Source organism: Muscardinus avellanarius (assembly GCF_963383645.1).
Source record: "Muscardinus avellanarius genome assembly, chromosome: 14".
Taxonomy (NCBI): Eukaryota; Metazoa; Chordata; class Mammalia; order Rodentia; family Gliridae; genus Muscardinus; species Muscardinus avellanarius.
Window position 1 is genome coordinate 957,729 of NC_137800.1, and position 135,823 is coordinate 1,093,551.

The 135,823-nt window shown below is 56.9% G+C and overlaps 2 protein-coding genes across 2 annotated transcripts; both read left to right on the forward strand.

Annotated features, from left to right (window-relative positions):
* Window positions 1-20,065: 20,065 nt before the first annotated feature.
* Window positions 20,066-89,165, forward strand: ARHGEF10 (Rho guanine nucleotide exchange factor 10; the record flags this gene model as incomplete). Its single annotated transcript, XM_080710903.1, has 28 exons — window positions 20,066-20,102; window positions 25,614-25,766; window positions 26,473-26,739; window positions 29,079-29,145; window positions 31,656-31,732; window positions 33,926-33,982; window positions 38,898-39,061; window positions 40,848-40,964; window positions 43,182-43,296; window positions 45,361-45,467; window positions 49,847-49,924; window positions 50,193-50,372; window positions 52,037-52,153; window positions 53,552-53,644; window positions 55,992-56,162; window positions 57,742-57,887; window positions 59,517-59,689; window positions 68,381-68,496; window positions 68,830-68,957; window positions 69,136-69,236; window positions 70,383-70,504; window positions 72,650-72,736; window positions 74,435-74,640; window positions 75,346-75,503; window positions 78,094-78,236; window positions 79,711-79,885; window positions 85,343-85,465; window positions 88,651-89,165. The coding sequence occupies 28 exons, from the start codon at window positions 20,066-20,068 to the stop codon at window positions 89,163-89,165; spliced, it is 3,993 nt and encodes a 1,330-aa protein (XP_080567029.1).
* A 21,785-nt stretch (window positions 89,166-110,950) lies between these two features.
* KBTBD11 (kelch repeat and BTB domain containing 11) lies at window positions 110,951-112,780 on the forward strand (the record flags this gene model as incomplete). The annotated part of the gene is made up of 1 exon (XM_080710904.1): window positions 110,951-112,780. One exon carries the CDS (start codon window positions 110,951-110,953, stop codon window positions 112,778-112,780), a length of 1,830 nt encoding a protein of 609 aa, XP_080567030.1.
* Window positions 112,781-135,823: the final 23,043 nt, after the last annotated feature.

Here is a 135,823-nt window from a genome sequence, read left to right on the forward strand (position 1 = left end):
AGCACTCTGGCCATTTCTCACTGGCCCTCCCGTCCTCAGCCTCAGGGGGCCTCTGGCTGTGGCCCTGCCCCAGGGTCCGCCATGATCCAGGCTGTGCCCTGCCCTGGGGTCCACCGTGTCCAGGCTGCGCCCTCCCTTCAGCTATCTTGGTTCTGGAAGCTCTTACTTCTCTCCCACTTTAAAACATAACTGATTAGGCCGGGTCTCACGAGGAAGTGGACGCTGGGTGGTGACCACCACGCGGTGTTTAGCTGGGGTCCTTTATCTCTGTCTTAGGGCTTCTGATTAGTCATTTCATTTCATTTGACATTTCAGCTCTAACATTTGTGTTCCTGTCACAGATTATAACTGTGATTGGCTAGAGATAAGTTACCTAGCTGGTCCGACCCCAGTATTTAATGAAGTCTCATTCCTCAGGAGCTGTTTGTTGGGCTTCTGAGGGGGCCCAGCCCCTAGGAGGCCAGGCCAGGAGCTGGGCACTGCCAGGTGGCCTGGGAACTGGAAGGAGTTAGGGTGTGAGTAACGAAACATTCCCAGTCCTCCGGGCGCGGTGGTGCACGTGTATGATCCCAGTACCCGGGAGGCCGAGACAGGAGGACCGCAGTTTCCCAGCAGCCTCAACAGCTAAGTAAGGCTGTCAACAACTCAGCAAGGCCCTGCTTGAAAATAAAAAATAAAACGGGGCTGGGTGTGTAGCTCAGAGATAGTCTGCCCCTGAGTTCAATTTCCAGTACAAATTGATGATGATGATGGTGGTGGTGATAGTAATAATTCCCTGCCTCTATGGTGGAATAGATTGCTCTTCCCCGGCTCTGGGACTTTGTGGGATCTGCAGTAAGGCTGCAGACATGGCCAGTTCCCAGCATCCACTGGGACAGGACTGTGCTTGGGTGGCCCCAAGGATGCTGGGAACTGGTCCTGCCTTCCTTTGATATTGCATACTCCTGGCTTTGTGGCCATTTACTGGATTTATGGCTTATGAATTTCACTGTATTGGTTTCATTTCACAGTAAAATGAATTTTTCTAAGCAATTAAACAAAAAATAATAATTTTCCTGAAAAAAGAAACAACCACTTGATAGTTCTTTAAGTAGGACAGTGAAAACCCTTCTTCTTTTTTTTTGTTTTTTGTTTTTTGTTTTTTGTTTTGGTGGTACTGGAGATGGAACCCTTCTACCTCCAGGCTACACTCCCAGACCTATTTTTAAAAATATTTTATTTGGAAACAGGGTCTCTTAAGCCAGTGAGGCTGGCTTTGAACCTGCGCAATCTTCCTGTCTCTGCCTCCCAAGTGCGGGAATTACAAGCGTGCGCCACCACACCCAGCTCTATTTTTGTTTTTTGACACTTGGAATGGAGCCAGAGCACATGCAAGAGCTCCAGCTCTGAGCCACATCCCAGCCCTTTAAAAATCTTATTTGGAGGCAGGGTCTCCCTAAGTTGCCCAGGTTGGCCTCAAACTTGCGATCCTCCTGCCTCCGCCTCCTGAGTACCCAGGCTTACAGGCACGGGCCACCATTCGGCTGAGCATTGTTTTTATTGAGACTGTCTCTACTTTCCAAAGAAACATGGGTGCTGAGTGACAGGGAGAGCGGACATGTTTAGGTAGGGCTGGTCAAAAGAAGCTGAGACCTGTGCAGTGCCAGGACATACCAGACCTGGAGATCCGTGGCAAGCCCTGACTCTACTTCCTGACCTCGGGATGGGGTTCTGAGCTAGTTGCTGGGGCTTGGTGTGGCGGGGATCTGAGCCAGGCTGGACACTGCACCCTGGGAGCTCAGGAGCTCAGCCAAGTGGGGCACAGCCCGCCACCTCCATCCCTTTGGGCAAAGTAAACGCCAGGTAAGCCGGTGTGGGGGTGCACACCTCTAATCCCAGTAGTTGGGAGGCTGAGCCAAGAGGGTAGCAGGTTCCAGGACAGCCTTAGCAATGTAGCAAGACTCAGCGACCTGGGAGACCTTGTTTCAAAACAAAATTTACAAAAAAGGGCTGGGGGTGTAGCCTAGGAGTAGCATGCCCTTGGGTTCAATACCCAGGATAACCAGCATAACAAAAGAGGCGCCTGAGCGCCTCTCCTCCGGCTTCCTTCTCCTTCAGCTGGAGCCCATAACCAGCTCATGCCCACCTCCCCTGTCTTGGGCTCGTCCTCAATGATTCTGAATGACTATGCGGATCTGTAATGGCGGAATCCTTGTACCTCCCAGCCTTTAGCATGGGACTCTAGAACGTGCCTGCCATGTAAGCAAGGCTTTAATTACCTTGGTGACGAGCAGGGGGCCCACAGGGCAAAGGGAAAGGACCAAGATCCTGTCTACACTTGCGTGTTGGGCGAGCACCCTGCGCCGTGCCAGCCTCGAGGACCAGCCAGCCCTGCAGCCCTCCCTCCCAGCCCTCCTTCTCCTGCAGCGGAGGCTCTCTCCGCCCCTCTGAACTGGAGGCTGGAGGTGGGGTGGAGGCTGGGGCAGCCCCTCAGCCTCCTGCCTGGGAAGTGGAAGCGCCTCTGTCCCTGCACCCACTCCTGCGGGGAGCTGCCCCTTCCTGGACATCTCTGCCTTGGCCTCTCCCTCCCCAGCAGATAGAGCAGAGCTAGGAAATAGGCTGAGTTGTTGCCAAAGCTCTGGAAACAAAAGGCGGCTGTTCCCCATGGGAACAATGCGTCCTTCTCCTCCAGAGTCGGGGCTACCAGCCGAACCCTGCCTTATCTGCTGGGCCGAGGCCTCCTTTCTGTTCCTTGTCTTTTCTTTCTTTTCTGTACAATCCCCCCTTCCCTTTGGCCAGCTGTCTATCAAATGGAGTGTGGGGGTGGCTGGGGGCAGGGTGGGAAGCAGAGGGAGCGGCTGCCAGCCAACAGGGTCCTGGGCCGAGGCGTAGGGTCCCAGCTGGGCCGTGGGGTCTGGGCGGCCCTTCTCGCTGCCCTGCAGTACCCACAGACTCAGGAGCCCACACCTGGATGCCTCAGCCGACGCCTGTGAGGGCCAGGCCGCTGTGCAAGGATGCTGCCGCCCTCCCGGACCCAGGCCCCAGAGCATGTATGCATGGGAAGCACGGGGCCTCCTGGACACTCCTGTTCCACCTGCCCCGCGCCCATTCGCATCCACTCTCCCACTGGAACTCTCCCCAGGGGTTGTGAGGGCTGGGGTGCACCCTCAGCTGGCGATGCTGGAGAAAAGCGGTGGCGGCCAGCCAGGAACCAAGGAAGGAGACCCTTCCTCAAAGCGGGCCGGGGCGGTGGTGAACGCGGGTTGCCATGCTTGTCCATAGGGGAAAGGGACGTCCAAGTGTCCTGGCTCCATCCAGGACCGCCAGCAGCTGCTGCACCCTGCACTGCTGGCACATGTCCCTCCAGTCACCTGTGAGGAAAGCCACTGACCACGATCCAGTCCAGGACCTAGCTCTGCCTTCCCCTGAGGCGTCAGCTGGGTTTCCCACGAATACTGCAATGGTGGACTCAGGAGGCAGCCGCGCTGCGTCCTGAAGGACCTCACTGGCCTTCCCAGAAAACACCGCGCATCGGGTGAGTGCTTAGTCTCCAATTCTTTGCTTTAAAAGCCCTGTTTCAGTGTAAGTGTCGCAGGATGAACCACGTGTAACTAAAGCATTGTGTAGTTACTTTCTAGGCTGTGCCCAGGACGTGTGAAGCGTCCGGCACCCGGAGGGCGAGGCCCATGGCTGCCCAAGCCCTCTCCAGCTCCCCGGCGTCCCCTCCCCAGTGTTATACTCAAAGTCCGGGACCCCAGGGTGACAGAGACCACCACCACACACGATAATGCAAAAACAGGAAGGGGTTTATTGGGGAACTAGCTCGAGCTGGGGTCCAAGTCCCTCCAACGCAGTGGAGTCTTGACAAGGACCCCGAGCCTTTGTTCCGAGGCAGTTTGATACATTTCAGTCACTCGGGCTGTGATTTACAAAGGAGTTATCTTTAAACCAAAAGGAATTTTTACTGCTGTTATCACAAGCAATGGACAGGATACTTGGTGCCTCCCATTTGGGTCGTGCCTCCTGGGTTTTTCATCCTGACCCAGGTGCCAAAACTGGCACTTAACTGTTGTATTCCTGGGAAACTGAAACTTAGGCCTAGCATGATTACCATATGGATGAAGCCTGTCATGGCTCTGCTAGGGATCTACATTCCCAGTGTTGGCACCTGGGTCAGGATGAAAAACTCCCAACCAACCCCACAGCAGCAGCTGTGGGTATCTGCCAAGTTCAGACTCCAGGACACAATTTCAGGGACTGCCTTTTCCCAGCAGGTCTAAGAGCCAGGGTGGAGAAAGAACACAGCCGGCAGCAGGCAGGAACCAGGGCATTTCCCAAGGCCACAACCGAGCTGCCTGGGCCCTGGGAGGGAGGCTGGGGGCTGGAGGCTGGGACTTGGCCTTCCCCAGGCAGACACCAGCACCGGTGTTTGGTTGAGGGCTGGTGCTGAGGCAAGGTGACTTATAAACCACTGTAGGCAGTGCCGTCCTCTGTGTCTGGAAGAAGAAGAAGCCAAGGCAGCACGTGTAGACAGGGAGGCCCAGGGAGGCCCGGGCCTTGAGCCCAGGGAGCCCAGGCGTGGACTCCTGGCTTAGCGGCGGGAGTGGCTTGGGCTCCTTCCCCTGCCCTTAGGCTCAGGCCCCCCAGCCAGCATGGACTAACCCCCCGGCTGCCCATGGACGACTGCTCTTGTTTTCAGGCAGATGTTGGAGTGTGGCACATAGTCAATAGCCTGAGTTCCGCTGGCCAGTGCAGCAGAGGAAGGGGACTCCAGAGGATGGGACAGCAGAGCTGGGCCTCCTGAGGCCTCGGGATCCCGGCCGCAGCAGACCGCATGGCTCAGGGATAGCCGCACAGCGGAGGCCAGGGCCAGAGAGCCTTTCCCGCTTCTTAGACATCCTGACGAGGGGACACATTGCCTCCTAAGCTAGGCATAGATCTTGTACGTTAATGACCATTTATATCCCACGAATAAAGAGAATCATTACTGCCCCCCAATACTGTCAGTCCAGCTTTTAAATAAACCTCTTTTTACTGGTGTGTGTGACTGTCTTAGCCTCCCTGCTGCTACAACAGGGTAGTTCATAACACCAGATTCTGTTTTTCAGCATGGAGGCTGGAAGTCCAGGGCCCCAGCAGGGCTGCTGGTGCCTGGGGAGGGTCCAGGTCTGCTTCACGTATGGGGCCAAGAGCTCAGTGTTCCTGCAGAGCGGAAAGGATGGGAGGTGCAGTCCACTCTGCGGGAGGGAGCCTCATGACCTAATTGCCCCTCAAGACCCCTCCTCTTCCTAAGTCTCTCATGGGAGCGGTGCTTGCATCCCAACATATGAATTTGGGGGCCAAATTCAGACCATCGTATCTCATGAAGTACCTTGTTCTTGTGCTCAGCCTGGTAACATTTCACAAAGTGGTCACACTCACGTGTCTGCATCAACTTTATCAGCGGCCCTTTGAGGGTCCTTGCCAGGGGCCATCCTCCCAGCCCTGAGCTGGAGCCTGGCTCACAGCCGGGAAGAATTCAGGCTTGCTAGGCACAGTACTGCACTCCTTCTGTCTCTGGTCATTCCATGAGAAAGCAACATCAGCATTTCTTGTGGTGCGGTGGAGACGCACTAATTCAGTTGACCTTTCTACCTCTGCTGACCAGGAGACCTTGGTGTGAGGTCTGCAAAGATCCCCAGCAACGGAATCCTCATACGATTTTCTGAAGTCCCAAGACGTAACATAGTCCAGGATGGGATACAAACATCCCATCGTTGAGCTAAAAGGGGAAACATGTTTCTCGGTTGGGCTCGCTGGCTCTCCCGTGCAGGGAAAGCAAGTCTGATGGCACTGAGAAGTAACGGTCCATTCCTACAGGCAGCTCTGCCGCCGTCGTCTTGACTACTGTCACTTGATTCCCAGTCAGCATAATCTTGGTATGCTATGATTGTTACAGGCAAAGTTTCAGAGAAGTAACTTATTACAGAGCACACAAGCCTTGAAGGCTTTTGGTGACTGGTTTTGTGACATTACGTTCTTTGTGTTGATTTATTCTATGAAGCACGTGGGTGGACTAGAGCTCTGAGAAGCCGGCAGTTCTAAAGTTCTGACTAACTGATTCTGTGCTTCGAGAGATTCAGGCGGGGGAGGCATGGAGATTTTGCCTGTGAACATTTGCTGAATGCACTGACCAGGTAGCGGCTAACATTTTTCAGGGGTCATTTTGGTTAAACTGTTGTCTCTTTCTTCCTTTGGTAGTAGTTATGGGGATAAATTTGCTTCCATTGTAAAATTATAAAACAATGCATGCTCCTGGTAAGCCCTTCCAGTAGCACAGAGGGACCATTCTTGTCCATTCTAGCACTTTCTGTGCAGAGGGAGGCGTAGCACACCATCCCTCCAAAGGGTCACACAAGGGGGCGAGGCGGCGTCCAACAGGTCTTGGGGGTGCGAGTCTCCGCACCATTCACAGAGGAGAGCAGACAAGCTGTGAACGCTGTCTGGAGAGGGGTGAAGTCATGGCCTGCCCGGGGAACACCCTGCACTTGGCAGGGCCAGAGGAGCTGAGCTGGAGGGCAGGCAGGGAGGGGCTCCAGGCTGGGTGGCTGGCTTTCTGCCAGCCCTGAGGCAGGGGAGAGTGCAGGGAGGGTAGATGCTGGGCCAGGGGTGTCCAGCAGGAGCCCCCGCCAAAGTGAGCCCAGCCTGGGCAGAGCCAAGGAGGGGCTGGTGCTGAGGGAGGAAGTTAGCTGGGGAGGGTGAGCACAGCTGGGGGGCATAGGAAGAGGGCATGGGGAGGAGGGGTCCTGGCTGGGATGGGGTTTTGTCCTGCGTCCCCTGTCCGAGTGCAATTTGGGGTAGGTAAAAGGAGGATGGACACTGGGGGCAGGAGTGTCCACCCCAGCCAATACAGCTGGGGCGGGGTCATCCGTGGGGTGGGTGACAGCCTGGGGTGCAGCTCCGCCCACATGAGTGCAGCTCGGTGGGGGGGGCATGCTGTCGGTCATTGGGTCGGCCCAGGCTCCTTGTCCCCCACCCCCGTGTGTGCAACTTGGGGCTGGGGCGGGGGAGGGCGGGAGCAGGGAGTCACAGTCACTGCTGGGGTGGAGGTCCAGGCCGGGGCGCCCCACACTCGCGCGGGCAGAGCTGGAGTACGTAGAGGAGGATGCGGGGGACACTCCTGGGCAGAGGTCACGGCCCAGTGCCCCTTCCCGGGGAGCGCTGGCGGGCTCACGGAGGGGCGGACACTCTCTGGAGGTCTTGGGGTGCCCGCCCGGCGACCCCTCCCATCTGAACCGGGACGCGCGCCACCTCCCACTGGTGCTCAGTCCGGGCGGGGCGTTGGGATGGGGGGGATGGGCGGCCACGTGGCCTCGAAGGAATGCGCGGGCGCGAGGGCGGGGCACCGCCGGAAACGGGCAGTCGCGACAACCAATGGGCGTCAGGGGCGGCGCGGACCGGCCAATCACGCCGTGGGGGCGGCGCCGGAGCCGCGGGGGGGCGCGGGGGCGCGGGACGGCCGGCGGACGCGGACGGCGGCGGATGGCGCGGCCCGCGGTGAGTGCGCGCCCTGGGCGGGGGTCCCGGCCTGCCCCTGGGCCCCTCGCCCGCGGGCTTTCTCGTTGGCTTTAACAGTCGCACTTCTGCCCAGCTCCTGCAGGACCTAAAGCCCGCCCGGGGTTTGCTGGACGATCGGGGCTGCGGGACTGACAGGGCAGCCCCAGCTCCAGCGGGCGCCCCAGCCCACAAACCCGGACGCCCGCACTCTAATGGGTGGCGGCCATCGCAGACGGGGCGGCCCCTCCGCTCGAGCGGGCGCCCCCATCGCGAGGCAGCCCCACCTGTAGCCGTTTCCCCATAACAGGGCAGCCGCAGACTGTAGCTGGTGCCCGGCCCCAGCCAAGGCAGCCCCTCCCCCGCTCCAGCCCTGAAGGCTGCCCCTACCCCGCTCCAGCCCTGAGATAACGGTGGTGCCCAGGCTCAAGGGGACCCTGGCGACTCGCGGGGACCGAGGCACCTACCCACTTGGGGCACACCTGGGGACTTGGGGCAGATCCACACCCCACAGAAGCTGCCTGGGAAGGAACAGGTGAAGTGTTCGTGTGGAGTAGTGACCGTCCACTTTAGAATGAAGATAATTGCTGTTTTTAAAACCTGCGCGTCTTTCTGGACCTCACAGCTCCCTGTGGCTCAAGAATGAAGGCCCAGCCTTGGGTGGACAGGGGCCTGGCTTACCCTCCCGCCCTGGGCAGTGCTGGACGTAGAACTCCAGCTCATGCCTGGTTCCCAGAAAGCAGCAGACGCTGGGCGGGGCCCCCAGCATCCCTTCCCCTCGCTTTGTGGAGGTGGGCGTTCTCAGGCCCTCCAAATGCTGCCTGAGTGGCTGTCCGTCTAGCCGGCCCCAGGAGCTCCTGGGATATTGTTTACCCTTCTCACTTGTGTCTTGAAACCTGTTTTATTGAAAATATCTCTTCCTGGAAGAGATTGTTGCTGTTGAGGTTTTGCATATGATTTTAAAATGCCGCGTCCCTCGCCCCAACAGCCTGTGTCTGGTTGGCTCTGGTGCCAGAGGCTACATTGCACGCGGCCACTCCTCAGCCACACAGGGCCGTCCTGGTTCTTGCCAGTAAGAAGAGTCATTGGTATAAGGTGCTATTCATAACTGGTGAGCATCCCCATACAGACCAGTACTGTCGAAGAGTTAGGGACGAGGGGAAATCCAGCTACTTAAAATGGCATTTATTTATTTATTTATTTAATGCTGGGAATGGAACCCGGACCTCAGCTTGCTGTGCTCTACTGAGCTGTAACCCCTGCCCCAAACAGATTTTTTAAATCATTTTATATGGATCTACCGCACACATGATCCTCGTGTCTTGAGGGCTCTTTTGTGACAAGGAGGACGCCTTCCTCTGCAGGGCGGGGCCAGGTTGCCCGTGGCCCTCTCCCTACCCTGGCAGCCCTCCTCCCTGCTCAGCTGACCCACTTGGGGACTGCTGGAAGGCGATGCTTATGAGATGTTTCTAAATTAAAAATGTCCTGCAGGACCAGGGCAGACCAGTACACAGCAGCTCAGGCAGTCCTGGTCTGTAAATACGGGTATGAAACCACTATAATGGTAAAAAGCAAGAAACCGCCATCGCCCTGCGAGACCTCGTTCTTTAATTGCACGAGAGTAACAACAGACAGAGCAAAGGCTCGGCTGAGATGTGCAGAGCAGAGCAGCCTCCTGGAAGACTGAGTGGGTGACCTTAGACAGAGGCCCGAGATGTTCAGAGCAGAGCAGCCTCCTGGAAGGCTGAGTGGGTGACCTTAGACAGAGGCCCGAGATGTTCAGAGCAGAGCAGCCTCCTGGAAGGCTGAGTGGGTGACCTTAGACAGAGGCCCAGATGTTCAGAGCAGAGCAGCCTCCTGGAAGGCTGAGTGGGTGACCTTAGACAGAGGGGTGCATAGCTGTTAATCATTCATGGGGTAGAATTACAGCTCTCTTGTTAACCAAGCCCTCTGGTGTATAGTTCTGGAGGGATGGAGAATACCCCTGGGGAGCCCTGCAGTGGAAGGCTGTTCCAGGTCCAGGCCAGCCTGGCAAGGCAGGTGGGCCATGGCGCCGGGGCGGTGTGGGCAGGTGGTGTGCTGTGGCCCGCTGGACCCGAGGCACTGGCTGTGCTCAGACCTGCGGGCCGAGGGGCCGCTGGGCTAGGCCCGGGTCCCTCTGCAGAGAGGGCTTTCCCTGGAGGAGGAGGCCGCGCACTGGGACCCGCCCTGCCTCTCTGGGCTGGGGATTTGCTGTCACCTGTCTATTTTCTTTCTGCTTGTGAGTTCAGAGTCTTCATTTTAAGACTGAGGAGCCACTTTTGATAGTGCCCTGGGCTGTTCTTTCCATTGTTGCCATTTCCGGCTTTACGGGGCTCTCTGTGGTTTGTTGGTATTTCACTGAGCAATGGAAGAGTCGTAATGTGTACATGGATTCATTTTAGTTTTAAGGTTTCTGTGATGAGAAGTGGCTAGGCTGTGGTGGCGAAGCTCTTTCCCTGTGTTTGGCCCTGGCCAGGGAGCCAGGTGGCAGAAGTGCCCCGCTGAATTGTTTGCGAGTGTGCGGAGAGGGCCCGCGGTCCAGGTGCTCTGCACAGGTGCAAAGGGCTGTTCCCACTGGAGCCTGGATGAAGAGAACAGGGAACCCTGGGCGGCTATGCAGCTGGGACTGCCCTGGGAGCTGCCTGGAGCTCTCCTGAAAGGCTGGATCCAGGTGGGGGCTGTGTGCAGTGGGGCTTGTTTGGGGAACCAGACCCCGCGCGTCTGTGTGTCTTCTTATTAAAGAAGCAATGTGTATGCTTGCTCTGAGATATCACTGCAGGGAAAACTACAGAGTCACATGGAGAACTGATTTCTGGCCTGTGTTGTCTCATTGCTGTGGATAATTAAGAACTGACTCTGTAAGAAAGGCCAGGGGAGTGTGTGTGTGTGTGTGTGTGTGTGTGTGTGTGTGAGAGTGATGCTGGTGATCCAGCCTTGTGCATGCTAAGCAAGTGCTCTACCATTGAGCTACATCCCCAGGCCAGGACTTATATTTTAATAAAGTGCGGTGCACACATATAGATTGATTGCATTATTTGCTTTATTTTTCTGAAAGGAAAATAGAGTAGTGACTCAGAGTCTTTAAGCACCCCAGAAAGCAAGTCGAAAGCGCCTTTGACATGCTGAGGCTCACAGACGTTCAGCGCTGAGGGCGAGCCTCCCTGCAGGTATTCACTGAGCCTTCCTGTCCATGCCCTGCTGCAGGGCCTGGGGTGGGTGGGCCCCCAGCCAGGCCGCCGGGCACTCTCTGAGCCCTGGTTGTAGTATCCTGTGAGCTGGTGTGGGAAGCCCAGCTCTGGGCGACATTCCGCAGCCCACTCCTCTGCCTGTGTGGGGCCGAGCCGGACAGGGTCGCGGGGCCGGGCTGGCAGGATGTTGCCCGGGCCTCTGCTCTGGCCGGCCCGCCTGCTTCCTTCCCTCCGCAGTTCCGTCGGTGGCCCTGGCTGGCCCTCCTGCTGCAGAAGCAATAAGCAAGTTGGCTCCTTTGTTGTCCAGCCCTTGACTCAGCGCCGGGGGGTGGGGTGGTGGTGGTGGTGGCCACCTCTGTCCAGCTCGCTGCCCACTCCATCAGCGGGCCTTCACTGACTGTGCCGTGTGGGCTCCGGGAATGCGACTGTAGCCCTCCGCCCAGCCGTGCTGAGAATTCCTGGCTCCGGGAGCTCTTGGCCTGTGTTAGGCAGAATAGGCCGCTTGTCAGATGGAGCCAAAGCCTGAGCTCTGGCCATCAGGTCTGGAGGCCGCAGGGTCGGAGTCTCCAGGTGTGGCCCAGGTGCGGGGCGCGAAGGCACATGTGCCGTGTGGCCTGGGGGCACCAGGGATGCCAGGCCCTCTGCCCATACTGTCCAGACACACCCCCTCTCCATGAGTTAACCAGAAAGAATGAAAGGTGTGGCCTCTTGCCAGGCGCAGAGTAACTGCGGGTGCTAGCGCGGGCGGGGAGGGATGGAGATTTTCCTGGCCCTGCAGCCTCTGCAGCTACTTGCCCCCAGCTGCAGGGGAGCTGGGGTCTGCACACCGTGATTGCTGGAAAGAGTGGCTTCCGCTCTCCCTAGTATCTCTGTGTCCGGAGAAGCTGGCCAGCAGCAGATGGGGACTTCTGGAGACCTTCTAGACGGAAGGGAGGGAGGGAGGGACATCGCAGGCACATCCTGTGTCCTTGGGAGATTGCTCTTTCTCGGCCAGGTGCCATCTTCCTGGGGGTCCCGTGGCCCTGGCGGCTACCCCCATGGCTGTGTGGAGCCTCGAGGGTGGTGAACATCTGGGGCCAACTGCTGGGCTGCTGGGGGCCTCAGTTTCCCCATGTTACAGAAGATATGCCTCCATTTTGTTCTTGTGTCTTTTAGACAACCGGTAAAGCACGGGACAACCTTTAAGAAGTGGGAGAACCTCTGTGGTCTCAGGAAGGTCAGGGACCTGGCGCTCACGGTCCTGGACGTAGCCTGGCACTCGCTCAGTCTTTGTGCTGACCGCTTCTAGGCCGAGACGAGGCAGTGGACTGCAAGACCTGGCTCCTGGGGGCTGGCCGTGGGGGAGCACAGCAAGAGCATTTGTGTGCCTTCGGTGGGGAATAGGAAGGTGCTGGGGAGGGGCTCCCAGCTTAAACAGGGGCAGGAAGGGCCTCACTGACAGGGACTGACTGCGAGGAGAGCTCAGGAGGGGCGACGAGGTGGGCATCGCCTGGGAGGGAGCAGGGCTCCAGAAGCTGCACGGAGGGTACCAGCTTCAGCCAGCCGGGCAGCAGGGCATGAAACAGATGCCAGAGGGCGCGATGACAGGGACTGTGCCTTGTCTCCAGGACCATCCCCTGTGGGTCACGGGCATGTACTGTGCAGAGGTGCGGATGAAGCCACCCCGAGCCTTCACAGTGGTGCTGACCAGGGAGGCCACTGTGGTCAGCCGGCCATTCTGAGCTGAGCTCAGTAGCTTGGCTCATGGCTTCAGTCCTGGGCTTGAGCGAAAGGGAGAAACTGAGGCTGCCCCGGATTGCTTGGCTCTCCTGTGGGCAGGTGGAAGCCTGGGGTGTCTGTTGGACCCCACCTGTTGGGGGCAGGAGCTAGAGACCAGGTGTGCAGGTGGGGCGAGGCCTCCTGAGAGTCCCCTGGGCAGCTGCAGGTGGACCACATACCCGAGGGCTGGGGACGTCCTGCTTGCTCATTGGGCAGGGCTAACGCCACTTGCCCCCCAGCAAGGCAGAAGCAGTGGGGGGCGTCCCCAGCTCTTGTGTGTGATGACTGCGTGTGGACGGGCACGGACTTAGGACCTCGGGAGATGTGCTAGGGGAGAGGGAGGCTCCAGGGTGATGGGCCATGACTTACCAGGAGGCTGCGGACTTGGGGCGCCCTCCTCACTGTAGGGCGGAGGCCGGGGCAGGGAGAGGGCGGCCCTGATCCCCACAGGAGGTGCTGCTGGATGCTGGCCACCAGTGGACGTCTTCCTAGGGCTCCGGGTGACTCTGAGCCTGCAGATGCAGGGTGGGGGAGAGCTGAAGGCCGCCCTCACTCCTGCCCCGTCCAGCCCGCAGCCTCCCCCCGACTCCACGCTCCTCATCGCCTTCTCCCTGCTCTACCCTTCCTGGGCGGCCCCCTTTGCTCCTGCGCTGTGCGTGGCCTGGATAGGGAAGACCAGGCTGTGCCCTCCCGCAGTCCTGGCAGCCACCTCACCTTCCCAGCTGGGCACTCCGTCCCTGCAGAGCTGGGCTCTGGCCACTTTCAGGAAGCCCCTGGCTCCTGGGCTGGGTATTGTGGCTGACTGTCCCCACCGACTCCTTTGGTTGGAGGAGTGTTCACTGCACGTGTATGCCTCTGCCTCCCTTGCAGCCAGGCGTGAAGTCTGTGGAACCCCTCCTTCTGCACCCAGGGCAGGGACTGGCCCCTCTCTGTCACATGTAAGGGAAGGATGGACCGTGGCCCCAGGGACCTTCCAAGGCACTTAGACTCCTGAGCTGTGCTGTCTTGTCTGCGAAGGAGGTTTGGGAGTCTGAGTGAACTTCAGTGTGGACTCTGGGCACGTCTGGGTCAGCGAGGAGCTTGGGCGTAAGTTTCTTGCCATCTGTCCTCAGGCCGGCCCTTGCACCGGCCGCTGTGGGTGGCTTGGGCTGGTGCTCCGCCCTGTGACCCTTCTCTGTTCTCTGTGCACCTCGTCCTTGGACGGGGCCTGGCCTGGGGCAGCTCTAGGGGCTGGTGAGGACATGGCAGAAGGGGCTCGGCCACAGCACAAGGTCCAGGGCAGCAGAGGCCGGGCTGCAACTCCCTCTGCACGCTCTGCTCTGTTGTCTCAGGAGTACCAGGTTCTGTCTCGGGAAGACAGTTGGCAAAGGCATCACAAGTAGAGATGACACTAGCTCCATGCGGCCAGTGTCGCTGGGAGAAGGCAGCGTCCTGGCTTTGTGGGTGGCCTGGGTCTTGGAGGAGACGGTCTTGGCTGTGTTGACAGGATGGCGGGGTTATGTATCTGTGTGCGGGGCTCCCAGCTGGGCCGCAGTGAGGCCGTGGACCTGTGGCACACCCTCTCTTTGTGGAGACCTGTGGGGGTGCAGGTACTGCCGGCCAGCTGGTGGGCTTCCAGAACACGCCTCCTGCTACTCAGTCGAGGGCTTAGGATCTTTGTGGAAGCACACGAGGCCCTCACTCTGCCCACACGGCCCACCTCCCACTTCCTCCGCGTGTGGCTTTGAAGCTGGCGGGGCCAGGTGCACCCCTGGGCCCAAGTCATCATTTTTGAGTGTGGAGTGTGCCCCGGGTGTTGGCCGGGCCGAGCAGCTGCACCTTAGGGAGGTGGGCCGCAGGTGAGCCCCTTCCTGAACTCGCCTGCTGCAGGGTTGGGGTCTCTGTCATCCTCCCTACCCTCCGCCTGGCTCTCAGCTGGCCTGGGTGGTTCGGAGGGCGCAGGCAGGTGAAATGATGTGACTGGTTCCGAGGACATGCAGGGGCCACCCCTGGCCAGCAGGGCAGTGGGCCGGGCTGGCGGGAGCTGCGGGAGAGTCCTCCTCTGCAGCTTCCTTCTGGGGCAGGCTCCGGCTCTCCTGACTTCCACCAAGCCTAGCTCTGCCGCTCCAGCCCGACCCAGCCCATCCCTCCCGTCCCTGGTGGCTTCCGCAGCGTGTGCGTCACCTGGAGGGTGTCCAGGGCTTTGTCTCAGGGGGCCCGTGGTGACAGCTTGTTCTCACTCAGGAATTGCCAACAATGCCTGCTTTCAATGGGGCGGTGAGTGCCTTCCCCTGGAGGCGCAGCCCTTGCCAGTGTGGTAGGGGCAGGGACGCAGAGAGGGAAGCAGCTTGGGGCGAGGGTGCTGGGAAGGACTGTGGGGGCACACGTTTGTCTGGCCGTGCAGTGGGGCCTCTGCTGGCGGGGTCTGTGGCAGCACCCACTCTACTGGAGCAGGGGAGGTGCTTTGACTGGGCCCCAGGGCTGGCCATGGTGCGGGTGGGCTGCTCCCTGCAGCACTTGAGCTGAGGGGATGCTGGTCCTTCCTGGGGAGGGGCAGGGCGAGTGGAGGTAATTGACCTGCGCCTGGTGTTCCCGCCGGGGTGGCTGGCTGCTGTGTGCTACCTCCGAGGCCTGTGGGCACCTCCGAGGCCTGTGTGCTACCTCCGAGGCCTGTGGGCACCTTAGTCCGGAGGCCACACAGCAAGCTTCAGCACTGAACTCCAGCTGCAGAGAAGGCAGTTCTCTGAGAGTGAGTCTGCATTCTTGGTTTTCATAAGCATCCTGTCTGCCCAAGACCCATGGAAGGATCTGGAGGAGGGTCCGTGAGCTTTGCCTTGCAAAAAGACTTGTGCTGTGCCCTCGTGCTTTTCTGGGTTGGTTTTGAAGTCCTGCTGGACGCAGTGGCTCCTCTGTCTCTCAGAATTCCAGAGGCGGCAGCTGGGCACACCGCCCGCTGCTCCAGCTCCTCCTGAGCTCTGGCGTTCCTCACTCTGGGGGTGCCTATCCTCAGGCCCAGAGGGAGCGGGCCCCTCGGTGGCTCCCTACTGATGTCGGAGTGAGGCCCCCTCATCCACGGTGAGCTGGTGCTGACTGCCCTAGATCGGCCCTGGCAGGGCCTCAGTCTACCATGACCAGTGGGCTCCGGCGGTGCAGGGACATCAAGCTCTAACCTGGACACAGCTCTGGGTTGCAGAGGGATCTCAGCGGTGGCAGGCTGAGGCGGAGGGCCTGCGCGTCTGCTGTGAACTTGCGGCCTCGGGGAAGCCCAGGTGTAGACCCAGGGTGGATCCCGGATGGGTCTGGAGTCAGACAGGTGGAATCTGGAAAGCCAGCTCCAGTCCCAGGAAAGCACCCGTCACGCCTGGGAGGCTCCTGCTAACCTTGCCGGGGCTCCCGTAAAGCGACCACCTGGGCCGTGCATAGCCAAGCCATCCGCCTTCACCCTGGGGACACAGAGGGAAGACAGGAAGGTGGCAGAGGCGCTGGACAGGCCTCCGGGCCCTCTGTCCCCGACACTGCTCAGCAGGAGGGACCTGGGCGTCCGCGTCCTGTCTTCCTCCGGGTCAGGAGCCCAGTGGCCCACGCCGTCCTGGAGGCGTGTGGAGAGGGTGCCTGTGCCTGCTTTCCTTATGTCTCGGGCCTGGGCCCTTCCTGCTCACAAGCTCTCCTGGCAAATCCAGCACCTGGTGAGGCAGGCCGTAAAGTGTCACTGCAGTAGAGACCCGGTCCCTTTCCACGGCTTGGGAGCGGGTGGCGTGCGCTCAGGGCAGCCGGTGGACCGGTGCGCGCACGGAAGCAGGCCTTCAGTGCTCTGTTCTCTGGCCGGCCAGGCTCCCTGACCAAATGTGTCATCTTTTGTTTAAAACCACAATCCAAATGCACAATGAGGTCTCTCATTACGATGCTTAAATCGGAAAATGACAGAGCTGGGCAGCCAGGCTGGCATTATCTCTTGTGCATGTCAGGGGAGCAGGGTGTTTTGAAAGTGGACTCCGGGGTGCTGGCCCCAGGAGGCCCTGCTCCGCCCCTGCAGCAGGAATGGACTGTGTCTGGGCAGTGGCTATGTTGACCTGCTGGAGAGTGGTCTGGAGGCGGCGGGATGTCCCAGCGTTCCGTGGGCTCCGGCGGTGCAGGGACGTCAAGCTCTGACCTGGACACAGCTCTGGGTTGCAGAGGGATCCCAGCGGTGGCAGGCTGAGGCGGAGGGCCTGCGCGTCTGCTGTGAACTTGCGGCCTCGGGGAAGCCCAGGAGCAAGCGCACGGGTGGTGTGTGGGCCCTGGAAGGCTCTGATTTCCCAGGGACACTGCCCTTGGAAGGAGAGTCCCAGGGCTTTCTCACCTGCCCGACTCCCCTCCATCTGATTCCCTCCTGCTGCTTTCTGGCCGCCATGTGCCGGATGCGGAGCGTCTCTGGGACTCGGTCCTCGTCCCTGAGGGGTAGCGGGGTGTTTTTCTCCCCGGATCGCCACGTGGGTTAAGTTGGGTGGTCTGCGCGGAGCCTTGGGACAGCTGGCAGAGCGGGTGCCGGGTGAGGGAGCCAGCTGACTTCGGGACCAGCTCGGCCGTGTGTAGTTGGTTTCGTCCACTGTGGCGCGATGAGCCGGCTGGACCCTGCTTGCCTGTGTTTCAGGTCGTGCAGCAGTGACATGTGTGATGTCAGCCCCGGGCGTGAGGTTTAGAAGCCATTTGCCAGTGAGCAAGTATTACGGCTCCCCCAGGACATAGAGCCAGCAGCTGCCAGGCACAGCCATCCCGTGGTGCCGTCGCGGACAGTGGAACTGCGGCCGCTTTGTCCATGGGTATCTGTCTGGCCCTTGCCAGTGAGCATCTAGGTCGCACCGAGGAGACAGCCGTTTTGCTGTCCTCTAGAGCCTGCAGACGCTGCTGAATACTCGTCTCTTTCTAGGGATGGAATCTCAGCTGAGGTTCCCCAGCAGCGTCCCTGGGTGCCTGTCCTGCGGCAGGTGCTCCGGTGTCTCTCCTCCCCGTTCTCGGGACTGCAGATTCCAGGCGTTTGTGATGCTTGCTCGTTCTCTGAGCTCGGGGCACCCCGCGGAGGGTCAGCGCCACTCCAGTTCCTTTCCCCGTGGACACCAGCTGCCCCTGCAGTGACACTGGGGCATCACAGAGTTGCTGGCCAGTGAAGAGGAGTCAGGCCAGCTCCCAGGCGCCTGAGCCCAGGGTCCACGCTGTCTGGCTTCCTTGGAAGGAAGTGAAGCTGAGAGGCACCAGCAGCTACGCAGGCGGCCTCGGCCTCTGGGTCCCAGGACTCAGCCTTCCCTCCTGTGGCTGCCACGCCCTGCCGGGGCTCCCGTGTCAGACACGGCGTCGCCAGCCTGCGCCTGCACCTGCACCCACCCTCATGAGACGCCTCAACTTGTAGAGCGTGCACTCGCCCCAGAACCTGCGGGTCTGCGGCACGGTGGGTGGTGTGTGCTCGCTTTGTGACTGAACCTGAGCGGCGCGTCTGCGTCTGGTCCTTGGTCCTCACTCCGGCCAGCCCTTGGAGGCATTGAAGGCAGCAGCTCCTCCCAGCACCCTTCGCCATGTTATTCCAACAGTGACGTCACAGTCTGAGCCGGCCGCCTTAGACCATTTCTGTTAGGACGTTCTATCTGTTGACGTCCTCCAGGGTGCAGAATGTGAATTGCGGGGCCAGAGGGCGTTGGAACTGTTCAGCAGTGACGACTCCTGTCTCCGGTGGCTTGGTGGGCTGTGCCAGCACTGTTCTGACCACCTGCCCCAGGTGCCCCACCTGTGGCACGCTCAGAAGCGGCCTCACCACCCAGGGGTTCTAGGTGTGCCATTCGCTGCACAGGATTGCAGCACTTGTCCAGGGCTGGGCTGGCAGGTAGACAGGTAGAGGGTCACCTGCCATGGGCTCCGAGGCTCGGCCTCAGACCTTGCCCTCAGTGCCCTCCTGTGGCCCTGGGTGGGTTTCTCAAGGCTTCTAGGCATAGTGTTCTCTTGGAAGGACAGAACCCATGTCTTGGAGCTGTGATATAATTCCATTATTAACAAGAAGACAAAGCTGGGCGTGGTGGCGCACACTTGTAATCTTGGCATTTGGGAGACTGAGACAGGAGAATTGTGGTTCCCAGATATCCTCCGCTACTTAGTGAGGCCCTTTGCAACTCAGTGAGACCCTGTTTCAAAATAAAAAATAAAAAATAGGGCTGGGGTGTAGCTTGAAGGTAGAGTACCCCAGGTTCATCCCCAGTACTGCAAACCAAAACCAAACAAAACAAAAAACAAGCAGAGGATTATAGGGTGCCCGTAGCTCAGCCAGTGTTCATGGCAGACCTCAGCCCATTGCAGCTGTGTGTGTGTGTGTGTGTGTGTGTGTGTGTGTGTGTGTGTTGGTGAAATGGCAGGAACTCAGCAACTGAGACTGCGGCTGCTGGGGTGGGGTCGTGCAGACCCTGAGAGCTTTGTGCCCACAGGCGTGGTGGAGGGGTACCTGGCTGCATCCTAGCAAGGAGCTGGGTGAGGGCACCAGGCGGAGCGGGAGGCTCGTGTGCGTGTGAAGGCACTGCGTGTGCAGACAGGAGCCTCTGTGTTGCAGAGTGTGATGGGCTGCGTGTGTTACCAGCTCAGCCTGATTGAGAGGATGCTCTGCTTTCTCCTGAGAGTGCCCAAATGAACTTCAGTCAGTCAGCAAGGTTACAGTAACTCCTGGCAGGTGGTGGGCTGAGGATGCAGTCCAGCGCTCTCCCTGTAGCGCCGCGAGGCTGCCCAGGACTGCTTTCTGTGAGGAGCGGCTGGGCTGGCGATGGCTCTGGCATGGGGTATGGTGCCATCCACAGGTCGTGGCGGGGCTGAGGGCTTGGCGCCTGTCACGCGCCTCCTCTGGGGACAGCCAGCTGGGAGGCTCCCAGGCAGTTTGCTTTTCCTCTGATCATTCTTACAAAAGCTTGGCGGGTGTTGGGGTCCCTGGCAGAACCTGGGCCTGGTGTTGGGGTCCCTGGCAGAAGCGGGGCAGGCATTGGGGTCCCTGGCAAAACCTGGGCCCAGTGTTGGCCCCTGGCAGAAGCCAGGTCTGATTTTGGGGTCCCTGGAAGAAGCCGGGTGAGAAAAGCGAAGCCAGACGTTCTGTGGAGAGACACGTTGATTGTTTTCACATCTCTGTTCTGCTCCTGCAGTCTTTATTCGGCGCCGCTGGGTCTTTGTTTGAAGGAGGAGGATGCAGAGGTACTTGGTTTAGGTCCTGATTCCTCCCTGCAGGCACATATGCGATCGAGCCAACTTGCAAGCGGGGTGGGTGGGAGGCAGGGTCTGGCCGTGCGCCTGGGGTTCAGGTGGGCTGGGAGGCAGGGTCTGGCCGTGCGCCTGGGGTTCAGGTGGGTGGGAGGCAGGGTCTGGCCGTGCGCCTGGGGTTCAGGTGGGCTGGGCTCGCTCTGAGCTTGCGTCCTGTTTTGCTCCTGGATGCTGTTTCAGGGGAGATCCCTCAGCGCGCGCAAGGGCACAGCGTGACTGATCATTTCCTTCTCCTCGCAGGGCTATCACACAGAGCCCACACATCGCGAGTGACATTGGCCTGCCAGAAATGTGACGGGAAGTGTCTGCTTTCGGCAGCGGCTGTGGTCTCCTGAACCTGGGCAGCTGACATGGACCAGGGAGAGGCGCCTTCTCCCGTCCCCACAGGTGCGTCGCCTCTGGTGCCTGGGCTTCCGGAGCCACTCAGCTGCTGCCCACTGGGGCTGCGGTTGGGTTGAGATTCCCTGGGAGAGAGGAGGGCACAGTGGGCCCCGGGCCGTGGGCCTCTAAGTGCCCCTGGTCCGTAAGCCCTGCCTGCCCGCAGCACCTCGGCCCCCATGGGTCATAAGTTCCCTTGATCCAGGCTGATCCACTTGGCCCATTCAGTGGCCAGGATGCATGTCCCGGCACACCATGCGGGGATCACTGTCCTCTCTCCTGCTTCCTTTCTCTGGGGGTGGCTGAGGGCCCAGCGGCCCGTCTTCATCCTTCCGGCAGTGGACAAGGACTATGACGGGGGCAGCCACCAGCTAGTTTCTTCCTGTCTCCTCACCAGAGCTCAGTCCCCACAAGAGGGCCAGATGGGGACGCTGGCCCCTGCGCCGGCAGGGAGGGTGGCCTGCGTCCCCAGAGCTTCCTGTTGCCCTCAGAAGACACGGTGGCCTGAGTTCTCAGGGTGTCTGTGGGACCACACCCAGGGCGGAGGGGCAGGTCAGCGGTCTTCTTGCCTGCAGGCCCAGCAGGTGTGGGCTGAAGAGACTGACCTTTGCCCTGCCTGCCCATGCGTGGACGCTATGGCCCCTGGGTATGCTGCATCACAGAAGCGGCTACTGGCAAAGCCACCCCAAGTGAGTCAGGGACCAGAGACCAGAAACAATGCAGGTGTGAAGACAAGATACCGCAGCCTGGTGGGGAGGCACGGCAGGCAGTCGTGAGAGAGCGGGACCCTGCCCTGTCTGCAGGCCCTCCTGTGCCTGTGCAGATCAGACAGGGAAGCCTGCACTGGGAGAGCCCCCAGCGCGCTGCCATGTGGCTGCGCTTGCCCAGGGCACTGAGGACTGGCGGCTGTGAGGAGGTGGTTGCAAGGCTTCTGGGGGGACACTGTGAGCACCCCGCTGGCTGCCAGTGTGTTCCACTCCTCACCCAAGCCATCATCCCCTGTGGGTTTGTCTGGAGGCCTGTGTGGGTCTGACGTCCCCCACGCTCCCTGGGTATGGTCTTCCCCACCAGGCTGAGCTTGACAGGTGTCCACCAGGGCTTCTGGGCTGGGAGCTAACTGTGTTGCAAGGAAGAAGTCCCCAGAGCTCAGCGTTACTCATGTTTCAGGGGGCCTTTCTCTGGAAGTCGGTAGCAACGTGCTGGGCTCTGGTGGGCAGAGGAGCCAGAGGCTGCTGTCTTGTTACAGTGGAGAACGGGCTCCATCACGTGGGCCAAGGGCATGGGGGCTCACAGCCGGAGACAGAAGTGCTCCAGCCCCAAACCATGGTGACATGCAATGACTTTCCGGGGGGCTGTCACGAGGCGGCGGCCGGGTGTCTTCTAGACGAGTCAGCGATATTTTAGATTAATCTCAGTCGTAACTGAGTTCCCACTATTCAGCTAACTCTTGCTCCTGCCCTGAGTGTGCGCACCAGCCCGCCCTGCCCACCCACCCCTGCCCTGCTGGGCACCACTGTCAGGGTCCACCCTCAGTTTGCTTTCCTACATCAGCACGGCCACTGCGTGTAGTCTGTACTTCGTTGCCGTTGAGATGCATCTGGAATCCGGCGTTCACCTGTGTCCTTGGTGAGTCTGCTCTGAGTTCCCGCTTAGCCCACGGCTGTCTTTCTGGTGGCTACTTAGCACAGGCCCACTGTGGTTCATGTTGGGGGAGGGTCTCTCTTCTGTACCTGTGCCTCCTCCGCACACTGCCCAGGCAGCAGCCCGCATGGTCTGCACCAACGTGGACTCTTCGAGGCAGCTCTGTGGCAGGACAGCTGGGCTCCCTGCCTGCCGCGCAGAGTGTAGGGCTGGCAGCTTGGGCAGGCTCCCCAGGCCCTGGTCCAGGTACGTTACCTCCAGGAGCAACAGACGTGGACCAGCCTCTCCTTCTTACATCCTGGGAGGACTGAGCAAATTCGCATCTGTGAGGTCTCTGGAGTCGCAGGTGGCTACAAGCAGTTCCGCCAGCAGTCTATGTGGGTGATGGTGAGGGATACTGATAGTGGAAACTGTGTTAGAAGATACTGCCAAATGTTTCAGAAAGCAAAACTCAGCAGTTGTGTGATTTTAAAGTCATTCCATCAGCAGAAGTCCCTCTCTAATAGCAAAATTCCACCACAAATTATGTTTGGAGAAAAAGAAATCAGTACTACCGGCGAGTTAATGTCCATTCAAGAGAAGTCAGCAGCTATGTACCTGTTGGCTCTGTATTGAGCTCAGGCAGAAGCTGCCCCCACCCCCGGGAGCAGCAGGCCAGCAGGGGGCGCCGGTCTGGAGGGTGGCACTGCGGGCCAGCTAGGAAGCCAGGCGTGCACAGCCTCCTGGTGGCCAGCCATGTTGTATGCAACCTAGTGCCTTTAAAGCACTTTAAAAGAATTTTTTAAACAGTCTTTATTTAAAATAAGATAAAATTATACTGCTTTAGTCACCACTCTCACTCTGTGACCCTGAAGACCTGACGACCAGGACATAGAGAAAGGAGGATTCATTTGCTCACATTTGGAGATTTCTGGAGTTCAGTCCATGTTAGGTCAAGTGAAGTCCGTGGAGCTCAGGGTGTGGCCGTGCAGGAAGCAGTGAGAAACACAGGGCTCAGCGCCCACATCACGGGGGCCGTAGCAGAGCGAGCTGTGAAGGGCGTTCACGGACATAGGCGTAGCCCCCAAGGCCACACCCCAGTGACTCACCCCTTCATCACACTACCTGCCTAGGTCACCGCCCTGCAAGGGGATTCATTCAGTGAGATTCAAGTATACATCACCTCTGAGCATCAGTTAATGAGCTTTTCAGGGGCACTCTGTATCCAAACCATAACACATATTTTAAATCAGATGTGCATATCAGAGTCAAAGGGGTCTTAAAAGCAGCAGGAGAAAAGCTTGACTTTCTTGTGAGCACAGAGATGAGTATTTCTTTGCTCCCGTTCCTGGCCTTTTGCTTCCTTGCCGGTCTTTAGAAGCTGCTTTGGATTTGCAGTGTTCATTAGAGAGGCAGACATCAGAGAGGGGGGTTTGCACAAATTCCAGTCCTCTGTGGGCAGCCGGCCACGGTGTTTGAGGCAGGGAGCCCCCCCCCCACACGGGCAGTCAGTGCTCCCTGGGACCGCGCTGCCTCAGCCCCTCCTGGGTTTTCTGCAGTCACCTGGTGCTCCCTAGGGATCACCCTGGCAGGCGTTTGGGGTCGGGAGCCACTCATCCCTGTGCAAGACAAGCAGATCCCCAAGACAGGCAGATCTGCCTGGCTTTAGGCAGGAGTGTGTAGATGGAGAGGAGAGCTGTAGACAGGGCCGGCTCACCGCCAGGCAGTGTGCTGGGACGGGCCGTGGCAACTGCAGCAGGCAGGGGGATGACCCAGATGGGATCCAGCCAGTGGACAGAGCCCATCTGTGTCTGGCCGGCAGGCGCCTCCCCCTCACACCCCATTCCCTTCCTTCATAACTTTTTTTACTTTTTACTTCGGTCTCCTAAACACTCCTGGGCACCCAGGTGGGCGTTTCTGTGTGTTTGCTTAGAACTCTGTGTGTGTGTGAATGTGCGGGCGCCTGTGTATGTCACATGTGTGTATGTGCATGTGGGTGCGTGTGTGCGTGCACAGGATGTTTGCTTTTGTTTGCTATGGCCTCCATGGACTGGGCAGTTCTGGAGACAGGCACCCACTGGGTTTGCAGTGGCCTCCATGGACTGGGCGGCTCTAGGGACAGGCGCCCACTGGGTTTGCTGTGGCCTCCGTGGACTGGGCGGCTCTGGAGACAGGCACCCACTGAGTTTGCAGTGGCCTCCGTGGACTGGGCGGCTCTAGGGACAGGTGCCCACTGGGTTTGCAGTGGCCTCCGTGGACTGGGCGGCTCTGGGGCCAGGCACCCACTGCGGCGTCTGCACGTTGCACACAGACAGCCCTTCCCGTTCTTTGTCGTCCAGTGTAAAATAACCACAGGAAAAAAGTGGGAACTAGATTTTTAAAAACCCAATGTTTGTAAGCAAATTCACTATTTTATGTATAATATACAGAAAACCCAGGTAGACAAAGAGGATTCTAATGTTATTTTAAGGTATTTTAATATTTTTTTTGTGTGTGGTACCTGGGATGGAACTGAGGGCCATTCTACCTCTGAGCTACAAACCCAGCCCTATTTTTCAGTCTTTTTATTTTTTGAGACAGGGTCTCACTGAATTTACGAAGCGTCTTGCTAAGTAGCTGAGGTTGGTCACAAACCGGGATCCTGCAGGATCTGCCTCCCAAATGTTGGGATTACAAGTGTGTACCACCATGCCCGGCAAGGCATTTTAATTTGAGGATTTTTTTAAAAAAAGCTATGAGATTATAGCAAGTAAAATATTAGGGTTTTTATTTATTTATTGTGTTATTGGAGATGAAACCCTGTGCATTCTTCCTCCAAGCGACACTCCCTGCCCTGTTTTTTATTCTTTATTTTGAAACGGGGTCTCACTGAGTTGCAGAGGGCCTCACTAAGCAGCTGATGCTGACCACAGACTGCGATCCTCCAGGCTCAGCCTCCGGAATCAATGTTGGGCTGACAAATGTGTGCCACCACGCCCAGCAAATACTCTGGTTCTTTAAAAAATAAATTCTGGGTTTTTTATCTTTTTTTTTCGGGTCTGGTGATGGAACCCAGGGGCATTCTACCTCCAAGCTACACCCCCTGCCCTATTTTTTATTCTTTATTTTGAAACAGGGTCTCACTGAGTTGCAGAGGGCCTCACTAAATAGCTGAGGCTATCCGCAAACCGCGATCCTCTGGTCTCATCCTCCCGAATGCTGGGATTACAAGCGTGCGCCACCATGCCCGGCTCTGGGTTTTTTTTTTTTTTTTTTTTATAAAAGTCTACATGAGATAATTTTTCTTTTTTCAGTGCTGGGGATGGAACGCAGGGCCTTGTTGATGATGGGCAAACAATCTGCCACGCAGGACACCACCATCCCGAGAAATCTTACTGTCTGATGTAAGACATGTCATTTCAGCAAATCCCACCCCTCCTGAAGGAGCAGACTTAGGATTCTTACCGAGGAAGTGTCGCACGCGTTCCATGATTCCACCTGGAAGGTCTCTGGGTAGCGGGATGGTCGGGATCATTTTGTGGAGTGAATTTTTGCTAGAGAATCCAGCATCTCCTCTCTCGTGTGCTGTGCAACTGAGACTTGCTGTTTCCTACTGGTTCCTAAGCCTTGGGGAAGCCAACGTGATGTGTGAACAGTGCTGTCCCGCCCTCCCTTCCCCTCCCGCTTCTCTTTCCTGCATCTCTTCCACTGTGAGCTGCAGGACCTGCTAAAGGAGCTCAAGAGGGCTGACCCCTCTGCTGATGGGCTCCCTGCCACGAGGCCGCGCCAGGCCAGGCCAGCGCCCAGCGTCGCGGCCTCTCCCTCTCCTCGCGCTTTGGTTTCTGTCCTTGGACAGGAGGGTACAAATCCTTGTGCCCAGGATAAATGTTAACATTGTGATTTCTGTTCTTCCAGCTTTAGAAAATGAGGTGAAATATGACACTAATAACAATGAAGAGGAGGAGGGCGAGCAGTTTGACTTCGACAGTGGAGATGATGCACCGGAAGCCGATCGCCAGGCCCCCTCGGGCGAGGAAGCGGGGCAAGGGGACGAGGCCACCTGCCCCTCCGCGGGTGAGTCGGGCCCTGGGCCTGCAGGCCCCTGCATGGTGGGGCCAGGGCGATGGCCTGCACCCTCGGGGTGTGAGCCAGGTGTGACCCAGGGCGTGAGCCAGGGTGTGCCCCTGGTGTGACCCAGTTGTGAGCCAGGGCGTGACCCAGGTGTGACCCCTGCGCCGGCCGCTTGTTCTGCATGGTACTCTCCTCACGATTTTCAGTCTTGTGCTTTACCTTTCTGTTTATATTTTGGAGACAAAGATATTGCTGTTTTCTAATAGAAATTGTCTCATCATTTCATCGTATGCTACATAAAATATTAAAATCAATGACACCCGGGAGAAGCCATCTGTGCAAGTTGGGCTTTGTGTCTGGAGCGGGACCCGGAGCTTGGGCTCTGACCTGATACACTGCTGAGCTAGGCTGGGTCCAGGACCAGCCTTGGCCTCCCGAGCCCTGCAGGCCCCTCAGTGTGGTTCCCAACACGTCACATTGCATCTCTTGCCCTGGGAGCCACCAGGCCAAGTGCTTCTCACCTGTGCCCGGAGGTGGTGCTGACCCCAACTCTACGTCTGGGAATGTCTGGATGTCTGAGCATTGGACGGAGCATGCAGGGCCCCCGCCTCCTCCCTACCTGCACCGGAAGGCCCCCATTGTGCCTGCAGTGGTGTGATCCCTGACAAGCGTCCTTCTCTCCGCCCTCCAGGAGGTGAGAGCCAGGCAGGAGCAGAGGCCGTGGTGGTGGCAGAACCCGCCGCGCTCGCAGTCCCCACCAAGGTCAACCCCTACTCTGTCATCGACATCACGCCATTCCAGGAGGAGCCCCTGAGCCCAGAGCTGAACGCGGAGGAGGAAGGCGCGGGGCTACACGTGCCCAGCGGCTACTTGGTGCCAGCACCCTGCGGCTACGCCGTTCCCTCCAGCCTGCCCGTGCTGCCCCCGGCCTACTCCAGCCCTGTCATCATCCGCACCGAGTCTGTGGATGAAGAAGGTACTACCCCGTCGGCCCCGGCCCCGGCACGGCGCTGGCTCAGCAGCCTCTCGGTCTCTTGGCCCATGGTGATCAGGGTTTATTTACAAGGCTGGACAGTGGCCCCCAAGTCAGCTTCCCTGCGAAGCTGAGCATGGGTAAAGAGGCTCACCCTGAGGGTTCCGAACACCCGGCTGGTCTCCACGTCTGGCCTCTGTGCTGTTGGGGCTCCGGCCTTTGCCCAGGGCCGGCCCCAGGCCCCCCCCAGCGTGGCATTCTCCAGGGCTTGTCATTGTCGTAGGTCACAGTTGTGTCCTGACGTCACCTGCCAACCCACACACCTTGCGGTGGGAGCCAGTCCCCAGCTGTCTTCATTCTGGGACAGAGGAGACCGAGGGAGCCAGAGAGAGAGGGGGCCAAGGGGAGGGGATTCCCTTGGCCCAGGGAGCAGGGGAGCATCTGTGGCGGTCAGGAGGAGCCCAGTTCCCCACAGCCACCTGGCCTGGCATGGCAGGCCAGGATGCTTGCTGCCCCTCTGGCCTACGTCCCTCTGGGACAGGGCAGGGCAGGCAGCCTCCGCTTCCCCACCACGCAGGGAGCTAGATGGAGCCCCTGCGGCCCCAGCTGCCATGCCCGACTGGCCCTTCCGTGGGAACTAGGCGTTCAGCATCCCTGTTTCCCCAGAGTGGGAGGAGAGTCGGTGCTTCTGGGCTGGCCCGGCCGGTCGAGGTCGGGCCTCCTGGGCCCTGCCGCAGGTCCTGGTGACCGGAGCGCGTGCTGCCCGTCTGCAGAGCCCGGGCGCACTCTCTCCGAGCTGACACTGCCTTGTTTTTCTGCTGGCTTCCCCAGACACTAGAACTCCCTCAGGCGTGAGGCGTCCTTCTCACGGAAGAGCGCAGCACGTGAGAACGGCCCAGATGTAGACATGTAGCTTACGTGTGTGTGTGAGTTTCTGTAAAGGGTCTTTCCTTTCTGGTTAACAGCAACTGAGAAAACAAATCTTTGAAGAAAACTCTTAGCTGGCAGTGGTGATGCATGCCTATAACCCAGTACTTGGGAGGCTGAGGCAGGAGGATTGCAGGTTCCAGGTCAGCCTCTGCAACTTAGACCCCGTTTCAAAAAATAAAAAGGTGCCGTAGTTGGGGGTAATTCAGGTAGAATGCCCCTGGGTTCAATCCCAGTAACACACACAAGTGTGAGCATGCGCGCGCGCGCGCACACACACACACACACACACACACACACACACACACACTCACACATGATCTTTAATACTGGGAATCGCAGAGGTTCTCAGAATGGACGTTTCCCGCCTGTTTTCTGCTGGGATTTGCCATGATCCTGAGACTGCCACGAACCACATGCTGTTCTTATTCTGTAACCAGACAGCAGGGACTGTCTTCATGTGGGTCCTGGAGATTTTGTGCAAACGTGTTCATTTTAAGGCAATTTGCCCACTTTAAAATTATCTGGTTATTTTAAGTAGTTGAACATGACTTAAAAGTAGCTTATTCTAACAATAATTCAGCATGATTATGAATCAGTTTGCTTTTTTTTTTTAACCACCAACCAAGAGCCAGTAATAATAGTATTGAGGTAAACACTGCCCTGAGTCCTGGATCCAAGGAGCAAGCCCATGCTCATCTCTTCCCTTGAAGAGTAAGGAGCGTGCCAGCCTCCTCCCGTGCTGCGGGAGGTGAGGCCTGAGGCCTGGGCCAGCCTGGCTCCGAGGCTGACGGCCTTAGCCTGGACGGCTGGGGGATCACAGGACTCTCCAGACACACACCCTGGCCAGCACTGGGCATGCCCACGTCCTGCCCACCCGCCAGCCGAGCGGGAGCTGCCTCTCCTCCCTCCGCTCTCCGGCTCCTCCTCGGCCCTTGCTTGGCCATCTACACATCTGCCGGTGTGAAGTGTGTGGACCCTTAGTCATGGGCTCAGCACTCCTGATCCTGGGATGCAGTTGGGAGGAAAATGACCCGAGGGCGCCTGAGGCCAGCTGTGTGTGTGTGTGTGTGTGTGTGTGTGTGTGTGTGTGTGTGTGTGTTGATTGTCACCTATCAATCACTGCCTCTCCCCTGATAGTTGTTAGAGTTTGTAAATGCCCGTGGAAGCTCAAATGGAAGAGCCTTTGCTTCTGTTAGCTGTGGTCTGATTTAGCTGCTTGTCTGTGTATTTCTTAAGACCTTGACATTTCTGATTTTATTATAATCTTGTTTTCAATATGTTTTATCTAAAAGCTAAAATTTTAAGTGTGGGTTAATCGTCTTTACGAAACACCAGGCTGTCGTTATAAGAAGGGGAAACAGGAACTCATCCTCAGGGCACCAGAGCAAAGGCACTTTTTGTTTCTGTCTTAGCAGAAAGTCCGGACGTCCTGGAGGACCACCGGTGTAACTCCGTGAGCTCCGAGGACCCGGCACACAGGTAGCTTGGGGCGGGCCCTGTTCCCACGTGCTACGCTTGCTGAGCCCATAGGGCTCTCAGGCCCTTCCTGCTGTGGGTCCCCAGAGAGCCTGACGTGGGCGCCTCTGAGCCTGCGGGGTGGAGTGGCAGCCATGGCGCCAGGCGGAGCCCCAGGTTGGTGTGGCTGGTCTTCACCCTCACCCAGTCTTTCTCCTCTTTACTCGTTAAGGATTAAAGCATCCCAGACAGGAAAGCCTCCTGAAAGCCAATGGGCAAATAGAGAATTCGGTCAAAAAGCTGATCAGCCAAGAAAATTCATTAGAAATCACAATTGTGTGTAATTAAAATTAGCACTGGTGTCTTTTTTTTTGTGGGTCTGGGGATGGAACCCAGGGGCATTCTACCTCCAAGCTATACCCCCAGCCCTATTTTTAATTCTTTATTTTGAAACAGGGCCTCACTGAGTTGCAAAGGGCCTCACTAGCTGAGGCTGTCCACGAACCACGATCCTCCTGTGTCAGCCTTCCGAATGCTGGGATTACAAACATTCCCCACCACGCCTGGCTCACACTGGTGTTTTATCACTAGCAACATAAAACTCACTGGGAAATATGTTGATTGAAAGAATGAAGTTTTGTAGAGCCGGGCGTGGTGGCGCACGCTTGTCATCCCAGCATTTGGGAGACTGAGACCGGAGGATCGCGGTTCGTGGACAACCTCAGCTACTTAGGCCCTCTGCAACTCAGTGAGACTCCGTTTCAAAATAAAGAATAATAATTAGGGCTGGGGGTGTAGCTCAGAGGTAGAATGCCCCTGGGATACATCCCCAGTACCGCAAAAAAAATGAAAAAAAGGATGTCTTGTGAAGAGAAAAAGTATAGAACGTAATGTGTTGAAATGCTCACTGGTTTTTGAGAGCATGAAGATTAAAAATGTATGAATCATAAAATACTTGCTATCTTTTTCTAAGCGGTAAATGTGCTATAAAAATAAAATGTATGGCCGGGCGTGGTGGTGCATGCTTGTAATCCCAGCATTTGGGAGGCTAAGACCGGAGGATCGCGGTTCACGGACAGCCTCAGCTACTTAGTGAGGCCCTCTGCAACTCAGTGAGACCCGGTTTCAAAGTAAAGAATAAAAAATAGGGCAGGGGCTGTAGCTCGGAGGTTGAATGCCCCTGGGTTCCATCCTCAGACCCGCAAAAAAAAAAAAAATAATAATAATAATAATAAAATAAAATGTATGAATCCATTTAGGAATAACTTAAAATACCATTTCCCCTTCTGATTATCTTACTGATTGTTTTATTTTGAATTTTGGTACTAGGCATTGGATCCAGGGGTTCTATCTCTGAGCTGCATCCTCAGCCCTCTTGATTTATTTGTTTTGAAACAGGGTCTCGCTTTGTTGCTGAGGCTGGTTTTAAACCTGAGATCCTCCTGTCTCAGCCTCCCAAATGTTGGGATCACAGACGTGCACTGCCACATCCGGCCTCTTATTTTTTTTAAATGATTTTTTGAAAGCGTAATCTTACACTTAAATGGTTCAAGGATCGTGCTCTGTGTGTGGTCCGTTCCCAGCTGAGCAGAGTTCATTTTCTCACCACGCCCACACAGCCATGGCACAGACACGGTGAGCGGGTCCTTGGGAAGTCTGTGCAGACCCCTTGTGGCCTCACTTTCTGAGCTTCGCTTCCCCACAGCCACCCACAGTGTGAAGTGTTGACGGGGAACTTCCAGAACGGGCTATTCACAGTGTTAGGTGGCACTGACTTCTGAGAGGTGTAGGGCATTTCGGATGTCCTCCCTGGGACGTCCGGCAAATCCATGCCAGTGCGCCACCTGCCGACTGGTCACTCGGGAAAACCAGCGCGCAGAGGGTCCAGGCCCTGCGCGCAAGGTCTTGGAACGGCTCCCAAGGGAGAAGGTGATGGTTGTACCGTGCTCTGACCAGAGCCTTGCCCCTCAGCCTCCCAGTCCTGAGTAGCCTGCTCCCTAGAACGTTCAGGAAGAAGGCAGTGCAGGCAGGGGAGCGCTGCCCGCGCTGGGCCGCCTCCGTCCCTGGCTCTGGGAAGCCGTGCTAACGCTTCAGCATGCACGTTTCAGAGAGCTTTCCCGGGTGTCTGGACACAGACGTGCCCCCACCCATTTCCACTCTCTTCTTCCCACTGACTCTTTTACATAACTGCTACTAGGGTTACCTTCGCGAAGTGCCGTGGGGAGGCGCCGCCCAGGGTCCCGTGAGTCTGGTCTCGTTCTGGACAAAGCCTGGCGGTGGCGTCCCAAGGCCTAGGGCAGAACCCAGTCCCGCCTGGCCTGTGACTCGCTGTCTGCAGGCGAGGCGGCCTGTGCCTCTGTCCCACCAGCCTCAGGGGCAGCTTGTGTAGTCGGAGTCATTGGCGACAGTCACAGTGAAGGCTGGGCCTTGGGACCTGCTGTAACCGTCAGCAGGCACACAGCGTGCCCACGCCAGGCCCCAAGCGAGAGGGTGCAGGGGCCTCGCCTCATGCTGACCCCGGCGCTTTCTTGCAGTGGCGACCAAGGCAGCAGAGAAGGCAGCGCGCTGGCCCGCTGGGCAGCCGACCCCGCCAACACCGCATGGATGGAGAGTGAGTACCGCCACCCGGGAGCCCAGGCATCCGCAGCGGCCCCATCACAGTAGACCCTTTAACAGCAGTTACTTACTTGGAATAGTAACCGAGGCTGAACATGCAGGAATCTCCCCAGGGCTCCCTGCACCGAGCTCGCACCTCCTGACTGTGTCTTTAGTGCAGATTTGCTTCTGTCTGGAGTCATAGATGGAGCTGGTGCTTGATTTGCAGGCCGCAGCCAGCCAGTCTCTGCGTCATCGGCTCAAGACTCCAGGAGAGCCCTGTCTCCACCTCACAAGGTGGTTTTGCCTGGGGGGGAGGGTGGTCCAGCCAGGTGACCAGATCCTGACTCCACCTGTGGCTTAAGAGACTGAGATGTTTTTAACCAGAGTCACTTGCTTTTAAATTTTTAAGGGAAATGCCAAGATGACTTCCTAAATGTGCCTTTTTTTTTTTTTTTTGGTGGTACTAAGGACTGAACCCAGGGGCATTCTACCTCCAAGCTATATTCCCAGCCCTATTTTTAATTCTTTATTTTGAAAGAGGGTCTAAGTTGCAGAGGGCCTCACTCAGTAGCTGGGGCTGGGTGCGAACCTGCAATCCTCCTGTCTCAGCCTCCTAAGTGCTGGGATGACAGGCGTGCCCACCACGCCCGTCTCCTAGCTGTGCCTGTTTATGCGCAGCTGCCCACCCACTTGTCTTACCTGATCACCTGAGCTGTCTCCATTTGCTAGATTATTTCTGGGAAGGCTTCAGTCTGGCTTTAGCGTGACTTTGTCAGGACAGAGGCCCTCGTGTGATTGGATGGCTCCGCCTGGGGCTGTCCAATCGGGGTCCCCACAGACGAAATCATTGTGCTCTTCGCCAGCAGTTCTATTTTCTCTGTGGAATTTGTCTGGATTCCTCCCATTGCTTGTTTTTGCCTCAGTTAATTAGAATAACTGCAGCTGGAAGTGAGCTGCGTAAGCTCAGAGCGGGCCTGCCTCCGTGGGCAGAGCCTGTTCTCCGCTGCCCTGCTCCCTGCCCAGCTCCCCCAGCCCCAGCCCCGGGTGCCTCCGGCCTCCGGGCAGCCGCTGGCCAGGGAGGTCCAGGTGCATGTCTCACCCTGTGGATTTTTACGTACCAATACTTTGTGATTTGGATGGCCTTGGGCAGAAAAGGTAACACCCCTAAGCGAGTACTTAAGAAAACAAACCTGAAAGGTCCTTGCATGAAGGGACACATTGAAGTCAACTTAAGTCTGCTGCTCGGAGGGGATGCATTGTCTGCTGCTGTTGCCCCCTGCCCCTCAGGGACACTTACACAGAACAGAACGTCTCGTGTAACACAGGTGGACCACCTTACACACCAACCTTTAGTGATGCAGCTATTTTGCACCTCTAGGGTGCATGTACCCCAGAGGCATGTGTTCTTTTTTTTTGTACTAGGGACTGAATTCAGGGGCATTCTACCTCCAGGCTACATCCCCAGGCCTATTTTTTATTCTTTATTTTTGAAGAAGGGTCTCATTAAGTTCCAGAGGGCCTCAAACCTGTGATCCTCCTGTCTCGGCCTCCCAAGTTCTGGGATTGCAGATGTGTGCCACCACGGCCGGCTTGGCATTGCTTCATTTTGATGGCTTCCCATTTTATGCAGCACCAGTGGGTTCTCTCTTTATTTTTGAAACTCTGTACCTCCTCTCTGTGGGCCTTTTTGTATATGAAAATGCTTTCAACTTAACTCATGAACTCAAGGATGTTCGTGAGCGAGCCATGTAGAGAGGTCTGGTCGAACACAGTCCTGGGGTCAGTTGGCCTGGACCATGAGCTCCTGTGGGTGATACTTCACAACTCCTCCATCCTGCCCTAAAAATAATGCTTGTCCTCTGTGGCCATGTTACCCGCCCTTCTCAAGCGAGCTTCTGAGCCAGTCGCAGGAGACGGTGGCGCACAGAGTTCCAGCTGAGCACAGCTGGTTCCACTCCATTGTTTTTGTTTTTTTCTGTGGGTCTGGGGATGGAACCCAGGGGCATTCTACCACTGAGCTACACCCCCAGCCCTGTTTTTCGTTTTGTGTTTTAAAACAGGGTCTCGCTGAGTTACAAAAGGCCTCACTAAGTAGCTGGGGCTGGCCGTGATCCTCCAGTCTCAGCCTCCCGAATGCTGCCCCTCCACGCCCACCACCACGCCCGGCTTCCACTCTGTTTTTAATGTTTCCTAACTTTCCTTGCAGATCCGGAGGAAGCAATTTACGATGACGTTCCCAGGGAAAATTCAGACTCGGAACCAGGTTTGCTCTTGACTGGGACTGATTTTGGGGGGTTTGGTTTAGCAGGCTTCCCCCTGGGTGCACAAGTGACTCTGGTGTGCACACCATCCCTGGGGCTCAGCACGTGGGTCTCCTGGACTCCCGTCTGCGTGTCATGGTGACACGTGGCTGTGACGTGCAGGACACTGGTGTGGTCATAGCACTTGACGCAGAAAGCGCGCGAGGAAGGAAACCAGGAGGAAGGAGGTGAGGAGGCCGGAAGCACAGCCCCGTCTAGTGAGCAGAGGCGAGGGAATGCCAGAAAGAGCCGCTGGGAAGCTTCTGGAAGTAAAGGTGTAGGTCCTCAGGGCGCAGAAGTAGAAGTGTGCTGCAGGACTGAGTAGTGTCAGCCCCCCTGTCAGCGACTGCCGCCGGAGGAGCCTCGGAGCGCCAACTCCACAGCGAGCTCTCCAGAGCGGCGGGGGGCGGCCCTCTCGGGGAGCCGCGGCAGCGGGGCCCAGGGCCAGAAAAGGAGCCCCCCGGCCCCCGCTTCCCTCCGCACCAGCCAGCACGGTCCTTTGGGAAGAGAAGCTCCGGACCCGGACCCGGACCCAGACTTGAGGTGCCCCCGGCAGCTCTGAAGGCGCCTTCAGCGCTGTACTTCCAGGAAAACGGCCCCAAACCCAGAAGGAAGTCAGGAAGCAAGAGAGAAGCGTGCGTGACCAAGACGGCAAACTTGTGGGCACAGATCGGTGGGCGCCTGGGGTGCCCGGAGTCTGCCCAGGCTGGCGGGTCGGCTGGGTTTGTCTGGCCACCACCCATCAAGTGTGTGTCTCATGGCAAGAGAGAAGATAACAGAAATACATTATTAAGTTCCAAACCAGCAGAGCAAAGCCCAGTCTGGTCGAAAGCTAGAACATACAGATGAAGGCAGAATAGCAAAATAACACGAGAAAAGATAGCAGAACAAGTCCCAGTGTATTGGCACTTAGAGAAAATAGAGAGTGGATACATTGCCAGGAAAAGAAATTCTCAGGTGAATAACATGGAAAGCTAGCTGTGCTCCGGTGAGGGAGACAGCAGCGCACAGAGGCGTGGAAGGGATGGCGGAGCAAGCAGCTCGCGGTGCAGCGGGCGTGGCCGTGATGGGTGAGGTGCTGTGCGCTTCTAGGTACGGGGGCACGGTTCATGAGGAGATGGCCCGGCTCTGCGCTTACAGGGGCCTACAGCAGAGCCTCCAAGGAGATAAATCCCAGGACTTCAAGGCCAAGATAGGAGGTTCGAGGCCAGCCTCAGCAACTTAGTGAGACCCTCAGCAACTTCCTGAGACCTTGTTTAAAATAAAAAATAAAATAGGGCTAGCCCAGAGGTAGAATGCTCCTGGGTTCAGTCCCTAGTACCAAAAAAAAAAAAGAAAAGAAAAGAAAAGAAAAAAATCTGTAAAGCAAACTGATGAAGGTGTAATCAGAAGTAAGGAAGCTCATAGTTGTAGTGGGAGCTCTTAACCAACTCTCTCCACTACTGTTGGATACTGGATACAAAAATCAGTAAATGTGGAAGCCATCTATAGAGTCTTGAAGCTAATGCTTTTTTATTATCCATACCTTCAAATACATGAAATATTTCTAAAATTATATAGAAGGCCTGAAAGAAAATATTTACAAATGCTAAAGAACTCATCCCAGTGCGTTCTAGTGAAAGCTAAAGGCCTCATTCCCTGACAACCACCCGGTGAAGTCAACAAAACACAGACACAAACATTTGGAAATTAAAATTCGCAGTCCTGTGTAGGTCATGGTCAAAACAGAAATCAGGAAAAAATTTGACCTGATTAAAGACTTAATAGGATCGATTTAAAATAATAAGCTCATAGACATATTGGCATATGTTAAAAATAATACATCCTAGCGAGCTCAGATCCAAGTCGGCTACATGAAGAGAGTGAAGAAGACGGCCGGCAGAAGGAAGCGGCACCGGCAGAGCTAGGCTGGGGCGGCAGAATCTAGAGGGTCTCGTCGGCAGGCACAGGGGCAGGCGCCAGCGCCTTCCGGGCCACCTCCCTGGCTGCCTGTCACCGACAGGGAGAGAGAAGCCGTGGGGTGTGGGGTGGCGGGGCCGGGCGTTAACTGGATCTGGATCTGCGGCTGGCTTTTGCTGCCCGTGAACGTGTGCAGGGCCAGCAGGACAGGCTTTAGGTGGGCAGCAAACATGCCTGCTACTTGAGGCTTTTCACGTATGTCAAAAGTTCCACAGTTAAGTGTACTTGAAGCCAAGCAGATGCACTAAGCTCAGCGATTCCTTCTAACCCTCATCTTGAAGGTGGCGCTTCGGGAGGGCGGCTGTGGTGGGCTGTGAGGGTGGCTGTGTCCGAGGAGCCGAGGTCCACGATGCTTCATCAAAGTCAAGGTCTGAGCCGGGCGTGGTGGTGCACGCTTGTAATCCCTGCACTTGGGAGGCAGAGACAGGAGGATTGTGCAGGTTCAAAGCCAGCCATGCTGGCTTGAGACCCTGTTTCCAAATAAAAAAGTATAAAAATAGGTCTGGGAGTGGAACCCGGAGGCAGAAGGGTTTCCAGGAACCCCAGTACCACCAAAAAAAAAAAAAAAGTCAAGGTCTGAGTGCCGGGGGAGACTGAAGAAGCCACCAGAGGGATGAAGACCACCCAGGGTCACTTTTTTTCTGTTTTAAATTGTGGCAAGGCACATATCATAGGAAAGCCACCATTTGATCCTCTGTAGAGTCCAGAGGCACCGAGCACATTCTGCACTGCAGATTGTTCTAGAACTTGGGGCAGGCCCAGGACTACAGCCAGAGAGCTGGGAGAACCGGCCTTCACTGGCCTCAGCGGGAACTGCTCCACAGGCCCGGGTTGAGTCTGGAGTTTCAGAAGCCAGGAGTCTGCACTGGGAGCTGAGGAGGGCGCGGTGGCTCACTGTCACAGACAGTTGAGATGCTCGGAAGTCCACGGAAGCCCTGCGTGTGCCTGCGGCCAAAGTCTACACTGCCAGGCGGCACTGCTCTCTCGCGAGAGGGCTGGCGGTCAAGGCTCCTGCGGGGCCTGAGATGTTGGGGCTCTTGTCTCTCCTAAGACCAAAGACAGACACTGTTGGACCATCCTGAAATGCAATTCGTGGCAAGTAGAGACTCAGCCAGACCCCGAGAGCCCTGGCACGGCGCGGGATGGTCAAGGCTCCTGGCTTAGAGTTCTTTCACAGGTGTGTTTGATGAACACAGACGTGGCTTCCACTCTCAGACGGCCCGCAGTCTGACCTGGGGGAGAGTTACCCGTGAGAACCACACGTGCACCTCCCAATTCGTCGTCCTCTGTGTGGGCCAGAGGAGTTGCCAGTGCAGGGGGCGGGGCAGGAGCGTCCTGGGGCTGTCTGGGATGCCTGCCCTGCTGCCCTGTGTCCCTGGGTGCCTGCTGGGCTCTGGGGCACTTGTGGTCATCCTGCTAGGAGGAGGACCTCTTGTTCGCTGCGTGAGCCCCAAGTGTAGCAGCTGGCCAGGGCGTCTCCATGAGCGACCCGCGAGGCCTTCCCAAAGCTCCCGCTGCCTGGACAGTCATCCTTAGACACCTGCGTGTGGCTCCCATGGCTCGTACCCTTCAGAGGTTCTCTCAGACACTTGGAGGGTTGTTTTGTATTCTGAAGGAAGCAGTCTAAACTCAGTGGGAAGATGGTACGAGGTGAGAGTGCGTTGAAGTATCTGGGTTTAAAGCAGCGAGACATGTCTAATTGCTCATTTCCAGTGGAAGCAAACTTTGCTTTTGAGCCAGGCATGGTGGCACACGCTTATAATTCCCGCACTTGGGAGGCTGAGACAGGAGGATCGTGCAGGTTCAAAGCCAGCCTCAGCTACTTAGTGATGCTCTCAGCAACTTAGTGAGACCCTGTTTCCAAATAAAATATAAAATAGGTCTGAGAGTATAGCCCCGAGGTAGAAAGCCTCTGGGTTCCACCCCAAGTACCACACACAAAAAAAACAAAACTGCTTTTGAAGTCCCCGTATGCACAAGGCTTGCTTTATCCTGGAGAACGTAATTATCAGCGCCTAATAACTTGTGGTTGAAGGCCAGGTGTGTTGCAGCAAACAGCGTGAAGATGTGTATGTGATAAGTAGAACAGGCCGTGATGAATGTATTTTAATGCGTGGACATCCCATCTCTATAGGAACCCCTCCCTCTCGGGAGGGAGGCTGCCCCGGGTGGGCGGCAGGTCTCCGCTCTGGCAGGAGCTGTCTGTCAGGTGGTGCAGCTGAGCCCAGGACATCCACAGGGCACAGACTGTGAAAGAAAGATGTGCACCTGGCCCTGGGGATTTTCAAATGAAGCCCCTTTGTCATTGTTCTTGGTGACATAGTCCTCATCACTTCTGAAATGAGTGATGTCATGAAGCCATTTAAGTAACTAGCAGCTTATTTAGAAGTTTTATTAGACTTTTTACCAAAATTGTTAGCAAAAGTGCAGCTGTTTAAAGTGAGCATCACTGAGTTGGGCCTTCAGTGGCGCTCGCCTGTCCCTTCGGGGAACTGCTCACCCGCCGCCTCTCACCTGCCGTCAGTCGTCCTCGGCGTCTGCCTGCCATCGCCTACACACCACGCGTCTACCTCATCTTTTTATATTTCATAAACTTCTCTAGTATTTTCCTTCATGGAAAGCTTGCTATCGCTAGAGTAGTACGTGGAGTAACTGTGGTGGGGTCTTACAGACCGGGGATCCCTAGGGTCTGGGTGGGCCGTGGGAGCAGTGGGACCTCACACTTCACGGCCCACGTGGAGGAGGCTGAGGACCAGCGCCGCTGAGGCGCGCCAGAGCGGAGCGTGGCTGCCTCCCTCCCTCCGTCCCTCTGAATTGTTCTGATAGCTTCTACCACTGACCAGACTGCACGGCGAGCCAGCAAGCAGAGTGAGCCCTGCATGTCAATTTAATTTCACCCTGCAATTCGTGCCTTTTCAGATGAAATGATTTATGACGACGTGGAGAATGGAGACGGAGGTGGAAACAGCTCTTTGGAGTATGGGTGGAGCTCCAGTGAGTTTGAGAGCTACGAGGAGCAGAGCGACTCCGAGTGCAAGAGCGGGGCGCCCAGGTCCTTCCTGCGAGGCGGCCACACAGCGCAGGTGCGTGGGTCTGCGGAGCGGACAGATGCTCTCCTGGCGTGAGGCTGTGAACGGCTGTGAGGTGTGTGCATGCACGTAGTACTTGAATGATTACCCCTTGACACGTTGGTGCAGTTTGGGGAGAATATGAGGTATCCACCAATTAAAAGATACCTTAGCTACCCTTTGGGGAGAATATGAGGTATCCACCAATTAAAAGATACCTTAGCTACCCTGGGATTATCTCTTCCTAAAGAGAACTTTTATTTCTTGTGTAAAACTGCAGTTAGGGTCCCGGGAGGAACTTGGGAGCCTCTAAGAATGAGCTGCAGAGCTGGGTGGAGTGGGGCGGGCCGGGCCGCCTCCTGGGCTCAGCCTGCTGTGAAATTGTGGGTGAACCAAGTATTTTGTTGGTGGGGTCTCTTCTGGCCATCTACAGTGGGCTCATAAGTCCTGTTTTAGTCAGCTTTTCTATTGCTGTGGCCGACTGCCCGACAGGAACAACCTAGGGAAAGAAAGCTTATCATGGTTCCTGGTTCCTAAGGTTCAGTCCATAGTCAGCCAGCTCCCAGGCAGAAGCATCATGGCGGGGATGGCTGAAGGAGAAAAGTGCTCAAGGCAGCTGGAAGCTCAGAGGGAGAAGCAAGGGGCAGGACAGATAAGCCCCCAGAGCTCCCCCGCCCCCGCCAGGGGCCCGCTCTTCCAGCCCCGCTCTGCCCAGCCCTCCATCCAGATGGCTGGCCTGTCCGCGGGTCTGCTCACTGATGAGATTCATTTCTTCCCTGGACACTGGCGCTGCCAACCTCGAGCTCCTGGGAACATCCCGCCCCAGTCTCTTAATGCCGACAGCCACTACTGCGTGCAATGGTTCAGTGTGTGAGAGTTGCTCGAGGGCCGTGGGCCTCCTCCGAGCAGTGGGCCATGGCCAGTTTTACCTCTTCTCACCCTCTGCCTGTGACCAAGGTCACTGGAACCCGGGCTTTGGATGTGGCGTCCGCGCTGCTGTGGGTAACAGCTTATTGCAGGTTGCTGAGAATTCTCCTATTCTCTAAGTGGGTTTCATGAAGGTCAAGAGCCACCTGCCAACTCCAGAGGTCAGCTTGACTACTCAGCTCAGGATTGTTAGGCTTCTTCCAGGAACCCAGACAGGTGGAGTGGCCAGGTCCTTACCCCTGGAAGGAGCCAGGGAGCGGAGCTGCAGCCTTGGTTAGCGGAGCTCAGAACTAGGTGGCGCTTGGCTCGCTGCAGCTGAGCTGGACACGGAGGACTGCGCTGTGATTGGTGGAGACAGACGGGCCGGGTAGGAGCCTTCCTTCACGCTGGACCTGGGCCCTAGCTAGGCTGCCCTCCCCTGCTGAGCAGTGAGGTGGGGCCCAGCGCACTCTGTGCCGGAGGTGTGGTGGCTGGGCCGCCCAGGGCAGAAGGACCTCCATGTGCAGCAGACGCCAGCACAGCTTTGAGCGGCAGGGGAGGCATCGCAGAAGCTGCAGACTACCACCAGGCACGGCTTAAAGTCGACAGGAGAGAGGCCTGGGAGGAGCAGAGGGCTGTGGTCCTGCGCGGGAGGGACGGGCCAGGACCCCGCCTGCCCAAGGGCCAGGGCCATTGCTGTCCTGGGGCTGCGCAGAAGGCAGAAGCCGTACTGCCGCCGGTCTCCAGCGGTGGCTGATGATCCTGCACAGACGCGTTGGAGCCCGCCTCCTCCGCTTTGGCAGGATGGCCCCACGCAGGCAGGCGTCCCGGCGGGTCCGGGCTCTGCGGTGGCCGGTCCGCAGGCCGTTGTGAACGCTGTCTCTTTGTGCCTTAGCTATCTCATGACCTAGCCCGCCTCAGGGCGCACTGTGAGGACAAGATGAGAGGCGTGGTGGCCAGCGCTGTGGGAGCCGTGGACTTGCGGCGGCGGCAGCACGGGCACCATCGGAAGGTAGTGTGGCTCCCTCTGCCGCGCCCGGCGGACATTCCGCCCGGGGACAGTGGTCCCCAAAGCGGCCCGGGCCCCTGGGGTCACATCAGCTCCAGGCCATCTTACCTTCTCCACTCTCGTTCTCTCATGAGCAGACAAGGAACTTTCCAGAAGCCCCACAAGGTTGTCTGAGAGAGATTTCCAGAAACACAAAGCAACACCTTTGTCTTTCATTTGGGAAAATACTGTTCATAATATGTTTTTTAAGATAGCATGGACTTGCCAGGTGCGGTGTGCACAAGTGTCGCTATCACCGTGAACGACCTCATGTGAGCCTCCACGGTTAGGACGTGCCCACAAAGGTGTGTCTGCAAGAACGATGGCACGCAATGAGCTAACTTAGTCAGGATCCATGAAGCCAGATGTGGTGGCTCCACCGCGACCCCGGGGCCTGGGAGGCTGAGGCGGGGATCGCAGGTGTGAGGCCAGCGCGTGGTAACTTAGCAAGGTGCTCCTGTTTCAGAACAAAGAAGAAACAGGGCCAGAGGAATAGCTCAGAGGTTGAATGCCCCTGTGTCCAATCCCCAGGAGCAAAAAGGCCCCCCAAATTAATAATACTAGAAAATGTTCTTAGTTTTTACTTCCTGTACAGTCGCTCTAGAGTCGTAAAGCCCAGATTAAACTCCGGCGTTGTTGATGTTGTTGATAGCGTTGGTGATTTTTAAGGGCCGTATGTAGCGCAGAGGCCGAGCACAAGGGCCTGGGTTCCACCCCAGCCCCGCAAACAGAGTAGCAGTAATATTCGTCTCTAAGAGTGTACGGGGCTCCTGGGCCAGCACTTGAGAACTGCTGGGCTTGGGCGCCTGCTGGCAGCTGCTCGGATGTTTTAAAAGGGCACTGTCAGGTAACTTCTTGAGCTGCTGAGCGGCCCTGAACTGGGTGGGACGAGCTGAGCCGTTCAGGGCAGTGGCTGTGCCCTCCCAGTGAAGCCGGCGTCTGGTCAGTTCCGCCGCAGGGCGTCAGGGACCCAAGGTGCGTCTGTGGGGCAGCACTGCAGGACTTCCCGGGAACCGGGGGCTTGTGGCTGTAGCGCAGATGCCAGATGGTTTGCCCTGGCCAGGCAAACACTGGAGAGTGGGAAAATAGGGTGGGCAGTGATTCCGGCCAGGCCAGGCAGACCCCCGTCACACTGGGAGGAAACTGCAGAGGCTGGGCGAGGACGAGGCCCGGGCCATCGCTCCTGGATCCCGACTCTCCGGCGCCCCACCTGGGCCAGGCCTGGACCCTGCCTCCTGCTGCCCCAGTCTGCAGTGCCCTGCTTGTCCAGGTGGGCCCACGTGGCTGGCTAGGGTGCTGCAGGACGGGGAGCTGTGGACAGCTAGCTGGACGCCTCGGAGGAGGGGAGTGCCGAAGGCCACCAAGGGCGCCCGACGGGCAGCCGTGTTGCGTGGTCAGAGGTCTGAGGAGTGGGGGGGGGGCAGGAGTGCTGGCCATGGCTGTGCGAGGGGTGGGGCTGGAGCCAGGTGCTGGTATGGGAGACAGGACCTGGTTTCAGCTGATATCACTGGGGACGCGGAGCTGGAGGCCGACCGCCCACGGTGAGGTGGTGGGAGCGGGGTGGAGGGCGGAGCCCCAGGACTGCAGGTGTTGGGTTTGGAAGGGTGGAAGTCAAGCGCCAGCCTGCAGCGGTGGTGCTGTCCCCGCTGTGCCTGCAGGTGTGTCAAGCCTTTGGGGCATGGTCTCCACCCACCCTACTGGACTCAGCTGCCTGCACGGCCATCCTAGGGCGAGACGCCCCTCTGAGCAGCTCGCAGGGCACGTGTGGGCCATCTCCGGCTGAACTGGAGCCCTGAGAGGCGCGGTTAACTGCTGTGTTGTTGGGTTTGGGGCAGATGTTTAACTTTGTGCATTTTGGTACCAGTCACCTCTGTAGAGCTCTTTGTATTTAAAAGTGACCACACTAAGAATAAAAACCAATTTATAAATGTAGCAGGAAAACTTTCACCACGTCAAGGAAGGGCTCTATTTTAAAGGTTTTTTTCTCTCTCTTTAAGCAAACAAAACAAAAATATAAAGTAATGAAAAAATCACAACAATCCTGAAATCTCTCCCAAATCGAAAAGCCAATTTGGGGTAATGTTTCAATCCCAAAGTACTTGACAGTATTCTTTTAAAATAATTGAAACGGCGTGTAGAATCTCACCAGGTGGCGCTCTCCTTGCTCGCTTCCTCTCCTAGATGCAGAAACTCATGAAGGCGGCCAAGGAGGGCACCCGGGACGGGCTGCAGAGGACCAGGGCGGCCGTGAAGAGGGGCCGCTCCTTCATCAGGACCAAGTCCTCCATCACCCCAGGTGGGACCCGGCCCCTACCTCCACCGAGAGCCCTCCCGCCCCTGGGGGAGGGTTGGCTCAGCCTGCTCACCCAGGGCTCCCGGGGGGGTCACATCTGTAGGTGGGGGTCCCCAAGCAGCCGCGCTGTGGTAGAAAATCAGCAGCAAAACTTACAAAGAGACATTCACAGTAAGCAGTGGAAAATCAAACACATCGTCCTGGCAGCCGACCTCTCTTTTCTGCCTCCTCCCGGGCCTCTCTTTTCTGCCTCCGCCCAGCAGGGGCCACTAGCGCCCAGCGCCTCTTTCTGTGTCGTCCGTACACCCTCAGGGGCCGGGGACTGCGGGGTGTGGAGTCTCCACAGTGCATCCTAAGCCTGTTGACAGTGTGTAGGCTCTCTTGATGAACTTACTGTCTTGCTTTTAGTGAAGTTGAAGCCCAGGAGGTCACATTGTAAGTAGGGATTTTAGGGTGCTTTTCAGTGGTGAGGGGTGCCCCGAGGCAATACCAGGATTTCTGCCTGTTCCTAAAACAGGGGGCCCGGGCCTGTGCAGCCGTTGTGTGTTGGCCACAGCCCAGGGCCACTTGACACCTGAGGAGGCCTCGTGCCCTGGGCGTGGTGCTGAGGCAGCGGCGTGGAGCAGGTGAGCGCCCACCGTGACTCAGGTCTCCAGCACGCGTGCCTGTGCTGGAGCATGCGCAACATCTGCTCTCCATACGTGTTGAGAAAGCATGCTCTGGTCACGTGTTTGCCCAAAGAATGGCCTAGAACAGCACATGAAATGGGAGTTAAGACTAACCGGGCCTCTCGACTTTGCGGTGCTCGTGGAGTCCTCGGCTTCTCAGCGGGACGGAGGAGGCCGGGGTCCCTAGCGAGGACAGATGTGCACTTTCTCATGAGCTGCATGGTAGCGTTTGCCCCGGTCCAGGCCGCTTGGCTCCGTGTGAGGACCGCTGTCCCGGAGGCAGCCTGGACGCTGCCCCAGGCCGCATACGCGGGCCGGCGGCTGCAGGCCATGAGGTGGTTCACCCAAGGCTCTGGATGCGCTGGCCTCTGAGGGTGTGCGGCACCTGCAGGCAGCTCCCTGCACCTCCATCTCTGTTCTCTGAGCTGGAAACCGAGCAACTCAGGCTCTGCTAGTGTGTCCTCAGCCCTGCGTGTGAGAGTCCCGGAGTTAACGGGAAGCTGCTTAAGAGCGCCGGGGCCCAGCCCACTGCCCGAGCCCGGGAGCCAGTCTCCCAGGAGAGTCTGGCTCTGGTGGGCTGTCAGAGCCCCTCAGCAGAAGTCTCTGTGCGGCCTGTGTTTAGATCTGTGAATTAGAGAAGCTCGGGTCTCTGTTACCAGACATTCCCCAACTCCCCCCACCCCTGCCAGGCTGTAGGTTTTGTAATGTGGTTAGCTGTTAGCTGTGTCTGGCTTTTAAAAATGAGTTTGGGCCGGGCAGGTGGTGCATGCACACTGTAACCCTAGCATTTGGAGGCCGAGACAGGAGGATGGCGGCTCATGGGCAGCCTCAGCTACTACTTAGTGAGGCCCTTTGCAACTCAGTGAGACCCTGTTTCAAAATAAATTTAAAAATAGGGCTGAGGGTGCAGCTTGAAGATAGAATGCCCTGGGTTCCATTCCTAGTACCACAAAAAAAACAAACAAACAAAAATTCAGTTTTGGTTTAAGCTTCTTGGCTTTTGGAAAACTGCTGTTTCAGACTCCCAGTGAGAGGAAACAGAAAGGCAAGAAACACCAAGCTGCCCGGGTCTCACGGAGTCTCCTCTGTGTTCTCTGCCACTTTTGTTGCTGCCGTGATTCTGTGTAGGCTAGAAATCGGGAATACCGATTGCCACCTGACCATCCAGCTACCAAATGATACCTCCACCTTTTAAAGCTAAATTTCAGATATTGACACGGTACAACCCTCGTAGGAAGAGTATTTTACTGGGTTTGTTAAAATTTCAATGTAATAACAGCTGGGGGTAAAGGAAGCGTGTGAGATGTGAACACACAGGGCTTGCCGGCAGCTTGTTTTACTGTGCTATCATGCTCTAGGATTTCCACGCGAAACTCATGCATTTCAGCCTTTTCCTCAGACCACAGATCTTGTCTTGAAGATGAGCAGAGTCTCTTCATCGACGTGGACTGTAAGCACCCGGACGCCGTCCTGACCCCGATGCCGGAGGGCTTAACGCAGCAGCAGGTAGTGTGAGCAGGGGCCCAGGCTGGGGAGCAGGGCGCTCTGCAACCTGAGAGCGTTGAGTGCTGACCTTCCTAGCGAACACCTGCGGTCCATACCTGCCGCCCCCGGCCTGGCCCAGCAGGGGCCTCAGCCCAGGCCACTCTGGTCTTAGCTATTTTAAGTATCAGCCCTGAGAGTAATGTGGGGCTGATTGGAACGTTCTAGTTTGTATCAATATGCTTTGACAAAAAGCAGCTTGTGTATGCAGTCAGTATGTGTACAAATGTGCCTGAGATTGAGATTAAATAGAAGGGTCTTTTATTTTTTACTTTTTCTGGTACTGGGCAAGGAAGCCAGGGACTCTATCTCTGGGCTACATTCCCAGGCCTAGTTTTTATTTGAGAACAGGGAGGTTCTCAGTAAGTTGCTGAGAGCCTCACTAGGTAGCTGAGGCTGGCTTCAAACCTGTGCAATCCTCCTGTCTCAGCCTCCCAAGTGCTGGGATTGCAAGCCTACGCCACCACACCCGGCCTAAATACAAGGTTTTTAATACCCAATGAAATAATCTACACTTCTTATATCTGACATAATGTAGCAAAAGGAAAATGTCAGTAGTTTCCACTGGGTTCTATTTGGTAAAGGGAAGAGACAGGAACAGTACCACATGGTGGAGTATTTTAAGGGTAGGAAGTGACCTTGTGGAATTTGTTGGTAGTGTGCTGGGGTTGAACACTGGTACATTCTACCTCCAAGCAACACCCCAGAACTCTGCATTTTTTTATCTTGAGATAGAGTTTCACTAAGTTGCTGAGGCTGGCCTGGAACTTGCAGTCCTCCCAACAACTTGAATTACAGGTGTGCCTGGCAGGGTGAGCTTTTGGACGTGATTTGAGTTCTTTTCTTTGTGGGTGGCCTGGTGCAAGTCATAGAGACTGAGAGGGATGAGGGATGAGGGATAGATGGATGGACGGGTGGGGAGCCGTGAATGAGAGATGGATTCATGGATGGACAGACGGTAAATAGATTCAGATAGACACATAGGTGAATATACATAGGTAGAGAATGACCACAAATAAAAACAACATAAAAATGCTAAAGATAAGGTCATGTTTTTTTTTTTTTTTCCTAAAGACTAAAGGGACGGCTAGGAGCTGTTAATATCGCTCAGCCAAGCAGTGAGCTTGTTTCATTAGCGTGGCAGTGGGCGGGCACCCAGGGAGTTGGGGTTAGTGAGAAGGAAGCACACGGGACGACTGGATGCGTGCCAGGCTCCAGCCTGGATGGTCTTGACGGTCGTCGTCCCTGGTCCTCGCGGGCCTCACTGGGTGGGATCTACACGGGAGCAGTGGAGAACGGGGACCACGTCCGAGCTGCTCTGTAGCCCCATCTCTGATCACAAGCCGCGCTCTTCTCCCTTCTCTGCACCCAGCTGGGGAGCTGTGGCCGGCCGAGCTGCCGGCCAGAGGAGGCTTATTAGCAGATTGTCACAGGAACCAAGAATCTCGCACTCCTCGCACGCCACTCTCGGCTCACCCGCCTCATTTAGCCTCCGCAGCTGTAACAGGGAAGACCGCAGGTGTGCTGGGCACGTCTGCCAGGCCCTGGCCGGGAGCACTGAGTGACCCTGCCCTTGCTGACCCGGGCACTCAGGACCTGATCCTGGGTTCTGATCCCTCTCGGCATGGTATAGGGAGACTGAAAGCAAACAGCTCCTGTACAGGGCGAGCGCAGAGGCCACCGTCCGTGGCAGGAGGGCGCTGTTCAGAGGGCGGAGTCTGCGCTGCACGGTCTGGAGTGCAGGCTTCTCCGCCTGCTGGAGCCTGCTGCCCTCCTGTTGGTTGTCCTCAGCTTTCACCTTGATCCCTCCGTGACCTTAACCTGTGACCTCGGGTTTGTAATTTGAGGAAGGCGTTAGCAACACCTGGGCCTTCTCCCTGCCCACTGCTGTCCATTTTAGCTGCCCACAGAGACTGGCACCAGGCGGGACAGCCATGAACTCAGGAGATGGGTTGGGTCTGTATTCTCAATGACACCAATGTAGGACCTTTGACCTCAAATGTTAGTTTCATCTCAAGAGATTTTATTTCTTCTTATTTTAATTTTTTTTTCAGTACTGGGGATGGAACCCAGGGGTACTCTACCTCCAAGCTACACCCCCAGCCCTATTTTTTATTCTTTTTATCTTGAAACAGGGTCTCACTGAGTTGCAAAGGGCCTCACTACGTAGCTGAGGCTGGCCAAGAACCACGATCCTCCCATCTCAGCCTCCCAATGCTGGGATTATAATCAAACACCACCATGCCCGGCTCATCTCAGGAGACTTTAAACACACACACACACACACACACACACACACACACACACACACACACAGTCATAGGTCTTGACCCTGGTATAACGTAGCTCAGGAGCCTTGGGGTGGTATCTGGCCGTGTGAGTTTTGGAAGGAAGAGTGACCTAGAGTCAGCGGTGCGGGAGCCATCTTCAAGCAAAAGGCTCGTGCTCGGTCTGTGAGCAGCCATGTCAGGGCCATGCGAGTGGCAGGGCTGCTCCAGCACACTGGCTTCCCGGCGCCAGGCCTGTGCATTTCTAATTCTGGCCACCTGTGTTTTTAACAAATACATGAGCCAGCATGGTGGTGCACGCTTGTAATCCCAGTACTTGGGAGGCTGAGACAGAAGATCACAGGTTCGTGGCCAGCCTCAGCCACTTAGACTTAATGAGACTGGTTTTGTGTGTGTGTGTGGTGGTATTGGGGATGGAACCTTTCTACCTCCAGGCTACAGTCCCAGACCTATGTTATATTTTTATTTGGAAAAGGGCCTCAAGCCAGCAAGGCTGGCTTCGAACCGGCACAATCCTCCTGTCTCTGCCTCCCAAGCGCAGGGATTAATTACAAGTGTGCACCACACGCCCAGCCAGTGAGACTCTGTTTTAAAATAAAGAATGAAAAATAGGGCTGGGGGTGTCACTCGGAGGTAAAAATGCCCCTGGGTTCAACCCCTGATACTGCAAAATAAATAAATAAACAAATCAACTTCTGCGATTATCCCCTGCAGGGTTCGGTGTGGGGCAGCGGGGGCAGAGGGAGCACTTGTTTTGTGTTACTTCTGTGAATCGAATAGTCTTTTTGTAAAAAGAATGATGACTCCCACCTTAATGTTTCATATCTTGGCTGTGCTGGGATCTAAGTGCAGGATTTTCTCTGTGGAGACGTTTTCTCTGCCCACTAGGTGGCAGCGCAGCACTCAAATAGGAGCACTGGGCAGGAGGTGGCCTGGGAGCGCCCTGGGGTGCATGGGGTGTGTGGGTGTGCACCTGTGGGTGTGCACTTATGTGCGTGTCCCCGTTGCCCACTGGCTGTGTGCTCACACACGCGTGTGTGTATGTCCCCGTTGCTGGCCCACAGGCTGCCGTGTGCTTACATGCATGTGTGTGTGTGTGTTTTGTGTGTGTCCCCACTGCTGGCCCACAGTCTGCCATCTGCTCACACACACGCGCGTGTGTCCCCATTGCTGGCCCACAGGCTGCCGTGTGCTCGGGGCAAAGTGAGTGCCCAGCGCCATCGCTGCCCCTTTGCGACATCTTACAGCCGCAGTTTGTTCTTTACCCAGGTCTGCAGATGCCGTGGGTGCTGGGCACGTGGGCACCCGGGTCGGGCCCTCCGCCTCTGGGTGGCGGAGGTCGTCCAGGTGTCTGTTATCAGTCTCATGCGTGATCTCTGCATGATCTAAGGCCTCTGCATGAAGCTGTTACAGTCTATTCTTTCACTTCCTGTTTTTCTCTAACTGTGGAATAATGGTTTTAGATAAATGTTGCTAATAGCATTCTTTAATCAAATAGGACTGTTTCTTACACTTAATGTGTACATAAAATACCTAACAGATCAGTGCGTGGAGTACAAGTGGTTAACTCAGCGCAGTGTGGTTGCATGGGTGTATGAATTTCTTTTTAGTGCTATAATTTTTTTTTTTTGTAGTTAATATAGTTTATAATTGGAGAATTAAAAGATAATGTATCAACAGGGGAATTATGTTTTTTTACCTATTTAACACGCCATTTAAAACATCTAAGAGGCCTTTGAAGGTTTTCTATACCTACTACTTAAGGAAACTTTTTTGGGGGGTTGTACTGGGGTTCCTGGAAGCCCTTCTACTTCCAGGCTACACTCCCAGACCTATTTTATATTATTTTTTATTTGGAAACAGGGTCTCTTAAGCCAGCGTGGCTGGCTTTGAACCCACGCGATCCTCCTGTCTCCACCTCCCAAGCGCAGGGATTACAAGTTTGCGCCACCACGCCCGGTTAAAGGAAACTTTTTAATCAATAGTCTCAACATGTAGTAATATTTATCTATTGTATTCTAAAGTAAATTTCTACCATCTTCAAATTTCCAACAGGTTGTAAGAAGATATATTCTGGGTTCCATTGTTGAAAGTGAAAAGAACTACGTAGATGCTCTTAGGAAGATTTTGGAGGTACCTCAATGTCATGTTATATAATTCCTACATTTTTATTACCCTTTTTAACATATATACATTCCATAATTTACATCTATATTTATGAGCATAACATACTCAGATTTTGGAAAACACTCTGCAGGGCCTAAGTGTTGTGCGTGTACCTTGGCACCAGAAGTCATGTGCTAGTTTATGGGAGTTAGGTTAGACTTACACAAACAGGTGCTCAGTTCTGTCAGCTCCCCATTACACACCCGAACCCGTGCACGCTTGCTTTTGTGTTCAGCACTATGAGAAGCCGCTGTCGGCGATGGAGCCGCGGGTTCTGAGCGAGCGGAAGCTGCGCACGGTGTTCCACCGCGTCAAGGAGATCCTGCAGTGCCACGCCCTGTTCCAGATCGCGCTGGCCAGCCGCGTGTCCGAGTGGGATGCCGTGGAGACCATCGGCGACGTCTTTGTGGCCTCGGTAACACAGGCGCGCCCCTTGATCCTCTAGCAGGCCGATGCTCTGCTGTGGGCGTGTGATGTCTTCACAGGGATCAGGGTTGCTTCCCCTGTGTGGACGCCAGGGGAGTGATGCGGGGCGATGTGCAGGGGCCGAGGGAGGCTGTGGAGGCAGCTGGCGGGTGCGCCTTCCATCCCGGAGCCCCCGTGAAGCCTCGTGAGGCTCGCTCTCTGCTGTGGAGCGGGACTCTGCTCGTCCAGGGGCATTGTAGAACCTCATGTCAGCCGTTACCCGGGCCTCTCCCGACCTCGGCCTCACTCTCTGGGTGCAGGATTCCCCATGCCTGCGAACCCTCCTGGATGTTTCCTGGCCGTTGTGGATCGGGCCCTGGCCCCATACCATGACGCAGGAGTATGATGTTGCCACAGCTTGCGCTCCCTCCCTGGCGGCAGAAGCCACTTCCGGAGCCGCAGCTCCGAGCCTCTGAGCAGCAGGCTTGAGTCACTCTTTCCTAAGCCCCTTTGGGAATCGTACAACGTGCCGTGTACCAGTTAGGTTTCTACCCAGACCAGAAGATTATGGAGAAACAGACTGGTGTCTACTGTTGAAGACAGTAACGCTTCCAGGGTGTGAGCTTGGGGTTTTAGAGAAGGCATTCGTGTCCTTCCACGAGCGCCATGGTAGTGACGAGTGCACCTTTATTCTGTAGACGTGTGTGACGCAGCAGGTCTCTGCAGTGCAGGGCGTGGAAGCTCCTGGAGAAACAAAGCTCTAACTGAGCCATTTATAATACGTGTCACAGATCGTTATAGCAAACAAAAAAATGGATATTTACTTTGCTCTTATACTTTGTGCCTATGATATATATTAGCTTCAAAATTACCTTGGAAACATGTTTTAAAATGGTAAACAATGTTTTTGGTACTGGGGATGTCACCCAGGGTGCCCTGTCTCTGAACTATACTCCCTGCCCTTCTTATTTTTTTATTTTGCAACAGAGAAGGTCTAAGTGACTGCACATTGGTGTTGAGCTGCGGCCTCCTCTTTCAGCCCCCAGGTACTAAGGTGTGCTGCCGTGCCCAGTGGAGGTCAGGTGGAGCAGCCTTTCTCTGGCAGCCTCGCCCATCCCTCGCGAGTGTCGAGTGTCGCGGCTCTCCTGGAGGTCCCAGGGATCCTTCCGGGAATCATTGGGAATCACTCTGTCTCTGAAAGTTGATACCCGGGCAGATCTGTTCCCGTCTCTTGAAACTTTTGTGTTTGGGGGAAAGATGGGGACATGAGCTCACGTGGGCATGGGCCTCAGCCTGGAGACAGGCGACCTCTGCCCTGCGTTTCCACAGCCACCGCTGTCTCAGGGTCCAGGGCACCGCTGCCTGGGAGGGGCTGTGCTGTCTGCAGGCGCCTTTCCTTGTTTGCAGTTCCATAGGTGAGATGCACACTACCACAGTGTGGACCTAAGAGGAGCTGAGACTGGGTGGGCAGGAGGCAGCTCCCAGCTCTTGCAGAGGGCAAGCCGGGCAGCCAGGCCAGCTCAGCCAGCCGAGGCCTGGGGAGGAGAGGCCCTGGCCAGGGCGTGGGCTCCTTGGGGTGCGCGGGCGCAGGGCCTCGCGGTACTACGTCCTCTTGGGCTCCTCGGGTGCAGGTGCAGGGCCTCGCCGTACCAAGCCCTCGCTCATGTGTTTCAGTTTTCCAAGAGCATGGTGCTGGACGCTTACAGCGAGTACGTGAACAACTTCAGCACCGCCGTGGCGGTCCTCAAGAAGACCTGTGCCACCAAGCCCGCGTTGCTGGAGTTTTTAAAGGTGGGCACGTTTATTTCCCCTTGGGTCTGACGCCTTCACGGCAGGCCCTGCATCCCAGTACTTCACGGGAGGTGGTGGCTGCCTCACCTCCAAGCGCAGGCGGCCATTTATTATAAAGACTGCAGGCCCAGCGGAGCCTCAGGTGTCGACGGAGGTTAGAAATGAGGTGACTCTGGGGCCTTAACGTAGCTTTTTGAGAGTAACTTTCATCTGTCTGGTGTAAAGTGTATGGACAGATGGGCAGACAGCAAGGGACGTTCAGACCCAGCGTTGTCTTGGCCTTCCCGTCCTCAGCAGGGCTCTGGGGCTAGAGGAGCATAGCGTCTAGAGTCCAGGTTGGAGGATGCCCTGTGTGGGCCAGAGCAGTCAGCCAAGGCCTGGAAGGGAGAGCCCCATCGACTAGTTGTGGCCGTGCCTGGTGCCCAGTGAAGAGGAGCACCAGGGCCCTGCTGCCTGGACGCTGGAGCTTGCCCCGTGCTGGCGGGGGCCCTGTGGGCTGCCGGGTTCCCCTCAGGCTGAGACCTGAGCCAGAGGAGGGGTTGCTGCACACGGAGCCCTGACTTCCTCAAAGACTGTCCATCCCAGCCCAGAGTCTCATTTGCATTATAAAACCTTGGAACAAAGTGTGTTCTTGTTGCTTGGACTGAATTCCTGGAAACTTCTGCTACCTGGGGTGAGTGAGGGCAGGCCTCTGGCCAACAGGGACGTTTCCTTTGAGCTGGGGCTTCCTGGGCACTGCGGGCTCCACTGCTTCTTAGCTGTGGAGGTTTACCCAGCAGTTAAGTCTCAGCCCAGGTTGCTCTGTTCATGTCCTGATGCCTACAGCGTTTCTCTGGGGGGAAAGACAAAGGCCAAGCTAAGAATTTATTTCCTCTGAGGGCTTTTTATCTTGCTGCGATGTGAACCCTGGCGTGGCGGCAACCGCCCACTCTGCTCAGCCCACCAGCTGCTGGGCGGCCGTGGGTTCAGGAACAGCTGCGCGCACCGCTGGGCTCTGGGGAGGTCCCTCAGCTCAGCGACCTGCAGGTGCAGCCCGTGTTGGATGGGCTGCAGCCTCGGGTAGACATCTTCTACAAAGCTCAGAGAGGCGGGCCAACGGGACCTGGGCACCAGGTCTTCCTCTGCCAACCTCTCCTGGGGCAGCCTGGCTAGGGCAGACATCTGGCATCTGGGACTTTCTCGTGCTGTGCCGTGCCTGTAGCCGAGCTCGGGCCAGCGGTGACCGCGGGGTCCTCCAGAGTGGGGTAGAAAGCATTGCCCACAAGTTCCACGGCCTTTCTCTCTTGTGGAGGTGCAGACAAGATGCAGGTCTGACTGCAGCGGCCACGGCTTGGGCCTCGCGGCGGGCGGGGTGGGCAGCCACAGGCGCCCCATAGTGAGTATACCTGCCTCCCACAGCAGAGCCAGGAGTCCAGTCCTGACCGGGTCACGCTTTATAGCCTGATGATGAAGCCCATCCAGAGGTTCCCGCAGTTCATCCTTCTGCTCCAGGTAAGCACAGCTTCGGCCTGTCCTCTCCAGCACTCCTTGCAAACAGCACCTACAGGTCCATTTGGTTGGGGGTGCTCAGGGCCGAGCCAGGGACCTCCCACCCGCCGGGGAACCGCCTCACGGGGAGGCAGGCCAGGGTTCCCTGGAGGCCTCCGGGCAGGGCCGTCAGCAGTCCCCAGGCCTCTCCCGCCTCTGCCCAGCCCTGCCCTCACTCCCCTGACCCTTCTGAAGTCCCAGCACATCCGCCCGGCACCCAGCTTCCTGGGACTGCGGCTTTTACGTGTGGAGCAGAACCTCATCTCCCCGGGACCGTCGCCTAACTCTAAGCTGACTGCCCCTTCTCTTCCTTGTATAAGAAGGGGGCAGTTCCTTTCCCTGTGGGCAGTCTCATGAGCCACAACCCCGCCGGTCACCCAGGCCCTGCCGGTCACCCAGGCCCTCCGCACCTGCTGGTGACTTTAAGACCACTCCCTAATATGCAGGAGCTAGAGAAGAAATGAATGGGCCACAGGAGGAGCTCTGGATGAAGAAGGAGATACTACAGTTGAGCAAACAGGGCGACCTGACTGAGGGGACGGAGGGGAAGAGGGAGAGTCTAGATGAGCCAACAGGGCGACCTGACTGAGGGGACGGAGGGGAAGAGGGAGAGTCTAGATGAGCCAACAGGGCGACCTGACTGAGGGGACGGAGGGGAAGAGGGAGAGTCTAGATGAGTCAACAGGGCGACCTGACTGAGGGGACGGAGGGGAAGAGGGAGAGTCTAGATGAGCCAACAGGGCGACCTGACTGAGGGGACGGAGGGGAAGAGGGAGAGTCTAGATGAGCCAACAGGGCGACCTGACTGAGGGGACGGAGGGGAAGAGGGAGAGTCTAGATGAGCCAACAGGGCGACCTGACTGAGGGGACGGAGGGGAAGAGGGAGAGTCTAGATGAGCCAACAGGGCGACCTGACTGAGGGGACGGAGGGGAAGAGGGAGAGTCCGTAATGTACACGATCACAAACATATCAGTCAGTCAGTAAGCCAAACATGAGAAGGAGGGAGGGGGCGGGATTTGGGGAAGGGCTAATGGGTGATGGTGCATGTATGCCTCTACCATATTGTACTCTGTTAAGATGTATGACCACAATGCACTAATAAAAAATTTTAAAAGAGGTTTTTAAACATGTAAAATTGTTATTATTCAAACTCAGGTTTTTGTTATATTTCATAAGAAAAATCAAATATACTAGCCTGCCATAGGCCTATTATGGTAATTCTTAAGTGAATAAGTGAATATTTAATTACAAAAAAGACCTCTCGTCCTTGAGTGGTGGGACTCGGGGGGATGCAGGGAACAAGCAGAGAGAAGTGTGTGTCACTCACAGAAACCCAGAAGCCGACGCTCCCTGCCATCCATGGGGCCTTTCCCGTGCAGAAGGCGAGGGCCCCACACTAGTACCGTGGCCCTGAACTCTGCGGGTCTGGCCTGGCGTTTCTGGCCTCTGCCTCACGGTCTCTCCTGTCCCTGGGCCACTTGGAGGCCCCCGTAGAGCTGTTGACTGGCCTTATCCAGTACTATGTGTTAGGGAGCAGCGAGGCCCAGGAGAGGGGAGTGGCTGCCCCGCCATCCTACGTGGGCACGGTCGGTCCACGGCACCCCAGAGCAGTTAGAGTGAAACTTCAAGACCACAGGTTGGAGACGCCCCGTAAGGGCGTAGTCACACGAGGAAGAGTGTGAAGTAGTGTCAGCATTGCCAGGGGTGGCACGGAGACGCAGGGAACAAGCGCTGTCTGGAAGACGGGGCCAGCAGATGTGGCGGCTATGGGTCGCCACAGCCTTTAGTTTGTGGAGTGAGCGGAGGACGCGCGGCTGGCCTGCACAGCTTCACGTCGCGTCGCCCGGGGTTCTGCTCCCGAAAGTCCAGTTCCGCTGTCAGTTGGAGCTGACCGCGGGCACAGTGGACGGCGTCCCCACACACTCAACACATGTGGGAGACTGATATTTATAAAACAGCTGGCTGCGTCTATGCGGGGACGTGTTTGTCTGACTCAAATCGAGAGAAAAACATTCCACCATAGTTACAAACTAATTTTAGAGGTGGCATGCTCCTGCTTCTGGCGCCCTTCGTTGTAAAGTACTATCTTTCCCACTAGTGGTGGCATTTAATAAATCCCTTTGCCATTGCAGAAGGAGTTGTTCAAATGTTCAGCCAAGCTGTGATTCACGCAGCCCTCCGCCCTCCCAAGGACTGCTTTCCCCAGAATAGCCGAGTTCTGGCGTGTTTGCCCCTGCCGGGCCTGAGGGATGTGTCTGAGGGCTGGCGGGGCTCGTGATAACCACCCACCTCTGGTCTCCCCGCTCACAGGACATGCTGAAGCACACCTCCAGGGGACACCCCGACAGGCTGCCCCTTCAGATGGCGCTCACGGAGCTGGAGACCTTGGCCGAGAAGTTAAATGAAAGAAAGAGAGACGCCGACCAACGCTGTGAAATCAAGCAGATAGCAAAAGCCATAAATGAAAGATACTTGAACAAGGTGAGTGCGGTCCTGCCGGCCCACGCTCAGGTAGTTTTTGCTTCATTCTAATAAGCCAGCCTTAACAGCCAGTCACTGCTAACCGCGTGAGACGATTGCCCAGGTCAGAAGTTCTCGATGGTGAGTTTGGGCAGCGTGTGGTGGATGTGGGATTGTGTGCAGAGCCTCGGGCCTAGGTCTGTGCGTTTTCTTAGCGAGGCGGCTTGTGGGTTCGTGAGCTCTCCAGAGGGGTCCGGGAGCCCCGAAAGGTTGGGAGCACTCTTGAGCACGGTAGTGTGTTTGTGTCAACCTGTGTGTGCACGGTCCGGGTTGGACCACCTGAGAAGGGATGCGGAACACCGAGGAGGCCTCCTGCCAGCTGGGCTGTGGCGTAGCGTTCAGAAAGCCCGGTCCTACAGCCGCACGCGGATCTGTGTAAGCGCTCCCGAACTGAGGCCCTGGTCCCGAGGCGGGTGCTCGTTACGCCGTGCTGAGTACTCGCACACAGTACTCCTAGTTGCTCCAGTCACACCTTCTCGCTAGGCGTGATTCCTTACTGTGTCGTGGCAGGCGGCGATTTAATGCTGAGCACTCTATGCAGTGCAGTGGGCAGCGGCTTCCGCTCTTCATGTGTGTGGATGTTTGTGATGAAACTCGCAGCCAGTGTGTTCTGGACGTGGCCGTGTCCCGTGAAGCCGGGCTTCCTGTAGCTCGTGTACGTCTGGTTTTGCATGTGTAGAGTAAGTCTGGACTGGGAAGGAGGGACTTGGCAGCACCGAGTCCTGTCTCAGCGTGCAGGCAGCCCGGCTGCTCCCACAGCAGGTCAGAGAGGCCCGCTGGGAGGTGGCGCCTCCGCGGGCCACGCGCGCCGGGCAGCAGCCCAGGTTAGGATCAGAGGTGGTAGTGGTCATTCGGCTGGGGATGCTGTTTCCCACTGGACCAGCTGTTACGAGCATGACATCTGTGTGAGATATGATGTATGGGCTGGTGCAACGCATCTTTCCAGAGACTTGAGTGTGCTCTGCTTGGCTCAGTGAGATAGTGTGGCGTACCGTAAGAAGAGGTGCACTTTACGGTCACTTGCGTTCCTCTGGGAGAGGACGTTACAGAGCAGCCATCCCAGGTCCCGCGGCTCCTGCTGCTGGCCGTTGTGAGGTGCGCAGTGTCTGATCGTGGGGTGACGGGGTGAAGGGATTGGAGCAGGATCGGAGAAACCGTGCTGAGCCCCAGGTAAAGGGTCTTAGTGCAGGGATCCTGTCCACAGGGGCGTCTGAGTCCTTTCGCTGTTAGTGGCAATTGCGGGTGCTCGGATCTGTGAAGCATTTAGATTAAAAGGTCACGTTCTTTACCCCACATTGTCGGTCCAGGAGGAGTGAGTGGTATTTTCTCTAAACAAAATACTCTGTAAAGTGTGGACCACAGACTCCCATCTTGCCAGCTTTCTGGTGCTCTTGCGTTTCTGGGGAGCTTGCGTTTCTGGTGCTCTTGCGTTTCTGGTGCTCTTACGTTTCTGGTGCTCTTGCGTTTCTGGTGCTCTTGCGTTTCTGGTGCTCTTGCGTTTCTGGGGAGCTTGGCGTCCTGACTGCTGTCCTGCCCCCAGCTGCTCAGCAGTGGAAGTCGGTACCTCATTCGATCTGACGACGTGACGGAGACGGTCTACAACGACAGGGGAGAGATCGTGAAGACCAAAGGGCGCCGGCTCTTCATGCTGAATGACGTGCTCATGTGCGCCACGGTCAGCTCCCGGTAAGAATGCGCTGGCCTGACGGTGACGCGCTGTCTGTGTGGGAACGGACGGCCTCTTCGTTTTCTCGCTCCAGTGGCACTGACCAGCCTGCCTCTGAGTGGGCGGAGCAGGGGTCCAGATCCTGCGGGCGGAAGTCAGTGTACCCCGAGACTCCGCTGTCCAGCAAGGCCGGGGCAGTGGGGCCCCGGGTCCAGCTCCCCCAAGTCATTCTGCGGTTCTTGGCTCTTGGTTGGTGATTTTTGAACTGCTTCTCTGTAGATATGCTTTTGGTGTTTTCTTATTCACTTGCACTTGGGTATATGTAGTAAAAGCCAAGAAAACAAGTAGAGCTCCGTTGATTCTTTCTCCAAAAGCAGCAAGGCACCGTCCTCTCCAACACCCAGAATACCGTGGGTCACTGAGGGTGTCTGCAGAGATAAAGGTCTTCAGATGCATAGGTGGAGTGGGAGGGACTGGTTTATAATGCAGTGTGATGCTCCGGGCGCTGTCTGAACCGATGCAGGCCAAAGCGGAGCCGGCTCAGTGGCTTGAGAGCGATTGTTAAGCCTTTAGGAGTTAGGGAGCGGCTGTTAAACCTGGGTAGCTGAGCGTGGTCCAGCCAGGTTTATACCCTGCAAGGCGATGACCAGGTCCTCCTCCCAGAGAGCGGGCTGTGGAACATGGGTGCACCCCACTGGACTCTTCACACCTGCCCCGCCGTGGGGCACTGCGGACAGGCGGTATGGACACCTAGGAGCTCCCACCTGGGCTGACCCTGAATTCCAGCTCCTCCTTCTTCTAACTTGGAAAACGCCAGCCCCTCTGGGCCACGGGCTCTTCTTCTGTAAATAGGGATGGTAATCGTAAGAATCAGGAGGGGGCTGTCAGTAGCCACGCCTGAGGGGCCGCAGTGAGGACGTCCACTGTGGCAGCTGGTCAGCGCTGGCCGCGCATCCCCGGGCCCGCCTTTCTTGCTCCTGCTCGGGGACTCACTCATTTGGTGGCAGCCGCAGAGAAGAGCGGATTGTCGTGGTCCTCCCCTTGCATGAAGGAGGACGCCTGCTCGTCTGACTCACCAGTGGCCCAGCCTTGCCAGCGTGGCCCTGCCACCTGCTGCCCGTGGTGACGGCGCGGGCGTCCGTTTCACCACTCTGGGCTGCCCGGGTAGGGAAATGAGGAGGCCGCAGCACCCCGCAGCACCCACCGTGGAGATGGTTTCTGTCCCTCTGCGTCTCTGCCCCTTGTTACGGAAAAGAAGACGATATATGGAACATGTTTTTATTGAACTTTAGACACTCGGTCAACATTTTAACCACAGGGTAGAATGGTATGGTGTAGCTCTGTTGAAACATTTATAACATAACCACTTGGGAGGAGTCTAGGTGACCCGTCCGCAGTGGTCACAGAGCATCTGTCTGCGGGGGTGCTGCTCCAGTTAGCAGCATTCTCCGGGACACCTGGGCACCAAGTGCCCAGCCCCTTCCCTCTAGGCTTCCTGGGCAACAGGTCCCTGTGCAGAAAGCTCTGCCTGGAGTTTGGAGGTCTCGGTAGAGCCGGTGGCAACCGTCCCTGCAGTGTTGGAAGCTGACCGGCTCCCGGGGCTCACGCGTGTTCCCGGGATCATTCACACCAGTCTTCTGGCCTTTCAGCACCTCGCACGAAGGCCGTGCCGTGGCCAGCCAGCGGTACCTGCTCAAATGGAGTGTCCCTCTAGGACACGTTGAGGTGATCGAGTACGGCGGCAGCCCGCCCGGGGAGCACAGCAGAGGCCCCGCCACGCACCCGCCCGAAAGCCTGGCTGTGGTCGCCAACGTGAAGCCCCGTAAGTGCCACATCGGCGTCCTCCCGAGAACGTTCTCTTCTCCTTCTTCAAGTCAAAATGGAGGCTGCTCAAGTTGTATTCAATGTGGGCCTCTGCCCCTGAATTGAGGCGCAGTAACAATGTGGCAAGGGAGAAGTTGGGGAGCTTTTCAGATGGATGCCTTCAATCTACACTTTACTCAGGGGTGAGCTGAATGCCTGGTTAGAAGTTCTTTGAGATCCTTTCTGAGTACGTGGAGATACCGATTGTGTACGACATTAGCGTCTTTGTTTCTCATAACTGAGAGCTTGTGCCTTCAGCCCCCTGCCCCCTCCGCCCCTGCACCCCTCCACTGACTGTCTGAGCTCAGCGCTTTGCAGATTGCGTGAGCAAGCGGCCATTTGTCTCCCTCTGTGGGACTCCCTCCACTTAACTTGGAACCGCACCCACGTTTCCACCGACGCAGGACTTGCTTCTTGTCGAAGGGTGCCATTTTGTGTGTGTGCATCTTTATTAATCGTCGGGACATCCAGGTTGGCTCCTGCTGTGCTGTCCAGGCGCTGCAGGCCTCGGAGGCAGCAGTTCCAGGCGGCTGGTCTGGCTTCCTGGGTGGCGGTGTTGGTGGCCGGCTCCTTGCAGCTCCGCCTTGTTGCTTGGGGCTCCGCCTGTTGCAGCTCCGCCTGTTGCGGTTGCTCTAGCTTCCTCCCACCAGGCGTGCTCAGGCCCCTTTCTACCGCCTCCCCAACCACCTGCCAGCTTTTGTCTTTTAGATAATAGCCATCCCAGCAGGCGGATGTAGTGTCACTCTGGTTTTGATTTGCATTTTTCTGATGATAGGTGAGGTGGAGTACCTTCTAATGTAGCTTTTGGGCAGATTTTTTTTTTAATTTAAGCAAATTTGTTGATTCTGTGTGTCTTGAAAGAGGGAGTTAATTCCCCAGGGCTCTGCAGAGAGCAGGGTGCTGCTGGCAATGAGGGGTGTGGAGCTGTTGGGGCTCCTAGCAGCAGAGGCGGGGTTGGTCCTGGTCGTTCTGGGTTCAGCCCCGTGGAGGGCAGTCTGAGCTGGGTCGAGGATGAGCTGGTCTCTGGCATTGGGTCTGTGGGATCGGTGATGTCCGCACTTGGCTGTGGCCAGGGAACGGTGCTGCCCACGTGGCGTGAACCCCAAGTCCCGCCCCCGCGGTGCCACGACTCCCTCCAGGGTTGGCAGCCTGCACCAATCCACCCTTGGCACCTCGCATCCTCCCCTCCCCAGCTCCGTCCCTGAGTCATCTGGAGAAGCAAGCTGGAGCCTTGTTCTGCTCCACGCACACGTGACTCCTCTGCTGCGTGAGTGGCTCTGTAACACGCAGCGTTGGCAGAGGCAGCTGCTGTGAAGGCCAAGCGTGGGTGTGACCGCCTAGCAACCGCTGCCGGGGGAGGACGGGCTCCCCAGCGCCTGGAACCAGAGATACCGCCTGCCTGCGTGGCCCACGGTGCTGGGTGTGCTGGGCTAGGACACGGACCTGCTCCCCGCACGGCCGTGCACACTGGTCACGGGCCCCACAGGGGCTGGTAGTAGGAGAAGAGATGGTGACCTGCCCAGTGCAGTAGCCTGTGGGCACCCTGTCTGTGCCCCAGATGGGGAGGAAGTTCTGTTCTGCTGCTGGTCAAGCGTCCTGGGACTCTCGAGACTGTTTTCTTCAGGCAGGGATCCCAGCCCTTCCCCCCAGGGGCCTTCCTGCTCAGAGAGAGGCTGCAGGAGACCTCACCACCAGTCCTACTACAACACTTCCCATCCAAGTGTTCCTGACACGTGCGCTACGAGCGCAATTGCGTGCCTTTTAAAGGGGTGCTCATTTGCGTGTGTAAATAGGAGCATCACTCAGGGTTAGTAACCTAACCCTTGAAGATGAGAGCCAGGTGGACCGGCTGTGAGGACAGGAGAGGGCCTGGACGGCAGCGACCTGGAGGCTTTGGCCCGAGGAGAGGGCAGAGGGAGGAGGGATGGGCGGGCCTGCGCATCCTGGTGATGCCTGTGCTCCGGCTGGAGAGGCCCCTTTGTCCTGGGGACTGCAGAGGGTCCAGTGCTCCTCATCCCCAAAGCATGCATCCAGTGCCGCCCTGTGTCTTCAGCAGTGAGGGCACAGGTAGGGGCATAGGTAGGGTGCAGGGATGGGGAATAGAGACAGGGCTACTGCTACTACCGCTAGCCGGGAGAACGCCACGTGCCTATCCGAGGAGGTGGGGAGGGGGGTCCTGAGAGCCGGGCACCGTCCCAGAACAGTGAGCTTCAGGAGATGCAGAAGCAGAGGAGAGCGCCCAGGGGAGAGGCCCCCTTATAAACAGGAGCCCTGCACCACACTAAGACCATTGCAAAGCGCAGAGCCTAAGCCGAGAGCACAGCAGGGCTCTGAGCCAGCCCGGGCCGGGGGCTGGGCTGTGGACGTGGCCTAACCCCAGGCCCAAACTGGAGGCAGAGAGAAGCCGGCTGGAGGGAGTGGTGCAAAGAAGTCCCCAGTTTTGTCCACGCTACTACTGCTGCTGCGTTGCCAGCGTGTACGGGGCAGGGCCGGGTGAGGTGCAGGGCAGGCCCAGGAGCCCCATGCGTGTCTACACGTGCCACATCGAGCCTCCCTGTGCCGCAGAGTCACAGTGATACAGTTGCAGACGTACATGTGTTTATAAAAAGGTGTCCAGCCTCGTCTCCTTCCCACTCAGCAGAGGTGGGCCGAAGCCTGGCACTGGTGCGGTGCAGCCCAAGGCTGGGTGGACTAGGGCCAGCTCTGTAGGAGGGAGGTTTGTCTGGCCCCCAGCTGCCCCTCCCCAGACAGGCCCCAGGCCCATGCCACACAGCCCTCGACCCCTGAGGGCCCCGGAGCTCTTGTCTGGAAGACTGCAGGCAGGGGCGGCCGTGTCCACAGTGGCCAAACAGCTGAAGTGGCCTAGGAGGCAGAAGAGAAGAGGTGGCCAACTCAGGGAGGTGCTGCTCACCTCTGTTCTACGCGAGCCCTGGGCCACGGGGCCCTGGCAGGACATTGTGGATCCCTGCCCACCGTGCGGGTCTTTCCCAGGAGTTAGCAGCTCTCTGCAGGATCGTTAAGACCCTCGGGGAGATTTTGTGAGCTAGCACACAGCCTGGCCCATGAGCTCCACCAGCAGTGTGACTTTCACCCTGAGCCCAGGGGACGTCTTCTGCCCGCCTTCCATAGCTCCGCTGTGAGGTGCTCCTCCTCCTGCAGGGGCTGGGGTTAGAGTTCCCTGCTCCTGGAGGAGAGCTCTGGTGGCAGGCCTCTCTGGGGACCCATTGATGCCCCGGGCAGAGTTACGGGAAGCTGTGCCCTGGCTCTCTCTTCAGTAATCACCCAAGAGAAGCTAGTTAGTTTGGGTTTTAATCTTATCTTGGGACAGGGTCTTGCTGAGAGGCCCAGGCTGGCTGCAGCTGGCAGCCCTGCACAGCCTGCACAGCCCATTGAGTGCCTGGGATTCCAGGTATACACCACCACACCTGGCTTGAGCCCACTGAGTGTCTGGGATTACAGGTGTGCACCTCCACACCTGGCTTGAGCCCAGCTTTGCAAGGCCAGAGCTCAGGGGTCCCAGCAGGTGTGGGAGGGGATTTTGCCTGTGACAGTGGAGCTTCCCTCAGCTTAAAGAGGCCGACTGCGGCCCACTCAAGGTGTTTGGGGGTGGTTTCCCCCAGGACGGCAGCCTCCCTTGCTCACAGGTGGATGACCTGCGGAGCTGAAAACCACCTGGTACACGCCAGGGTGTGGAACTAGAAGACACGGGATGGTGCGTCCAGATCTGAGCGTGGTGGCTGCCTTGGCTAGCTCTGTTGCTCTGAGCAGTGGGTACGCTGTTCTGCATTCACTGGCTGGGTTATGTTCCCTCCAGCTGTGTGTGAGGCGCCCTCTGCATCCTCAGCAGAGGAGTTGTTTCTGTCTCTGTTGATGACAGCCATTATGTGTGGTTTTGATTTGCATTTCTCCGCTGCTTAGTGATGCTGAGCACACCCCGCATATTAGTTGACCCTTTGCACATCTTCTTTGGAGAATGTCTATTTGCCTGCTTTTAATTGGGTCATTTGGTTGTTTTGTTTTTGAGTTCCTTGTATAGTCTGGATACCAAAGCTTTGTCAGATGAATAGATTGCAAATGTTTTTTCTTATTCTGTGGCATTTCGGCTTGGATCTAGAATGTTCCCAAAGGTGCAGGTGTTGAAGGCTTGGTCCTCAGTGGAGCAGTGTCCAGAGGAGGGGCCTTCTGGAAGTGCCTGGATGGGGGGCTCGGGCCTTTCCATTGGGCGAGCCCGTTGATGGACTTGTAGCCACACGGACTGCTGGGAGGTGGTGGGCGCTGTAGACGTGGGTGTGTGAGTGCTTGGGACACACCCTTGGGGACTATCTGCTTCTCTCCCTCTGCTCGGCCTCACCTCAGATCCAGAGCAGTGGAGCCAGGCAGCCATGGACTGATCCTTTGAAACCATGAGCCAAAACCGTCTGTGCTCCTTCGGGCTGATTTTCTTGGGCATTCTCTCTCAGTGACGGAACGCTGACTCTTGCGTGTAGGTTTGCGCTCCACCCTTGCTTTCTCTGCGGTGCTGAAGCTTCCTAGTTTGTAATAATCCCATTTGTCCATCTTCCCTTTGTTGCTCATTCTTTTGGGGTCTTACCACAAAAATCTTTGCCAAGTGGTGCTGGAAAGACTGGATGTCCACATGCACAGATTGAAACTCGGTGCCTGTACCCAAATCAGCTCAGAAGGGTCCCCTGATTTTGCTTTCGTTGGGCAGCTAGGGATCAATGATCCCATCCTGCTAATTGAAGCCAGGGCTTGCTTCCAGACCAGGGACCTGTGGAGAGAACAAACTCCTTCTGCGCTGCGAGTTAGCGGTTTTGCTTTTAATGTCGGGTGCTCGGTCGTCGGGTGGGGAGAGAAGCTCTTCTGCTCCATCCATTGGGCGGCCCCTCCCTGAGGGACAGGCCTCCGCAGTGGGATCCCCCCAGGGCAGCATTATATCCTCGTGTCGCGGGGCACCGTGCACTGGCGGCGTGCGGACGTCACAGGTGCAGACTTGGAGTCCAGCTGCAGGAAGCTGTGACGTCTGGTCCTCTTGGTTCACACAGGTAGCTCCTCACTAGCTCGGCTCCTCTGTGAGCACTGGCCACGCTGGAGGAGGCAGGAGGGAGGTGCTGCCTGCGGGGAACACAGGCAGGGACGGAGGGGAGAGGGCTGCGGCCTGCTGAGCTGGGGGGTTCGCATCGGCTCCAGCTGGGCGGCTGAGCTTGTACCTGTGCTCCTGTGCCCGCGCCTTCCGGGAGAAACCAGTGTTTCCAGTTCCTGCCGGAGGCCTAGTCCTCGCCCTCCTTGCTGGGCTTGCAGACGGCACCTCTTGACCCGCAGGGGAGAGCCCAAGTCCACGGAGCGCTGTGTTGTCTCCTCTGCTGGGGCCTGGGAAGGGCCTCGCGCTCCGCTCCGAGGGTTTTTGGGTGCTTGCTGTGGGTTGGGCCACACAGCCGGGGCCTTGTTCTCACACAGGATTCCATTCAGGACACCCTGGATTCCCCAACACTTGCAGGGATTTCCGTGGAAACAGGGTCCGTGAGAAAGAAAGAATCAGAGAAAGGCCAGTAGCCATGAGCCTGCCCGGGGCAGAGCTACAATTCAGAGCCAGTGCCCGAGCTGGCGGCTCTATTGAAATTTTGATTTGCTGACTTTCTGTCAATCAGTCATTTTGACCAGGAAATGAAAATGCTTATTTCCTAAGCTGAAGTGACCTCTGGAGAAGACTGGCCACCCCTGCGCCCTCGTCAGCCTTCACTGCAGACGCTCTCTGACCCGCCGCGGCCCAGGGTCCTCTGTGCCTGCCTGCTGGGGGCCAGTCTCCACCTTCTTCCCTGAGAAGAGTGCCGTCCCCAGGGCCCTGGCCTCCGCTGCTGGCCGCCCCCCACCAAGGACCCGCCTGCTATGCACAGCTCATTCCCCTTGATGGAAGTGGAGATGACAGAGGAACGCTGGCCGGGCCAGAGGCGACCGGGCGAGGGAGCCGGGACAGGCCATCGGGGCTAGGGTGGGATCCGCGATGACTTTATGTTGCACAGAGTGTTCTGAAGTCATGCTTTCGCGACGACAGACAGGATGTGTTCCTTAGTTTGCAGAGTGCTTCACAAACGCCATCTCATCGGGTCATCGAAGCGCTGCAGCTGGGGACTGTGTGTTCTGACGCACGGCCCAGCGGCTCCCGACCGGGGAGCTAGTGGGAGGAAGAAGTACTTGCTTCCCCGCTGGGGCACAGAAGCCAGATCCCCACCTGCCCAGTTCAGAAGCGGTTGCCGAGGAGCTGCCCCCGCCCACCCCCAGAGTGTGCACTGTGTGTACCACACTATGGGAATACGTTTGCCCCTTGCTGTGAAACTATGATGCTTTAGCTGCAGTTAACCTGAGACTGTCCTGATAGGTGATAAAAACCCAGGCCTTACCCTCGCACACATACACATGTAATTATGTCTCTGACATAAAATGCCTACAAAATAACGGATTGCTGTCATACTCTTCAGTTAATGGTGAGTATTCTTAGATAAATACATTTTTTGTGTGAATCTGTGAATGGAGCCCGGGCATTTGACCTCCTAGCTATACTCCCTGCCCTATTTTTCATTCTTTATTTTGAAACAGGGTCTCACTGAGTTGCGGAGGGCCTCACTAAGTAGCTGAGGCTGTCTGCGAACCGCCATCCTCCTGTCTCAGCCTCCCGAATGCTGGGATGACAAGCGTGCCCACCATGCTCGGAAATAGAGATTGTTCCATTTTAACATACCATAATATATATAGCATATATTCTATATATTGTAAGCTACGCTGAAGGACAGAACAAGCTATGTGCAGGGGCCCAATGCAAACTGCTGTCAGGAGAATTCCAGGACATCCGGCCCAGCATCGTGGGCTCAGGCCCGTGTGGCCACACAGGCCCATGCCCTGGAAAGCAGACACTAAGAGACCACAGTGCATTCCAGCATTCCGCCCACGTGACTCCCGGGACCTGGGGTCGAGCTTGGCTCTTTCCTTGCTGGGTGCGGGGCTGTAGGAGATCTGTTTACGTGGAGATGCGCAGGAAGACAGGCTATCACTACGTGTGGTTTCCAGCGTGGACTTTGAGTGCAGCCCTGGGTTCAGCCCCTTCCTGTCTGTGCGGAGTCCTCTGGGGCAGTCCCCCTGAGCTGGGGTGGGGAGGGGACAGTGTTCCCCACCCGAGGTCAGCTGTGGGATTCAGTGAGGCCGTGCTGCCACCAGGGTAACCCCTCAACAGGCGACACCCAGCCGGCCTCGCTGGGCACGCAGGCCCCGGCACACAGCGTCCACTGACCAGTCAGTGTGGAGAGACATTCCATTCTTATTTCTTTCTTTTTTAACTTTAGGAAAGACCACAGGAAATTCTGATATTGGGTAACTCGGGCATTAGAAATGTGATTCAGAAGCCAAGTGTAGTGATGCGTGTCTATAATCCCAGTACTTGGGAGGCTGATAGAGGAGGGTTGCAGGTTCAAGGACAGCCTCAGTAACTTATCAAAAGCTTAGAAAGACCCTGCTTCAAAATAAAAAGTAAATTAAGGCTAAGAGTGTAGCTCAGAGATAGAATGCCCCTGGGTTCGATCCCCAGTACCACACACACAAAAAGAAATGTGGCTCAGATTGTATGCCATTTCTAGACACTTAATACTAGCAATTTACATTAAAATATTTAACATATTAGAAGTGGCAGAGCATCAGTCAACACAAGTTGAGAGGTACCTAGAAAATAACCCGCCAGCATCTTTCAGAAGTCAAGGCCATAGCTCTGTGAGGAGGTGCGTGTCTGGAATCCCAGTAGTTGGGAGGCTGAGACGGGAAGAGTGCAGGTTCCAGACCAACCTCAGCAGCTTTGCAAGACTCTCGGCCACCTAGTCAGACCCTGTTTCAAAATAAAAATAAAAGCCAGGCGTGGTGGCGCACGCTTATAATCTCCGCACTTGGGAGGCGGAGACAGGAGGATTGCGCAGGTTCGAAGCCGGCCTTGCTGGCTTACGAGACCCTGATTCCAAATAAAAATAGGTCTGGGAGTGTAGTCCGGAGGTAGAACAGTTTCCAGGAACCCCAGTACCACCAAAACTAATAATAATAATAAAAAAAAGGGGATGGGGTTGTAACTGAGAAGTAGAAGGCCTCTAGGTTCAATGCCCAGTCACACACACACACACACACACACACACACACACACACACACACCAGGGTCGTGGAAGACAAAGATAAGAGGGACTGACTGCCCCAGACTGGGGAGGTGCAAGGGTCAAGGGCCACCTGTGACGCAGGAGGCCGGACTGCATCCTGGCCTGAGGAGTGGCCTTGGTGGGGAAGCCGGCTCCCCTGAGTAGGCTTGTTGGTGGGGAAGCCGGCTCCCCGGAGTTGACAGCGCCACGCGCGCGTCACCCCAGGGTTAGGTGAGGCTTAGTCAATGTCGGGAGCTGGGCTAGTGGCGTTTGAGGGGAATGCTTTGCTATTTTTGCAACTTTTCTAAAATTGTGTCAAAATAAAGGTTGGAAAAGGAAAAGATACTAAATACTTTAAGATACCTACTTTTTAAAAATTCTAGATCTTAACAAAGAAAGCCAACCTGGACCTATTTTAGCGCGCTGCGCCCGAGCACTGGAGTGGGCGTGGCTTGGATCTGAGCGCGTTTCTCTTGCTTGCTCTGTAGACAAAGTGTACATGGGGCCGGGCCAGCTGTATCAAGACCTCCAGAACCTGCTCCATGACCTCAACATCCTTGGTCAGATCTCCCAGCTGATAGGAGACCTTAAAGGGAACTACCAGGTAACAGCCCAGGCAATTTGATTTAAATTTCTGATCTTCCAAGCCAGGCGTGATCGGGCAAATTCGTTTTGACTTTGGGACTGACCGACTGGCCTCCTCGTTGGGGGCGAGGCGGGACGGTGGCAGGGTAGCCCTTCTCCGCTTTGCGAGCACACTTGTGCGTCAGGTGCATGAGGATCGGCCCGCCGTGCCAGTGTGTCCGCCCCGGGGCTCTGTCCACCTGCAGATACGGGTGTTATGGTCTCCCTGGGTTCTGATGTTACTGCTTTGTTTTCTCTCCTCCCTAGGATCTTTGTAAACACTTTAAAATATGCGTATGCATTCTCTTTGTAGAACTTAAACCAGTCAGTAGCCCACGATTGGACGTCGGGTTTACAAAGACTGATTTTGAAGAAAGAAGAGGAAGTCAGAGCCGCTGACCGCTGCAGGATTCAGTTGCAGCTCCCGGGGAAGCAGGACAAGTCAGTGACTCCACCACGAAGCTCTCGTTGGCTGGCGGGCGTGGGGGCGGCGAGGCTCTCTGCCGCGAGGTGCACATTCTCCTGGCGGAGTAACTGCGGCAAACAGGAAAGCCTGCCCCGTGGCTCCGTGCGGTGCAGCCCCCGTGCTGAGTGAACCCTTGTCCGTCGTCTCTGGCAGGTCTGGGCGGCCCACGTTCTTTACGGCCGTGTTCAATACGTTCACGCCCGCCATCAAAGAGTCCTGGGTCAACAACCTGCAGATGGCCAAGCTCGCCCTGGGTAAGATGTGGCTGCTGGCCTCAGCAGGCCAGCTCCAGAGGGAGACGGGTGTGCCTCAGTGTCCCCCAGAGAGCTCCCTGCTCTGATGAAATACCCTGGGAGGAAGCTGGGTATAGATCCCGCCATGAACCTGGAAGCGTGTTTCTAAAGAGGAAAAGTCACTCCAGCACAAGCGGGTTTTAAGAAGCTTGTGTTATACTTTGTGTTATACAGTGGCTTCTGTTGTATCAAGATTTCCGCAGCGGCAGGACTCTTGGGCACAAGCGTGTCCGCGGCTCTGGTATGGGCCAGGTGTAGCCAGGCTTCCAGGAGTGGCACGGTCCCTGCACCTCAGCCTGCCTGCCCACGCCTGGCCCTGCAGGCCTGCCGTGGAGCCACGCGACCTCATGATTATAGTACTGTTCCTCTGCCCTGAGAGCCGTGTGTGTGCGTGCATGTGTGCGTGTGTGTGTGTGTGTGCGTGTGTGTGTGTGTGTGTTCCTCCTGGAGGTGCAGACAGTCTGCAGTGTTACCTGGGGATAGGACACAGAGGGGATGCAGGCGGTCAGGCGATGCTGGCCCCGGGATCGCAGTGAGAGGAAAGAAGGGGCTTTTATCCCAAAGGGGCCATCCTGGCCTGGCTGCCCCCGTGGGAGCAGTCCTCCCTCCCTTTCCTTCCTGAGAACTTAGCAGTTTGTAGAGTTAGGTTCAAAGTGTCTTTGCAAAGACGGAAGCGGTCCACTCCCACGAGAGGAAGCGACGTGGAAGTGCTCCCTTGATCTCTGGCGACCGGTCTCGCCAGGATGGCCGTGTGCTTCGGCAGCATGTCTTCATCGGGCTGGGCTCTTCAACCCCAGAGCATGAAAGCTCTAGGAGCTGGGCGCTGCATCCTCAGCGAGCCCGGCCACCTCAGCTGCTCTGAGGATGTGATGGGTGCAGCCCGTCACGCTGGCCCTTGGCAGGCAGGGGCAGGTGCCACCCGGACGCGGGGCCAACTGCTTTCTGAAGGGAAGCAGTGAACGAGCAGAGCCCTGTAGGAAGGGATTTGAGCGATTCCCCAAATGAAGCGCAGCTCTGCCTTCGAGCCCACCCCGGCCCTCCTGGGACTCTGACAGCCCTTGGGCGATGCGCGCTCTCTCTCCTCTCTCCCTCTGAATGCAACCACAGAGGAAGAGAACCACCTGGGCTGGTTCTGTGTGGACGACGATGGGAACCAAACCAAGAAGGAGACACACCCTCTCCTGGTGGGACACATGCCTGCCATGGTGGCCCGGCAGCCGGAGTTCAAGGTGAGGGCGCTGGCAGGGTTACTCGCGATCTCGGGTAAGGGCACGGTTTAACACCGGCTTTCCCAGCCAGCCGCGGAAAGGTACCTGGGAACCTCTGAGATTACTGTTTTTCAAAGCCTGAAGAGGAGGCTCAGCCGCCGCCTGTGACAGCAGGCTGTTGCTGGCTCAGCCGCCATGGTCACTGGAGCAGGAGGACACTGAGCCAGGACGCACAGCCCTCGTCTGCCAGCTCCGACGCTGGTGTGGGGCACAGTGATTTCCAAGGCGCAGAACTCCATCCTCAGGGCGGCGACTCCTGAACATTCCTGACATCCCGACCCAGGCCCGGCAGCTCAGTGACCTGCTGGTGGGCTTCCTTTAAGAAATAGGAAGGCTGGAAATGGTGGCATAGGCCTGTGATCCCAGTACTTGAAAGGCTGAGACAGGAGGATCGCAGGTTTGAGGACAACCTCGGCAAGTAGTGAGACTCTCATCAACCCAGTGAGACCCTGTTTAAAAATAAAAATAAAAATAGAGCTGGAGGTGTAGCTAAGAGATAGAATGCTCTGGCTTCAATCCCCAGTACCACAAAAAAAAAAAAAAAAAAAAAAAAAAAAGGAAAGAAATAGGAAGCTCCTGCTTCTGTTTCCTGGGGCACACGTCACCTGGACCAGGCCTTGGTGGCCCCTGCGACTGTGCTTTGGAAGTGTCAGAGCCCATGTCCGGCCCCACAGCCTGCCCCAGGGCGTCCACTGAACGCCGCGAGTGGTTGAAGACGTCTGGGTGACAAGCCCCAGGTCGGAGCCCGCCCCAGAGCTCACTCCTAAAACACTTAACTTCTAAGCCCATGCGTTGGCCCTTCCGGCCGTGGGGTTTCTAACCATGGATCCCAACAGCGAAGGATGGAGGACACGAGAAAACCCCGCGTCCGCGTTGAACACGATGAGTCTCACTCTTGCCGTTATTCCCTAGACAGCGCAGCACAGACGCTGTTTACGTAGCAGTCCCGCCGTCTGCGGCACTGCGGGCAATCTAGAGGTGAGGCGGGTGTTGTGACGCGTGCAGAGATTACGTCCAAAGCAGCGTCATTTACGAAAGGCTCCTTGAGCGTCCAAGGACGCTGAAGTCCTGTGTATGGTTGTCACGGTGCTTGGGGCTCTTTTCCTCGATTCAAGTAAAATTTGTTGAATTGGCAAATTAAAACTTAACAGATAGCTACCAGACGTGGTGGCGCACGCTTGTCATCCCTGCTCTTGGGGGAGACAGGAGGATCGCGCAGGTTCGAAGCCAGTTGTGCTGGCTTAGGAGACCCTGTTTCCAAATTTTAAAAAAAAGTATAAAATAGGTCTGGGAGTGTAGCCTGGAGATAGAAGGGCTTCCAGGAACCCCAGTACCACCAAAAAAAAACAAACAAACAAAAAAAAAACAGCTCGGTTGCAGCTTCAACAAATCCTTATTACAAAGTTGGCAGGAAGGAGAAAGGGAGGAGGAGAAGCAGTGTACCTGCACCTGGCAGACACACTGGAGAGCCCGAAGGTGGAGCTTTAACCCCTTACTCCCCTCTTAAATACAGTTTCCTAACTGGTTCTTATTAGCATTTCCAAGACAATGGCTGGTCACTCGCTTCTTAGGTGGAGTGCAGGGTAAGGACTGCTTTAGCTGTGGTGTGTTGGGCTGTCGGTGGCTCGTCTGGGTGCTTAGTAGCCCAGGGAGTTTGCATTCCCCCTCCCAAGCCTGGGTCCGAGGAGGAGGAGGGCTCTACATATTTCAAGGCCAAAGGTTTTAATTGCCTCTCCATTCTTACTGTGGGTTAACAGGACAAAGGCAGAGAGAGCAGGGGCGTGGAGGAGTAACAGGGCAAGCCGCGCCCCTCCCCATCTGAGTGCCGTGCAGCACCCAGACTCTGCCTGCCTCTAATGTTTGTTGGAAATTGGTAGCAGAGCAGTTTTTCAGTACGGCACGCCTGGAGGATTCTGATAGGACTCCCCTGTAGATCAAAGGGATGGCTGTCCTCTGGTCTTTTACCCCTGCTATTTTAATCTTTAATAGGCAGTGTGCCTGAAATGTGCGGTTACACGCTAGAAGTGTGCCACTGTCTAAGACAGCGTGTGTCCGGAAGCCTGCGTCCCATCTCAAGTCTTACATGTGTGTTTCATTCCTTCGCAGATTGAATGTGCCGCTTATAATCCTGAGCCCTACCTCAACAACGAAGGCCAGCCAGACTCACTGTCCACGGCGCAAGGCTTCCTGTGGGTAAGGGCCTCCTGCCTGTCTTGGGTGCGAGTTCACCTAAGACCGGGTCCCGCCGTTGTGTGAAGCGCAGCCCTGAGTTACCTGCCAGCGGGTTGCAGGTGGTGTTGACAGAGGCGAAGCATTCCTCTGAAAGTTTCTGATTGCTTCAGGCAAAGATGTGGAATTCTTGAGAATTAAACTATATTTCTAGCCGAGTGTGGTGGTGGATACCTGTAATCCCAGGACTTGGGAGGCTGAGATAGGAAAATCACATATTCAAGGACAGGCTCAGCAAGTACTGAGACTCATCAACCTAGCAATACCCTGCTTCAAATAAAAATAAAATAGGGCTCAGGATGTAGCTTTGAGTTAGGACAATCCTGAGTTCAATCCCCAATACTATAGTACACACACACGCACACATGCACACACACAAATATACATATAGATTTACATATATATGTATATTTATCTATATGTATATATATTTTTTATCTAAAACTTTTTCCAGGTTAACTTCAGTTCAAAGACATCCAATTTAACTAATAAAAGAGCAATTTTACTATTTCTTCCATGTTGGTCATCACCTTGCATGGGCCCCTCCGTCCCCCAAGACACTGCGACTCATTGTATTGGAAACTTAGCAGTTAAACTTCATTTGACCAGATGAAGCGCGGCGTCTGAGCTTCCCGGTCCTACAAACCAGAGGCGATTCCTCCTGTGGGGCCCCGGGGTCCCTCCCCGCCCCCCCTGATGTGCCTCTGTCCATTCTCAGCCCAAGTCTCCCCAGGGAGGCTCTGCTCCAAGTTAAATTCTTGCCCCATTGCTGACAGGGCTCCTGCGTGGCAGTGTCCTGGTAATGTCCTGGTAGGGTTAAAATGGAACCATCGCCTAGTTGGTATTTCATTTGTACCAACCTAGGAGGAAGGAGGGATCAGATTTTAAGAGATGGCTGGTTGTTTTCATTCTAGAGCCTGTGATTGTTGGTTCTTTTCTCCTCTGGACACACCCGTTCCCTGAAGCAAGAACAGGGCTTGGTAGCTTGGCCTCCTTCCTCCCAAAGGGGTCAAAGGGTGGTGTTTATTTATAACCGGAGCACTCATGGCGGTGCAGCTCAGTAGGTGGAGAGGAGAGCGAGCCCTGAGAACCCCTGCCCGGCCCCCGCTTCCCTTAGCAAGGGCGACCCCTCAGCCCGCAGAAACACAGCTCCTTGCAGGCTGGTCGGCCCCTGTTCTCAGGCGAGGGCACAAACCCAGAGGAAGTCCCCGAGCACCGTGGCGGGATCGCTGCTGCAGCTGAGCACACAGTAGCGCAACTTTAAGTGCACTTCAGGATGCGTTCTTAACTTTTGCTTATGTGAAGACTTGATTTCTTAGCTAAAGGCTGTTAAACACTAGCGCTAATTTTCTTAACACTGATGTTAATTTCTTGTAGGACTTTTCGAGTGAATAGGCCTTTGCCCTTGTGTGGTGATGGGTATATGGCTTTTAATGCATATGAACGTCTTTTCAAGAAAATAAAGTCAGGCTCTCCTCCTCCTTCTTGAATTTTCCTAATTATTTATGTTGAAGAGAGCTAACACAGGCTCTGTTAGCCAGTTGCCTGGACGTTCTTGGCTTGGCCTCAGCGTGTTGTAGGGAATGGTGCTGTGCAGGTCGGGTCTCAGCAGGTCCTGGGCACAGGCTGCTCACTGTCTTTACCTCTCGCCTCCTGATGCAGATCGGAAGCTGCAGCAACCAGATGGGTCAGATCGCCATCGTCTCCTTTCAGAATTCCAACCCCAAAGTCATTGAGTGCTTCAACGTGGACTCCCGCATCCTGTGTATGGCGCACATCCCTGCAGAGGAGCAGCGCCCGGAGCCCGGGGCCAGCGCGGGGAGGGCTGCAGACGTGCCCACCATCTGTCTGGGCACAGAAGAGGGGAGGTAGTGCCGCGTGCCCTGCCGGGCTGTCCTCAGCTGACCACAGCACGCGCGGGGGGGCCGTCCTGGGAAGAGGCGCTGCCACCCTGTGGGGTACCAGGGAAGGCTCAGGACAATGCTCTCTGAAGCCACCACGGGCCAGAGGAGTGGCCGGGCGTGCGAGGAGGCGCGTCCCACACCGCGGCCCGTCCGCAAGTGCTCATCTTTTTAAATTAATGCTTTTTAAAAGCACAACACTCCTTACAATTTGGAATAAAACAAGGCCATAGTTTGTATTATATTCATGCTGAACATTAGCACCTGTTAAGAGGAAAGCCCAAACGATATCCTGGTGCGGAGTTGTATTTAAAATATAAGAAAGAAATCAGAGTGCTTTTTTTTTTTTTTTTGTACTGGGGTTTGAGCCCAGGGGCATTCCACTACCGAGCTACATGCCCAGCTCTTTTTATTTTTAAACAGAGCCTTGCTAAGTTGCTGAGGCTGGCCTCGAACCTGCGCTCCTCTTGGCTGAGCCTCCCAAGCACTAGAATTGCAGTTGTGCACGGCCATGCCTGGCTACCGGTGCTTTTTCACTGTGGCCGGTGTGTCTTGAAGTGGGAGAACATGGGGCAGGACAGGGAGAATTAGATACACTCTGAACATGTGTGGACGATGTCCTGGTCTTTCCTTGGTGAGCAAGCACATATAGCCCCTACTCCTCTTCCTCAGCATTTCCATCTACAAAAGCAGCCAAGGCTCCAAGAAGGTGCGGCTCCAGCACTTCTTCACCCCCGAGAAGTCCACGGTGATGAGCCTCGCCTGCTCGCCGCGGGGCCTGTACGCCGGTCTGGTCAACGGCGCGGTGGCCAGCTATAGCAAGGCCGCAGGTACCTCGGCCAGCTCCCCGCCACGCCGTGTGGTTGCCACTGTCGCCTCTGGTCCCCGGCCTGGGACTCTTCCTTCCCACCGCCCCAGCCACGAGCCCAGCCCTCCCCCGCTTCTTCCCAGCCCCAGTGGCATCTCACCCTCGACCTGCGACCTCCGACCCCACCTTCCTGCTGGGCGTCCTCTGCCTGCTCGAGAGGTGCTGTCTCCTTCCGGTTTCATTTCTGTGGCCTGGGCTGGCCCTGGCCCCACCAGTGTGCAGGTGCCTGGAGGGGTGGGCTTGTCCTCACCCGCCAGGGTGCGGCAGCAGCAGTGGAGCGATGCTCAGACTCCCTGCCTCGCCTGGACGCTCCCTGCTGACCCCACTGGTCCCTGGCCCTGGTGCGGGCGCTGTTTTAGTTTGCACTTTGACCTCTGTGGCCCAAACACCTGGTAGGCAGAGCTTACAGGAAGAAAGGCTAGCTGCTCAGGGAGTGACGCAGGCAGGGCCCCTGCCGCCCGGGCCGTGCCTGCCTTCTCGCCAGCCTCCCTCTCTGTGGAGGGTCTTGGTCTCCTGTGCCCCCGCCTGGCCCGCCCATGTCCCCGTGTTTTCATCCCACCCCCATGGCATGAGCACCTCTGCCCGCACTGAGCAGGGACGCCGGGCCCTGGGCTCTTGGCCAGTCCATCCCTGTCGCTGGCTGGCCGTTGTTATCTGTTTTAGAATCTTATAAAGCCCGAGTTCTCCCGGCTCCTGGCTGGGGAGGTGGAGGCGGTGCTGCCTGGCTGCCCCCTGGCTCCTGGCTGGGGAGGTTCCTGACTGGAGGGGGGGGAGGCTCCTGGCTGGGGTGGGAAGGCTCCTGGCTGGGGGTGAGGCTCCTGGCTGGGGGGTGAGGATCCTGGCTGGGGAGGGAGGCTCCTATGCTTGGGGGGGGAGGCTCCTGGCTGGGGGGGGGCTCTTGGCTGGGGGGTGAGGATCCTAACTGGGGAGAGAGGCTCCTATGCTGGGGGGGGGAGGCTCCTGGCTGGGGGGGAGAGGCTCCTGGCTGGGGGGGGGGATCCTGGCTGGGGGGGGGGATCCTGGCTGGGGAAGGAGGCTCCTGGCTGGGAGAGAGGCGGTGCTCCCCCCCACTGCGTTTTACTCAGGTGTTCTCAGTCACTTAAAGAGAAGACCTCACACTTAGAGCTGTATAAGAGAAGTGGGGCTATGTGCAGAGGCTCAGGCGCCTGCGCTGCTCTGGGACGCGGAGCCCGGCCTTCGGCCTTCCGTGGCGTGGGTTTATCTGGCTCCTAAGTCCTCAGTGCAGTCTGCCCAGTGGAATCGGTGTCCTTCCCGTCGAGGTGCGCAGCCATGGGACTGCGGCCTCTTCCCTGTGACGTTAGCCTTCTCCCTCTTTCTTTGGTTATGCTTCTTGGAGGAGCGGGCGTGGATGGGGGTTGCAGAGACTCTGGGCTTTGTTTACACCTCCTCCTGCACCCCTGACGTTTCTGAGGGCTCTGAGCTGCTCCTGGTCCGCAGGCCGGCGCCCCCGATGCGCTCGTGCCTGGCAGCACTGTCCACCCGCCCGGCGCGCCGCTTCATGGCCGCTCCCTTGCCACCCTCTGCCATGTGTCGGAGACACGCTGCCTCCCTGGCTGTTCATGGCCGCTGCAGGCCCAGGGCCCCGTGCGCGAGCTCTGGGTGGCCTCTCCAGCGGAGGAGGCGCCTGCCCTGCCTCCCTCACCCCGGCCCCACCCAGGAGACAGGTACAGTGTCTGCAGAAAGCAGCCTAGGTGCTGGGAAACAGTTCATTTGTTGCAGTGGAGCCCCAGCCGAGGGGAGCCGCCCAAAGTAGGTCGCCTGCCTTTGATCTTCAGGTTTTAAAGGCGTCTCACGGTCAGTAGGGCGGCTCGCTCCGCCCTGGGCAGCGGTGGGTAGATTTCCACCCTGGCCTAAGGAGCCCTGTGCCCTCCTGCTGCCCAGCCCTTAGGAGCACACGGAAATCGGGCAAACTGTCTACTCTGAGCCCACACATGCGCATCAAAGGTGGAGGTCAAGCCCTGCGTGGTGGCACACTGTAATCCCAGCATTCGGGAGGCTGAGACTGGAGGATCACGGTTCGAAGACAGCCTCAGCTACTTAGTGAGGCCCTGTTTCAAAATAAAGAATAAAATACAGGGCTGCGGGTGTAGCTTAGAGGTAGAATGCCTCTGGGTTCCATCCCCAGTACCGCAAAAAAAAAAAAAATGTGGAAGCTGCCATCTTTGAAGGGCTGAGAACACCAGGTGGAAAGGTCATGCATGTGTGTGCGTGCACGTGGGTGTGGGTGTGTGTGTGTGCACATGTGTGTGGGTGTGTGTGCATGCTTACGTGAGCAGAGCACGTTCATGCTGCGTGTGTTCAGCCACCTGAGGATGCACTGGGCTGCTCTCGCCTGTGACATCTCCACACTAAACTCCCTTCTTGAAACGGGGCTAATTTTTAGGACCCTGGTTGCATCCAGAATCAGGCTCATGTATCCAAGTTGTGTTTGGTATTTTGGTTGTATGTAAGTGAACTGTAGTCCTATTTCTTTATCTGTGTGCATGGTTATTTGAACTTGACTGAAATTAAAATAAGTATTTTCTTCTAAGATGGCTCCTGGAACTCAGAACCACAGAAAGTGCTAAAACTGGGCGTCCTGCCAGTGAGAAGCCTCCTCCTGGTGGAGGACACGCTGTGGGCAGCCTCTGGCGGCCAAGTCTTCGCAATCAGTGCTGAGACACACGAGATAGAGGTAGGTCCTAGCCGTGTCTGCTCCTGCCAAAAGACGCATTTCGCGAGCAGCCCAGTTAACCCGCCCTCCTGGGAGTCGAGCAGACTCAGGCAGGTGAAAGTGGGACCGCCACCTTCCTGGGGCTGTTTGCTGAAGCGAATCCCTGCCAGGGCGTGGTCACCTGTGATCTCCAGCTAACCCTTGCTGGCCACTTATCCATGGGAATAATTCCTCAGTGTACCTGCTAAGTGATGGAAACATTGCTTTAAGGACACATTCAGTATGGCCATCCCCAGTCCTCAAGGACGTAGGAGACTCAGCACGAGGGTCGCTCCACATCGGGGAACCAGCGACCCGTCGAGGAGCCCAGCAAGCGGGCGAGGTCGGTGCTCAGAACTTGACGTTTCTCTCTGCGCCGCGGCAGAGAGAGCGGCTGCTCCCACTTTCTGGCTAGAGGACAGAGCACGGGCTGAGCTACAGGACTAGGGTCTGCCTGGAGCGCGTGGGCCGGGAAGGGCGATGTTCACTGCAGTGGGCAGCAGACAGGCATGGAGAAGGACCAGGCGCTCTCAGCACCAGGGCCGGCCACTGGGGCATCTCCTCTGGAGGGAGCCTGGCTTCAGGAGCCACACGGCTGCCTGCTGTGCTGGGGCCCTCGCCCAGGCGCAGGCCGAGATCCTCCTGCAGTCTACACAGGGTCCTGTTCCCTGCATAGCGACCAGATGCCACCCAGGGTGTGGACGGGGCAGGGCATTGTGCCCGTGTGCCCATCCAGGCGTGGGCATCGCAGCGCTAGCCAGCGCCCCGTCTCCGTGGTGCAGGGCAGGCTCTCAGGACACAGGCCTAAGTCTATTTGTCCCGTTGGGGGATTTTAAGTTACATTTTTTGATTTAGAGAACTGTGCTGATCATGATTTGCTGTGAATTTCTAGGCGTCTTCGGGTGCTGTGGGCTCTGGGCCGCAGCCCGGCCCCTACGGGCCCTGTTAGGCAGTTCAGCTACGCGGCTGTTTGCCACCCGCCCAGCCCTACACAGGCGTGTGGGGTGCCAGTGGGTGGGTCTCAGAGCTGCAGGTGGCAGCCATGCCCCCATGCGGATTCGGCCTCCAGAGGGGAACCCAGGCTCAGGGAAGTCCCATCGTCTACCACAGAGCCAAGGGTGAAGCCTTGGCCTCCCGCCCTGCACCCACTGCTCACTACCCAGGCTCCCCCTCCTCACAGGAGCACAGTGTCTGGCCCCCGCGGGCACCCCTGGCTGAGTCGGTCCTGAAGGTGCCCTCTCTCCGCTCACAGTGGTGCTGGGATGATTGGAGAAGTGTGCAGCGCTTTGGTCTATGAGGGGACCGCAGGAGCAGCCACCATGGAGTCTGTCCCACTGCAGGAAGGCCCTGGCTCTGGGTCACTGGGGGCTGCATCGGACACAGTGGTCCAGCCCACACACGTTGTGTTGCTCATAGCCGCTCCTGATGCCCCGGCATGACCTTCTCTTGACCCCAGAGTCAGCTAGAGGCCCACCAAGAGGAGGGAATGGTCATCTCCCACATGGCCGTAGCTGGCGTTGGGATCTGGATCGCCTTTACCTCCGGCTCCACCCTTCGGCTTTTCCACACGGAGACGCTGAAGCACCTGCAGGACGTCAACATCGCGGCCCCTGTGCACTGCATGCTGCCAGGTATGGGGGCCGGGGGGGCGCCCAGGGCATCTCCACCCTGTGCACTGCATGCTTCCAGGTATGGGGGTGGGGGGCTCCCAGGGCATCTCCACTGTGCACTGCATGCTGCCAGGTACGGGGGCCGGGGGGCTCCCAGGGCATCTCCACCCTGGGCGCTGCCAGGTACGGGGGGCTCCCAGGGCATCTCCACCCTGGGCGCTGCCAGGTACGGGGGCCTCCCAGGGCATCTCCACCCTGGGCGCTGGCAGGTACGGGGGGGCGGGGCTCCCAGGGCATCTCCACCCTGGGCGCTGCCAGGTATGGGGGCCGGGGGGCTCCCAGGGCATCTCCACCCTGGGCGCTGCCAGGTACGGGGGGGTGGGGGGCTCCCAGGGCATCTCCACCCTGGGCGCTGCCAGGTATGGGGGCCGGGGGGCTCCCAGGGCATCTCCACCCTGGGCGCTGCCAGGTACGGGGGCCTCCCAGGGCATCTCCACCCTGGGCGCTGACAGGTACGGGGGGGCGGGGCTCCCAGGGCATCTCCACCCTGGGCGCTGCCAGGTATGGGGGCCGGGGGGCTCCCAGGGCATCTCCACCCTGGGCGCTGCCAGGTACGGGGGGGGGTGGGGGGCTCCCAGGGCATCTCCACCCTGGGCGCTGCCAGGTATGGGGGGGCAGGGGGCTCCCAGGGCATCTCCACCCTGGGCGCTGCCAGGTATGGGGGGGCAGGGCTCCCAGGGCATCTCCACTGGGCGCTGCATGCGGCCAGGTACAGGGTGCCCCAGAGGTGGGGGCTCCCAGGCCCCAACGCAGTCCCAGGCAGTGCTGCCCCCGTGTTAGAACAGAGGCATCCGGTGGCCAGGACACATCCTTGGTGCCCACCTGCCTCCCAGGCCCTGGGGAACAAAGACTTGGGGTTAGAGAACAGAAAAGGAGCCTCTTCCTTTCCACTGCTGTCAGCACGCAGGGAGCAGAGGAGCGGCGAGGATGCTCTGAGCAGCGTGCGGGGTGCCCCGTGCGCTCAGGCTGAGGTAGGGTGTGAGCACACGGCCCATGTCACTGGTGTGGACATGTGCAGCCAGTGTGCACAGGCATGTCGCTGGCGTGAACATGTGCACTGCCCGTGTGAGCAGGCACCCTGTGCTTGAGCATGAAGGGCTTTGAAGAGGCCGAGGGGTGGGACACGGGGCTGCGTGGCTGTGAGTAGCCCTGTTGTGGAGGGCCGGAGGAGGACGGGTGGCTGGGGAGGAGCACCTCGGGGCCGCCTGAGGGAGCAGGGAGGAGCTGGACGGGGCGTCGCTTCTCTGGATGGCCCTGCCTTGGCGAGGGCAGATGGGGTAGGGGTGGCGAGCAGGGGTGGGAGGGAAGAGGATGGCATTAGGGTTTACTTAGGAAATGCTGCTGCAGGCTGAGTGCCACGAGAGGGTCGCGGTCAGCTGCCTGGTACCGCCTCCGTTTATGAGGCAATGAAGAAGCCCTCAGTGTTTCCGGGCTTCGCGTGGCCAGGAGGACGCGGCTGTGGGGCCAGGCGGCAGTGGCCGGCGCCTGGGGACAAGGCCTGTGAGCCAGCCCGTGCCAGTCATGGCCAGGAGGCTGTCGGCTGCCTCTGCTCAGTGAGGATGGGATTGTGTGTAACATACCAGTACTTAGAAAACCAAACTTGCCTAGCCTCTGGCTCTAATGCAAGGGCGTGATGGCTCAGGCCTGTAACCCCAGCAACGGGAGGCTGAGACACAGGGGTCACAGGTTTGAGGACAGCCTCAGCAACGTAGTGAGACTCTGAGCCACCTAGCAAGGCTCCGTTTCAAAAGTAAAGATGGCCTGGGGGTGTATCTTGGAGGTAGAATGCCCCTGGGTTGAATTCCCAGTAACACACACACACACACACACACACACACACACACACACACACACACGGTTGCTGCTAGGGACTTGAAGGGCTTTCTCTCAAGCACGGGTCCTGAGACAAGTATTTGCTGTTGGAATCAGTTTTATTTGGAGGAAGTCAGTTCAGGCTTGCTGATTGCCAGCACCCCCGTCATCTGGCCAGCGAGCGCCCTGTTTTCCGGGCTCTGTCGCACAGGAGGTGAGGGATGTTGTGATTAAGGACCTCCAGACCCTGGGTCTGACCCGGTGCCCCGCGGCCTCTGGGCCAGCAGCCACTGTGGCCTTTGCTCAGAGTCCTGAGAGCCAGCCACAAAAATACTCTGGTCCCGCCACAAGCCCCAGTTCAGGTTCCGCTCTGGTCCCCGCTACTGAGTCCTGCTGTGCCTTGCTGTGCACCCCCAGTTACAGTCAGGAGAGCTGCGCCGGGCACAGGTGTTTCCTGCATTGTCCAGAATGCTGGAAGCAGGACACGTGTGGCGTAGGTGCAGGCCACGTGTAGCGCTCCTGTGTCCCGCAGAGTGATTCGCTTTCAGAGTGATGCCATCAAGTAAAATGGCCAAAGTTCCCATTGGGAAAAAGCCAGTCTGTCCCTGCTAAGAACCATAGCCACACACAGACGGGATTCGGGTGATCTCCGGCACTGGCTGCCCACGCGCGAGACGCAGCTGGGCTCCCGGCTCCTTTTCTCCTCGGCTACTGGAGCTGCCTCCCAACACCATAAAACTGGCGAGTCACAGACTATGCTGGAGACGGAATCATCAGCCATTCCTGGAAACCGATTTCCACTCTTTCTGGATGCTTGCAAACCAGTTAGGGACAAGCTAAAACCCGGCTTTACCGGGGCTTACCCTTTTCGTGGTCAGTCAGAGCTCTGGCGCAGTCTCGGGAGCCTCAGGGCCCGCTGGCCCTCCCGGGTCGGTGCAGGCTGTCCTGTCCGCGCAGCCCAGCCCTCGGCCGTGGTGTGGTGGCTCCCGTCCTGACCGCAGGTGCCGCCGCTCGGGTGTGAGCTCTTCTGTGCATTCACTTTGGGAAGGCCCACTTCTGAAGAAAGGAAGGACTTGGCAAAGCCTCCGGAAGGTTCCAGACATTCTTGCCACGTATAAGATAACACAGGTGTAAAATCCGGGGACACAGACACGTTGAAATGCCCCTGAATATGTTGGTTTTGCACAGAAGAGAAGGGAATAAAAGGTTCAAAACATATTCTGAATGGAAATAAGACGTGAAGTTGTATCCCCTGTAATTTGATGGCAAATTGCTTTTATTTAAGCAACAGCTGAAATATTTGCACATACGGTTTCGTGAGTGCCTGGAACTGGCCAAGCCCTGCGTGGCGTGGGGGATGCGACGCTTCAGAGCAGCCGTTTGAAAGCTCAGGTCTCCTCCGGGTGGTCTTGAAGTTGTTTACATGGCAGTAGTGTTCTGGATGCTTCGTTAAAGCCCTAAGCCGCACCAGCACTAATTTCAGTACTTGAGAGGCCGAGGCAGGAGGATTCCAGGCTCAAGGTCAATGTGCAGTAACTTGGCAAGACCCTGTTTTTTAAAAAATAAAAACTTATTTTAAAAAATAAAAATAGAACGAGCGGGCTCAGTCCCCAGTGCCCGGCTCCATGCACGTACACACGAAGCCCCAAGCCCACATTTTAGAGACAATGATGAATTCATTGTAGGGGAATTTCACTCAGAATTTCCTCTCTGTAGAAAAACAAAGAGAGATTCCGTTTCCCAAGCAGAATGTCCCGGATGGCAGGTTAACAGTAGAAACAGTGACCGTGCTCACTTTCAGGGTCTCGCTTTCTGCAGGACCCAGCCCCCGCCGGGGTGAGGCAGAGCTGTGGGCCCCGAGGCTGAAGGGCCCAGGCCGGCGTGTCCGATGGCTTCCCAGACCTCTGGGCTCTGGAAGGAGGCTTAGTCAAGCTCGGGACCACTGGAATATCCCCTCCATGTCCCTGGCCGAGGTCAGAGCGCCCTCCTGCCCTGGAGCTGCTGAGAGTGAGGCTTCTTTCTCTGTGCAGTGGATTCTCCACGCAGAGCCCTGGTAGACGGTTCCTCGCCACTTAGTAAAAGTGGAGACTTGTGTTTCAGCCCAGGACTTGAGGCTTGTTGGAGCAGGCTGTGTCTCACTGACACAGAACCGGACCAGCTCCGCCCCGAGATGCGGGGAGGCCAGGAGGGCGGCCTGGGCTCACTGGGCCCTGCACTCACCGGCTGTGTTCTCATAAGATGATGGCGCTAGCTCTTAAACACTCCCTCTGGGTCGGTTAGACCGCTGCTCTGCGCCGGGGCAGTAAAGGCTGAGGACGGTGCCGCGCGCTGGCTTCAGTGATTCTCAGACACTTGAAAAGCACCTTGCTCACCTAGAGGATAGTGTTGTGGGTTAGCCCTCTGCTTCTAGACCCAAGTCACTCAAAACAGGCAGATGCTTACAATTCCTGCGGACATAAATGTTAGCTTTTCAGGACTTAACACAGGAATAGCACTTACGAATCAAGCCGGTTATCTTCGGGGTTTAAACTCGTTTATTTATCTATGTTGCTGTTGCCTGAGCATTTCAGAAGAGTGACTCCTGCAGATATGCTCATCTACCTTGGCCCTGGGATTCGATCAGTAGCTTTTCATACTGTGTGTGTGTGTGTGTGTGGTGCTGGGGATGGAACCCAGCGGCATTCTACCTCCGAGCTATACCCCTAGTCCTATTTTTTATTCTTTATCTTGAAACAGGGCCTCACTAAGTAGCTGAGGCTGGCCTCGAACCTGCAGTCCTCCTCTCTCAGCCTCCCAAGTACTGGGATTATAAGCATGTGCCACCACGCCCGGCTCTTTTCATACTCTAATTAAAACAAGGTTTTGGTGAAATGCAGAGCTATTGAAAATCACTTATGTCTACAGAAGTGAGAACCAGACAGGTGTAAGTGGCCACCGTCGCCTGCCTTGCCTCTGCACCGTCAGCTCTGACCACAGGGTCACACCTGTGGTGGCGGCAGTGGGTGCAGGAACAGACGGTCCTTAGCGCCTCACCACATCTGCTGTGGCCCCTCCAGCCTGGCCAGAGCCGTGGCTGCCCAGCCAAGCCCAGCGGGACAGACGTCTGGCTCCTGCCCTGTGCCGGTCCCTGCTGCCCGGCACCATGTCCCCGGGGTGTGCCTGAGCAGAAGCGTGGGAGCCTCTGGGGTGCCTCAACCCAGGTGTCTAGACATCCACCCTCACTGTTGGGAGGGTTCTTCTCAGGTGTAGTGGGTGGCACTGTGTGTGTGCGTGTGTGTGTGTGTGTGTGTGTGTGTGTGTGTGTGTCTGCCGTGTGTGTAGAGTGAGTGCTTTAGACTGAGGGCTCCAGGGGGTTCGGTTCTCCTGGGGAAGGCCCACCACAGCACAGCAGCAGGAGCCCCAGGGACCTGTGCGCCCCTGCAGGCTCAGGTGTGTGTCTGATGCCCTCCAGAGTGAGGGCCGTGGGCTCACCCTGCCCTGAGGCCCGTGTTGGCAGGGGAGACAGGCCCTCTGGATCCAGGGCCTCTTGGTACATCACGGCCCCCTGCCACCCAGCCCTGCCTGAGTGAGGATGGCAGGACCCTCGCACTTGCCTCTCTTGCCCAGGGCACCAGCGCCTGTCGGTGACCAGCCTGCTTGTGTGCCACGGCCTGCTGATGGTGGGCACCAGCCTGGGCCTGGTGGTGGCCCTGCCCGTCCCTCGCCTGCAGGGGATCCCCAAGGTGACCGGTGAGTATCTCTAAAATACAAAATAAATAAAACCAGGAGCTTAAACTTCTCGTGGAACCTACGGCCAGCCTGAGTGACTGGACATGGCTGGCCTGGGTGCCCCTGCTCTCCCATTACACTGGGCCACTGGTTTTGTTTCGAGCAGCTCTGAGGGTGACGCTGTTGGGCAGGCCCACCTCCGAGGCTGGAGGAAGTCCTGCTTTTCCTCTTCTCATACCTTTTTTCTTAACATCCGTGCCTTCTGCCCAGTGCTGTACGTACTGAACATGCACAGTTTAAACGGAGGGGGACAGAGGTCGCGCTCCTGCTGCTCGGCTCAGGAAACGAGCGCTCTTATCCGCAGGTCCCCGAGGCCCTTCCTCTCCCCACACCGAGTCCCCAGGACCCTGCTCACACCAGTTCTCCCGCCCCGTTGTTCTAAGCCTGTACTTCCTGCGTTTGCTCTTTCTGTCCAGTCTGGCTCGCGTGCCCCCTGTGCTTTGTCCTCCGGGCTGTTTTCAGGCTCCGCCCTGCGTGCTCCCACCCCCCTGGCTGCGCAGTGCGCCCTGCAGTCATGGCAGTCCTCTCCCGAGTCTCCTCTCCTGGGTGCTTAGCTGCTTTCAGCCTTGTGGCTCACGGGGCCGTCTGCAGTCGTGGCCACCCAGGGTCCGTGTGCAGGTGAGCTGCAGCGTGGACAGGCGGCGCTGGCCCAGCAGAGGGGTGTGAGCCCCTGCCCCTCTCCAGACCCCCAACCCCAGCCACTGGCCGACTCCCTCTAGCCTCCGAGAACGGGAGCCTTGGAACTGGCTTAGGGATAGGGTCGGGGTTCTGAGGCGGCGTGGGCCACCTGGAGGAAAGGCGCGGGCCTGCTGTGGCTGCCCCGTCCTGTGCAGCGCCTGGCCGTGAGCTGGCCTCCTGGAGGAGCCGGCTCAGGGGAGGACTGCTGTGCTCAAGGAGCCCAGGCTGGGAGCAGGCGTGATGGCACATGCCTATAGTCCCAGAACTTGGAGGATTGCAGGTTCATGGCCAGTCTCAGCAATTTAATGAGGCCTTTAGCAACTTAGTGAGACCCTGTCCCAACATCAAAAACAAAATAGGGCTGGGGTATAGCTCAGAGGTAAAATGTCCCTGGGTTCAATCACACACACAGAGAGAGGGACTATAGAATTATATTTTTCGAAACCTAGAAACTTCTTACAATGAAATGATAGAAGCCGCTGCAAGTATAGGCATTTAGTTCTTAAAACGGACACATTTCATTAAGAATCAGGAAAGTTAGATACATTTCCAGAGGGTGATTGGGAGTGCATTTAATGTAGGAAATTGTAAAATCACTACTTTAAAATTACTTTAGCCGGGCGTGGAAATTACTTTAGCCGGGCGTGGTGGCGCACGCTTGTAATCCCAGCATTTGGGAGGCTGAGACTGGAAGATCGCGGTTCACGGACGTCCTCAGCTACTTAGCGAGGCCCTCTGCAACTTAGTGAGACCCCGTTTCAAAATTAAAGAATAAAAAATAGGGCAGGGGGTGTATCTCGGAGGTCAAATGCCCCTGGGTTCCATCCCCAAATCCACACACACACAAAAAAATTACTTTAAAATTTTTACTTTAGCTGGGCATGGTGGCGCACGCTTGTAATCCCAGCGCTTGGGAGACTGACACAGGAGGATCACACAGGTACGAAGCCATCCTCAGCTACTTAGTGAGACCCTGTTTCCAAATAAATATAAAACAGGTCTGGGAGTATAGCCCAGAGGTAGAGAAGCCCCTGGGTTCCACACCCAGTACCACACACACACACACACACACACAAAATTAAACATGATTACTTTAGAAGCATGGTATGAAAGCAGGTGTGGTGGCGCAAGCTTGTAATCCCAGCATTCAGCAGGCTGGGACCAGAGGATCACGGTTCAAGGACAGCCTCAGCTACTGAGTGAGGCTCTCCGCAACTTCGTGAGACCCTGTTTCAAAATAAAGAATAACAAATAGGGAAAGGTGTATAGCTCAGAGGTTGAATGCCCCTGGGTTTCATCCCTAGACCTTCATAAAAAAAGTCTGGTATGAGGTTAGAGCGGAGCTCTGCTGAAGGAGGCCCGGTCTCGGATTCGGTTGATCATTCAGACCTGTCCCCGCAGTAGGGCGCTCTGAAGGCACTCTGGGCTAACCGCCACCCCGGTGTGCAGCGGCCTGTGCTAACCACCTAGGTGTGCGGCTAACTGCCCAGGTGTGCAGTGGCCTGGTGCTAACCGCCCAGGTGTGCAGTGACCTGGTGCTAACCGCCACCCGGGTGTACAGTGGCCTGGTGCTAACCACCTAGGTATGCGGCTAACCACTCAGGTGTGCAGTGACCTGATGCTAACCGCCGCCCTGGTGTGCAGTGACCTGTTGCTAAGTGCTGCCCAGGTGTGCAGTGACCCAGTGTTAACCGCCCAGGTGTGCAGTGACCCGGTGTTAACCACCCAGGTGTGCAGTGACCCGGTGTTAACCACCCAGGTGTGCAGTGGCCCAGTGCTAACCGCCCAGGTGTGCAGTGACCTGGTGCTAATCGCCACCCAGGTGTACAGTGGCCTGGTGCTAACCACCTAGGTATGCGGCTAACCGCCCAGGTGTGCAGTGACCTGATGCTAACCGCCGCCCTGGTGTGCAGTGGCCTGGTGCTAAGTGCTGCCCAGGTGTGCAATGACCCAGTGTTAACCACCCAGGTGTGCAGTGACCCGGTGTTAACCGCCCAGGTGCGCAGTGACCCGGTGCTAACTGCCCAGGTGTGCAGTGACCCGGTGTTAACCACCCAGGTGTGCAGTGGCCCGGTGCTAACCGCCCAGATGTGCAGTGACCTGGTGCTAATCGCCACCCAGGTGTACAGTGGCCTGGTGCTAACCACCTAGGTGTGCGGCTAACCGCCCAGGTGTGCAGTGACCTGATGCTAACCGCCGCCCTGGTGTGCAGTGGCCTGGTGCTAAGTGCTGCCCAGGTGTGCAGTGACCCAGTGTTAACCACCCAGGTGCGCAGTGACCCGGTGCTAACCACCCAGGTGCGCAGTGACCCGGTGCTAACCGCCCAGGTGCGCAGTGACCCGGTGCTAACCGCCCAGGTGTGCAGTGGCCTGCCGCTGCTCTGTGGGAGGAGATGCCCCGCTTAGGTCCTGAGCTCCATGGCCTCCATCTCTGATCTCCTTTGTTAAAGGAATTGCTTCCCTTCCCAGGACGGGGCATGGTCTCCTACCACGCACACCACGGCCCTGTCAAGTTCATCGTCACGGCCTCAGCCCCAGACCGGAAGGACAAGGACAGAGGGGGGGACAGCCCGGCGCCCGGGGCCGAGCCCCAGGATGAAGTCCCGAAGGACTTGCTCCCTGCCGAGGGGAGCAGCCATTGCCCCAGCCAAGGCACACCTGCCACGGCCATCTGGCTGGGGGACCCTCTGGGATGCGTGGCCCAGAGGAGCGACCTGTCCTCGTCCTCCGGGTCTCTGAGCTTATCCCAGGGCTCCAGCTCGCTAGAGCACCGGTCGGAGTACAGCAGCCTCTGCGACCTCCTGAAGGACCCCACTGTCTCCCTGAGGTGCGTGGCGCGGCGGCCCCGGAAGGCCAAGGCCGGCTCGGCGCTGGTGGTGTGCGGGGGCCAGGGCCACCGGTGGGTGTGCCGCAAGGCCCGGCAGCAGTCTCAGGAGGAGCTGGTGTCCTCAGTGATGGTGTGGCGGATCCCACTGAGCACCTAGGCATGCGGCCGCATGGGGCGGTCGGGACGACTCCGCAGCCGGCTGCAGGAACAGTGGCTGAGCTGTGTCCACACTGGCTGAGACCGACTGGAAACAGGCTTTGGGGGAGAAGCTTGCAGCCGGTCACGGTGGCTCCCCTGCCCAGCCCCCTTCTCTTCATGCGGCAGAACTGAGTCCAGACTGTAAAGAAGCTGGGGAGACATGTGGGCTTGCCTCACGGAGGCCCCTCCGCACGGGCGCCTGCACATACAGGATGCCCAGCCGCGCCAGCGCTCGGCCTGTGCGCGCAGCTTAGGGAATTCTTAGCGTCTTCAGTAGAGTAGGGATGTATTAACGGCTCTTAAAATAATTCTACTTGATCCAGATTCACTACTTTTATTTATAGTCTATATTTTTAAATTCCAGAATAGAATGTGTAGCTGTCTAAAAAGCAAAGGTAACACCACTCCAGTCAGGGCGACTTGCTTTGGGAAGAATCTGGGCTTTCCAGAGTGGTCCAATGCCTGTCCTGTATGTTGTAACAAAGCAGTATTTTTATATTGCATTTTTCTATTAAAAGTTAACAGCCAGTGTTTAAGTTAGCATATTATCTGTGATGTTTCACAAGTAATCTTTGCTTTGAACCAAAATGCTCAGTACTTATCAACATATAGACTCAATGCCAAATCATGCTTGCCTTCCCACATTAAATGGATCTTAAGATCCACAGTGGGAATACCTGTGTTCTAGCCATGTGAGAAAGAGCCAGGACAGGCCTGGGTGGCTCCTCCCCACGTTGGCCTGGGTTGCTTCCAGGGCATGCCTGTTCATTCTGAATGCCCTGCAGTGCTGCCCGGGGCAGCATGGCTGTGCTGCGGGCCAGACCCAGCCTGGAGCCCTGCGCCCACGCGGTCTCCACAGAGATGTTCTGGGAGCCCAGTGGGACCCCTCCACCATGGCCGTGTCCCTGCGGTGCGCGTGGGTCTGCGCCCTGCGGCTGGGGGCTGTGCTGCGCTGAGGTGATAGGCATTTCTGTATCATGTTCTAGTTACTGGATGGTAAACCAAAAAAACAAACAAACAAACAAACAAACCCACAAACAAAAGAGCCCAACACAGGCCTTCTCCAGAAACAGGCTTCTCTGCACTTTACGGGTGATTAAAAAGCTAATTTTTTTACCTAGCCAGATGTTTTGAGTTGCATATATGCTTTCAAGCTCTTGTAAACTATTAGCTGCTATTTTATTTAATAAACAAAGGCCTTTTTTATTTAGAAATGTGGTATTGCAAGTTGCCCCCCACCATAAAATACAGAAAAGCGCCCACCTGGGGAGGCAGTCCGCCTGCCTGCCAGCCTGGTGTCAGCACTGCAGACGGGAGCCCTCCGAGGGGCCCGGGCCTGCCAGCACCGCTGGCTCGGGCATCATGGGTCTTGCACAGTGTCCATCTCCTGGATGTTTGCAAGGCCAGGGCAAGCTTGTTGCCTGGCATATGGAGGAAGTGTGGGTGGGAGCTCACTGGATGCCCGAGGTCTGCACACGCGGTCAGTGCAGGCCACGCACAGTGAGCTTTGCAGTGGACAGCTCAGCGCCTCGCCGACAAGGGGAGCCAGTGACCGAGAGGAGCTGGTACGGAGGTGAGCGGCGGGAGGGACAGCGAGCCGGGTCCTCCTGTCACAGGAGCAGGTGAGGTGTGGCGAGCAGCTGCCCCCTGGAGCCTGTCCTGCAGCTTGATGGCCCGGGTCAGCAGCAGACACAGCGACACAGATCATGCTGGGCTCTTTACCTGTCTGCAGGGCTTCCGGCTCTCCCCGGGCAGTGGCTGTCTGCAGTCACAGCAAGACACGTGGTAACCAGGGCCCAGCGGTGTCTGCCCAATTCCTGACCCCTTTGCCCAGCAGATCCTCAGCCTCTGGGTTGACCAGGAGACTGGCCACCACGCCGGCAGTGAGGTACCCTTTGCCAGCCCCACAGGTCTCTCCTTGGGCACACAGAGCTGCAGGCGGCCTCCCGTTGGCGGACAGGAGAATCCACGCTCGCTCTGATAGAATCCACGCTCAGTCAAGACACCGAGTCTCTCCGTCAAAGGCACTTGGCGCTTCGATTCCTGGGGGTATTTCTAGCAGGTTCTACAAAATGAGCTGGATTCATCTTCTTTGGTTTTGTAAATCATGTCCTAAAGTGCCTTTTTCTGTAGGGCTGTATTTTAACAGTTGGATTGGGAAGAACCCTAAGTGCAGGAGACGGACGACTCAGTGTCTCCTCGCCTGGGAGGGGCTCAAGGGAAGCCTGCTGGTCATCGGGCTTTAGGCCCTTCAAATCCTATGACTGCGGACGAGGAGCCGTGCAGCGAGCTTGTGGGGTCTCACCCATCTTCCTAAAAGAGTCTAGTGGACGTCATTAAGATAAACCAGGATGGGCAGGTGGGGTGGGCACGCTTGTCATCCCAGTGCTCGGGAGGCTGACATAGGATCGCAGGTTCACAGCCAGCCTCAGCTACCTAGGCCTTCCACAACTTCATGAGACCTGGTTTCAAAATAAAGAATAAAAAAAAAAAAAAAAAAGGGCAGAAGTGTAGCTCGGAGGTAGAATGCCCCTGGGTTCAGTCCCTAGTACCACAAAAACAAAACAGGAGGTGATTGTACCGTGTTCTCTGGCTGCTTCCTGGCCCTGCTGAGCGCTCTGAACTGCCTTTCACACCCAGTGTGGGCTCTGATTCAGGGCTCGGGACAGTTCAGAAACCACTTCTTCCTGGCTCTCCCCACGCATGCGCAATAGACGCACACACACACACACACACACACACACACACACACACACACACGCTCTAATAATTGCCACTCTCCGCTAAGAAGCAGTTTGGACAGTGTTTATTCTAGTGGAAATAGAGAAAGGAGACAGCTGGGGGCCACCCAGGCTTTGGGCTCAGTTCCCTTCCTGTGGTTCTGGGGAAGCGTTAACCCTTGACTAGCAGGCAAGACAAGCCCCTCCCCGAGGGCGTCTGGGGGTGGATGCACATGTCCCCAGCGGATGCAGGAGTCTGGTCCTGCCCAGGGTCCTCCCCGCCTTCTTGCCGCGGGGCCCATCAGGGGTACTTCCGCATGTAGAATGCCCCCCCCCCCCCCGTTAGAGGTGGAGGCCCTGCCCAGCCCACCAGCGGCTGTAGTTGCAAGGGGCTCCGAAGGTGCTCTGTCCACGCAGCCGCTTGCCCCAGGACGTTTGTGAGGCCCCAAGTGGCCTCATCACGACGAGGTTGCTGCGTTTCTGTTCTGCAGATGGGCACAGCTCGGTGAGCCTGGGCGCCTCCCTGGGAGAGAGGCTGTCCCCTCGCTCTGGCTCCTCACGTCCCAGCACGGCTGCCTGGCCCGGGTGGTCTTGGGTTGCCCGCAGAGGAATGGGGTCATGCCGTCTCGTCAGCACTCAGCTCGTCAGGAGGAGGACAGGGATCACAGAACAGAGGGGCAAGATGCAGGCAAAGCTCTGGGCGAGGCCACGGGCCCATGAGTCTAGGGCAGGAAGCAAATCCGGACAGAACCGCCTGCAGGCGCCAGTGCCAGCGCGCTAAGGAGTGGTTGCCCCAGCCCTGTGCTGGCCAGGGACAGGACACTCAGGCCTGTGGCAGCAAAGTGCTCTTAGCCACGGCGCCCCGTAAGACCTGAAGGCCTTCAGTTCTGGAGCAAGGGCGCCCGTGTGGGGTTTGCTCTGCGGGGCCTGCAGCTGCCTCTTGTGGGGATCCAGAAGGGGCGCGCCTTCCGCAGGCTCTGGACTGCTGACTCATAATGGACAGGGAGAGCCGAGGTCTGGGCTGGGACAGAGGTCGGAGTGGCAGCCCTGGGCCAGCTGGGGTCATCGCTGGGGCCTCTGGCCATCCCGCTGGCTGAGGAGGTGTGGGTGGGAGTGCGCCTCAGGCCGCCCCTGGTCAGGACGCTTTCCAGCCAGTGACCAGCAAACCTCCAAGGGCCCAGCCCGAGAGGACACGCCGACACGGCACGAGTTTAAGAAGGTAAGCAGAGTAAGGGGCATGTTTTTCTCTTTAGGTAAGTAACAGAGGGCTTATTTTAATTTTCCACTCTGTGTGTGTGTGTGTGTGTGTGTGTGTGTGTGTGTGTGTGTGTGTGTACATGGGATTCCTATCTTGTATCTCGTTCCATGGGTCTCACCCAGGTGCACCCCCCCCACACACACACCAGGGGACGCATCTCAGTGTTGAGACATTCCTGGTTGGCACAACCCGAGCGAGAGGAGGTGTGGGGAGATGCCTCCGTCCACTGCCCGTGGAGGGGCAGGGGCATTGTGACGCGAGGCGGCCCCTCCCAGAGGTGCTGAGGCTGGGGCCGGGGCTGGTCTGCTTGGCAGCAGAGGCTCCATCTTCAAGCTCCTGGCTCCATGAGTTGCCAGCTGCTTGGCTCTGCTCTGGCTCCAGGCGTAGGGCTGCCCGCTCCGTTCCCTCCTGTCCCGAGCTCCTCCGCGTCCCCCTTGTTTAGCACTGCCGTTCTAATCTGATCTGAACTCGAGGGCACGAGCCGGAGTTTCCAGGCAGGCTGGAACTCCAACGCCTTATTTATCGCTAGGCAAGATTTGGTGGTAAACTCAGAATAGAAGGGCTGTGGACAGAGGCTGAGCCAGGAAAGAGCACACTCCTGCTGGCGGGAGACATTTTAATGTACTTATTTTAAGCAAATTCAACATATGTGCACCCAAGACCTGCACAAATGGCAGGCGCGGGCTGGGGTGTTCATGTTCACATATTCAAGGTTTTACACTTCACCGTTGAGTTCTTAGAAGGATAGAATTACTCTAGATAGGGTGTCTCCGTCTGTTTTTTGTTACTATAACTGAATACCAAAGGCAAGGAAATTGAAAAGGAAAAGGTCATTTAGTCTTGATTCTAAGATCCGCCTGCGGCCACGTCTAATAGGACCTTCATCCTGGGAGGGTCAGGGCCCCACACATGCGGAGCTGCCCAGAGGTCCTGCCTCCCGGCACCCTGGGGGGGGATCACATCCACCCCTGACACCTCCCAGTGGGGAGTAAATTTCAACTTGGGTTGTGGCAGGAACCTTCAGACCCGGCCTCGACCCGAGTGCATGGGGCCCAGGGCTGCTCGTGAGGACCACGCGCTCCCGGAGGTCATGTGCATGCGTAGCCTTGTCTGCAGGTGTGGCCCCGTCTTCCCTGGGGAGTGGGGAAAGTGCCCAGGCATCTGGTCAGAGCACCTCCTGAACGCTTGGAGTTTTATTTAAAGAGGCCAGCCAAGGTGGCCGCGAGTGCGTTCCCCAAGTGCTTTCTTGGCACCTGGCAAACCATCACACTCTAATGGCAGCCGGCAGCCGGAGAGAGACTGGTGGGCCTGTTCAGAACACTCCAGGTTTGTCCACTTAGATTCACAGAAATAACGTGGAGCCTGTTCTCAAATGCGTGCCCCCTCCCGCAGCAACTGGTTCTTCCTCAGTGTGTCGCATGCCTCGGCAGCAAGCCATGGTAGGGACGGCAGGTTCAGGAGGGACTTCAGCACCCACCCTGCAGGCCGCCCCGTGCTGGTGCGTGGGAAACCAAGGGGGGCCGGCCCAAGTGGTCCCGGCTGTGTGACCCCGCGTGCCCGTGCCCCGACCCCGGGGCCCTAGCGCGCCATCCTGACACCGGAGCAGCGTTCAGAGCGGGCCCCATGCTGATGGTCACAGGCCTGCTGGCCCCAGGCCAGGGCGATGGCTTGCATGGCCTGTCTCCACTTTATACTGAAAGTTTTAAAAGTCTATAATGAATCAAGAGAGAGAAGAGAACAAGAGCGGCCACGCCTCAGACAGCTCGAACGCAGGCCTGGTGTGGCAAGGACCCGGCCTCGGGTCAGCAGAGGACGTGCAGGGGCGTGCACGGGGCCAGCAGGGCGTGCAGGGGCTGCCCTGCCAGAGTGGAGGGGGCCAGGGGCGCGCACCCAGCAGCCTCACACCCCAGTGGACACCTCTGCTCTGGCTGGCCCCTTCCGCGCAGTCTCCCTGGGCATCTGCAGCTTGCTGCATCCTCTGTGTGTCCACATCCGTGACCTGTAAGGACACCAGTCGCACTGGAGGAGGGGCCCCCTGAAGACCTCATTTTAATCTGACCCTCTCTGAAAAAGCCCATTTCAGATATGATCACATTTGGGGAAGTGGAGATTTCAAGGCATCTCTTGCAGGACACAGCTCAACCCATATTATCTTTGAGTTGGGGTTCACAAGAATATACTATCAGATTATAATTGATACTTTTAAGGATTTACCATTTCAACCTATGCTAATTAAAGTGGCCTGAAAATTTAACTTTTTTGCAGTCGTAATCAGCAGTGAGATTGGTGTTTAGTTTTATTTGGACTTCTGTCAAGCTTGGCATGGCATCGAAGCCACTGCTAATGTTCTCTTCTGTGATAGCAATGCTACTCAGAGCAGACTCATGTAACAAGCTCCATCTCGGCTCCTGGGGTGGCCATCTGGAGCCCAGTCCCGGCCACTGACCTGGACTCTTGGCTCCTGCCAACTTGGGACGTAAAAATATTTAAGAGGCAGAGCTCACCAGCACCTCTAAGCTCTCCAGTTAATTTTAAACTCAATACAAGATACCTTCAGGACTGGGGAACTCTAGTGGTCACATTTACTGTAAGATGTGCGAGGATGCACTGGATCCCTGCGCGGAGCACTGGTTCTGTGCTCATCCGCCCGCTTGGTCTGTGTTCTGTGGCGGGGATCTGCTCATCTATTTGGAGAGGGAGCATTTCATCCCGGCAAGACCTCTGCACTCATCAGGATAAGAATTCCTGCCTGCCTTACCTGTGTAATACGTGACTGTGGTGGCACAACCTTGGAATCCCAGTACTTGGGAGGTCAAGACAGGAGGATCACAGGTTCACGGCCAGCCTCAGCTCCTTAGGCCCTCTGCAACTTTCTGAGACCCTGTTTCAAAATAAAGAATAAAAAACAGGGCTAGAGGTACAGTTTGGCGGTAGAATGCAAAAAAAAAAATATATATATATATATATATATATATATATATATATATATATATATATATAAACAGCTCACTTTAAAGTCTCCAAATACAAGCGCCCCCCCCCCCATTGTTAAATGAGAACAGTGCCTGCTTTCTGGTTATTCTGCAGATCTAAAGATACACTACATAGGATCATATTCCCTGCAGAGAGCTTGAGCTAATGTTATTGACAAGTTCCTTGAAGTTACTTTAGAATAATCATTAAAATTTTATTGCCTTTTAATTTTCCAAAACAGGTTTAATTGGATTGACACTAGTATCTTAATGGTTTATTAAGCGAATGATCATAATATTTATTCACTTAACAAGGATTTACTGCCTCATGGGAGCAAAGTATGTACCTGGATACCTCCAATCCATGTAGAACAATGAGCAACAGACATTGAGTCTAAAAAGGCATCTCAGCCGGGCATGGTGGGCATGCTTGTAATCCCAGCATTCAGGAGGCAGAGAGAGGAGGATCATGGTTCATGGACAGCCTCAGCTACTTCGTGAGCCCCTTTGCAACTCAGTGAGACCCTGTTTCAAAATAAAGAATAAAAAACAGGGCTGGGGTATAGCTCGGAGGTAGAATGCCCCTGGGTTCCATCCCCAGACCTGCGCACGCGCGCACACACACACACACACACACGCACACACGTGCGCGCGCGCCCTCTCTTGTCCCTTTATCCCACAGCCCTTGAGCATGGCTGCTCTGGAGTACAGCCTCTCTCCCCATTCAGACTAGCACAGTCAAGGCTCGGCTCACACCACAGTCCATGGTTTCAGTTTCTGGAACAACACAAGCGGTCAGCACCAGGGCATTTAGCAGCGGTCTACAGCATCTTGGACACCTAGGAGCTCACGGTCCCCTGAGGGCCAGGTTCCTGGGCGCTGGCCTGCAGCCTGCTGGGAGAGACTGGGCCCCAAGGGGCCGAGTGTTACAGCATTTCAGAAGCAGCTGCCCACGGAGCGTGGAGGTGCAGGGAGCGGCCTCGTGGGGTAAGGATCTAAGGGCACGCAGAGGAGATGGCTTTACGTCTGTGCCACAGGGAGAGGATTCTAAAGGAACCAAGGAACGCTGTTTAAAACCAACGCGCATCTTCTAATTATTTTCTCTTGTGCCAAGAAGCTGGAAGAACTTAGAGCAATTGGCTTGGTTCCTGGCAGTTATAGGGATTTAATTGCTTTGGGGGTGGAGAAGGAGCAGGGCATGAAGTCTTGAGGGCTGTTAAAAGCATTTGGGAAATTATTTGAGGTCTGGTATCTGCACATGTAGGAAGACAACTCTCTGTGGCCCAGCAGGACCCAGCCAAGTCTCCCAAGGGGTAAGAAAGCCTCAAGCAGTGATGGGGACCAGCAGCCACTACTAGGCCTGTGCTGTCCTGCCTTGTGGGCGCAGGGAATGTCGGGAACAGAAGTGGCTGTGGACATGTGCTCCCTGGAGGAGCTCCACCTGCCTGGCAGGTGCACTCTCCTTCACGTCCCGTTTGTTTGTTTGTTTGTTTGTTTGTTTGTTTGTGCTACTAGGGATGGAACCTTTCTACCTCCGGGCTACACTCCCAGATCTATTTTATATTTTATTTGGAAACAGTGTCTCTTAAACCAGAGAGGCTGGCTTCGAACTTGCGCGACCTGTCTCAGCCTCCCAAGGTTGGGGATTACAAGCCTGTGCCACCACGCCCGGCTCCTCACAGGATATTCTGAGTACTAGATTTGGTGCTGAAATCGGAAAGGATCTTTACCAAAGAGAAGGAAAAAAAGACGAAAGTGGGCGGTTTGGAACCTCTGCACTCCTGGAAATGTGATCATCGCTAATTTGCAAAAACTCAGTGGAAATGGCATCTGCCGGGGCCCAGCCTGCAGGACTCGGCCCAGCGGGCAGCCGGGCCCAGAGACCTCGGCGCCGGCCCGGCCCAGGGCCGTGGGGTGGCCGTGGGGTGCTGGGGTCCATTTCTAGGGGCGGGAAAAGTTGCAACTGCTCTGCCCGGAGCATTCCAGTCGGCGTGGAGCGAGGCAGCGGCTGCTAACCACAAACGCGCCTCCTTTTAAGAACCCAGGCGCACTGGCCTCCTGCCCCGGCTGTGGGGAGGCAGGCAGGGCCCCCGGGGCTGGCTGGGGGCCGGGGGCTGCGGGCGGGGTGTGTGGCTGGGGGCAGGGGCCGGCCGGGGGTGTGGCTGGGGGCCGCCGGGGCTCGCGCGCACCTGCTGGGCGCGGGCTCCCGTGGGCGGTGGGCGGGGGCGGCCGAGCGTCACGCTGCGGCGCGGGGGGCAGGGTTGGGCGCGGGCTGGGAGCGAGCCGCAGCCCGCGGACCCCGGCGGCGGCCCAGGCCGAGGCCGGAGCGCGGGCGGCCAGGTGCGCGGAGCCAGGCGCATGCGCGGACGCCCCCTCCCCGCGGCGGCGCGTCCGGGGCTCGGGTGGGCGCCGGGGTGGAGGGCGAGCGGCGAGCCGAGAGGTAGGGGCGGCGCGGGGCGGGGGCGAGGACGGGCCGGGCGGCGGGGTGGGGGTCGGGCCGCCCCAGCCCTGCCGGGCTCCTCCCCGGCGCCGGGGCCGCGCGACCGGGGCGGGGGTCCCTGGGTGGCCCCGCGCCCATCCTCGTTGCCCCTGGCTGCGCCGGGGGCCGTGGGCGCCGCACACCGCGCCCCTCCAGCGCTGGGCCGGGGGCGGCCGGGGGCGGCGGTGGGTACGTGCCCGAGCGCACGGCGGGAGGGAGGGAACGCAGCGCCGCCCGCCGCGGGCCTGGGGGTCCCCGCTTCCCCTCGGCGTCCCCAGCGGGGTCCCTCTGTGCAGGGTGACGCGCCTGCAACTTTAAATAAGGAGGGTTTCAAAAGAACCCACTGCGCCCTTAGATTCCCGCAGACCATCTTGTCCGCGCCCCTCCCATGCCAATTCGGGGGACAGAGGAAGCCACTTGTGGGTAGCAGCTTTACTTTTGGGTTCAGCCACTGAGAGCGCCTGTGGCCGGGCTCGGAAGTTCCTGAGCACGGAGGAGAGCTCGCCCTGCCCCTCGCAGTTCGCAGCACCCCCCCCCCTCCATGCCCACTGAATAGCAGTTACCCTAATTAGGGACCCGCGGATGCCAGAGGAGCCCTTCAGCCTTCCCTGGAGCTCAGGGCTCCTATTATTAGAATAATCCTGCCGCCCGCGCACACAGGAGCTGTTCACTGTGGCTTCGGGACAGCCTGGGGCTCTGCGGATTAGGACAGAGCACCCTGTTCCTTTCTGGGTGAAGCTACGCAAACGTTTTAATGAAATAAAAAGCCTTTGGAGCTTCTCCTGACAGTTGCAAGGCCGTGGGGGATCCTATTATTACAAAGTACAGAAGGAAAATAGTTTGCATCCGTTGCTTACAGCATTTAACTCAATCTTGGGCTTCCCAGGAGGACAGAAAACAAGCAGATAGTGGGAACCTCGAGCACCGCCATCCCTGGCAGCATGATCAAGCTGCTGGCCTCTCTGACGCTCCCCTGACTCTCCCTTGGAGCACTTTGCCCCGGGAGGACCGAGGGGCCTTGGAGTGGTCTGGAGATCAGCACGTCATCTGTGGACATTCTCTATGTCTGGTTCCTTCAGAGAGGGCTTCCACACGCTCCAGCAAGAGACACAACAACCGGCAGTGGGAAACTAAACATTCCGTTTCCTTAGAGTATGTCTCCTGGGTCTTTGCCTCAGTCCTGCAACAAAAGGGTGCTCCCCTTGCAACAAGGAGGTGCTCCCCTTGCGAGCGCCTGCGTTTGGGATCATGCGCCCATTTCTTGAATACCAACAGTGTAAATTGCTCACAGCAATAGGTTGCTTTAAGTCTGGGGCTGCGCAGATGCCCACAGGCTCTAGAGAGAGGAGAGGGTCTCTAGGGCAGCCCCTGGCCGCAGGGTCCTGCCCTATGCCTCTCCCTGGTCCCTCAGGGCCAGGCCACCTGTCCCTGGAGTTCAGGGGTTATTATCTCAGTGGTGGTCTTGGTTTGGATTTTTTTTTTCTTGAAATCTCTGTAATTATGCTGAAATTATAGCTTTGGTGCCTAGCACGTATCTGCAAAATCTTTAACAGGGACTGACTTACAGTAAAATTTAAGCTTCTAGTTTACTACTTCCTAGCAAGCCCACTCCTGCTAACAGTGGCTTTCGAGTTAGGTGGGGCCTTGGAACGGGAGCCAGCCACGTCCTGCACTGTGTGGAGGGTTAGGCATGGTCTCCCGCCGTGGGCCAGACACAGCCACGGGGGCCCAAGGCTTTGCAGCTGAGACTCCTGAGGGAGCGAGGAGCACCGCGTAAACAGGTGTCCTGTTCCTTCTGTGTAATAAACAGACCGGTGCTCTGAAGCAAAGGCTAGGAAGGGTAAGACAAGGGGTACTCAGCTAAGGTCTGAAGGGTGGGGCCGCCTGGCAAAGGGCTGTGGGCATTTGTAGGAGCGCCCTGTGCAAAGGCCCTGCCCTATAGGATGAAGTGGGTGCATGAGGGAAAGCCAGAGAGGAGCCCGGCAGAGCCTGCCCTGGCTGACTTCCCTGAGCTGCTGCTAATGGGTTCCTGGGTCCTGGGCCCTCGCCGTCCTCCAGGTACCTGCCACCTGGCCTCAGCCAACTTCACCTGGCTCTGCTGCTGTGATATTCTCCACTCTGGCTTTGTGCATCATGTCTCTGAGTGGCCCCAAACAGAGAGCACAGCTCCTTAAACATGGGTCTTAGTTAGGGTGCTGGCCCTTCGTGGCCTCTGCTGTAGGAGGCAGTCCGCAGTCCCTGAGTGAGCGACGAGGCCATGCTCTGATCATTGTGCTTCTGCCTAAAAGAGCAGCTTTACTTTGCCTGCCAGGCTGCAGTCTTGGGGGATGGCCCTTCTCGGCCGCTGAGCCCAGATGTGGTGAAGGTGGGCGGCTGGAGGCACCCAAGCTGGGGGTTACTCCCTCCAGCTCGCAGGCATCTCTGTGACTCCAGTCTGGGTCCGCCCAGCTCCTCTGGAGCTCAGCAGTATCCTGCAGCCGGAGATCTCCCGTGGTGAGTCGTGGTCTCCAAGGACCTTCCTGAGAGCAAAGCGGCGGCTGCTGGGTGGGTACCTTTTATTTTTTAATTCTTACGACTTTTTTGGTGGTACTGGAGGTGGAACCCAGGGGCTTTCTACCTCCGGGCTATACTCTCAGACCTGTTTTATACTTTATTTGGAAACAGGGTCTCACTAAGTTGCTGAGAGCCTCACTAAGTAGCTGAGGCTGGCTTCGAACCTGCGCGATCCTCCTGTCTCAGCCTCCCAAGCGCTGGGAATACAAGCGTGGGCCACCATGCCCGGCTTGCTGGCTGCCTTTTAACAGGGCCTGGAAGTCACCTTGCATCACTTCCAGTCACAGGCCTGCTTGCTCTGAGCAAGGGGCAGCCCCAGGCTCAGCTTAGCCAGCAGGCTCTGTCCTGAGGTAAGGAGGGCGCTCTGAAGAATGCACCCTAGGGGCTGTCCATGGAAAGTGTAACGGCGTGGCCTGCCCTTGGACTGCGGGATTCACACCCTCCAAGACACAGGTCAGAATCCCCAGTGCTCCTCTATTCTGGAATCAGACTTGGGCTCCAAGTTAAGGTCCTCACTGGTGGAATGCGTGGTGCGGGCGCCTCCTTGGGCACCTTCAGTTTTCCTGGTTCCTCTCGGCCTGATGGCCTGCCCGCCGGGGAGAGGGCATACCTGGCCCAGGGCGGGGGCGTTGCTCAGCAGCAGTGTTGGCCAGGCACTCACCAGGCCCGGGTTCCATCCCCAACACCACACCCCACACCAGGATGGGCAGGCGCAGTCAGGCCGCCGCCTTGGGGGCAGCAGCACCGTGGCGGTCCTCCTGTTGGCCCCTTCTGCGCTCGCTGCTAGCCCATCACCTGCTGCGCAGGTGAGACCACCGACCACGAGCCCAGACAAGCCTCTTTCCTTTATAAGCTATCTGGTCTCGGGGATTCAGTCACAGCAACGATAAGCTGACGGCTCGCATTGGAGGCCGTGGGGAGGCAGAGTTCCCTCATCCTCGCAGCTGACGGGAGGAGGAGGCTGACCCCTTATAGAGGGGGGACTTTACTTATAAAGTCTGCTGATTTAAATGCTAGTCTTGTCTGGGGAGGGAAAAATGCACTTCACTGTGACATGTAGACGGTTTGACCAAGTACCTGCTTACTGTGGCCCACCCAGTGGACACAGCAAATTACCCCTCAGCACCCCGATCAGAAGGCACGGGGCCTCTGTTCACAGCAACCCAGAGGCACGGCTGGTGCCCGTTGGCTTGGTGGGCGCCGTCCGGACTTCTGGGGCCCCCATCCCGCTCGGCTCTGCCGCCGAGTCCCCCTCGGTTCCCGTGGGGATGCTGCTGATTGCCGCTAAGTAGTCTTGGCCTGTCTCCTGCCCGGCGCCTTCCAGGCCCAGCAGCATTATCGTCGTCTTCTGCATCTGTTCTGCCTGGTCTGGCCTGAGCGTGTGCGTTGCAGCCCGGGAAGCTGCCTTCGCAGGGACGTGGGTTTTCTGTGGATCTGCTGGGAGCAGCGCTGCTAGACAGAAGCGACACCCACAAATCTCATGTGTGTTCTCTGCTGGGAAGAAGCCCTTGGGATCTTGAGAGCCCTGCTGGTCACCGGAGAGGAGCCGCAGAGGCCTTTTCCTGACGGTTCTCCGGGGCCACCTCAGATATTTAGGAGGTCTTAGCAAGGGACCTTACCATCTTGTGTTGGGTTAATTCTTGCCTCGGAGCCTGCTTCTAATTTGACAGGCTTGGAGAGGGGAGGAGAGAGCTCGATTTTCAAACCCAGCGAGGCCTGGTTCCTTGTAAGTCTACGGTGTTTGAGTTCATCTCGTGTGAACCACACAGCAAAAGCCAACAGCAGCTACATGGGGCGAGGACTCAGGCACCAAAGCCTACTGCCGGAGGACTCTCTGGAACACGCGCAGACAGCGAGAGGCGGGAGAGGAGCCAGGATTCTACGAAACACCCAGAAGACCCAAGGCCCGAGTCCCCGGTGTGAGCCGGTGTGGGCTGTGGCCCGCTCTCGCGCTCTCCAGTGATGGCCGGGAGTACATGAGTAGACTTAAAATGCGACCCAAGGAGACGCTCCCCAGACAGACGCCGCCTTAAAGGACACAGGCTGCAGGTGAAGAAGGGATGGGAAAGACGCTCCAGGTGATGGAAACCATGAGGCTAGGTGGTGGTGACATCAGAGGACAGCGAGTGGGTCCAGCAAGCCAGGCGGGGAGGCTTTGCGCCACTCAAGAAGTGCCGGGACCCGGCGGAGGGCAGCGCTCAGAAGTGTGATTCTGATGGGAGCTGCTGGGCCTGGTGCCTCTGTGGCAGGGCTCGGGTTTGGACGGTGACGGCCTGGAAGTTAGCAGGGCCCCGTGCATGCCGAGACACTGTGACCTGCTGGAGGCTGCCCTTGTCCTGGTCAGTGTCCGTGTCCCCCGAAAACAGCCACACCTGGAACTGCACCTCCAGACGGCCTGCCGCTGCACACGGAGTCCGTGTCCTCTGCTGTGGGTTGCTAAAACATGGCGCTGTGCTCTGAGGGGTCTCCCAGAATATGGTCTCAGGCCCACTGAGGCTCCTGTCTAGAGCCAGAAGGTCTTCCCGTAATGCCTTCTATCAGGGCTGGTCCAAGGGCAGACTGCTCCCCTAAGCCCTCCAAAGAGAAGGTGGCGGATGGCGTCAGGCCGCCTGGCAGGAAAGGACAGAGCATCGGGAGCCCCCTCCGTGTGGCCTTGGACCCCGGGAGGTGGTCCTGAGGCTGCCCCCACCCGCGTAAGCGCAGGTCTTCAGGTGCCTCAGGACCCAAGACCAAGACGCGCCAGATCTGGCCCAGGGAGAGCTGTGCCCGAGCCAGCTTCCTGTTCTCCTGTCCCGTGCCCTTGGGGAGTGGCTCCGCGGAATGTGGACACTGGCAGGGCCTTGGGCAGGGGACACGACTCCCTCACACCTCTCTCCTGGCCTTGCAAATCATACCAGAAGCCACAGCCGCACCGCCTGCCAGTTTGGCATGGATGTCCTAAACTGGGTGTTCGCCAAAGTTGGGTCTGCTTTCCAAAGGAATCACCGCTGTGAGCCGAGGGCTCTTTTGCCTGGGATGAGCTGCTGCCCTTAACATCAAAGCTACATTTTAGTATGTTGGCAACGGTCACCCATAAACCACATTTTGTCAGATCATAGGATTTTAGAAAGAAGCTGTGGGAACAGCAAAAGACAACACGGGTCACTCCGATTCCTTCTCAGCATAACTGTGGGCAGATTTTGCTTCCACGGGGTGCCTGGCTGTCTCAGGACCACGGGGCAGGAAGCCTTCTGTCTTCTGCTCACGTAAGACTACTGGCCGTGACTTCTGCTTCAAAAATAGTGGCTAAGGTATCAACAGTGATGGATTCCTGGGAAGCACTAGAAAAATCTATCACGATGGATTCGTCCACTTCTGGGATTACAGTCCTCCTGACTCAGTTATATCATCACTTCCAAACACCAATCAGTGAGCTTTTCAAGCACATTCTTTATCAAACCATAATGCAGAGGAAGGACTCAAAAATCATACATATTCCTGATAGAAGACAGAAATCTTTAAAGAGCAAAAACAGAAAGCCACTGCCTCTCTCTCCCCCTCTCTTTCTCCCTTTCCCTCTTCCCCTCTCCTCTCCTCTCCTCCTCTCTCTCTCCCTGTACTGAAGTTTGAACCCAGAGGCATTCTACCTCTGAGCTATACCCCCAGCCCAATTTTATTTATTTTGAAACAGTTGTGGAGACAGCCTCAGATCCGCAGTCCTCCTGACTCAGCCTCCTAAGTACTAGGATGCAGGTGTGTGCCACCACAGCCAGCTCATCCCCTCTAAATCTGCTGGCTCTTTTTAAAGATGGGCTCTATTTTTAATTACACAGTGTCTTATGACTTATGAAAGCGGTATCTATTTACTTTGTAAAATACTGAAGCCGGCCTGGTGATACGGAGGACGGGCCCTGCCTCGGATGCACCGCCTGCCTAGGACACCGTTTCTGGGAGCTTAGTCTCTGGGTGATGTGCTAATCTGCGCGGTGCCTTGCATGCTCAAGAGCGTGGCTTTTCCCGGCTGCTGTCCCTGTTCCTTGTTTGTTCTCTGGTTAATACCTACTCGCCTGTGCTGGGGACGGAGCAGTGATGGTAATCTTGATTTTGTGCGTTTGACTTTTTCCTGAAGGATGACACAGGTATTACAGGTGGTTCCATGCGGGCTGAAATGAGGCTCTGTGCAGGCAGGCTGCCGTGACTCATAGCTGGGGAGGGAGGCTGGTGGGAGCAGGTACTGTGAGCCCGGGCTCAAAGGTGGTATGTGTCCTGGCTCTAAGGACAGGGAGCCCAGGCAGCGAGTTCCCTGGGCAGAGGCTCCATCACATAAGGTGCCGAGGCCTGCCATGTGCAGGACCTTAGGGTGCAGGCCTCCTGAGCTCCTGCAGCCCAGGGGGCCCTGGCCAGGGCAGAGCACTGAGGGTGGTATATGGGAGCCAGGCCTGTACCCACCTGCCAGCCCACACTTGCCGACTACAGGATGGCTTTTCTCTAGGAGATTCTCAGTCCTTTTCCCTCCAGTGTGTCCTGCCCGCAGACTCAATCCAGTCACCTGCAGTCCTGCAAGACGGCTGCTGCATAGCTCTCCAAAGACCACAGCGGTGACACCTCCTCGCTGGGGGGCTGGAGACGCAGACGTGGGTGCCCAGGCTCAGGCACCCCTCCCAGGAAGTCAGTTCCTGTGACAGATGGGCCCGGGAGCCCCCCTGCTGGCTGTGCAGCGCCACTGAGGGATACCCTGCTCAGCAAGTACAGCTCAGTGACCTGCGTTTCAAAGCCACACAGAAAATCCTACTTGAAGTTGGGGTCCGGCATCCCTCCGGGCGACGCCGTGAACTGTTGAGAGACCGTGGGGCAGCGGGCTGGGCTCCACGTCCTCAGGGCTGGCCCTGCGCCCGCCCTGCGTCAGCAGCCCTTCCCCTGGCCGGCTGTGGAATGGGAGCCCTGCGCGCGCTGGATGAGCCTCCCACGCCACACTCCCCGCCTCAGGGTCCTGGGCAGGTGTGATCTGGTGGGAGTGAGGACGCTGCCTCCCGGGGCACCGCCTCCTGCCACAGCCGTGTGCGCCAGAAACTCTGAACTCGTTTAATCTGGGCCTCAGGAGGCAGCGACCTTGACCAGTCTTTGTAGGAGCAGCTGGAAGCCGATCCACACGCTGTACGCAGAGACCCCGAGGTTCCTTGCGAGTTTCTAAGATGAGTTTTCCCTGTCGTTTCTTGTGTCTTCCTCACTTCTCCACCCGTGGTTCTTGACTCCTACACATCCCAGGCTCCCCTGCGTGTCCCGGGGTGTGGAGCAGCTGTGGGCGTGCTGGAAGCTTCTGCTGCCCGCAGCCCGCCCGGCAGCAGGGCAGAGCAGCTCCCACGTCCCTCAACAGGCTGACGAAAGTACTGACGGCATTTGAAAGGAGTGTGTTTAGCAACTGCATTATTTAAAGGGGTTCTTTTTTTGTCCTTTTAGAACTGGGGATCAAACCCAGAGCGCCGCACCTGCAAGGCAGACACTTTGACACTGAGCTATGTCCCGGCCCCAAGCAACTGGGATTATTTAAAAAATGAAGATTGTAAATAAGCAAGTATGCCATACCACACATGCAGCCGGTGCCCACTTTGGGAATTCATACACTGTCTTTTATTTTGTTGTTGTTTGGTCCTGGGGATTGAGCCCAGGTATATTCTACCTCTGAGCTAGACCCCAGCCCTCTCTATTTTTAATTTTGAAATGGGGTGTATCATGTGCTAGCCTTGAACCTGTGATCCTCCTGTCTCAGACATCTATAATTGTATGTTTTGAATTCATATGAATAGACAAGAAATAGAAACTTCAAGAATTTTGTTTAAGTCGGTGTGGTTGCACATGCCTATAATTCCAGTACTCGAGGGGCAGAGACAGGAGGATTGCAGGTTTGCAGCCAGCCTCAGAAATCTAGTGAAGCCCTCTGCAACTTAGTGAGACCCTGTTTCCAAATTAAAAAAAAAAAATAAGATAGAGCTGGGTGTGTAGCTCAGAGGTAGAATGACCCTGGGTTCAGTCCCTAGTACCATGCACAAAAAATTTTGGATATTTTAAATTTGGATATTTCTATTCCAGAAGAAATTTGTACTCTCCAGGGTAAAGTAGTACGTCAATCATACTTAATTAAAATCTGATCTTGTGATTTCCTAACTATAGTGAAGAAGGAACCCTATTGCCACCCATCTCCCTGTCTTGCACGCACCGGTCCAGTCTGTGTGACCCTGGTCGTCGTCTTGTGACAACTTGAGGCAGCCATCCTCACTCAGGAGGATGTCCTTCCAGATGCGTGTGTGTGTGTGTGTGTGTGTGTGTGTTCTCACCACGACACAGGTGCCAGTCAGGGTGCCCTGCAGACCCTGTAGGAGCCTCTTGGAAGAATCCTGATCCTAAAGCCAACCACCAATGGGGATACGCCCTGGCCTCCAGTCCAGAGGGATTTGACGCCAACCCTCTTTGCAGAGTTGCTGACGGCCCAGAGGGCTGGGTTCGGTTTTTGCTTTTCACAGAGTACTCTCTTTATTGTTCTGTGCCTTTGAAGTCTTACATAGCTTCCTACAGCTGGTGTGCCTTGAGGTTAATGGTTGTTTCCAAGTACTGAGCGTAGAGCTGAGTTGTAGGAGTGGGGTTTGCTTCCTGTGAGCAGGCTGTACACAGGACGCTGGAGGCAGCCTTCAGGTCAGACTCAGATGCACAGGACTCACTGCAGGGGAGGCCCGGGAGCTGCTGTCCTCTCCTAGGATGTTAAATCACACGGGCGGGCTCCTCCCGCCCGGATTTAGGTGAAATCACCCAGAAGAAAAGGTAGGACAGCTGCGTTGCGCTTCTTTCAACTCTACACGAGCAGGGAGCTGTGTGCCTTTGTGCCCCTGGGTGCAGTGTGCACGCGGCTCTTCCGTGAGGTCCCGGGCCCTGCTCGCAGCCTCGCCCCCACCCGGGAAGCAGCCTGGGCCCAGCGGAGGGCGGCTGAGGCCGAAGGGGCAGCACTGGCTGGTGCTCACGTCTCCCCAGCCATCTGAGGCGGGCAGGCCCAGCACCGGCCTTGCTGAGGGTGGTGGGCAGGCCCTGGGGCCCGGCAGCTGAGCCACGCCTGTGGCGGGGTGCTGAGGCGTCAGGTGCCAGGCTCAGCCGCCCTTGTCTGGCCAACATGCCCGGGGCCCAAAATGCGAGGCAGTTCGGTGGGGTCTGTAGGAATGCAGCTCTGCTGGAGGGCACCTTAGAGGGATGCCATTTCGTACCCTGTGAGTGGGGTTGTGCCCAGCTCCCTCCGAGGGCAGTGCTGCTCCCCAGCTCAGCACTGAGACGGGGCCGTTGCTTGTAGTTGCAGCAGAATACATGCTGACCAAGTGTTCTTCCAGGCTGTAGACTGAGTCCAGAGGACTGTGAAAGGGCAGGGCTCCAAATGTAAGCCTCTGTGGTCTGTTTCATTAGTGACTGCCTGCCCTTCCAGGCTGTGACGGTACAGAGAACTCTGAGCCTTCTGTTCTAGCACAATCTAGGCGGTCCAGCCAAAGAGGAGACCCTTTTCTACTTCAAAAGAGAAAGAAACTCTACATTAGTTTCTTAAGGTGTAGTGTTTCTTTCTCTTTTCTCTCTTTGGCTGGCGCGGGCAAGGACGGCCAGCCCTGGTTTTGTTTCAGAGGTCAGGAGCTGGTGCAGAGGATGTGTTTTCTTTACTCCTGACTCTGACCTCCCTGTCCCTGGGATGACTCAGTCACCTTCCCCGCAGTCCCAGGGGGCCGCGGGGGAGACCAGCACCCTGGGCCTCATGGGGTGGCAGCTCACCCTCACAGCACGTCGCTCCGTCAGCTCCGTTCCTGGACAGCACTGCACTGCTAGGCGGCACGGGAAGCTCTGCACCGGGCACAGCTGAGTCAACACCGGAGTGCGCGTCCGCTTAGCGTCCTTGGCGCCCCACGGCCTGGGGCCAGGGCTTCGAGGCACTCCCAGCCTTTGTTCACTCTTGCATTTCCCAGGACCCTGACAGTGCCCTGAACACAGTCAACGTGCCAGCAGCTGTGGGAAGATGCTTGCAGGAGGAGGGAGGGAGGGGACCGACGGTCTTGAATTTCCACCCGCGGGCACGTTTATTTCTGAGAATAATGACAAAGGCTTTTCAGTGACAGCCTGGGAAAAGCAGGACACAGAGACGGGTCTGCACCAGCCTGAGCGTTCACAGGGACCAGGTGACGATGGCGTGATACATGCCGCCTTAAACCTAAGCTCTCCAGGGAAGGCACCACGTTACTTTTCTCATTCCAGAGGCAAATATATGGGTTACCTTTCTTGCCCACATCTTTTATTTTGTTTATTTCATGGTACTGGGGATTAAACCCTGGGACACTCCACCACTGGCTACACCCTCACCCTTTATTTCAAAACAGGATCTTGCTAAGTTGCTGAGGCAGGCCTCAAACCTGCGATCCTCCTGTCTCAGCCTCCCAAGTACCGGGATTACAGGTGTGCACCACCACACCTGGCTGCCCACACCTGTTAGAAAGCTTGCTGTCACCTTCCAGCAGGCAGGGAAACGGGCCCCTGCCAACCTGCGGGGGGCACAGTGGCACTTCCGCACTGTGGAGAGCTCCTCCGCTCCCGTACTTCTGCCCCCGCTTGGACTCTCCTGCACTGCCCGTGGGCTGCTTGCTGCTTCTCTGAGGTCTCTCAAAGATGTGATTCCAAGAACCCACAGTTCAAAACAGGTGTAGGAGTTGGAACCCCCGGGGCCCTGCCAAGGCAGATTCCAGAGAAGTCTAACACCTTTCCACAAATATTTGTTGTAACCAAATTTGAAACCTTTGCCTAGAGAGGCCTGAAAGAGGCTGTCACAGTAATAAGACTGATGGCCCGGGCAGCCCAGGAGCGCCTTCTCACTAAAGGACTCCTCCATTCTGCACACATTCTGTTAAGCTGAAAACGCGGCACGCTGATACTTTACTGCTTTTGACCCATAGAACTCGCAGTTTATTCGGCTCAAACCCATCTGGTAGTGCCTTTCCTGGAATGGGGCCTCCACGAGGATGCGCTGTCTTTATTCCCAAGTAATTCTGCACCCTAACACTGCACTCCAGGGGTGAGACATCACAGGCCCGGCCTGGGGGCTGAGGAGGGGCTGATAACCTGGAGAACCATGGGCACTCAAACCTCCTCTCTTCTGTCAACAGGAACGAGAAGGGCGCCAGGACCGTTCCTGACACACTCGCAGGTGTGGATGTCGGCAGGTGACCTTGGGACAGGCTTGCGGCCAGAGCTGCCCAGGCGTTAGCGGGGCGCAGTCTGGCGGCCCTTCGGCCGTAACTGCGGATGGGCACTCCAGCTGGAGTTGGGGTCAAGGCCTCAGGGCGGGGCCCCCAAGCCGGGATCTGTTGATCTTGGGCAGCAGCCATGCCGAGTGCCATGGCGGGTGTGCACGGCACGGACTCTAGGAGCAGGGAGTGCCTGGGGGCGGGCATCAGGCAGGCCTGAGAACTCAGCTCCGCAGAGAAAGCACGGACCCAGACCTGCGAATCCAGGACGCCCCCGCGGACCGAAGCCCCAGGGCTGCGCCAGGCTGCCGGCCGGCCGCCTCCTCCTGACCACATCCAGCAGGCCTGAAGTCGCAGTTCCTGAGCGCTGGGCACGCCCTCCTCGCAGCAGAGGCCAGAGGAAGGGCGAGAAGCCGAGCCTGGGGGAAACTGGAGATCAGCGCGGGCTGATCCGGCGCCAGGAAACGCTGTGCAGCTGAGACCCCACCCTCGCCCCTGACGGCATGTGCGGCCGCTGAGCCGGCCCGCCATGGAGGACCTGGGCGCCCCCTGCGTCCTCTACCCGGGGCCCGCGCCCGCGGCTCCGGGAGAGGGCAGCCTGCCGCCGCCGGACGCCGGCGCGGGGGAGGCGGAGGAGGCGGAGGCAGAGGAGGAGGCGGAGGAGGAGGAGGAGGAGGAGGCGGGCGCCGCGTCCCCGGCCCCCGCGCAGACGCCCTGCGGCCTGGGCGCGTCCCTGTGCTTCAGCTCGGGCGAGGACTCTCCGCCGCCGCCCCTGCAGCGCGGCGGGCGCGTGGTGGAGACGCAGCGGGGCCTGGGCGGCGGCCCCGAGGACGGCGAGCCGGCGCCCGTGCCGCGCGGCGTGTGGGCGGCGCACGGGGAGCCCGACCTGGTGCTCGAGGTGGCCGGCCGCCGGCTGCGGGCGCACAAGGCGGTGCTGGCGGCCGGCAGCGACTTCTTCCGCGCGCGCGCGTCCCGGGACGTGCTGCGGCTGCAGGGCGTGAGCTGGCCGGCGCTGCGGCTGCTGCTGGCCGACGCGTACGGCGCGCGCATGGAGGGCGTGCGGCCCGACAACGTGGCCGAGGTGCTGGCCGGCGCGCGGCTGCTGCAGCTGCCCGGCGCGGCGCGGCGCGCCACCGAGGCCGTGGCGCCGCAGCTGAGCCTGGCCAACTGCCTGCAGGTGCTGAGCGCGGCCAAGCGGCAGCGGCTGGCCGAGCTGCGCGACGCCGCCTACCGCTTCATGAGCGACCACTACCTGGACGTGCTGCGCGAGCCCGCCGTGTTCGGCCGCCTGGCGGCCGCCGAGCGCGACCTGCTGCTGCGCCGCCGCCTGCGCGCGGGCCGGCCGCACCTGCTGGCCGCGGCGCTCGGGCCGGCGGCGGCGGCGGCGGCGGCGGGGGACGCGGGCCGGCCGCGGAGCCCGGCGGGGGCGGCGGCGGGCGCCGTGCTGTGCCTGCGGCCGGAGGGCGGCTGGCGCGAGCTGGCGCGGCTGCCCGCGGGCGCGGCGCGGCGCGGCTGCGGCGTGTGCGTGCTCTACAACTACCTGTTCGTGGCGGGCGGGCTGCTGGCGGCGGGCCCCGACGGCCGCGCGCGGGCCTCGGACCAGGTGCTCTGCTACAACCCGGCCACGGGCCGCTGGGGCGCCGTGCGGCCGCTGCGCCAGGCGCGCGCGCAGGTGCGGCTGCTGGCGCTGGACGGCCAGCTGTACGCCGTGGGCGGCGAGTGCCTGCTCAGCGTGGAGCGCTACGACCCGCGCGCCGACCGCTGGACGGCCGTGGCGCCGCTGCCCCGGGGCGCCTTCGCCGTGGCGCACGCGGCCGCCACCTGCCACGGCGAGATCTACGTGTCCGGGGGCTCGCTCTTCTACCGCCTGCTCAAGTACGACCCGCGGCGCGACGAGTGGCTGGAGTGCCCGTGCAGCAGCAGCCGCGAGCGCTCGGCGGACATGGTGGCCCTGGACGGCTTCATCTACCGCTTCGACCTGTGCGCGGCCCGCGGCGAGGCGGCGGCGGCGGGCGGCCCGGGCGGGGTGCGCGTGGCCCGCTACCACCCGCTGGCCAAGCAGTGGGTCCAGCTGCGGCCCCTGGACGCGCCCGCGGGCCTGCAGCCCTTCCGCTGCGCCGCCCTGGACGGCGCCATCTACTGCGTGAGCCGCGCGGGCACCTGGCGCTTCGTGCCGTCCGAGGACGAGCCCGGCGGGGACGCGGGCCCCGGCGGCAGCTTCGAGCCCGAGCCGCTGGCAGGGCCCCTGGACGTCCGCGGCACGCTCTTCCCCTTCGTGCTCAACCTGCCCGAGGAGAAGCCCGACGTGGGGGCGGAGGCGGAGGCGGAGGCGGCCGCGGCCGAGCAGGGACCGGCTTAGGGCGAGCGGGCTCCGCTGGGCATCTCCCCTGGGCTGCCGAGGGACCAGAGGGGCGGAGGAGAGGAGGGAGGCGGTGGTGCGGCGGATGAGCGCGTCGAGGTAGACGCTTGGCCGGCCCTGATGCTGTCTGCTTCTTCTCCCCCACGCTTTTCTTAGCGCCGCTTCTCAGTTCTGGATTCCCCTCCGCTTCCCTTTGCTGGGTGTGGTCGATGGCAGAAGATGCAGTCCGCGTGTAAACAGCCTTAGAGACGCGGCGCAGGGTCCCTGGGAGGAAAAGCAGGCCCAACAGATGGAGCTCGGGAGCAGGGTTGGGGCCTCAGGGGCCACGGGCGGAGAGAGGGGTGGCGGGCCCACCGCGGCCTCCTGGTGCCCTGGGCTCCTGAGCAGAGAGGAGAGGCAGCCCCAGGCACACGCGGATTCCCTCCTCACCAGTGAAACGAGGGCCTCCGACCCAGTGGGCCCTGGGGCAGGGCCTGCTCACTCCTAGTACAACTGCAGAGAAGTCACCAGTTGGCTTTGTTTGGGGCCTGAGATTTAAAATTTATAATTGCTTAGAAAAACCTTTTGTGGTTGAGTCAAAAAAGTTCGTGCCACTCTTGGGTTCGGGGTTTGATGAGCTTAACCCCTAAAGAAGTAATTTAACAAGAGTGCGAGATGAAATCTTTGATTGCCAGCGTGGTCTCTAGTCCCTTGAGTACTGGAATCAGGGACACTCAGCTGGGGGCACACCCACCCAGCAGTGCCATCCCTCCACGGACTCCACGTCCTCCAGCTAAAGGACATTGGTAAATAACACCGTGAGGATTCACCCGGCTTGAATTTTCAGCCTTTGGTGAGACAGCGTTTCCCAGTAGCACACGGAACAGGAAAAAGTCTCCGGTGGGTGCTTGTCTGCGTTGAAGGGACCCTCAGACCGCCTGCCCTCTGCCCGTCCACTTGTGTGTTCTGGGATGAGCCCAGAGGGGGTGCCTCCTCATGTATGAAGGTTAAAATAATTTTTTCTGACAGTTCTACAAAGCAGTTGGCACATTTTAAAGCTACTACTTATGTTTAAATATGTATTAAGTGCCTCTGATGAGGGAGGTTAGTCTTTATGAGCATCATACCAAGGAAATGTGGAGAGTGGTGTGGGCATATGAAGGATGGCCACCAGGAGAAATAGCAGGTATTTAGCATGTCTTAGTGAGTGAGTGACAGTCATGTAATTGTGAATTCCAAAATATCCTATTAGAATGGGCCTGAGATTCGCTCCTTTAACAAGATGCAAGGATCAAACGCAAATGGATTTTTTCCTTACATGGTAGGGATTTTACTTTTCCAGGATGTACAGACAGGGCTTCCTGTCTGTTACGTGTTTACGGATGAGATACATGGGCACGGAGGTCGACTGATTTGGATTCTGACCTCCATCTGTCTTACTCTAAGAGGACGAGCACACATCGAGCGTTTCTGGAACATAATTAGATGAAGTCATGCATATGTTAACTAGATTTGCCTGTTGGGCCAGTGATGGGGACTGTAGCTCTGTAGACATTAGTGGGTAGTTGGGAAGTGGGTTATGCCTTTAAAACCTGTGCTTGTGAAAGGTGTCAGTTTGTGTGTTCAGGAATGGCCAGCCTGGCTCCTGTGTGACCAGGGAGCGTGCTCCTGTCTTCTCAGTTGGAGCGCCTTCAGGAGGCTCACGTCCATGCATGCGCCCGGTCACTCATAAACCAAGTAGGTACCCTGGCAACCTGGTTCCTCATCCCAGGAGGGAAGGACGGACGTCAGACTGCCTGACTTTTACAGGAGTATACTAGAGAAACAGTGAGAGAAATACCAGCAAGAGAAACAAAGAATGGTTTTAAAAAGAGACGTACATTTTATATTGTAGAACATTTTCTTGAGAATTTCTTATTATTTCTAACTTTTTTTTTAACAGAATGGGTTCAGGCTAGTATTTTCATTCCTTAAATATAAAACTGGTAAAACACCATCGACGTGATTTAACTTGAGAAACCAGCCCTGGCACACCGGGGTTGAAGTTGGCGCCAGGGAGTGCCTGTGCTGTTCTCTCCTTTCACCTAGCTAAAGAGTGGGGGCTGGCGGCAGGTCCCAGGGGTTCCCTGAGCACGTCACAAGGAGACTGGAAAGGACCGGAAGGGCAAGCAGAAGGAATGCCACACTTGCTCCTCACTTGTGGTATCCAGCCAGCCCACCCCAAAGACAGGTACCACGATCCAGCCAGCCCACCCCGAAGACAGGTATCACTATCCAGCCAGCCCACCTGAAGACAGGTACCACGATCCAGCCAGCCCACCCCAAAGACAGGTACCGCTGTTCAGCCAGCCCACCCCGAAGACAGGTACCACGATCCAGCCAGCCCACCTGAAGACAGGTACCGCTATTTATCATGTTCCTGAGGAGCAGTGTCACATGGGGGCAGATGCTCGAGCCCTGATGGGCCGTGAGCACCACTTTGCTTTGCTTCCCGGAGCCAAGCCCTGCGCTGTGGGTCAGGCTTTGCATCCATCAAATACGCCAAAGCCCTGCTCTCCCCGGGGCTGATGCGGAGGCTGTGGGGAAGGTGGCCTTGCTGCCTCCGGCCCCAGGTTTCTGATGGCCCAGGGAAGGGTCCGCGCATGTCCAAGCTGGTGTTTAGTTGGCAGCGCTCACTGTGTGGGGAAATGGGCGGCACGCACGAGTTACTGATGGTCCCTCAGCTGAGAACAAGAGGAAGCCCCTGCATGGCTGACATCCACGATACCTGTCACATTCGTTCTTGCGCTCTGACACCTCCAAATACTTGGAAGGGTGGTGCTGTTATGAGGGGAAGTGGTGTACACGAACACGACGGCTTTGGTGTCGTGGAGCAAGGTTCATTGAAAACCCAGAGGACCAGCCTACGACTTCTTTATTTTCTTTCTGTTTTGTCCTTTGTCATGGCAACAGCCCCACACCCAGCGCTGCTTCTTGGCAGATTTATAGATGTGGAAGGTGGGGATTTGATCTGTGGGGCCAGAGCCGCCCCGGCTTCTTTGAGAAAGGCATGCGGCACACAGTGTTAGCTATTGAGTGAAACTCTCACCTGAGTCCGTTTTCCTACAAATACCTAGGCAAGAAATCTACCTGCTCCATTTCTGGTAATAATTTCTGGGGTTGCTTCGGCAGTTCTGGTAGCAGCGGTGGGATCTGTCGGTGTCTTGGGAAACTTCTGTAAGATGTTGAAACTGTGGGGTTCTTACTATTTTGCTGAGGTCGAGAGTCAGGACGTGCTCGTGACGTCTCGGCGGGGCAAACCCGGACTCATGTTCTCTTCTGTTGTGTCTTACTTTAGACGTGTCTCTGGCTTACAAAAAGGTGTATTTTGAGTCTAAACGTCAATTTTGTGAAAGTTTCCCCTCTCCTCTGCAATACTGTGATTCACCAGAGGACAATGGTGACAGAGTGGACTGTGCCTGATTCTAGCTGCACCTGAATTGATGTCAGCAGCGGTGCCATTTACGCTCTCTCCGCATCCGTGAAGAGGACCACGTCCTGCTGACACCGGGGCCACGAGCCGGTCCCAGCCGATGCCGTCCAGGGCTTTGTGGATTGACCTGAGTGAAAGTGCAAGTCTAGCTGTGTGCTACTGAGGACAAAGCGCCCCCCAGTGCTTGGCAAGGCTTACCTAGTACTCACCAGTATTCACACGCTGCCATTCACTAAAGATGAGCTACACCTGTGTAGGCCGAATGCAGGCCAGCTGTACTGTATGTGTGGTCAATGTACTTGTTAATGCTCGCATTCTAAAATCCTGGGCGTAGACACTGTAACACCTGTGTGTATGTCAATTGATGCCGATGAAATAAACCATGGAAAATCCCAGCACGGCTGAGGGCTGTACCGAGTGCCTCTCCCTCCCCTGCTCAGGATGGTGGAGTGGGGCCTCCTGGGAAGCTGGAGGCCGCGTCCAGGGTCTCTGCATTTCAACCCAGGCGTCCATCTCCACAGCACCTGAAGTCCCTCCAGCTCAGACACCACGAAGTAAGGCCATCTTGCTCACAGGCTCCCCACAGTGGCCCTGGCCCTCTCCTGTGTCCTGGCCAGGGGGGACCAGGGGAAGGCTTAGGAGGAGTTCAGAGGTCAGTGAGCCGTCCTGGAGCAGGGAGGAGCAGCCAGGCCGGGTTCCTTCCTGGGCTTCCCTGGGACCGAGCCGGCCAGGCAGCCGGCTCGGGAGTGCCTGCTTCCACTAGTTCCAGCACGCATCTCTGGTTGCCTCGTCCCTGGCCAGGGGTGATTTCGGGTGCAGGGAACATTAGTTGGTGTCTAGAGTCAGAGAAGGAAGTGGGTGGGGCCCCTGCCAAGCCCTCTGCAGGAATGGCGATGGGAAAGTCCTCCCCAGCAGCAAGCTGTGTAGAATGTCAAGCCCTGTGGAGCAGATCATGCGAGAGGTGTTAGCAGGGCCTCCAGTGTCTCCCTCCTGAAGAAGCGCCCCTTCCCTGCTGGGTCCAGAGCGCCTTGGATGGAGGGGAGCTAGCACTGCTCTGGCTGTCCTGGCCTAGGTAAAGATGCCTCGGGAAACACCCAGCGGTCAAGCCAAGGGCCGCAGCTCCAGCTAGCTCTGACCCAGCAGGGGCCAGGCAGGAATCTGTGGGCTTGTGGGCGCCACTGTCCGGTGCTCCTGCCAGCCCCAGGTGTAGCCATGGCCCGGGTGCCAAGCCCACAGACTCCGAGTGGGCCTTGAGGGCCTGTGCTTAGGGTCAGGGCCCTGGCACAGCCCTGCGGGAGGGAGGGCGGCTCCTTCCCCTCCTCTCTGCTGGGGCGGGGAGCAGATGTGCGTGTGGCTTCTGAAGACAGAACTAGGCCCAGTCCTCTGCGGGGAAACAGGAGCAGGTTGTGTCCCTTAGGAAGAAGCGCCTGTCCTTGGCCCAGCAGCATTCCCTGTGATGTCAGGAGGAACCTCTGTCCCCAGCCGTGAGGGCTTCGGGTCACCACACACGCTTTGTTTAAATCCGGGCCTGGAGGGTGGATCTGAACCGGAAAGCTCAATCTGGGGCCATCGGGAGCCGGGCTGTGGTGTCCGGGCCCAGAGGCCTTGGCGCTGACCCGCCGCCATGCACAGCGCACGGCCTCTAACAGGCAGAGGAGGGGACCAGCTCAAGGCCTCCACCAGGGCACGGATGGATCCTCAGCCACCAGGCCTGCAGTGATGGCAGAGGATTGGCCTGCCACGTGTCTGGGGAAGGACTGGGACTTGATCTGTGCGCGTGGAGCCCGGGCTACCCCTTCACTGCCGCAGTGGGTTAAGTCTGCTCACGGTGAGTCTTCTCCTCGCTGAGGAATGACAAGCGTCCTGCCGCCGACTCCCTCCGTGTTGGGCCCCACACTCGCCTCTTTCCTTGGCCTGAGACCTGTCTCCACTCCCAGAGCATTTGCATACCCAAACCTGACTGTGTTCCGCGGTAGCCAGCATGCGCACCTCCCAGGAGTCGCTGCGGATCTGTCAGGGGTTTTGAGAATTGCTTCCTCCTCTTCCGTCTTTACTTACTCGCTGGGAAGGAACGCTGCCAGGGGGAGGGCCGAGGCTCCGCGGCCTGGAGCTTTGTTGCTCTCATTCAGTTTGAACTTCCCTGCTTTTCGGTGCTTCCTCTGCCAAGTTTTGGGTTTTGATGGTAAGTCAGAGAGGGTGTCTTTGTAGGCTTTTAAGCTAGATGTAAGGCCAGAAAACACACGGGCTTTTCAGGCTGAGGTGACTGTCTAAGTGAAGGCGAGACAGGTAAGGAGACAATTCACACAAACCCCATGTTCCTGCTCAGTGGGAAGGGGCCGTTCGCCTCTGTGCAAATGAAACTAAACCGATTTGTGCAAAGAAGAGCTGCCTGGGCTACACGCTCGAGAGACTGAGCAGAGCCACGCTGGAACCTCGCTTCCCGAGCCCCTGCTGCTGTGGCCAACTGCACACCCGGCTGCGTGAATCCTGAGCCCGAGCCAGACACAGGGAGGCCTCCGAACATGCCTCTACACTTCAGCAGCGGGAATGAAGCCATCCACCTCCTGCAAGGACTCGAGCCTCCCATTCACAGAGAGAGCACAGCGAGGTCGGAGGCCGGGGCCTTCAGGGGAAGGGACTTCCTGGTGACTTGCCTCCCAGGCCCCAGGCCCCTGCGCAGTGTGGACGTTACGGCGGAGGGCATCACTACTCTAAAGTAGTTCTTTTTTATTTTTTTGCAGTACTGGGGCTGGAACCCAGGGGCATTCTACCTCCAAGCTACACCCCCAGCCCTATTTTATTCTTTATTTTGAATCAGGGTCTTGCTGGGTTGCAAAGGGCCTCACTAAGTAGTTGAGGCTGTCCACGAATCGCGATCCTCCTGTCTCAGCCTCCCGAATGCTGGGGTTACAAGTGTGCACCACAGCGTCCAGCTAAAGTAGTTCTTATAAGATGCATCACTTGAAAGCAGAAGTAAAACATAGAATATCACAGACACGTAGCAAGTGCCTGCTGTGCCCATCTGTACTGGCGTTAAATGCATCAAGGCAGATAAGACCTATTTTGCTCATGAGCTCCTGGTTACACTGGAGAGGAAGGTGACTCTGCCAGGAATTCTTCAGCAAGTATGGGTGAGAGAAGAGAAGCAGGAGGTGGAGGCCAGTTCTGTGCGGGCTGGAGATGCCCGGTTTCCAGCACTGGTTTACATGGGCTGTGGTGCATGCCTGTGATCCCAGTGCTTGGGAGGCTGAGACAGGAGGATCCCAGGTTTGAGGCCAGTCTCAGCAACTTTGTGAGGCCCTGTTTCAAAATAAATAAGCAAGAGGTCTGAGGGCATAGCACAGAGTTCTATCCCCAGCAACCCCCCCCCCACAAAGGTCGCGAACCAAGGGAACACAGGGAGGGAGCAGCAGGGTCCCACCACACACTCAGGAGGACACAGAACAGTGAGCGCCCCGCGAGGAGAACCAGCCGGTCAAAGCCTGTGCTGCCTCCACCCTGGCGCGGAATGTCACTGAAAACCATCCCGATGTGCACCAGGACACTCGGTATGAAGGAATCAGAGCTGGACACGCAGGACCTGGGGCCCTGGGCTGTGATGGGCAGCAGGTGTTGACCCAGGACCCACTGGGAGATGGCCAGGGTGGGCTCGCGCCATTCTCAGGCGGGACAGCAGCTCCAGAGGGTCTCAGCTGGCCTGCCACCGCACGCAGAGCCCAGCGCCGCCTCCGGGAGGCCGGTGGATGGTACCGCGTCCCCTCAAGCCATCAGGCCAACCCAGGTTTCACACTCAAGACAGAGCGTTCCAATAACATTATGTAAAGTGGAAGCCACCATTGCAGACAGGATTTTAGAATAAACTACACGCGTTTTGAGACTTGGTGGCTATTATGTGGGGCTGACGGGCCTGGGGGAGGTAGCCTGGTGAGGACTCAGCACCATGATTCCCAGGCCCAGACCGATTGGCCTGAGAACTGGCCTCCAGCCAGGTACGGTCATTCCAGCCATTCAACTAGTGGATTCTTTTAAGATTTTGCATTAATTTTATTTTTGCAGTACTGGGGCTTGAACTCAGGGGTATTCTGATTCCTAGCTACACTCCAAGCCCTATTCATTTTCCATTTTGAAACAGGGTCTCACCAAGTTGAGAGTCTCACTTTGTTGAGGAGACTGTCCTCACACCTGTGATCCTCCGGTCTCAGTCTCCCAAGTACCGGGACTGTAGGTGTGTGCCACCATACCAGTTTAAGCTCCTGTATTCTTTTGCGCGTGGGGGGTGGGTGGGTGGGAGAGGTACTGGATATTGAACCCAGGGCAGCTCTACCACTGAGCTACACACTCAATCTTTATTTTTCACTTGGGTCAGGGTGTTGCTAGGCCGCCCCGGCTGGCCTCAGCTTGCGGTCTCCCTGCCTCAGCCTTTCGCGTCCCTGGGATTGCAGGCGTGAGCCACAGGGCCTGGCCTACGCTCCTGTGTTCTCGTAAGCCGTGTTGTCTGCTCCCTCTCCAAATCAATCTCGGGTGACTGGGAGAGTTTCCTGAACTTTGGAGCAGAATAAGTAGCTTGGTGGGGGAGAGTTCAGAGGCTGGTGGGATCAAGTTGAAATCCACATTTTCTCCTGCAAATTTTACTGTAACCTCTGCGGTATGGTCGTGAAGTTTTCTGCTGCTTCCAGGGCATAATTAGAAATGCTAAAACATGGGCGGCAACCTAATGGGAGCTTTACAGCAGGTGCGTCCTGCTGATCAGTGCTGGGTCCTCACGTGAGCCCTGCATTCAGCAAAGCGGAGGTCACGTTTTGTCCTGGGTGTCAGACAGTACACGGCTCTGGAGTAATACGTGAGTTCTTTGGTACGACGTTTGTGAAACTGAAGACGCTTCGTCCTTCAGGGGATTTCCTGGGGTTTACGCGGTCCACCAGGAATTAGGGCCCACCGAAGGCAGAATGGCCGCCCTCAGCTGTTCCTGCTTAGGCGTGTTTATGCTTAAAGATGCCAAGAGGCTTTCTGATAAGTGGAAACGTGGTCTGTTGTGTAGGAAACGGGCGTCTGCGGTTCTGAGGCTCCTCTATCGCTCTGACCTTAGTTCCCCTTTGACATGGAGTAGATCTGAGACTCAGAGCTGCTCGGACCACCCGGTGTCCTCGGGGGCAGAGCCTGGCAGAAGCGGGCCTTTGGGCACCCAGAGCCCCAGGACCCCTGCCACATGAGCACCTCCGATTGGTGTGGGAGTCTGCCGTGGAAATTCCCAGCCGTTTCCTACTGTCCTTTCTAGCCCTTCTGCCTCCCCGGCTCCTCTTCCTCCCAAGGACTTCGGTCAGCACCACCACCGGTTCCCCTGGCCACATGCCGTCCACAAGACGCTTTCTTCCGCCTGTCTCACTGGTCACAGATGACCCTCTGTCCAGGCCCAGAAGCGGAAAAACAGAGCAGAGAAGTGCCCATTGTCCTTCTGGGTGTAGGGAGGGTGAGCGCGGTGCAGGGCACACAGCGCCCTTTCTCTCCCCAGCCCTCCAATCGGGCTTCCTCTGCTCCAGCCGAGGGCATCAGGGACTCTCACAGGAATCTCTGGGCCTCCGCTGCTTACCACCGGCCTGCCCAGAGGAGAAGTCGCTGTCGGTTGATGCCTGGCTTCTTGTTAATTAAAGAGCTGGGTGCACCCTTCTCCAGCGAGGGCAGAGCTGACGGCTGAAGAGGTGTTCAGGGTCACGGGCTTGTCTCTGACCCTCGGCCCAGGTCCAGCAGCCTGTCCCTCGGCAGGCCGTCTGGCCCCGTCTCTCTTAGCCGCTCACTCTGTCTTTTACTCTGTCACTAGTTGTTTATTTGGCACAATTCACATGCCCCTCGGATTGGGTTTAGTGTGTAGAGGTTGGAGCCTGGGGAGGAAGTCACGTGAAAACATTAGAAGAGCCAGGATTTCCACACCCGAGTCCTCACCGAAGGGGGCAGACGCCAACGAGATGCCCTGTGGGCCCAGATCCGCGAGCCCAGCGCCGTCCCCGCCGACAGGGGGGCTGGCTTGGAGCTTGGGGTGCAGAGGAGAGGCGAGGCCTGGGGGGCTCGCTGGCCATGTGTGCTCAGCCACGGTGGCGCTGTGGGCGGCTGTGGAGGGGGTGCTGCTGAAGCCAGGTGGTCCGGAGCTCCGGGCCTGGGAAGCAGCAGGCACCCCGACGTCTGCTTTCTGTACACAGGTGGTTGGAGAGGGCTCAGCGGGGCCATGAGCATGCCTCGAGTCCATGCTGCGGCCCAAAGGGAGCCTCTGTCGGGCTCAGGGGCTCAGTGTGGGGGAGGAGGTGGCACCTCAGGAGGCATGTACTCCGCAGAGGCAGCTGAGCGGGGAAGCCAGCCCACTTAGGCAGGATGGCTCCTCCCAACCTGCTGCTCATACTGCCCAGAGAGACTGGTTGTGTTTTCCAAAAACCAAGGCAGGGGGACCTTGTGCCAGCCCATGCTCCACAGAGCTAGGAGACATCGGAGACACCTGCGCCGTACAGCCGTCCCAGATCAGCTTCGGGCCCTCGAGCGGGTGAGTTGGGAGGCTGGCCCCTGGGCGCGGCACCGGAGGGTGAAATAGAGGAGAAGGAGCAGTGTAGGAGCTCGTCTCTGGAAGGTAGGGCAGGCCGTTGTCACACACGCAGCACACGCATGCCGCGTGCCCGGGTGGACGGGAATCGCGCACTGCTCACGGTGAGCTCCCCGGAGCCAGGAGCCGCTGCAGAGACCCGTGGCCTTCTGAGGGGCCGCCCTGCTCCTCGGCACCCCTCCCTGCCTCCTCCCTGCAGGGCCCGGGCTGATCTAGACCCAGACTCCTTACCATCAGCCCCCGCCAGAGAACAGGCCAGTCCACCCGACCCAGCCGGAGTGCCACCCAGAGGCCGAGAGCCAGGGAACAGAGGGGCGCTGACACCCACCGCTGCCACTGGCCGCCCGGCCCCAAAGCAGTGTTCTTTACAGCAATTCCTGGTGCCAGGTGGTTTCCAGGGCAATGCACATCCCTGGGATGTGGGAACAGCCCAGCCTGTTCCTCCTGGGAAGAACACCATCCGCTGGCGGCCTGGCACTCAAGCCCCTTTCCCATCACAGGGGCCTGGGGAGACAGGCGGTTGGCCGGCACTCCGCCTGCACCTACTCTGCGTATAAGAAAGTGCTATTTCCTCCAGTTTTGGCTATAGTTAAAAATGACTCTGAGTCCATTTCCAATTGGTGCCATTTATGGGTCTGTATTCTTAATGCTCAGAACAGCTTTGCTGGTGCTGAAATACTACCTAACCGGGAGCCTGGCTTCGGGTTTTTTCCACGATTTCCCCACAAATTAAAATCAGGGCCATGCCCTTGAGGCCAGCGCGGCTCATGCTGCCCTCTGCTGGCGAGTGCGGAGCACTGCGTGCTCGGGCCCACAGGCAAAGAAAACACTTGGGACATGAAGCGCTTGACAGACGTGTAAACACGTCTTAAATCACACCACAGCTAATAAAAGCAGGTCAGAGCACAGAGGCGCTTCCAAGAGCATTCTGAACACATGTGAGGTTATCCAGTGGTGGCACACCTGCAATCAACCTTTGCTAGTTAAAGAGTAGAAGTGCGTTGTTATCTCCTGTGGCGCCCGCCCTGATATGAAGCGGGTCCATGGTGACCTGCCCGTAATTCAACGCGCAGACCCCAGTTTGCACCTGCAGTGGGGGAAGCCGCACATTTTCCCAAAATTATAAACATTTATGTAGTGTTTTGAGTAGTGCTGGCTGGTATGGACGGGTAAAGATGTCAATATAAGAATTTGTTTCTAGGAAAATCTGTGACTGAGGCAATGTAGATTGGAAAGAGAAAATAAGCACTACGATCTCTGCTGCAACGGAAGTTTCTAGAACTCTCAAATGAAGTGACATGGATATTACAGGGTTGTTTTTTTTGAGGGGGATTGAACCCAGGGGTGCTCTACCTCGAAGCTATACCTCCAACCCTATTTAATTAAATTAATTAATTTATTTATTGGTAATACTGGGGTTCCTGGAAACCCTTCTACCTCTGGGCTACACTCCAAGATCTATTTTATACTTTTTTATTTGGAAACAGAGTCTCTTAAGCCAGCGTGGCTGGCTTTGAACCTGCACAATCCTTCTGTCTCCGCCTCCCAAGCGTGGGGATTACAAGTGTATGCCACCATGCCCGGCTATTTTCTTTTCTTTTTTTAAAAATTTTGAAACAGGGTCTCACTAAGTTGTGGAGGACCTTGCTAAGTTGCTGAGGATGGCTGTGAACCTGGGGTCCTCCTGTCTCAGCCACCACGCCCGGCTTAGTTATAGGCCTTAAATGGCCCTGGAACCCCAGGCTAAAGCGCCTCCTGTGTGTGGGGTCCTCAGAACACTGGGAGTGGATCCACCATGTGATCTGCTCTACCCACCCTGGCTATCTTTCCAAAGGGGCTGGAATCAGAATCATATAGCGACACAAGCTCATTCATGCTCATAGCAGCACAATCCACAGTAGCGAAATGATAGGACCAACCCAGGTGTCCTTCAACAGGCGAGTGGATCACAAAGTTATGGCTACACACAGTGGACTGCTGTTCAATAGTAAGGAGAAACAAATATGCCATTTGCAGGAGAGGGGGAGGGCCTGGAGAGCAGTCTGTAAGTGAGCGGCGCCAGTCTTAGAAAGCGAAGGCATCGACGCTCTCTCGTGTGCAGAGGTTAGAGGGACTCCAGCTAATGGAGGAGAAACTCCAGAGGAGCCAGGGAGGTGGTCAGGGGAGGGCGATGGAGAGAGGGCCGGTGAAGGAATCACTTAGCTGCTCTACCAAGGCCAAGCTCAATACCCTGCGCGGGGGAGGAGCCGGGAAAGCCTACATTATGGTGTGAGGCTATACTTCATCAATAAAAGTATAAAAATAAGAAAACAGCCGGGCGTGGTGGCGCACGCTTGTAATCCCCGCGCTTGGGAGGAAGAGACAGGAGGATCGCGCAGGTTCGAAGCCAGCCGCGCTGGCTTAAGAGACCCTGTTTCCAAATAAAATATAAAATAGGTCTGAGCGTGTAGCCCGGAGGTAGAAGACCCCTGGGTTCCATCCCCAGTACCACCAAAAAAAGAAAAACAAAACAAAACAAACAACAACAACAACAAAAACCAGGTCTAGGGGTGTAGCCTGGAGGTAGAATGCCCCCCAATCAATTCCCAGTTCCTCCCCCCCTTCCCCCCAAGAGAGAACTAGATGTTTCTTCCCAGGACCTTTGGGGGCGGGGGTGGAGGAGAGGAGGGCATGCTGATAGTTTGGCGCGCCCTCTAGTGGACGCAGTTTAGTATTCACAGAGACCAGAGGCCTGAGAAACCAGGACAGGCAGGGGTCACAGGGTGTGTGCCAACACTGCGGAGGTCAGTGGTTGTGCTCACAGTGTGAGTGTGTGTTTCGGGGCAGTGGAATCTGGTATTTGCACAACTCAGCGCTCTCTCCAAAGCACCTCCCAGAAGGCTCCATCACGAAGGCCCCGCTGCGTAGACGTGAGGATCCTGGTTCAAATCAACTGCAGTTGATGGGGTGTTTTCCACGGAATCTGCCCTGGCGCTTCTTAAAACTTCTCTGGGCCTCAGTCTCCACCCTTGTAGAGTGAGCAGAGGGGGCTGAGGGCGACCTCTGGCTGGGGTGGGTCCTCCCTTGGTCCTTACTCCCGTCCACCTCACCCTCTGGAGCCCAGAGCGCACGGCCACCTCACACCTGCAGGGACCCCCGCCTGCTGGCGAACGCACCTTACGAGAGCCTGCGTCCACTTCCACCTCGGCTTACTGCAGCCGCTCTTCTGGTGAGTGAGCGCGCTGCTTGGCCCTGCTGTGGTGATCTTTCAGCCCCCAGCCTTTCAGATGGAATCCTCCTTGGCACCGTTTGTCTGTGCCCTGGTTCCCGCTTTCTGGACTCTGCTTGGAGCCAGGCGGCTTCTCACTTGCTCCTTTGTGACAGCCTTTGTGTCTGAGATGGATCACTCAGGATTGAACCAAGAGCCGATTGGGGCTTAACCCAAAAGCATCTACTCCAACTGGCACTTTACTAATGGGGAATCAAGATTCAGGGGGCTGAAGAGACTCTCGACAGAGCACGCAGCTCCCACAACAGCTTAGCAAACAGGGAACCCGGCCTGGGCCTCTGCACCGGCTCAGCCTCCTGCCTCAGGGAGTCATGGAAGGTGTCCCATCAGCTGCAGTCAGCACACAGCCCCATCTGGAGGCGGAAACCTGTCAGTAGAGATGGTTTCAGTCTGAAAAACACAGAAGAGATAGACAGATCTCTAGACACATGCAACCTACCTAGACTGAACCAAAAGGGCATAGAGAACCTAAACCGACCAAGAACAAGCAAAGGAGATGAAAACAGCAGGAAGAAGCTGCCATCCAAGAAAAGCCCAGGGCCAGGGGGATCCCCGCTGAGCTCTACAAAACCTGTACAGAACTGTCTAAGCCTTCGCAAATCACTCTATGAGACGGATCATTCTAAGCTCCTTCTATGAAACAAATATCATCTGAATTCCAAAAATTGAATAAAGATGTCCCAAGAAAGGAAAATTACAGATCAATATCCTTGATGAACAAAGATGCAGAAATTCTAAACAAAATCCTAGTGATACTCATTCAAAACATTATCCAGAGATTTATACATGACCAAGGCGAGTTCATCCCAGGGATGCAAAGCTGATTCAGCATATACAAATCAATACATGCCATTCACTACAGAAATAGAGCTAAGGACAAAAATCACATGATCACCTCAATAAGTGCTGAAAAAACGCGACAAAATCCAACACCCATTCATGTTAAAAACACTGCAGAAAGTCAAAATAGAAGGAACTTACCTCAACATTATAAAGGAAATATACAATAAACCCAAAGTCAACTTCTGAATGGGAAAAACTTTGAGAGTTCCTTTTAAGATCAGGAGCATGACAAGTATGCCCCCATCACCACTCCTTTTCAATATAGCACTTGATACTCTAGCCAGAACAAGACAAGAGAAGGATATCAAAGGATACAAATAGGAAAAGAAGACCTGGCATTATCTCTATTTGAAGATGACATGATCTTGTACTTAGAAGACTCCCCAAAAACCTCAACCAAAAGACTTCTAGAGCTCATTAACAAATTCAGCAGAGTAGTGGGATACAAAATTAATCTACAAAAATCAGTAGCTTTTCTATAAACCAACCATGAATCCACTGAGAAAGAAATTCAGAAAACAATTCCATTCACAATAACCCCCAAACACAACACAGTCCCTGACTTCAAATTATACTATGGAGCTATAGCAATAAAAACAGCATGGTAATAGCACAAAATCAACACATAGACCAATGGAATGGAATAGAAGATACAGAAACAAATCCACACACTTATAGCCAATTGATTTCTGACAAAGGTGCCCAAAACACACATTTGAGAAAATGGCCTTTTCAACAAATGGTGTTGGGAAACTGGTTATCCTTTTGTAGAAAAATGAAATTAAATCCCCACCTTTTACTTTGCACAAGAGTCAACTCAAGATGGACCAAAGACCTGGCTATTCGGTCAGAGACTTGACAGCACTAGAGGAAGGCATGGATCTGACGCTCCAGCACTGAGGCACGGGCAGAAACTTCCCCAGGAAGACTCTCAGAGCTCAGGAAATTAAACAAGAATTAATGAGTGAGATGGCATCGAACTGAAAAGCTTCTGTTCAGCAAAGAAAACCATCAAGAGTCCAAAGAGAAAGCCTACAGAAAGGGCGATCTGTGCCAGCCTTTGATAGAGGACTAATATACTTAGAATCTGCAAAGAACTTAAGACCTGACACTAAAGAATCAAATAGCCCGGTCAAGAAACGGATGACCCTCATGTCATGACTTAATTCTATCAACACTTCACCAAAGAAGAAACACAAATGGCCATAAATAGATGAAACATGTTCAACATCTTTAGCAACAGTAGACGCACATCAAAACTACATTGAAGCCGGGCGTGGTGGCGCACGCTTGTCATCCCCACGCTTGGGAGGTGGAGACAGGAGGATGGCTCAGGTTCGAAGCCAGACTCACTGGCTTAAGAGATTCTGTTTCCAAATAAAAATATAAAATAGGTCTGGGAGTGTAGCCTGGAGGTAGAAGGGTTTCCAGGAACCCAGTACCACCAAAACAAAAAACCAAACACAAAAAAATAAACAAACAAAAAAAAACTAAATTGAGATTCCATCTAACCCCAGTCTGAATGACAGTCACCAAGAAGTCAAACAATAAATGCTAGTGAGGATGTGGGGAAATAGGCGCTACTATACATTGTTGGTGGGATTGCAAATTGGTGCAGCAGTTATGGAAGTCAGTGTGGAGATTCCTCGGAACACTGGGAATGGATCTACCATGTGATCCAGCTATGCACCCCTGGCATTTGTGCTGCCCTTGTATCTAAGCCAGCCACCCTCGGGCCTCTGGTATTTAGGGGAGAGATCCTCCACCCAGGAGCTCAGACCCAGTCTGCAGCTCAGAGCTGCAAACGCAGCAGGAATCTGCATTGAGATCACATTACAAGCCGAGTTTCTCCAAAGGTAGAAACGTGCAGTCGCTGAGACAAACTCAAATGGTCTAAGTCTGACGCTTAGACCTCTATCACGCACTGGGTCTCCATGTTCTGTCTGGGCTTCCTGTCTGCTGAGAACACTTTCATCCCTGACGAGTCCAGAAAAAAGCCCCACTGCTCCACCATATGGGCTTCACATCGCCACGGACAGACCATGCGTCGGAGGAAGCTCGCGGTGGACGCAACGCGGGTGGTGCCGACGTGCTGGGTGCAGAGCTAAGATCTGGGTTGCCTGGGATACATTTTGATGTACAAAATATAAAAAACGTTGCGCTCCATTATGGAGATGCTGGGAGATGCCGTACACCAAGCAAGTCTCGGGCTGGGAAGAACATGTTTATCTTCACTGAGGTTTTGGCTGCATTGGGAGAGACGTATCACCTGATTCATTGGGCTCATTTCTTTAGGAAGCAGGTATTTGTGGGGCGTAGTTTGCATGGCAGTTGTAAGGTCCTGAGATCGCCAAGGCCAGCAAACTCCCAGTGTTCACAATCTGGTGGGCGGGCCAGTCACCCTGACAAGGAATGGCTGTGGATCCAGACAGGCTCCAGAGGACAGGGGCCTGGCTCTTTGGGGGAACTCAGGCAGGCGCAGCCCTCCTCACCTCAGGAGGCCGCCTCCATCCCAGCACAAGACTCTACCTTCTGAGGGTCGTGGCTGGACATTTGGGATTTCTTAGATTCAGCATTCTGGGAAAAAGGCTTCCTGTATCTCAAAGGAGCCACGGGACTCTGAGAGTGAGGGGCTAGGCAGCTTCAGGTCTGTTCAGGGGGATACCCCCGTGAGAGACGGGCTGGAGCCCTGATGACTGGGGTTCTGCTGGGGAGAGGTCAGGGCCTTACCGTGATTCCTTCTCATTCCTCTTGGGACATGGGAGCATTGGGTCGTGATTGGACCTCAAAGAAGAGAGCAGCTTGGGTTCCCTTGGGAGGATGCTGGTAAACAGAAGAGCACATCTCTTGTTATGTCTAGATGTTTTATCCCCCAGATTCACATGTTGAAATCCTAACGGGACGGTATCAGGAGGTGATGGGGTCGTGGGGGTGGGACCCTGTAAGTGGGATTGGCGCCTCCATCAAAGGCCCTCCGGAGCCCCCGGCCCCTGCTCCTCCCACCATGGAAGGGCACAGTGAGAAGATACCATCTGTGAGCCAGGAAGCAGGCCTTGGAGACCCTTGGTCTGCAGGGTCTTCATGCATCTCAATCTCAGGACCCTGAGCAATGACTGGCTCGTGTATCAGCGAATCATGCGATGGCCCTCCGTGATATCCTCCTGAAACCACTCAACTAACATTTACTCAGCTAAATGTCAGGTGCTCAGAACAACCCAGGCCTAGTGTGTGAGGTGGCCCTAAGATGCTATAAGGTGGGAGAGCGGCACACCGACCACGGAGGTGGAGAGCAGTCGATTTCCACTTATCTGCAGAAGTGTGGCCGGATGCCCTCCATGGCATCAGGAGGGGTGTATATGTTGGTTGGTTGGGACAAAAGTGACTTTGTCCAAGAAAGTACCCAGTCACAGAGCCTCGCACACCATCATTTGCTGGGAAGCTGTGCAGGGAAAACCTCCCAGTTACCCTGTGCTCACAGCTCAAGATGGCCACGGTCATGTCAGGCTGGACTCATCTGTTAGAACATTGGAGTGCTGAGGGCTTACGACAGGTGAACGCACGCCCCGGGTATCCAGAGGCTCCTGGATGAGGACCAGAAGTGGCCTTTCTTAGCTGTGTGCTTTCTGATATTTTGCTTTGCTGGTGTTTGGCCATGTTCCTGATAACCAGATGGGCGAATGTGGAGTCTAAGGCTCCAGGCACTTCTCCAGTACTATTTTCCCTAATTTCCCAGCACACTTAGAAGATGGTTGTATTCTGTGTGTTTTACAGATGGGGAAACGGCTGGGTGAGGCAGGAGGCTGGCCGAGGTTCTCCAAGTGTGGTCTGAACACAGCTCTCCAGCGCCTCGGGCCCCAGCCGTGCCCAGGAGGCGCCTTCACTTGGCAGTAACACCATGTCCGGCGAGTGTTATTTATATTTGGACACATGCTGTGCAGAGGGACGGATGGACAGACACCTGCAACTCTCTGTGCAGCCCAGAGGCAGCACACGTCGTGGCGAAGGCTATAAATAAGATCCAGCTTGCCGAGTAGGCAGGCTCCTTGCTTAGGTAGGCAGTGCCTGTTGAATCAGCCAGAGAGGAAGTCAAGTGCAAACTTGAGTAGCTCCTGAAATTCTCTCTCTCACACACACACACACACACACACACACACACACACACACACACACACACATGCTGCCAAGTTCCCTTGTCCATGGCTAACGGAGCCTTGGGTGGAGGTGCTCGGGTCGACAGGTGCTGAGCGCTCTCAGCACTGGGGTTAAAACGCACTTGGGGTTGGTTTCGTGCCAGGGAGCCGGCGGCAGGCAAGGACCAAGAGTGCGTCTGGGAATCCATTGCGTCTGAAGGCTGAGATGACGGGAGAGCCGGCCAGGGAGGGCCAACCCTGCCCTCTTTTCTGGTCAGCAGCTGAGGGCCCCGGGGGAGCAGGAGGAGCCCACTGGGGCTCGGGACGGACACTTTTTACTTTTGAATTGGATACCCCTTTGGAGCTGACAATTTTCTCTTGCGTCTGGGTGGATGATTTATGAAGCAGGTATCATCTGGAGAGGCCACCCTGTGTGCCTAAATATAGCACCTCCTCAGCCATAAATGGGCGGGCAGGACAGCCGGGCTGTGGAGCGAGGACCCGCCCCGCAGGCATCCCCCAGAGCGGGACCCACACCGGACCCACACCGGACCCACCCGGTCAGAGCTCTCCTCCTCGCTGCCTCCTCCCTCGGGGTAAGTGTGCTTCCCTTTCACCTCTTCTCAGTGGTGGCTTTGGAGAAGAAACCATAGTGCAGAAAGGGACGGAGAGAGGGTGGAGGGCCTTTCCAGCCACGGCATCCTAGGCGCCCTCTGCACAGGGGAGAACCAGCACCACGATCCCAGTGGCCTGCGCTCCTCGACTAGAGGCCAGCGGATGCTCTCGGCTGCCACAGTCTGGGCTAGCCTGACACCCCTCAGAGCAGGCCGGTCCCCCTTCTGCTGACCACAGCGACCCTCCGGCTGGCCCAGGCGGTCGGCACCGCCACTGCCACCGGGTCTCGGGTCTCAGAAGGAGAGTGAGGAGAGGGCAGATTGGAGAAAGGGCTGAGACAGAAAGTGGGACATTCTCTTAGGAAAAAAGAAGCTAGGCGGCTTGGCTCAGGCCCTGGGCAGGAGAGGAGCAGGATCCCAGCGGGACTTTTGTGTGTGCGCGTCTGACGTGCCGGTTTCTCCGAGATGTTTCTTTTCTCCTTGTGCCTGTCGAGGAGTTCAGATCCTGCAGACTTCCAGCTCAGCTTGGTGGTGCGACCGTGGCTGTGTCTAGGGCTGCACCTGCCAGGAAAGAGGGGGCCTTGGGCTGCACCCAGGGCAGAAAGAGGGCAGGAAGGTTGGAAGCCCTCGTGTCCCTGTCTCCCTGCCTCGAATTCCTTCCCTGCTAGCTGAAGCAAAGGCAGGAACTAAAAGCATGCGGAGTGAAGAGTTTAAAGGTGGCGTTTGATAAAGCAGGTCCCATGATGGAGCCTGTCTCGGCAGCCAAGGGCTTAGTCGCTGGGGTCCAGGCCAACCCACGTGCCAACACAGCCCTTCTCCCCCGGAGATGTGCGGCTCTGTGTGTTCTCGGACATTTTTAGCTGTGCAAAGAACAGACTGAGCAAGTGTAGGGGTAAAAGCAGGGCTGAGATCCTAGCAGTTGGGAGGCTAAGACAGGGAGGTTTGAGGGCAGCCTCAGTAACTTAGCGAGGCTCCCAGCGACGTAGTGAGACTCTGATTCCAAATTAAAAAAAAAAAAAAGGACTGGAGGTGTGGCTCAGAGGTAGAATGTCACCGAGTTCAACCTCTAGTACAAACAGAGGCAGTAAGGGGCAGGGTGCGGTGTGCTCTGGGGATGTCAGAGCACTGTGTTTGCAGGAACTCACACAGTGTTAGGGGCCTGCCCTTCTGTGCCCGTTCTTTCTAAAGTCAGCGGGACTGTGCAGGGGTAACTTTGTGGGATTTCACAGTTCAACAGCTGTGGACTGAGTTCTCCACTGGGGACAACACAGCAGCCCTGTGGTTGCTGGAGTGTCCGCAGGCCCAGCAGGCTGGGCTGGCCTAGTTTCTCTAATTCGACTTTGTTCAGGCATTAGGGCAGAAGAAGTCAGGCTACCTAGGAAACCGAAGAACATTGTAGCCCCAGGGCTGAGTCCCTGGCCGCTCCTGCCCGGCACTCGAAGGCTCCTAGAGGAGGGCTGTTTGAAAGTGGACACTGAGCCCTGTCCGGCTGACCATCATTAAGGATCACTTTGTACTCAGTCTTTATTTTGGGTGATAAGTGGTCATTCTGGTGGTAACTAGTTTGGATAAATCTCAGGGCAGAGTAATCCCCAGTGCGACTGAGCTGGAGAAAACCCACCTCAGGAGCCCAGCAGGGCTCAGCTGCTGGGGCCAGCTCCTCTTTCTGTCCTGTGGAATTGCTTTCCTTCATGACACTTTCATCTGTATAAACAATTCCTTTCTCTAAATGGGGGCAAATGCTTTGAACTTGAAACATCTTTGCAAATGAAAGGTGCACTTCGTGGCTCGGCATAGGAGTTCAGCGTTCTTCTCAGGAAGGGCTTTGGAAGAGGCGCGCCCCAGGCTTGCAGCTCCCACACCAGGACAGGCTCGGGTTCCAAGCTGGTGTCAAAATTCACAAACGTATCGGGAGCATTCTGGTGTGGCGTTGGAGCCAGGCCCAGCAGAGAGTGGCCGGGAGTGGGCAGAAGACTGGCTGGCGCCTGGGCTGTGCCAGGGACGCACCGGTGACCTGGGCGCTCATGCTCATCTGGTGGCAGTCGGTGCCCTTGCTAGCAAGGCTGCCTGTATTCTTTCAACACAGCCCTGGACATGCACACTGCCGGAGGCTGGGGAATATTGTGGCTACCTACTTGGTTTTCCAGGGAAGTCAGTGGAGGCTCCAGAGTGGTTGGGCTCGGGGGTCCCGTCCCTGGGAGTCAGAGCTTCTCAATACCACCAAAGCCTGTTCCTTGAGGAAAGGCTCTCCCTTGCCCTTTGGGTGTATGTTCATGGGTGTCACAACAGGTGCCCGAGATGAATTTTGTAGAAAGGAAAGTAGCTTTCTATGTAGAGAAAGGACGATGGCCTCAGTGCCTTTTCGCAGCATGACAAGTAGTATGGCCACTTCTTGAGGTCGTACGCATGTCTGGGACCCCAAGGATGCGGCCACTGAACCCGTGCTGAGCTCAATGGGAGATGCTTCCAGAAGGCCTCGTCTACCCAGTGTGGCTCGGGGCTCTGAAACAGGAGTCTGTTGGAGGAGCCAGTGGACCCCAGAGCGCACACACAGGGTCCTGCTACCATGTCTGATTGGACACAAGCTTGGGAGGGTCCAAGGCCAGGAGGGTGGAGGGCACCTTGGCCTGGGGTCAAGTGCACAAGTCCTTGAAGTCTGTGTTTCAGGACTCAGCCTTCAGGACACTTGAAGGCTGACTCAACATAAATGTAAACATAATGAAAACCCGTATAAGCTGACCACCGGCGAGTTGGCCCGTGCTTGACGTCCACGGTTTCTGCTGTAGAGGATGCACCTCCCTCAGGCTGAGCAGAGAAGAGGGTAGCCCAGGGTGTGCCCAGGGTATCCACATGTGGTGGATGGAGAATGGATGTGCCTGTGGGGACCTTGACAGCCCCCGACCTTGACAGCCCTGTGCGTGCGTCAGTGTCTCATGAGGAGGGCAGGGACAGAGTTGGGAATAAAGGTAGCCCAGCCTGTTTTGCTAGTGGTGGAGGTGCCTGGGGGTCGTTACAGTGAGAGTCCACAGCAGAGAGCGGCGCAGCATGGGAAATGTTCCCTAGCCGCACCTCTCCAGCCCCTACAGGGGCTTGTTTCCCACACGCTGAATGCTGAAGATGGCCAGCCCTTGGCCATCGCTCCACTCAGCGACGGATGGAGAGCTGGCTGCGTGGAGCACCGGGCGGGACATTCCCAGTTAGTTGGAAGCTCAGAGTCAATGGGATGGCAAGACTGAGCCCTCCATGGGAGCACGCATCTACACAGGCTGTGTGGGGCTCTCTCGAGGATAGCACCTCCTTCCTAGGATGCAGGCCATTTCTGGACTCTCCTCTTTTGCAAAGAACTGCAAACACACTTGAAGGCTGACTCAACATAAATGTAAACATAATGTAAGCTGACCACTGACTGGCAAGATGGCCCACGCTGGGACACCCATGGGTTCTGCTGGAGAGGATGCACCTGCCTCAGGCTGAGTGGTGCCGTGGCTTGACTTCAATTCCCAGCCACACAGGCGGCTCCAGGGGCAGCCGATGTGACCATGGCGGGACACTTTCCTTGGAGATGTCTCCATCAGCTCACTGGAGGGTGGCTGAAGCAGCGGAGGCCATTTCCCATGTTGGAGTGGTCAGCTCTCTCTAGGGACCTTTTCCTATCTACAGAATTCAGGCTCACAGCAGCATCGTGATAGAGGCCAGCGTGGATTCTGTCGTTTGCTGCTTTGTCCTCGCAGGGAGGTTTCATTGTGTAGATCAGCATGATGCTTCAGAGCTGGAGAGTTAGAAAGGAGCCCATGGGCATCCGAGGTGCCAGAGCTAGCGTGTGGACTCAGGGACAATGAGCCTGGGCACCTGGCCTGTGTATCATGGGCCTCTGGGCTTGGGGTGGTGGGGAGGGAGGTGGGTTTGTGCTGTGTGCCCCTCGATGCAGAGTCCTGTCATGTACCTATGACTGAATGTGTCTGACACACTGCAGAACCCACGCTGGGCCTGCCACAGATAGGAGGCGATTGGCTCATGTATGACTTTTTTTTTGTGGTACTGCAGATTGAACCCAAGGATAATGTACCTCCTAGCTACGACCCCTGCCCTTGTGAAATAGGGTCCGGCTAAGTTGTTGAGGCTGACCTGACCTCAAACCTGCCTATCTCAGCCTC